General features: G+C 45.6%; 6 protein-coding genes across 17 annotated transcripts in view; 2 read left to right on the top strand and 4 right to left on the bottom strand.

The window, feature by feature from the left end:
• Window positions 1-6,006: 6,006 nt before the first annotated feature.
• SRSF6 (serine and arginine rich splicing factor 6) lies at window positions 6,007-12,489 on the top strand. The gene is made up of 6 exons (XM_080557715.1): window positions 6,007-7,900; window positions 8,309-8,457; window positions 9,859-9,986; window positions 10,213-10,421; window positions 10,780-10,869; window positions 10,988-12,489. The coding sequence occupies exons 1-6, from the start codon at window positions 7,794-7,796 to the stop codon at window positions 11,349-11,351; spliced, it is 1,047 nt and encodes a 348-aa protein (XP_080413841.1). The 5' UTR covers window positions 6,007-7,793; the 3' UTR covers window positions 11,352-12,489.
• Window positions 12,490-18,924: 6,435 nt separating this feature from the next.
• Window positions 18,925-56,477, top strand: L3MBTL1 (L3MBTL histone methyl-lysine binding protein 1). Of its 3 annotated transcripts, none has more exons than XM_080557712.1 (23): window positions 18,925-19,159; window positions 36,784-36,906; window positions 37,153-37,315; window positions 38,066-38,289; window positions 39,447-39,591; window positions 39,745-39,883; window positions 40,560-40,683; window positions 41,331-41,418; window positions 43,549-43,640; window positions 44,251-44,355; window positions 45,265-45,400; window positions 45,945-46,045; window positions 47,090-47,241; window positions 48,373-48,449; window positions 48,875-48,960; window positions 49,540-49,650; window positions 49,935-50,049; window positions 50,304-50,403; window positions 51,425-51,622; window positions 51,959-52,005; window positions 52,978-53,135; window positions 53,995-54,057; window positions 55,028-56,477. In XM_080557712.1, the coding sequence occupies exons 3-23, from the start codon at window positions 37,180-37,182 to the stop codon at window positions 55,160-55,162; spliced, it is 2,532 nt and encodes an 843-aa protein (XP_080413838.1). In that variant the 5' UTR covers window positions 18,925-19,159; window positions 36,784-36,906; window positions 37,153-37,179; the 3' UTR covers window positions 55,163-56,477. The 3 variants fall into 3 exon arrangements, with proteins under 3 accessions (XP_080413838.1, XP_080413840.1, XP_080413839.1); XM_080557714.1 differs by having other exon boundaries at window positions 45,954-46,045; XM_080557713.1 differs by having other exon boundaries at window positions 36,789-36,906.
• A 98-nt stretch (window positions 56,478-56,575) lies between these two features.
• On the bottom strand, window positions 56,576-61,313 carry LOC308178768 (uncharacterized protein; the record flags this gene model as incomplete). Its single annotated transcript, XM_080557825.1, has 2 exons — window positions 56,576-60,509; window positions 61,033-61,313. Coding segments are annotated over 2 exons (696 nt in total), but the record flags the coding sequence as incomplete, so codon positions are not given.
• Window positions 61,314-67,399: 6,086 nt separating this feature from the next.
• Window positions 67,400-84,000, bottom strand: MAP1LC3A (microtubule associated protein 1 light chain 3 alpha). The gene is made up of 4 exons (XM_080557719.1): window positions 83,806-84,000; window positions 74,334-74,389; window positions 69,096-69,202; window positions 67,400-68,603 (listed from the first exon to the last, which is right to left on the bottom strand). The coding sequence occupies exons 1-4, from the start codon at window positions 83,843-83,845 to the stop codon at window positions 68,441-68,443; spliced, it is 366 nt and encodes a 121-aa protein (XP_080413845.1). The 5' UTR covers window positions 83,846-84,000; the 3' UTR covers window positions 67,400-68,440.
• A 3,311-nt stretch (window positions 84,001-87,311) lies between these two features.
• DYNLRB1 (dynein light chain roadblock-type 1) lies at window positions 87,312-96,341 on the bottom strand. 3 transcript variants are annotated; one of them, XM_080557716.1, is made up of 5 exons: window positions 95,869-96,341; window positions 93,788-93,821; window positions 93,416-93,491; window positions 91,800-91,967; window positions 87,312-88,385 (listed from the first exon to the last, which is right to left on the bottom strand). In XM_080557716.1, the coding sequence occupies exons 1-5, from the start codon at window positions 96,324-96,326 to the stop codon at window positions 88,342-88,344; spliced, it is 780 nt and encodes a 259-aa protein (XP_080413842.1). In that variant the 5' UTR covers window positions 96,327-96,341; the 3' UTR covers window positions 87,312-88,341. The 3 variants fall into 3 exon arrangements, with proteins under 3 accessions (XP_080413842.1, XP_080413844.1, XP_080413843.1); XM_080557718.1 differs by lacking the exons at window positions 93,788-93,821; window positions 95,869-96,341 and adding an exon at window positions 95,672-95,755; XM_080557717.1 differs by lacking the exons at window positions 93,788-93,821; window positions 95,869-96,341 and adding an exon at window positions 94,494-94,753.
• Window positions 96,342-101,283: 4,942 nt separating this feature from the next.
• The window catches only part of ITCH (itchy E3 ubiquitin protein ligase), a 66,103-nt gene continuing 25,992 nt past the window's right edge, over window positions 101,284-141,394 (bottom strand). For 7 of the 8 annotated variants that reach the window (XM_080557701.1, XM_080557705.1, XM_080557703.1 and 4 more), the window contains 23 exons: window positions 140,692-140,782; window positions 137,984-138,122; window positions 135,347-135,471; window positions 133,981-134,118; window positions 131,775-131,817; window positions 128,632-128,801; window positions 127,160-127,394; window positions 125,775-125,870; window positions 124,330-124,504; window positions 123,236-123,302; window positions 121,946-122,030; window positions 120,437-120,565; window positions 117,616-117,688; window positions 116,585-116,656; window positions 114,643-114,731; window positions 113,851-114,010; window positions 112,983-113,116; window positions 108,948-109,088; window positions 107,007-107,127; window positions 106,203-106,307; window positions 105,891-105,987; window positions 105,315-105,387; window positions 101,284-104,666 (listed from right to left, as the gene is read on the bottom strand). In XM_080557701.1, coding sequence (XP_080413827.1) covers window positions 104,567-104,666; window positions 105,315-105,387; window positions 105,891-105,987; window positions 106,203-106,307; window positions 107,007-107,127; window positions 108,948-109,088; window positions 112,983-113,116; window positions 113,851-114,010; window positions 114,643-114,731; window positions 116,585-116,656; window positions 117,616-117,688; window positions 120,437-120,565; window positions 121,946-122,030; window positions 123,236-123,302; window positions 124,330-124,504; window positions 125,775-125,870; window positions 127,160-127,394; window positions 128,632-128,801; window positions 131,775-131,817; window positions 133,981-134,118; window positions 135,347-135,471; window positions 137,984-138,122; window positions 140,692-140,761 — 2,637 coding nt within the window. In that variant the 5' untranslated portion in view covers window positions 140,762-140,782 and the 3' untranslated portion in view covers window positions 101,284-104,566. Of the gene's footprint in view, window positions 104,667-105,314; window positions 105,388-105,890; window positions 105,988-106,202; window positions 106,308-107,006; window positions 107,128-107,569; window positions 107,698-108,947; window positions 109,089-112,982; window positions 113,117-113,850; window positions 114,011-114,642; window positions 114,732-116,584; window positions 116,657-117,615; window positions 117,689-120,436; window positions 120,566-121,945; window positions 122,031-123,235; window positions 123,303-124,329; window positions 124,505-125,774; window positions 125,871-127,159; window positions 127,395-128,631; window positions 128,802-131,774; window positions 131,818-133,980; window positions 134,119-135,346; window positions 135,472-137,983; window positions 138,123-140,691; window positions 140,783-141,394 lie in introns of those variants that run through there. The other variant, XR_013939932.1, reaches the window with a different exon arrangement.

Here is a 141,394-nt window from a genome sequence, read left to right on the forward strand (position 1 = left end):
GTGTACATAAGATCAGGTCAGGCAAGGACAATTTGCTTTTCCAACCATCACCTGGAAAAGACTGGGAACTCTATCAGTCCCTAAAACAACCTGCCTTGACCTCATGCAGCAGCAGAGGGGGTTTACTGGTGGTTTCCTTTACCTTGTGATCTCAGTCAAAAACCCCTTGTGCTGGCAGACACCTGGCTGGTGTCACCTCTGTGCACTGCTTGCTGCAGGGCAGCAAAATCAGCTCACAGCACTGTGCCCGGAACAGGCTGGTGGTGCTGGGCCACAGCACCACAAGATCCTGGATGGCTTGGCAGGCCTCTTCTCATCCCATCTACCACACTCCCATACTTGCCTTCTCCCTTTCCCTGCCATCCCCATGCTGTCCCACAGCTGCCCAGGGCAGAAGCGCTGGCTCCAGCAGTGTGGCTTGGCTGACAAGTGTCCCAAGCTCCTGTGACTCCATGGTCCTCAGCCATGAGGCTGCTGTGGCTCACAAAGCCTCGCTGCTGCAAGTGGGCCTGACATCCTGTGCCATGACAGTGGGAGCTGCCCATCAGAGAGAACAGGATGGGAAAATGGGGGAAATGGGAGCGAGTTTGCTGTCTGTATGTTGGTTTCTGCACCCCTCTGCTGGGCAGTCAGTACCATTGCTAAATAGTGAATCACAGCGGAGGGCAGTAATGAGGGCTGGCAGGAGAAAAAAATCAAAATGTCAGTGAAATAAAAATAACTTTATCAACATTTCAAAAAATGACAGACATTCATCATCTCTACAGCCAGACAGACTGGAGTCAGTGCTAACATCCCCAGACCCTATTCTGCTTGGAGGCAACAGGTTCAAAAAATGAAATTTTCATCAGGAGAATCACTGAAAGAAAAACAAGCTGGGAATCCTTGCCCTGCTCTTCTAGTGACATCAGATGCTGAATAGGAGGCATATTAAAAAAATCACTATTACCTCACTGAGCACTCACTTTTTATGTTCTTGTAAGGTCTCAGAGGTTGGGGATGCAGGCTTTGAGAGATCCCAAATCAGAGGATTTTTTGGTCTAAGCTCAGCCAAAGATTTCACATGCATTCTGTGACATTATTAAAACAGCAATGTGGCAGCTATATCTACACTTTTCATATAGATAGGTCAATCAGTCTTACACACACATACATATGGGGCAAACTGAAATGACAGAACTTTAGATATACTCCCCAAATTGAATAATACAAGAAATTTTGTCTCAGAGTAAAATTAGTGCTTTGTCTGGGCAAAGAACAGATGATATTCCTGTGGCCTTCCTCAGGGACAAGCAGATATCCACCTGGACAGGGATTTTTGATGGAATCTATGACCATGTAGGAGATGCAAATAGTACACATCACATCGGACAGTGCTACTGGGGATACTGCTTAGATAAAGGGCACATGGGGGAATGAAATCTTTTTGCAGAACAGGAAGCAAGAGACTGAAAGCCATAAAAGCCAGTAGGCACTTCAAAGATTATGTCCAGAGATTACACACAGAGCATATAAGACACCCAAGAACACATTGAAAACAAACAAACCAAACCAATCAACCAACCAACCAACAACCAACCAAACAAAAACAGGGAATACAAAGTCACATTCTAACCACTAATGCACAGAAACTGTTATGGTCCATCCCGCAGATCTGTATGTATGCATAAGGAGGTCCAGTTTTGTTCCAAAGCTCAAAGCCCGGGCTGACACTCATTAGCTGGTGGCTGGGTCTGACCTAGGGATGGCTCTGAAGGAGTTGCTAAGGCACAGCAGATGAATGAGCTGCTTTAACAACAGCCCCTGGGAGCTGTTAACACCTCTTGCGCCTCAGCTCTCTTGCTGACTTCAAAACATTTTCTAGTTTGTGCCCTGACTGGATAATGACAGCTTTTGGAGCTCTTATATTTTAACAGGTTGACACATCTGGAGGCCTAAAAATCCATAGGAAATCATCCATTAAAAGCATGTTAATTTGCAGTGGCCTATCTCTGAGATAGCACTTCTTTTGTCAGTTTGCCTTCTTCCTCCCATTCTAAGGAAGATAACATTATCCCCTGCTGTGCTCCTGAAACTGGGGAGAGGAGCCATGTGAGAGAAGGAAGATGGTCTGAGGGCCCTTGGCAGATTTTTATTTCATCTCTGGGACTGCCAGACAGCTATGGGGAGACCTCATACCCTAAGCCTCCCTAAGCCTCCATTCCCTGCACACAAAATGAAACTGCAGGCATGGAAGCAGTGAAATACCCAGCAATGATGGGATGTTTGGTCTCAAGTAGCATAGTACTGGGTACATTTGCCAAAGGCCAGAACTGCATTAGATCACATTTTGCTTGTGAATCGAAACTTGCCCTCCAGTACCAATGACTATGGTGTTCACCCAAAGAAGCTATGTAAAAACATGACAAAAGAAAAAAAAAAAAAAAGCATTCCTGACAGCCTGCACATTTTACCTCTTGAGCAGCACGCTGAGTTCAGAACTGGGTTCTCTGACAGAGCTATGTGACAGGGAATAGTTGATGGGAGAGAAGTGCAACAGAAACACATACAAATGCTTTCAGACACTTGGCTGTAGCATCCTGAGATGCCAGTCTTGCAGCAAATAACTGATACATAATAAATTCATGATATGCATATTTAATGCTGTTTTCATGAGACACACACATATGTCTGTACCTGCTGCTGGCAAGATTGGAGAAAGATCATCAATTTCGCACTAAGGGCTCCGCTGACAACAGATTATAAGAAATAATCACTAGCCAAATATTAGTACTCAACAAGACAGACAAATTACATGTGATACTTTTTATTGGACTAACAATAAAAGACCCTGAAAAGGTTACCAGAGCTCTGCTTTGTATCTCACAGATTATGAATAATTAGACTTCAAGCCTTTGTATCAAGAGATTAGGAGGAAAAAAGATAAATTGTAGTTTCTTTTTATAATGCTCCTCCCACCTGTCACTCTGGGATTGGTGTGAAGACTGTAATATTTATCTTCCTCCATTCCTGTGTTGATTGTTTTGTCTTAATTGCCCTGGAAAAAGCACCAAAGGTTTGAACTAGAGAGTTGTGACTTACAGTTCTGCAGAGACAGATGATTTGGTAGGTCATGCCACAAAACTCATGCATTTGAGACATTTATCCTGGGTTCCCAGGGGTCAGAAATACATGTCCCTCTGGAGAAAAAAGTAATTGGATCCTATCTGCATCTCCTTTGAGCAACGTCCACCAGTCTGCCTGGCCTGTATAAAAGGCAAGTTTCATCTCTGGTCACTGCATTAGTGACCACTTTTACAGCCACTCCTTGCCTCCCAGGGTTACCAACAGACCATAAGAGAAGGCATTAGATAAAACCTTTAATCACAGCCAAGGCTGGTCAAATGGCTCTCTAAATGGCCCTGGAATAGAGCGATTTTTGTTGTTCTCTTACTATGCACCAGTCTGGTCATAACCCAGCCATCATGCCTTGTAAGATAGGAGCATGCTAGAAGAAAAAGAAACAACGTGAAAAACAGGCAACTGATTATTGTCCCACAACCAGTGAAAAAAAGGGCAGAGGTGTGGGAATCAAGGATTTGAAAATGGCTTGAGAGTGCACTGGAGGGGGACAGAGGGCATAGCACCCAGTGAGGAGGAACCCTGACGACCCTTTATCCTTCCTCAAGCATAGGAACAAAATAAGGAAACAAAGCTACAAGATCCTAGCATGACTCCTCCCTCACTTTCCATTGGCCTCAGCAAATCTCTCTCTGTGGCCATCTGCAAAGAGCTTTAAGATGTCCTCCCAGAGTATATAATGGGGGCCCTCAGAGGCTTGTAAGATGTGCCAGTCAATGCTCTTGTATCAGTATACCATGAAATAAGGAACTTCATATCCCATACGGTCACATCCTCTGTATCGTTATTGAATATGTGCATATAGGCTACAGGCACTGATACTTCTCTGGAAAAAAGGGCACTGTTGCGTGTGGAGATAACTGCACAATTCCTCTGTCACTGGATGGGTTCAGCACGTGCTGTTCTGCATGTGTGCTTTACTGGTTGTAGTGGGTTTACGTGGTAAGGTTTTGGTAGCAGGGGGCCATAGGGGCCACTTCTGTGAGAAGAATCCAGAAGCTGCCTCATGATAGATAAGGGCCCCGCTGCTGACCAGAGCCGAGCCAATAAACGATGTTGTTTGCGCCTTTGTGACAGCATATTTAAGAAAGGGAAAAACAAAACAAAACAAAAACAACAACAACAAAAAAAATGATGCTAAACAGCAGCTGGGAGAGTGAGAGAGTGAGAGCCATCCCACTGGCTGAGTGGGCAACTGCAAGTACACATAGCCAAGCGTCGAGCACCATTCTGTGACCATCTGCACTGGTCAAGGATGTTCCTCCTGCCTGACCCTTAATAGGGAATAGCGGGCACCTGCTTAAGAGCAAAGGCTGCAGCTCTGGCTGGGGGTCTGTACCATCTACCCCAGCTGTGGCTGATGCCCCCACCTGGACAGAGCTGCTGAAGTTGGGGGCTGAAGTGAAGATTTCACACTGCTGGACATGCCTAGACCTTTCCCCTTGGGCAGGGACAGGCAGCAGATCTGCCTGCTGTAGTGGGTTTATGTGGCAAGGTTTTGGTAGTGCTGCCCAGAGCCAAGCCAATAAGCGATGTTGTTTGTGCTTCTGTGAGAGCAGATTTATGAAAGGGGAAAAAAAAAACTGCTGGGGAACAGCAGCTAGGAGAGTGAGAGGAGTGAGAAACAGCCCTGCAGACCCCAAGGTGAGTGCAGCAGGAGGCAGGAGGTGCTCCAGGCACACAGCAGCAGTTCCCCTGCGGCCTGGGGAGAGGCCCCTGGTGGAGCAGGCTGTCCCCCTGCAGCCCACGGGTCCCACACGGAGCAGATCTCCACGCTGCAGCCCGTGGAGGAGCCCCCGGTGGAGCAGGTGGATGTGGCCTGGAGGAGGCTGCGGCCCGTGGAGAGCCCCCGCAGGAGCAGGCCCTGGGCCGGAGCTGCAGCCCGTGGAGAGGAGCCCACGCAGGAGCAGGGGGTCTGGGGGGAGCTGCCGCCCGTGGGGGACCCGTGCTGGAGCAGTTTGCTCCTGGGGGATGGACCCCGTGGTACGGAGCCGTGTGGGAGCAGTTCTTGAAGAGCTGCTGCCTGTGGTCAGCCCCCGCAGGCTCAGTTTGGGAAGGACGGCATCCCGTGAGAGGGACCCCACGGGGAGCAGGGGCAGCGAGTGACCGAGGAGTGCCAAAGATGAAATGTCGTGGGCTGACCACACCTACAACTATCTGTACCCATTTATGCTCCAGCCCTTAGCTGAACAGACTATTTTTTCTCCATTTCTGAGACACTGTCTGGGACTATTCTCCCAAGAAAAAGCAGTGAAATAAACCTCAACTGAAAGTCTCAGAGATCAGAGGATGCAGCGATAATACTTTTGTTGTGAAGAACTTATTTTTACTGTTGGAGAGGGGAAATAAATTTCTTGTACTAAGAGGCAGAGATGTTGAAATTGAGTGTCATCACCTATGAGATATAAGTTTTATGGACTGTGCGGAAAGTACAGAGCTGCAGTCCTTTTGGAAAAGGCAGTTCCTTCGAGGCTCTCATCTTGAAGAGCATCCACTTGCAGGGAAGCCCTTAAGAACAGGCTTAGCTTTCCTTATCCATGAACTTATGTACAGGCTTATACATTATCTTAAACCAAACACAGGACATTTTAACGAGAAATACATAATCAGGTTGTTTCCACCAAGTGTTAGAATGCAGCTGTCCTACATGGTGGCTGCCAGCACAGATGATTTCAAATGAATAATCATATCCGATATTTTTGAAATTTGGGTCAGTGAATCATTATCCTCTTAGAGAACAGGAGTGGAAAATAATAGGATATAGCTGTAGAGGAGAGAGGACCTTAATGATCACATATTATAACCAGCAGTTATCTCAAAGACACAAATGACTTTATTAAATGATTTATTTATTCATAATTTATTTTAAAATTTTGGTAAGAGAAACCTTCAATTCTGTGTATACAACACTCATCACAATGGCATTGCTATCCATGGGACAGGCTTATGAACGCTATTGCATTTTAGCAACAAACAGTTAAAATACTTTTCCCGTCCTGTTACTTAGAAAGTATTGGTGCTTCAGAACTTTCCTGCAAACAGAATAGGTGAAAGCTCATGAGTGTGAAATACCCATCTGCTCTGCCAGATCTTTCATTGTATGCTCAGCACAAGGTACAGCATATCTTGTGACATTCCCCTCTGTGCTGTGCTTTGTGGGATTAAGCAAAGACTTTTAAACTTCCAGCACAGAGCTGATGAACACTACAACCTGGTTAATGGTTAAATTTACTCACAAGTCCAAGTATCTCCTGGTGCTTACTGTATAGAAAAAATACATCAGGCTTGTAAATTAGTGTATAATCAGCGTCTTTCTAAGGCAGAGAAGATTCCATAAACTAATAAAATCTTCTCAGCACTGTCCATTATGATAGAAAGGGGTCACCTGTTGTCTCTTCTATTATACGAATCAAGGTTTTATTAAACAAGAAAAAACAAGAGTAAGAGATTTCCCCCATTTCTTTAAGACAACCTCTGTAATTGCTTTGTTGAGGATTAACTCATGGAGTGGAGCGACATCCTTAAAACTGAAGGCAATCTTGGCGTCTTTGTTGGGTTTTATCACTGACATTAATGTTCATAATTTACATTAGGTGAATATGAGCTGCTTTTCATACAGCTGAGAAAATTCAGGAGTAGAAGTAAATGTGTTCTTTCCCCCTTGTATAGTATACAATATAAAAGAAACTTATTAGAAAACACTTATATTTATATCAAATATACAAACCATAGTATGTACTATGTAGTCATATTACTGTGAAAAGCCCATCAGAGTAAAACAGTGGTTTTAATATACTGGGAGGGTGCTTCTTATTTACAACAAAGCCAATCAGGACATGGAACTTGTTAACTTTTATCTGATATAAAGGCTGGCTCCCAAGTAAGCTGTGTCTGGAAAGCACCTGAAGAGAGGCCACTGGGCTTCCCAGCCCACTGGAGACCCGCTACTACTTACAGAAACAGACTTTTTTTAATGCCAGGGGCTTGTTTAGAGTGCCCAGCCCAGCCCAGCTCACGGGGCACTGTTCCCAGACGTGCTGAGCACAGCCCCACGAGGCCGCCCACCCCCACCCGTCCCCTCTCAGCACCCCAGCGGGCCCGGCACCGCTCGGAGCTGGTGAGCCGGACGCCGCGGGTAACCCGCAGACGTTGGGCTCCGGCCCGCGGCGCGGCAGCCGCCGGGCCCCGCGGGTCGGAGGAGCGCGGACAAGGCCCCGGCCTCGCCCCGCGGCGGACACCACTGCGCGTGCGCCAAGCGGCGTCGCCGACACCTTCGGTCAAGTCCCGCCACAGCCGGGCGCGTGCGCAGCGCCGGCTGCCGCCCCGCCAGAGCACGCCCCGAGCTCCGCGCACGCGCGTAGGCACGCCGCCCGCCGCGCTCCCCCCCTCCCCCCACATTCGCTTCTGCCCGTGCGTGGGAGCGTGATGACGTCCGCGGTGGCGTTTCCCTTCCCCCCCCGCCTTCGCCGTAACGTCCGCGCCGGCCCCGCCCCCTTCTATAAAAGCGGCCGTGGGCAGCGGGCGCCATTGTGCTGTGGAGCAGGCCGCGGCGGAGCGTGCTCGCGGGCCTCCCGGCGCCCTCTCCCCGCGCTCCTCTCCCTCGCGTTCGTCTCCTCCTCCTCCTTCTTCTCCTTCCCTCCCCTCTCCCCCTCCCTCCCCCTCCGGCTGCGGACATGCCGCGCGTTTACATCGGCCGCCTGAGCTACCACGTCCGGGAGAAGGACATCCAGCGCTTCTTCAGCGGCTATGGCCGCCTGCTCGAGGTCGACCTCAAAAACGGGTGAGCGCCGTGCCGCGGGCCGGGAGCCGGCGGGCGAACGCCTCGGGCCCGGTACCGCGCGTCGCCTTCTCCGGCAGGGCCGGGCAGGCCGCGCCTGGCAGCTCCCCCTGCCCCCCCCCCCCCCCCCCCCCCCCCGCCCATGTTGTCGGCGGCTCTCGCGGCCGCGCTGCCGCGTGGCGCCCGACTCAAAATGGCGGCGGCGCGGGGGGGAGCGAGGGCGCTGCGGCGGGGCCGGCCCCCATTGTCCCGGCGCGGCTCGCGCTGCCAGCCTCTGCCCCCGGGGAGCGGCCGGGGGGCGGGCGGCGAGGAGCCAGGCGGGGCCGTCGGGCGCGTCGTCCCCACCCCGCTGCGCGTCGGTACTTGCGGGGCCGGGCTTGTGGCTGACGGGCCTGTTCCTTCTCCCCCCAGTTACGGCTTCGTGGAGTTTGAGGACTCCCGAGACGCCGACGATGCCGTTTACGAGCTGAACGGCAAGGATCTGTGTGGGGAGCGCGTGATCGTGGAGCACGCCCGCGGCCCCCGCCGCGACAGGGATGGATACAGCTACAGTAGTCGCAGTGAGTATGGGCCCGTCTTTCTGCTTGGTTACAGGGCTGCTTCGGGCGAGGGACTGGAGGCAAGGGGAGGCAGCTCGGCTATGTTGGCAGGGCAGAGCCTGGGGTGATAGAGTGGATGGGACCGAGTCCCTTGGGGTTGTGGGGGTGGGTTGTCACTATCTCTGCAAGTATGGGAGCAGGGGATACCTGGTGCATCGCTGGGAGCGAGCTGTCTGTAGACATAGTGTTAATAGATGTTCTTCCTGGCACCAGCATTGCGCTCAGGTACCCCCTTAAGAAATCTACAAATGCAAATACATGAAACAATTCTGGCTGCAAAATTGTGGCCTCTTCTAGAAAGGGTTTCTTGTTATTTAGAAACTATATGCTCTGCTATTTTAAAGGCTCCAGCGTTCTTCGGAGCATTTAGATAAATCAGTGATGTTCCATCACTAATGTTTATGAATAAATACCATTGCATAGTTGGGGTAGAAGCAGTCAGTTGTAAAATTTCATGTAGTGGGTGGGGGAGGATTTCAAGCAAGAAATTACTGTCTTAAGTGGGGGATATTGTAAACGTTTCTGTGCTCAGCTAACTTGTGTAATTTCTTGAGGAGCTGAGCTATATTTAACTTTACTGGCCTGGTACTGTAATTAAAGTACTATGGCTCACTTTTCAGTAGTCTCTAGAATCTTTGTGTTGGGGGGGGGTGGGAATCTGTATTTTTTTTTAAATCAAATGTATGTTGTTTAAAATTGTTGCATGTTCAATTTCAAACTTTTTAACAAGTCCTTGATGTTTCAATTTAAAAGTGACCAGTGGGGCTGAGGCTGTGTCCACTGAGGCTAAGATGACTGCCTTTCCTGATTGGCCATGGCTTTTCCATACATTGTGTGACCCTTGCCCTATGACCCTTTGGCTGACCTTACCGGAAGCCATGACGACAGCAGCCTTTTGCCATTAGACGCAGGGTGATGGTGAGGATTCCAAGGGTTAGACAAAACTGGTTAAACTGAACTAGGTGACTGTTACCTTGCGTGTTTTGTGGCCAAACCACCACCAAAAACCTCATACTGTGATGTAAGTACTTAGTGTAACTAGTAAACGTTTTTGTAAAATGTAGAAATGCATGTAATCAGTTAAGTTTTATATTTTACAATGTTCTGTAAAATAAAACTTAGCAAGGTGAATCTAATAAGGAGCAGTCACTCTCTAACAGATCTTAGGAGGACAGACTTGTAGGATTTTAGTTTGTTTGATTTGCCATTAATATAGATTATGGCAAAATTGAAAGTTTATTGGAGGCATAGAGAAATAAAGTCCTACTCCAGTAAATATAACTGTTTAACTAACTTTTTCAGAACATTTTAGTTTTCTTCATGCTAGAAGACAATCTAACTTTATTTCTTTGCACAATAAAGGTGGGGGTGGTGGCGGATATAGCAGTCGGAGACAATCTGGAAGAGATAAATATGGACCGCCTGTTCGTACAGAGTACAGACTGATTGTTGAAAACCTTTCCAGTCGCTGCAGTTGGCAGGATTTGAAAGTATGTATTAATGTTCTATAGTAGAGCATGTTGTGATTAGCAGGAACCAATAACTTCCTTTTAATGTAATTGTTCATTTCGATTTAAGTAGAAGTAATTGAGAAGTATGAATGTGCACGTGAATGCACACAATGCTTTTTACATCTGCTCAGACTCGTCTTAAGCTAATGTAGTTGCAGAGTACAAGTATATGGAGTGGTTGTGTAACTTTTCATCTACTCTCAAGGATTTCATGAGGCAAGCTGGGGAGGTAACCTATGCAGATGCTCACAAAGAACGCACAAATGAAGGAGTAATTGAGTTCCGATCATACTCGGACATGAAGCGTGCCCTGGACAAACTGGATGGCACAGAGATAAACGGAAGGAAAATCAGGCTGGTTGAAGACAAGCCACGGTCAAGCCATAGGCGATCTTACTCTGGCAGCAGGTCAAGGTAACTTTTGGGACGTGTTACTCTCTATATCAAGACCAGTTAAACTTGAGAACGGGTATATGTAGGCTGGCCTACAGTAATTACCTTCAATTGATATTCTAGGAATAGGGCAATTCCTGAGAAATGTGGAAGGAATTATTTTATGTGATACGGCAAAGCTGGTGTTGAGAATTTTTTGTGTGTGAAACATCAGATGTAATTGGCTGACAGTATATTGAGTCTGGGTGGATTAGTGGTATGTCTTGATGTGGGTGTATTACTGACAAGTTCTTTAATAGTTTTTCTGTGTTAGATGGCATAGCAGGGTACACCAGACAAAGAACAAGGGATGTTAAATGTTAACGTTAAATGTTTCTAGGTCACGATCTAGAAGACGATCTAGAAGCAGAAGTCGTAGGAGTAGGAGCAGCCGCAGCAGGTCCCGTAGTGTCTCTAAAAGTCGTTCCAGGTAAGTGATACATTGCTCTGTGTTAGTACAGGAGTTGCTGCTTATTAACTGATAACTATTTACAACAGCTATAAGTGTACTTCAGTTCATGTAGAGTAACTGTCTTTCTTTTCAAAAGATCTAAATCCAGGTCACGAAGCAAAGACCGCTCACGTTCCAGATCTAAAAGCAGGAAGTCTAGATCAAAGAGCAAATCGAAACCCAAGTCTGACAGGGGTTCGCGCTCTCACAGCAGATCCAAGGAGAAGTCTGAGAAGTCTCGGTCCAGGTCCAGGTCCAGGTCTCGATCTCCCAAAGAAAATGGTAAAGGAGATGCTAAGTCTAAATCCAGGTCAAGGAGTAGGTCTCGTTCCAATTCTCCACAGCAGCAGCCATCTACCAAGGCTCGTTCAGAGTCACCACCCAAAAGAGCTGCATCGAGGTCCCGTTCCAGATCTCGTTCAAAGTCTCGCTCACGATCAAGATCTAGTTCAAGAGATTAAGACTAGAACTCTCCTCTTAAATTGCACACTATTATGGAACATTTTTCCTACTTGTCAGGCCATTAGTGTTACGTTAGTACTTCAGAAGTTTTTTTCTATTGCAGGAGCAGATGGCCTAAGAACTAAGTAATGAGGCATAAAGGTTTAATTTGTATCCTAAATTTGAAATTACAAGATCAGATGGTGGTACAAAGCAGGAAAAGCCCCCCCCCCCTTTTTTTTTTTAGAAATTCAGCTAAAACTTTGATTTTATAACATTTCCACAGGAGTAACTTAACTACTCTTAAGTGTAAAGTGGTTTTTATATTAAAAAATGAATATAACAAGCTTAAATCTGGGCTTTTTTGAAAGTATAATTTTTTTCATTTTTTCGTGGTTTTAGAACTGAGTATCATTGGCTTCATAGGTTTACAGCTTGCTACCAAAGGTAGGATTGCCTTGCTGAACAGGTCAGATAATTCTCTAGCTTATCTTAATTTGTGGGAGCAGGCTGCAAAACTATAAACTGTTAACATTACTAGGAAAACCTTAGACCAGCAATAAACTCAAGTTGGAGCATTTGTGTTGCATCTTAACTTGCCAAAAGAACATCCCCCCGATACTGTGACTGTATTAAAGGTAATAAAGGTACTCTGTAACCTGTGTCATACAGTATTGCTGCAAGTCATACTTCTGAAACTTAAAAGAATGAAAGTGCTCTGACATTTTTTTGCTTGACTATCAAGTGACAGTTGTCAGACACTAATGTCTCTTGGATGTGGTCCAAGTCACTAGTATGTTGTATGGTTTGTCAGCTCGAAATATCTATTGGATATGAAAACTAGCTAAATAAAGCTGTCTTCCCTCCCTTTTGACTCATTTATGTTAACATTTTGCTTCAGAATAGAACTACAATCCTATTGTGTGTGAATCTGAACTTTACTGGAAGTGTAATCTCTTCGAGCTAGAGTTCTAGTCTTAAAGGCTTTGCTAAACCACAGTTGCCAATTCACTTAAATTGTGGAATAGAACTCATCCCAAAAATTCCCCTTTATAGCTAAATTGATTTTTGTAACATGCAATAGGAAACGTTAGAACTGCCTTGTACTCTTTATACAATGTGTAGTTTGACTTGTATAAAATTAAATTGGTGACTCAAGCTCTTGTGTTTATTACAGTGTTATGGACTTCTGGGAGAATGCTGGGGAAATAACAATTTATCCTACTTATCTCTTTTACTGGAGTAACTACTTTGTTTTAGCAGGAGACTCGGGAATTCTTGAAATAAAGTTGGTTTTGTGCTTGAGATGAGCTAGTCAACCAAACAGTTATTCATTAGAAAATTCACTAGTTTTTCATTGTCCTTCCTTAAAGTGTGACTGAACGTGAAAGCATCTCTGAGTTACCAGGATTTTAGACACCTGTTGAGATAAATTGGATCATGTACTAGGAGCCGCATTCAAATGTGACTTGATGCCAACTTGCCTGGAGTTGCTGTATTAGCTAAACACTTTTTGCTATTTCCTTATCACAGCTTCAGCTTTTGCCTGTTACATACTAGTATTTGTTCTAGTAGAAGAAGGGATCTAAAATGAGTGAAGCTTGTTCTGCTTCATAAGCCCACATTCCTAGTGAAACATAAACTGAAGTGATTTCAAGGCTTATGTTGGCAGATCAGATTACTTCTATATTGCACACTTTCAATGTTGTATCTACCCCAGTGCTATGGTTTAACCCAGTCAGCAGCTAAACACCACACAGCTGTGTGCTCACCCTCCCCCCCTCCCTCTCTGGGATGGGGAGAGAAATGGGAAAGTGAAGCCGGTGAGTTCAGATGAAGACAGTTTATTAAGACAGGAAGATAATAATGATAATAGTACTACTACTAATAATGTGTATGAAACAAGTGATGCACAATGCAATTGCTCACCACCCGCTGACTGATGCCCAGCCTGTCCCTGAGCAGCCACCCCCCCACCCCGGCCAGCCACCCCTATATATTGTTTAGCATGACCCCATATGGTACGGAATACCCCTTTGGCCAGTTTGGGTCAGCTGTCCTGGGTCCATCCCCTCCCAGCTCCTGCTGCACCCCCAGCCTGCCTGCTGGCAGGACAGAGCGAGAAGCCGGAAAGTCCTTGGCTTAGTGTAAGCACTGCTCTGCAACAATTAAAACATCAGCATGTTATCAGCGCTCTTTTCATCCTAATCCAAAACATAGCAGCCTACCAGCTACTAGGAGGAAAATTAACTCTGTCCTAACTGAAACCAGGACAGCCAAGCGTGGAAAAAATCTGCACTGTTTGAGCTGCTATGCCCAGCTTTCCTACATGGAGTTTTGCAGATATTTCTGTTATAACTAAATCCACAGTTCTGAAGAGTGTTTGGTATCAAAGTTTATTTTCTGCATCTGGAATGAGAGCAGGCTACTAGGGTTAGTGATAAAAGCTTTTTTTTTTAAAGAAATGAGGTTTTAGTTAAGGTATACTTTAGCAGAATGGCTAGCAAACTTACATGCTGTAAGTTCTGATCATTGCAGGTTGTACTTTGGGCTTCAACAGTGGGGGTTTTAGTGGGGACTTTTAAGAGAAGTCAGATGATTCTGTGCTACGTGTGTGGAAATATTTACCTCCCTGAAACTTACTGACACAAAAGCATGCTGGTTTAAAAAAAAAGGGGGAGTAGGTTAGATTTCCTGGAGAATTGCTGCCCTTTAATTATCTTTTGGTAAAACGCATGCCCCTCAAAACAGGAATTGTGAGCTTGGAGATCAGTAGCTTAAAAGCTATATATGTTTTCAATAAATTTGTAATAAAACAAGACAATAATTAGTTTCTTGCATGTGCCTGTAGATATTAATGACAGTTGGTTTCTACGACCAGTTCCCAGTGTGAGTTTGTATTGGCCTTATAGTAGCAGTTACCATCTCTGATAACACTGCATTAGATAGTGATGGCTTTTACCAACTATATTAGCTTTTTAAAGTAAGGTTGTTAGGACAATGATTGTTTGAAGTCATCTTTATTCATGAATACTTCGAGGAAGGGCCTAGATTGGATTTAACCAACCTGCTTATAACTCCTTTAAATGTTGAAGTTCTATTTAACCATTACTGGAACAATGTGTGATGTCTCCCGTGGTTACTATACAAAAGATAAACGGCCTTTTAAAACGCTAACGAAACAGGAATTCCTTGGTATCACCTGGATCCTTCTGGATTTTTTCCTGTGGAAAGCTAGTAGGATTTCAATAGTGCCAGATACTGAGCCAGTGCAGTTAAGTGCTAGGCCTTCTATAACCTTAAGAATCCACAAAAACCCCTAACAGACAAACAACAAAAAACAAACAACAACAACAACAAAAAAATCCCTTTAGCTCTGCTAGTGTCACTTGTTTGTGGCAGTGGAAGACAATCTGGTGTCAGGTGTGTTCACAAGTACGACTTTCTGAGATCTCTTTTAGATGTTACAAAAGTGTAGTTTGCATGAATAATGTCTTAAACTTCATAGAAGAGCAAAAAAAGATCATAGAAGACTTGCATGCATAGCTGTATTGTGGGGCTGTAGCGCATGCTTTCCATCAGCCTGCAGTAGCAGCAGTAGGTGATGGCAAAACCATCTGGTGTTGCTCATAGCTCAATTTTAACCCTTAACTGCAAGCCAACCCCCCTGAGTTTTTACTGTCCTGCATGATGCCATATGGCATGGAATGTCCCTTCTGCCAGTTGGGGTCAGTTGTCCTGGTTCTGTCATCTCCCGTCTTCTTGTGCACCCCCAGCCTCCTCACTCATGGGGCAGTACAATAAGCTTAGAAGTCCTTGACTAAGCAGAAGCTCTGCAACAACTAAAACATCATTGTGTTATCAGCATTATTCTCATCTTAAACCCAAAACACAACACAGTACGTGCTACTAGGAAGAAATTAACTATCCCAGGTGAAACCAGGACAGGGGGATGTGCTTATGTATTAGGTGTCCTAACGCAGTATAAATTTGTTCTTGAAAAAATACGCATTGTCATCAAACATGAATTGAAGGATTGATTTTTAAATGTTAGTGTCAGCAGTTTTTGAAGGAGAAATTAATGCTGTACCATTAAAAAAAAATGTCAAGTTTAGAACCTCTGTGGCGGTATTCGGAGTCTGTTTCAAAGCTGCTCCTATTTTTGAAAAACATGTCTCTTCCTACATTTTGGTGTTTGACACAATTGCAAATTCCATACATTAGCTATTCACATGATGTTAAATATCTGCCTTAAAGGTAGATGGTGCAAATGCCTCACACCTTCGCTGTGTCTCAAACTCTGGCAGACAGTAGGAAAGTGTTTATGTAGGTGATGAGTCAGAATGCTTGTCATGAGTGACCTGTAGCTTTGGAAGCATTAATGCGATCCACCCTTTTTCCACAAGTTTTGTTTTGTGGTTAGGTAGACTTGAATAGTGCAATGTAGGCTCTTAACTCTCAAAGCTTCTTTACGCTATTATTTTTGCTAAACGTGTATGCAGATGTTGAAGAAGTTTCAGTTGTTTCATTTTACCTGGTTTTGTGAGATTTGAGCTTAATTCCTTTTAGCAACATCTTTCAATGAAATGTCTAAGTTGCTTAACTAAATAAACACAGGTGCAGTAACCTGTACGCAAGGGAACAGATCACAGCAATTGGTATGATCTATACTGCTGGAAGAGTAGTGGCAATAGGAAGATATCTACAACTAGCACGTGTTTTGGAAGGTATGTACAATGGTTCATAGTTTTGGAGATGATCCTGGGTGATTCTCTACAGGGCTACATCCTCTTGTTCACAGAAATTTGCTCCTGCAGGGTGACCTGCTTTGATTTAGAAATCTCGAATGCACATTTTAAAAAAGGAGTATTTTGACTTGTTTTAAAAGCAAAACCTTAAGTTTTGCTTGAATGTTTTGACTAAACAGGGCCACAGTTCAGTGATTTCAGTCCAAAATACTGAAAATCATGGAGGTGAAGCCAGAGTTGGAGGTGACTGGAAGATGCAGCTTGTGCTCTCATGTGGATGGAGGTGTAGGTGGAATTTGGAAAATAAATGGTCTGTGCAGCTCCTGGAACAGATTATGTTGTGTATATGAGTAGTAAATATTAATGCTGTTAGGTAAGTAGGTATGAAATAGATCACGTCTCATCTGCTTGGTGTAATCACAACGTACAACTGCACCTGATTTATCTGCTAGTCAAGAGAAATGTTGCTCCTAGAAATGGGTAAAGTGCAAAACCTTTCCCCTGTGCAGCATTTGTGTTCCTTATTCTGCTCAGTGTCAGCATCACTGCTCAGCATCAACATGAGAAGAAAATAATGCTGCATACAGTCTTTTGTGATCGTAGTGGCACAACAGTTATGTTGTGCAATTAAGTTGAGGGGCAGTGTGCAACGGCTGCACTGGGATTGCAAATCCTGTTCTGCTGAGCTGCCTGGTAGAGGCATGCCACTCAGCCTAGAGTAAATGCTGCCAGTAACTGGGAAGACAGCATAAAATATTTTAAAAGTGCCTCTTAGTTACCTTGTCTTGGTCTATTCTCTGATGATTAATAATTGTTGCTCTATGAGCTGAAAGTGTAATCCACCATTTGCCATAACTTGGGTGTCACCTATTACGTCTGACAACTATAAGCAGAATTTTTCATAGTTATCAGGTCATGAAAACCCTCTAGAGACAGTGAAACTGAGGAACAGAACCAAAGTGACTTGCCCAGTGAATTAATAAAATAGAAGCTATGCGTGCCAGTTTGTAGTTCAAACTCTTATGTTGCCTCATGTTTTGCAAGGTCTCAGTCAGGCTGTTGGGTCAAATGAGTGCGAGATATGACTGAAGGTGAGGAGTGGCAGGCACAGCCACCTGCAGGGTACTGCCATCCCGCACAGCAGGAATGCATTAGGATTTATGTCTTGCATGTATGTCTCTTGGTAGGCACAGACTACTGGAAGTGGCAGTTATATTAGACACAAAGAGCTTGTTCCTGCTCTCCCCAAAGCAAGCAGAAATACCAGTTACCCTGGATTTCATATGGCAGGATGTGGCCTGAGGGGTGTACAGAAAGTTGCCTCTCCCAGCCTGTCCAACGTGTATCAAGTGCTGTTTTCAACAGCTGTACACCTTTTTGCACTTCTTGTACTGCTTCCGGTCTTGGTTTCTTCAGCTCCAACCTTCTGTGGATAAGCAGGACAAACACTGTAATGTCCAAAAGGCACATTTTTTGTACCCATGAGATTCTACAGGGTAGACAGACAAACCGTACTGTTTTTTTGACCAGCACTTACTAAGCACTGCTCAGCACTGAGCAACAGCAAGTCCTACGTTTCCTCACTTCCTAGAGTTCTTTGGAGATTTCATGTTAATATTTTGTAATTATTCTTTGTGCCTGTGGAATGAGTGCTAAGGAGGTCCTCCTCGCTCTCCACTGGGGCAGCACAAGCCTGCCTACTTCAGATAAGGCCTCAGGAACTAGTTTGATCTTGGAGGTCTCTTAACTGCTAGGTAAGATGTAGATACGTTACCATCAGCGATGGAGTTTGATTGCTCTCCAGGGGAGTTAGGTTAACATTAATGACTTAGAGGAGCTCCCATCTTTCATGCCTCCTGCCTGTTGTAGCCCAATTTCAAGCTTAATTTTTGAAAAAGGGTGAAAATCATGTTTAAGCCACCTCAAAACCCCAATGCAAGGCAAGGATGGGAGATGCTGGGGCCCTCAAGCTCAGCCTGACTTCTCAGTATTGTGGGAACAAAGTGCTTCATGACTACCTGCTTCTGCTATGAAAAGGGGTGGAGGCAAGACAACGTGGCAGAGCTGGATTTACCGTTCCTGCCACAGTTTATCAGAGTTCCTGAGTGGGGTTGTTCCCTCTTAACAGCAATCAAAGCTGCCATGTCTTGTCTACACCAGCTCTCCAGGGCTTGGGTGTAAGCAAAGGCGCTGTTTTGCTGCTGAGCGGCGTGCAGCATTTCTCTGCTTTGCCCAGAACTGGCACCAAGAGCTGCACTCGAGCTGGTGTGCTCCCCTTCCTGGAGCTCTGTGCTGGTCAGCACTTGCCTTCGCTCCCACCCCACGGCTCTTTTGCTGCCCGCGTGCTGGCAGCCGTTGCCTCGGCTGGGCTGACTGGTCCTTGGCGGTCACTGCTGGTGCCGGGTCCCACCTGTGCTCTGTGCTGGGCACCGGCGGTGCCCGGAGGGCCGGGGAGCCCCGGAGCTCGCCGCTGCTCCAAGGCCGGGCCCCGCCGCCCGCTCCGTGCCCGCGGGACGCGGCGCAGGGCCCGACGGAGCTGGGCCGGGCCTGGCGGCGGTGGCGCGGCCCGGAGGAGGGCACCGCGGGCAGCGGGCGGCTCCCGGGGAGCCTCGCGGCCCCTTCCGCACCGCGGCCGCGTCGGGGCTGCCCGGGCTGCGCGTTGCCGTGGCGACCCGCCGTGCGCGGCCAGGCAGCTCCCCAAAATCGTGCGGTCGGATTAAAAATTGACACTGCAGCGTTGAAGAATACACGGGTTACCATGGCGACGGCACTCATTAAGTGCATGCATTCTCAACCTGCCCAATTACCGCCCCCCCCCCCCCCCGTGCACACACTCACACTCACGCACGCGGCCGGCCCGAGCCGCCCAGCGCCCCTCCCGGCGCGGGGCTCCGCTGCCCTCGGGCCGTGCGGGCGCCGCGGAGCCCGGCAGCGGCGGGGCGGCACGGCTGTCACCCGCATCTGCGCAGCCCGCTCCCGGCCCGTGCGGCTCCGGCGCGGCTCGGCGCGGCCCCGCGAGCACCGCCCTGGCCGGGCCGCCCGGTGCGGTGCGGTGCGGGCCGCCGGGCGCCGCCGTGCAGGTAAGCGGCGCGGCGGGGGCACTGCCGGGCCCGGGCCCGCGGCAGACGGGGGCTGCGGCCAGCGCCTCCCCGCCCCTGCCAGCCCGGGCTCGCCGCTGCGGCGGGCTCGCTGGGGTTCTGCCTTTCCGTGTTTTATTTTTTTCTTTCTCCCCGAAAGGCAGGACTAGCAGCGCGGTAGCTTTGCGGTTCGGTCTCCCCAAGGGCAGCGGGGCACGCGCGCCCGTAGGCCCTGCCCGAGCCTCGCCGAGAGAGGCGGCCCGCCCCCGCCGGGCCCCTGCGCTGTGCTGGCCGCGCTGTCCCGGGGCAGGGCAGGGCAGGGCGCGGGGCCGGGCCCTGGCGGCCGCCGGCTGCAGGGGCAGCTCCTGCCCGTGGCGCCCTCGCTGCGCGCCGCCCCCTGCAGGCGAGGCGGCCCCAGCGCTCCCCGCGGAGGCGGGGGCGGGGGGGAAGAACTCCGCCATTTTCACGGCCTGAAAGGAGAGCCGTGCCTTCGCGGCCGCGGGGCCTCGGGCTGGGCCCTGCGCGTTGCGCGGCGGCTGAGGCCGCACCGAGGCCTCACCGGGCCCGGCAGCGGCTCTGCGGCTCGACCTGCCGGCGGGAGAGAGAGAGGAAAGCCGGGGCGGCCCTCGCTGCCCGTGCCGGCCGGGACGCGGCGGGAAGGAGGCGGCTGAGTCGGCCCCGGGCCCCGTCCCTGCGTGCGGGGCTGCGCCCGAGCCGTGGGGCCGCTGCTCGGCGTCAGCGGGAGTCCCGGGCCCTGCAGAGCGGATAGGGAGAGAGGGGCTGTTGGGATAGTTTTTGGACTGTGTCATGTCTGTGCAACACAGAAATTTTTCTTTATGCATAACACTATGCCAAACAATGGGGGGCGTATCTAACCGAAAAAAAAAAAAAAAGAAAAACAAAAAAGCGTGTGCGGATGTGTGTCTCTTCTGGAGTAAGTTCTGTACTGGCTGGCTGTAGATCATGGTGCGCAGACTGGTCTGCCGCCACGGTGGCTTCTTGGGAGAACAGGATAACCCCTTTCATTCCACCCTTTGTTGACTGCTAGGGGGAGCAAACAGGGTTTGTGTGGTGTGAGACAGGGCTCTCACCATGTTGTGTGGGGTTTATGTGGCAAGGTTGCAGTAGCGGGGGGCTGTAGGGGTGGCCTCTGTGAGAAGAATCCAGAAGCTGCCTCATGTTAGATAAGGGCCAGTTCCAGCTGGCTCCAAAGGGACCCACCACTGGCCAGAGCCGAGCCATTAAGCGATGTTGTTTGTGCCTCTGTGAGAGAACATTTAAGAAAGTAGGAAAAAACCTGCTGGGCAACAGCAGCTGGGAGAGCGAGGAGTGAGAAACAGCCCTGCAGACCCCAAGGGCAGTGCAGCAGGAGGGCAGGAGGTGCTCCAGGCACACAGCAGCAGTTCCCCTGCGGCCTGTGGAGAGGCCCCTGGTGGAGCAGGCTGTCCCCCTGCAGCCCACGGGTCCCACACGGAGCAGATCTCCACGCTGCAGCCCGTGGAGGAGCCCCCGGTGGAGCAGGTGCATGTGGCCTGGAGGAGGCTGCGGCCCATGGAGAGCCCCCGCAGGAGCAGGCCCCGGGCTGGAGCTGCAGCCCGTGGAGAGGAGCCCCCGCAGGAGCAGGGGGTCTGGGGGGAGCTGCCGCCTGTGGGGGACCCGTGCTGGAGCAGTTTGCTCCTGGGGGATGGACCCCGTGGTACGGAGCCGTGTGGGAGCAGTTCTTGAAGAGCTGCTGCCTGTGGTCAGCCCCCACAGGCTCAGTTCGGGAAGGACGGCATCCCGTGAGAGGGACCCCAAGCTGGAGCAGGGGCTGCGAGTGACCGAGAAGGAGTGCCGGAGACGAAATGTCATGGGCTGACCATAGCCCCCATTTCCCTGCACTGCTCGGGGGGAAGGAGGTGGAAAAAGGTGGATGGGGGAAGGTGTTTTTAGTTTGTTTTTAGTTTCTTACTGCTCTAGGTTGTTAGTAATAGATAATAAATTGCATTAATCTCCCTTATGTTGAGTCTGCGTTGCCTGTGACAAAAATTCTTGAATGAATTTCCTGTCTTTATCTCAGTCCTTCAACACTTTCATTTTTTCTCTCCCTTTCCCTTTGGGGGGGGGGGGGGATAGAGTGAGAGAGCGGCTGTGGTGGAGCTCAGCTGTCCAGCTGAGTAAAACCCCCACATGTGTGCCCAGGAGTGACCAAGGGGTGTCTCTCCCATGTGGAGCTCCTGCAGTGTCCAGGAACTCCAGCTGAGGCAGAGACAGGGCACAAGACTGCTCTTTCTTGGCTTTCCCAAGAAATTCTCTTTAGGCTGCATGGAGGTTGGTAGATGCCTGGCAACGTTCCTTCTGGCATTTTTCGGCGGTGCATGAAAACATGCTGTCCTGGCACCTGAGGATGACACCGCTACAGTCCTTGAAAGTGGCTGCAGCATGGCATTAGTCCAGCCTAGGGGGCTGTGCAACAAACAGCTTGGGCTACGGAGAGGATGGTGTAGGTGGTCTAGGGCAGACTCTGAATGTATTTCTGTATTAGTTATAAAAGGAGATAGAAGACTGGACATTTTAAAATGTTTTGGGATCATATCTTAGTCCTCTTTGGATGCTTTTGGCTGCTCATAAGTGTAACTTGTACTTCTGTGGGGATCGGCACCCAGATGTTGGCTGCCTGAGTTTCAGGCTGCCTTCTGGTCTTAGCATTGAGCCTGGATGATGTTACCTTGAGCCCTTTTGGGGCTGGTGAGTGAGGGCAGAATAAGCAGAGAGAGGTGATAGTTTTAACTTGGCCTGGGTGAGAAGGTGGGGAACTGGCACTGCTCCAGTGTGAGCTGTGCTCCCCCAAGCAGGGTGATCAGCCATGCCTGAGTCTGCCTGCTGTGGATTTCACCGGAGCACAGTGTCTGGCCAAACAGGGAGCACCTCAGCAGCATTAGAGTATAAATTTCAAAAGCCAGGCTGTAGACAATAGCATGCTGGAATGTTCTGAGCAGTGCTTGGAGGCGGAGTTGGCTGGCAAGGTCTTTAGTAGCCCCAGCATGGCATATTAGATCACTTCCCAGCCAACATGGGTTCATGAGGGGTAGGTCCTGCCTAACAAATTTGATTTCCTTTTATAAGATCACCCATCTAGTCGATCAAGGGAAACCAGCTGATGTGATCTTTTTGGACTTCAGCAAAGCTTTTGACACGGTTTCCCATAGGATCCTACTGGACAAAATGTCCAGCATGCATCTTAACAAAAACATCATGCGATGGGTGAGCAATTGGCTGACAGGCAGGGCTCAAAGGGTTGTGGTAAATGGGGCCACATCTGGCTGGCGGATGGTCACCAGTGGGGTCCCTCAAGGCTCCATTTTAGGGCCAGTCCTCTTCAATGTCTTTATAAATGATTTGGATGTAGGACTAGAAGGTGTTCTGAGCAAATTTGCTGATGACACCAAACTTGGAGGAGTTGTGGACTTGGATGAGGGTGAAAAGGCCTTGCAGAGACATCTGGACAGATTGGAGAGCTGGGCGATCACCAACCGCATGAAGTTTAACGAAAGCAAGTGCCAGGTCCTGCACCTGGGACGGGGCAACCCTGGCTGTACGTACAGACTGGGTGACGAGACGCTGGAGAGCAGCCCCGCAGAGAGGGATCTGGGGGTTGTGGTTGACACCAAGTTGAATATGAGCCAGCAGTGTGCCCTGGCAGCCAGGAGGGCCAACCGTATCCTGGGGTGCATCAAGCACGGCATTGCTAGTCGGTCGAGGGAAGTGGTTGTCCTGCTCTGCTCTGCGCTGGTGCGGCCTCACCTCGAGTACTGTGTGCAGTTCTGGGCACCGCAGTACAAAAAGGGCGTGAAACTGTTGGAGAGTGTCCAGAGGAGGGCGATGAAAATGGTGAAGGGCCCAGAGGGGAAGACGTATGAGGAGCGGCTGAGGTCACTTGGCCTGTTCAGCCTGGAGAAGGGGAGGCTGAGGGGGGACCTCATTGCAGTCTACAGCTTCCTCGTGAAGGGGAGTGGAGGGGCAGGTGACCTATTCTCTGTTATCACCAGTGACAGGACCCATGGGAACGGTGTTAAGCTGAGGCAGGGGAAGTTTAGGCTGGACATCAGGAAGAGGTTCTTCACCGAGAGGGTGGTTGCACACTGGAACAGGCTTGCAGGGAAGTAGTCACTGCACCAAGCCTTTAGGAATTTAAGAAGCGATTGGACTGTGCACTTAGTCACATGGTCTAAACTTTTGGGTAGACCTGTGTGGTGCCAGGAGTTGGACTTGATGATCCTTATGGGTCCCTTCCAACTCGGGATAGTCTATGATATTCTATGATTCTATGATAACTGCTTATTCTTCCCAGGTGTGTGTCTGAGCCATCCACAAGTCCAGGAGCAGGTCCCAGTGACAGTGACACTGCTGGGATGGCAGGTGACACAGCCACCAGGAGAGAAGTTCCAAGTGTTTCTGCGTTGTTAACTCTGACTGTACCTGAAGCGAACAGCCACTTGATGCTCTCTTGCCCTTCTCCCTCCCATCTCTGTGTTCACAGCATCCATTCAGTAACTTGAAATGTGCAATACAGAAAACAGCCTCTCATCACCCTGAAGAACATTTCACCCTGTTTTGAGCTGTAGGTAAAAGCCACAGCACAGAGAAGAGCAATGGAGACAGCCTCAGTCCACTCCAACCCTCACCCTTTGCTGCAGCAAAAACTTAAGGGGTCTGGGGGCCCTGATGTACCTCCAGAGGATTTATTGACTCATGGGTTTAAAGCAGTCAAATTTGGAAGGGAAGAGGTGTGTATGTTTGCCTTTATCCACTGGACTGCCTGCCTGTGTGAAGGGTGCTGCTGAGTGTTCCCCTGTGTTTATATGGTGCAAATACTATTACAGTGCCATTAGTCTCTTACAATGCCTGCTCTGGGCAATGCCTGAAGACAGAGGAAATTCCAGGAAATCAGCTCCCTGCTCACTGTCTGCAGTGCTTTGTAACACCATCTGTAGTTTTAGCATGATCCCAGGTGTTGCTTTTTATTAAAGGCTCAGTTTTGCCACTGGAGGTAATTAAGTGTCCAAGTTTCAGCCTGGGCTCTGTCCAGTAGCTCCATGTCTGTCCTGTGCTGTGGAGCCCAGAACTGGATCCAGTGCTCCAGCTGTGGCCTTGCCAGTGCTGAGCAGAGGGGAAGGAGCACCTCCCCTGACCTGCTGTGGTGCTCCTAATGCAGCCCAGGATCCCCTCAGCTGTCCTTGTGGCAGGGGTATGCTGCTGGCTCATGGTCACCATGGTGTCCACCAGGACCACGAGGCCCTTTCCTGTAAAGCTGCTTTCCAGGCAGGCGTCCCCCAGAGCACACCAGTGCAGAAATAATGTTTTAAATTCTCAGAAGCTACAAAACCAGTAAACATGTTATATTGTTTTAGATATAGCTATTTTAAGCCAATTTTGTGATGAAAATATATATAAATTTTGACTGCACTGTGCTTTATAAAGTGCTGATTGATGGGGCTGTAGCACATCCCTGAGCTGAGAGCTGCTCTTCTCCCTGCTCCTTTATGGCCTGTTGCGCAGAGCTTAGCTTTCCTATCTGCCAACAGATAATCCCCTGGCTTTGTCATGGGTTTGTGAGAGGTAGGGTGTGAGGCCATGGCAGAGTTGGAGCCTCTCGTGTGTAGCAACAATAGAAATTGGAACAGCACTTCTTCCAAGCTCAGGATCGGTGCAACCCTAAGAGTCGGAAATCGGGGAAGGGGGGCAGGAAACCTGCGTGGATGAGCAAGGAGCTCATTGATAAGATCAAAAGGAAGAGGAAGGTCTATGAAATGTGGAAAAAGGGCCTGTCCTCTTGGGCGGAGTATAGAAGTATTGTCAGGGCCTGCAGGGACGCGACGAGGAAGGCTAAAGCCCACCTAGAAATGAGGCTTGCAAAAGAGATAAAAGATAATAAGAAGGGTTTTTTAAGTATGTAAACAGTAAAAGGAAGACTAGGGATAATGCGGGTCCCTCACTGAACGAGGGGGGTGTCCTGGTAACGGGAGACACTGAGAAGGCGGAGATACTGAATGCTTTCTTTGCTTCAGTCTTTGCTTCAAGGACTCCCCCCTGGGACTTCTCAACCCTGGTGGGAGGAGAAAGGGTCTGGGAAATGGAGGGCTCCTCCCTGGTTGACGAGAGAGTGGTTTGGGAGCATCTGAGTGGGCTCAACACACACAAATCCGTGGGTCCTGATGGGATGCATCCACGTGTGCTAAGGGAATTGGCAGAGGTGATCACCGAACCACTCTCTATCATCTTGAAAGGTCCTGGAGAACAGGAGAGGTGCCTGAAGACTGGAGGATAGCCAATGTCACTCCGGTCTTCAAGAAGGGCAAGAAGGAGGATCCAGGAAACTACAGGCCTGTCAGTCTCACCTCTGTCCCTGGAAAGGTGTTGGAACAGCTTGTTCTGGATGTCATCTCCAAGCAATTGGAAGAGAAGAACGTTATGAGGAGTAGTCAGCATGGATTCACCAAGGGGAAGTCATGCTCGACCAACCTCATTGCCTTCTATGACGGCATCACCAGCTGGGTAGATGGGGGGAGAGCAGTGGATGTCATCTACCTTGACTTTAGCAAGGCTTTCGATACTGTCTCCCATGGCATCCTGATAGCAAAGCTGAGAAAGTGTGGGATAGAGGAGTGGACAGTAAGGTGGGCTGAGAACTGGCTGACTGGCCGAGCTCAGAGGGTGGTGATCGGCGGCACAGAGTCCGGCTGGAGACCTGTGACTAGCGGCGTTCCCCAGGGGTCGGTGCTGGGTCCCATCTTGTTCAGCATCTTCATCGACGACTTTGATGAGGGAATAGTGTCTGCCCTCAGCAAGTATGCCAAAGACACAAAGCTGGGAGGAGTGGCCGATACGCCAGAAGGCTGTGCTGCCATTCAGCGAGACCTGGACAGGCTGGAGAGATGGGCAGGAAGAAACCAAATGAGGTTTAATAAGGGCAAGTGTAGAGTCCTGCACCTGGGAAGGAACAACCACATGTATCAGTACAGGCTGGGGGATGACCTGCTGGAGAGGAGCTCTGCGGAGAAGGACCTGGGGGTCCTGATGGGCGACAGGTTGGCCGTGAGCCAGCAGTGTGCCCTGGTGGCCAAGAAGGCCAATGGGATCCTGGCGTGCATTAAAAGGAGCATGGCCAGCAGGTCAAGGGAGGTGATCCTCCCCCTCTACTCTGCCCTGGTCAGGCCTCACCTGGAGTACTGTGTCCAGTTCTGGGCTCTGCAGTACAAAAAAGACAGGGATCTCCTGGAAAGAGTCCAGCGGAGGGCCACAAAGATGATACGGGGCCTAGAGCATCTTCCCTATGAGGAAAGGCTGGGAGACCTGGGTCTGTTCAGCCTGGAGAAAAGAAGACTGAGAGGGGATCTCATCAATGTGTATAAATACCTGAGGTGTGGGAGACAGAGGGATTTGGCCAGCCTCTTTTCAGTGGTCTGTGAGGACAGGACAAGGGGTAATGGCCACAAGATAGAGCACAGGAAGTTCCGCACCAACATGCGAAAGAACTTCTTCACAGTGAGGGTGACGGAGCACTGGGACAGGCTGCCCAGGGAGGTTGTGGAGTCTCCTTCTCTGGAGATATTCAAGGCCCATCTGGACGCCTACCTGGGCAGCCTGCTCTAAGGAACCTGCTTTGGCAGGGGCGTTGGACCCAAAGATCTTTCAAGGTCCCTTCCAACCCCTTCAATTCTTTGATTCTGTGAAATTCTAGCTTTCCAAGTCCCCCTGCTGCTGGATACTTTGCTTCTCAGATGTGAAGGTTTTACTGCTAGAGACCGCTATTATGGAGACATATATCTTGTCAAAGCTGGTTGAAATATGCTGCAGGGTCTGACTGCAGACAGATGGCTCTATACACATACATTGAGAACACGACTGCAAAAACTGCTGTATTGCAGGAAAACAGGCCAAGAAAGAGCATTTCTGGATGAAAGGTTTTTTTGGGTTTTTGTGAGAAAGTATTCCTTCCAGCTAACATATCACGGTGGTCTCTGGGGGGACAACAGGTCAGTCATACATGTGTGGCCAGGGTGTCCTAGGATGGCATTTCTCCTTTCTGGCTTCTCTGTTAGACCCCAGAGCATGAGCCTGAGGTCTTTTGTTGTCCCTCAAGAGGTGAGAGAGAGGAGGGGATATGCCGAGATCTAGTTCTCTGAGTAAGCCAATGAAAGAGTGAGTTGGAAGGCTTGCTGAAGGGACTACTATGTCCTAAGTACACCCACTGTAAGACATAGAATCATAGAATTATAGAATGGCTTGGATTGGAAGGGACCTTAAAGATCATCCAGTTCCAACCCCGCTGCCATGGGCAAGAATGAGTATGATGTATGATGTCATGCTCAATACCAGGAAAACAGGATAACTCCACGATAACTCTGATAAGTCGAAACTAGCTTTCACCTCTAAAATTGCTTGCTATTTTAAAATCTGGATGGAGGGGTTATTGAAAGCTCTGTAGTGTTGACTTGGTCCTGGTCAAATGTTGGTCTGGTCCTGCCGGGGGCAGGTCAAGTTTTTACTGGATGTCACTGGGACACGTGTAGTCTGAAAGTTCTTTAAGTTCCCAAATGTTCTGGTTGTACCCAGCAAGCAGATAAGCACCACACTTCCATTTGCCCACCACACAGCTGGATGGGGGAGAGAACTAGGGAAAAAAAAGTAGAACTTGGGTATTGAGATGAAGACAGTATAATAGGAAAGAAACAGGAAGAATAAAAGGAAAAAAGAAAAGAATACACAAAGCAGGTGATGTACAATACAATTGTTCGCCACCAGCCGACTGATGCTCAGCCAGTCCCTGAGGAATGGTAGCTCCCCTCGCCAGTTCCCCCTGTTTTTGTTGTTGATCGTGATGTTGTGTAGTATGGAATATCCCTTTGGTTGGTTTGGGTCAGCTGTCCTGGTTGTGTTCCTTCCCAGCTCCTTGTACACCCCCAGCCTCCTTGCTAGCAGGCATCTTGAGAATCTCAAAAGACTGAGGACTGGAGGAAAGCAAATGTCACTCCAGTCTTCAAAAAGGGCAAGAAGGAGGACCCGGGTAGCTATAGACTGGTCAGCCTCACCTCCATCCCTAGAAAGATGATGGAACAACTTATCCTTGGCGCTGACTCTGGGAGTATCAAGGATAAGAGGGTCATTAGGGGCAGTCAGCATGGCTTCACCAAGGGGAAGTCGTGCTTGACCAACCTGATAGCCTTTTATGAGGACATATCGAGGTGGATAGATGATGGAAGGGTCTATCTTGATTTCATTAAAGCTTTTGACACTGTCTCCCACAGCATCCTTGCAGCTAAACTGAGGAAGTGTGGTCTGGACGATCGGGTGGTGAGGTGGACTGTGAACTGGCTGAAGGGAAGAAGCCAGAGGGTTGTGGTCAATGGGATGGAGTCGAGCTGGAGGCCTGTATCTAGTGGAGTCCTTCAAGGGTCGGTACTGGGACCAGTACTGTTCAACATATTCATCAATGGCAATGTATTCAATCACTGACAACACTAAACTGGGAGGAGTGGCTGACACGCCAGAAGGCTGTGCTGCCATCCAGCGGGACCTCGACAGGTTGGAGAGTTGGGCAGGGAGAAACTTACTGTAAGATAACAAGGGCAAGTGTAGGGTCCTGCATCTGGGCAAGAACAGCCCCAGACACCAGTGTAAGTTGGGGACTGCCCTGTTGGAGAGCAGCAAAGGGGAGAGGGACCTGAGGGTGCTGGTGGACAGCCGGATGACCATAAGCCAGCACTGTGCCCTTGTGGCCAAGAAGGCCGGTGGAGCTGGGTCTCTTTAGCTTGGAGAAGAGGAGACTGAGGGGTGACCTCATTAATGTTTGTAAATATGTAAAGGGTGAGTGTCAGGAGGATGGAGCCAGGCTCTTCTCGGTGACATCCAATGATAGGAGAAGGAGCAATGGGTGCAAGCTGGAATATAGGAGGATCCACTTAAAATATGAGAAGAAACTTCTTCACATTGAGGGTGACAGAGCACTGGGACAGGCTGCTCGGGGGGGTTGTGGAGTCTCCTTCTCTGGAGACTTTCAAAACCCACCTGGATGTGTTCCTGTGTGACCTGATCGAGGTGTTCCTGCTCCGGCAGGGGGATTGGACTAGATGATCTTTCGAGGTCCCTTCCAAACCCTAAAATCTGTGGTTCTGTGACTGATCCTGTGTAAACACTGTTCAGCAACAACTAAAATGTCAGTGTTTTGTCAGCATCTTTTTCATTACAGATCCAAAACATAGTACCATATGAGCAACCATGAAGAAAATTATCCCAACAAAACCAGGATAAATTCTACCCTTTATTCCATACCATTTAAATTATGCTCGGGTCCCATGCTTTCCACTATGTCCTCCCTTCTAATTACCACCACCCTTCCCATCCTTTGATGTACACACACAGACATAATTTCCTTAGACTATGGGCTATCTAAAATGTCCATTGAGGTCATTTAGTACATGACTTTGGGCTCTGTTCGTTGTAACCATCCTCTAGGGCAGGAGAGATGGTTCATGGTGTTGGATTGTAGCATGCTGAAGCCAGCTCTGGCTCCATCACCACTTCACTTGCCTGGTTCCATCAAGATTCGTTCTTCATTTGTTTGGATGATTCTTACTGTAATACCATTGACATGATGTACAGCATTATATAGCAATTGGCATCGTACTATTCAAGTCATGGGCTATTCTCATGCAGAATCAAATTCCCTTGAGGTACACAGTGGACTTCCCCATCCTTCTGCATTATCTACCAAGTGCACCCAGGTCCCTGAGCAAAAGCAATCCCACAGATGGGCTTGCCTTTGCCTGAGGCAGGAATAACCTAGATGGTCTTCCTCAACATGTTTTGTACACACACTACAGGAATTTTATCCCCTTCTACAGTACATAAGGGGTTTTGATTGGGCAGGGCCAGCTCAACTGGCAGAATCTCTAGCGTTAACTAACCAAGGGGCTTTTGCTAAATGTGTATGCCAATGTTTGAATGTCCCAGCACCCATTGCACTGAAGTGTGGTCTTTAACAGTCCATTGTATCATTCATTTTTCCCTAAGGCTGGTGCATGATAGGGGATGTGATATACCTGGTCAATGCTCTTTGACCCAGGTGTCTATGAAGTTGTTTCAGAAAAGAGTCCCGTTCTCTGATTCAATTGTTTTTGGGGCTCCAAGTCACCATAAGACTTGCTTATCAAAGCCCAGGGTAGTGTTTTGGGCAGTGGCATGGGGCACAGGATATGTTTCCACCGTTGCTTGCCTTGGAGGGTTCATGGTAGTGTGTTAGCCTCCACTCACCATTAGACATCCTCACTGGCCATATGGGACTATTAAAGGACAAACAAGTCTTCCTGATCGCTCTTTGGGTCTCCAGGTGACGAATCAGCTCATGGATGGGAATCAGGTACTCTTGGTGCGATATTGCTGCTGTTGCACTGTTGTGGTTGTGATTGGCACCTGCTGTTCTTCAACCCTCAGCAACCCCACAACAAAAGGGTCCTCTGAGAGTCCGGGCAAGGTAGACAGCTGTTTAATCTTCTCCATATTCAAGGCAGCTACGCCAAAAGCCTACCAGTACCTGGCTGGAGGCAGGGCCCTTCTAGTCCTGGCTGCAGTGTTCATTACTTAATTCTTTGAAGTGCAAATCAGAAGTCCCTCCATTTAGATCAGACATAAGATCAGCCCTTCTACTCCGTCTGGGGGACTGACCAATAGAAACTGGAGCAGTAATTTTCCTGGAAGAACTCCTTTTGGTGACTGTTTTATTCTTACAACTCGCATATCTGCCCTTCTAGCTTCAAGGCAGATTTTCCATCCTCCTTCCTCATGTCCTCTGTGTGATCACACAGGTTAAAAAATCACAGGGTGGTACATGGTGTGTACCCACTATATCCTCTCTCTTGAGTAGACAAATGCTTGCTCCTAATCGCTGAGATACTGGTCTGCACAGGTGGGAAGGAAGATACATTCTCTTTGAGTTGCTGGACCTCTTGGTACAGTTTCTGCACCACTGAGGTGCAGGCCTATGGAGAAGAAGAGAAATTTTCTTCATTTTGCTGGAGTTGGCTGACCACTACATCCACTGTTGGTTCATCTCCATCTTTCCAGGTGTCATTGCCTGTGCACTGGCACACAACGATGGTGCACTCTGTACAAACTTCTGCCTCATTGATCATGTGCACTGGACCTGGTCTGTATCTTTGTTTATCTGCTTGTTATCCAGGTCACTATAAATCACCTTCAGCACCTCAGGTACTGGATACCTTTCTCCATGGTGGTCCACTTACCTTGGTGACATACAGCATCTTCCTTGAAGGGATGCCTTTCCTTGATGCCTGACAGGAGTTGCCTCCAGAAGCTGAGGACTTCTGCCCCCTTTCCTATCACTTTGTTTATTCCTCCTTCCCTAGAGAGGGATCCCAGCTGCTTGGCTTCCCTGCCCTCTAATTCCAGGCTACTGGCCTCATTACGACAGCATCAGAGCGGCCAGGTGACAATGTGCTCACCTGGGTGAGGGCTGAAATCCTTTTGTATATCTCACAGCTCTCTCAGGGATCAGGATCGGGTGGTTTCTGACTCATTTATGAGTTCTGTCTCTTCCCCATCCTGTTCTTGTGATGGTCCTGCTGCAGAGCAGCCTGCCTCTTCCAGTTCTTCCTCCTGGTATCTCCGAGGAGACGCTGCTTCTTCCCATACCATATAAGCTGACTTCCACTGCCATTGTTTCTTCTTGACTACAGGCGTGGCTGATACCATTGTGGGTTGGCTCTCTGCTTCAGCCACAGTGTTTGTGGCGGGAGTGTGAGGAGCTGCAGTGCTTGTAGCAGAAGTTAGATTAGCCACAGTGTCTGTTGCTGGAGATGGATTAGCTGCAGTGTCTGTTACTGGGGTTGAATTAGCCGCAGCGTCTCTGGTGGGAGCTGGATTAGTGTTGAGCGTGGCTTGGTAGGCATAGGCCAAGCCCCAGCATGTTGCAGTGATTTGTGTCTCTTTGGATTTGCCAGGGCAACAACAAAGTTTTTACCAGTTTTTCAGTGTTCTGCATTTGTTCAGGGGTGAAGTTCCAAAGCACTGTAGCGCAATTCTTGTGCCGTGCATATCCTCCCACGTTCCCTGCCACTCAGCTTTCCTGCTTCAGGACAGACCTCTGGGTGACATTCTTAAATAGTTGTTTAACCCTAGACAAAACCTGAAACACGTTCAAGAGATATAGCAATAGGAATATGCTTGTTTGAACATCCTGAGGATATTTAAAGTTTTGAAGAGCCGTTGAAACTAGCCTGGAGGAGAAGAGAAGGGGAAGGTGTCCTCCACAGATTGATTCCCTGTGGAGAAAAGGTAAAAAGTGTACTTATTAATAATTTCCGTAAAACAGTTACCAAAGTACAAGGATGACAGCAGTGCTGAATACAAATATAAGATTAGGCTCATGGCCAGTGTAACTTATTGAATATTACATACAAACTGAGGAAACCAAAACCAACCTTAAGACAGTCCTCAGAAGTGAGAAACAGCAAGCCAGCATTACATAAAAGAACATTGCGAGCAAATAAATAAACTTTGAGAGCAAATAAATCAATGTTGTGACCAGCAACTGTTAAATTAATGTAACACTTACAACAAATTATAAACAAATTTGTTCTAACACACACCAGTCAGATCTGTTGTTATCTCAACCCTTCGTGCCCCACATTGGGCACTAAAAAGGACTGTTGTGGCTTAACCTGTCAGGCAGACAAGCACCACACAGCCTTTCGCTTGCTTCCCCCACAGTAGGAAGGAAAAGAGAATTGGGGGGAAAAAGGGAAAACTTTTGAGTTGAGCAAAACTTTGGGTTGAGATGAATACCATTTAATAGGAGAAAAAAAAAGAGGAAAAAAAATACGCAAAGCAGGTGATTGCACAAATGCAATTGCACACCACCAGCCAACTGATGCCCAGCCAGTCCCCAAGCAGTGGCAGCCTACCCCAGCCAACTCCCCCCAGTTTTATTGCTCGCCATGACACACATGGCACCGAACGTCCCTCTGGCCATTGGGGCCAGCTGTGCTGGCTGTGTCCCCCCCAGCTTCTTGTGCCCTCCAGCCTCCTCACTAGCAGGGCAGCACAAGAAGCTGAGAAGTCCTTGACTGTACTGCTCTGCAACAACTAAAACATCGCAGTGTTATCAGCATTATTCTCATCCTAAACCCAAAACACAGTACTATACATGCTGCTAGGAGGAAAATTAACCCTATCATGATTGCATCCATTACACTAACTGAATAAAAATTTAGAACATAAATAACTTTTGTTTATTGTCTAGAGCAGTCACCAGAAAAGAAATGTGTTAGTTTGAGCATTGTGCTAATTTGCAGGAAGTATTTTCCATTCCAGGAGTTTTCAAGACCAGCCTGGATAAAGCCCTCAGCAGCCTGGTCTGATCTCATAGCTGGCTCTGCTGTGGGTAGGAGTTTGAGCTGGAGAGGTTGAGCTGGAGAGGTTCTGAGGTCCCTTCCAGCCTGAATTATCCAGTGATGGACTATCTTTAATGGATTATATGAGGGCTTACAGGAGACCCTTTAAAGTGACTTCTGACTTCCATTACAATCTCCACCCTTTGTCAGTTTGGACCAGGCCATAAGGTTTAATGTTACAGTGAACTCCCCTTGCTGCTACCCCAGCCTGGGCTTGTCTATTAGCCAGAGTCCCTTAGGGGTGTACCTGCTCCAGCACGGCCTTCTCCATGAGCCAAAGTCTCTTCAAAGAGACTTTGAAGAGACTTTGAAGAGCCTGCTGTGTCGTGGGCTTACCTATGGTCACAGATGCTTTGAAGTGTACCTGCTCTGATGTGTCCCTTTCCATTGGCTACAGTCCCTTCAGAGGTCCCTTTGGACACTTGCTTTGCCGTGGTCTCATCCACAGCTACGGATACTTTGAGGTATTCTGGCATGACCTTATCCACAGACGCTGCAATACCTACCTGCTGTGGCACAGACTTTTCCGTGGCCACAGACACTTTGAGCTGCACTTGCTACGCAGTGGGCTTACCTGTGGCCACGGACACTTCATGGTGTAGGCGCTCCCAGTGGACTCATCCACAGGTCGCAGTGTGTCAGACCTGAGTTCAGCCCGCAGTTCCAACCTGCCAGTACAGCAGCACAGGGACAGCAGCGATGCCAGCCCAGGCGGATGGGGCATTGCCGTTGTCAGAGTGCACCCAGGCATGGCAAAGCACAATGATAAAGAGTAGAGGAAATGGCAGAAGCAAAAGCAGCCCCTAACAAACACTGCATTCTACACACATTAAAGCAAGCAAGCCCAGCAGCAAGCACAGGAGCCTGCCGATTAGCAGCTAAACAGCTGTAATATCTATAAATTTTGTCTAGCATACTCCCCACTGCAAGCAAATCTGTCATCATCTCGAACTCTCTGGTTGCCACGTTGGGCACCAAAACCAACTGTTGTGTGACCCGAACAGGCAGCTCAGCACCACTCAGCCGCTCACTCACCCAGGTGGGATGAGAGAGGGAATCGGAGAAGGAAAAGTGCAAGAACTCATGGGTTGAGATAAAGATGGTGTGCTAGGTAAAGCAGAAGCCACATGCACCAGCAAAGCCAAACAAGGAATCATTTGCTGCTTCCCACCGGCAGGCAGGTGTTCAGCCACCCCTAGGAGAGCAGGGCTCCCCATGTGTAAGGGTTCCTTGGGAAGACAAATGCCATTGCTCTGAACATCCCCACACTTCCTCCTTCTTTACCCAGCTTGTATTGCTGACCGTGACATCATTTGGTTGGAATATCTCTTTGTCAGTTTGGGCCAGCTGTCCTGGCTGCACCCCCTCCCAGTTGGCAGGGCAGCATGAGAAGCTGAGAAGTCCTTGACTCTGTGTAAGCACTGCTCTTCAACAACTGAAAACATCAGTGTGTTATCACCATCATTTTCATCAAAAATCCAAAGCACAGCATTGTGTGAGCCTCTACAAAGAAAATTAACTGTATCCCAACCAAAATGCTGACAGTGTAATAGACTGCTGTACAGAGTTGAGTTTGTGTATCACCCAGCACTGGAACTAGTTATTTTTATTCTAGTCATTTTCAGTCTCAAGTTCTATTTAAATAATAATAATAAAAAAAAGCCAACAACTGACACAAAATGAAACATCAGTCCTTGAAACATTGGGCCCAAGTGATGAATCAAGGATAAATACTGGATTTAAATGGCTAGAAAAGCAGATAGGTTTCTGGTAGGTATTAGGAAGCAGCAAGGCCAGATTGGGTGCCAAGTACATTTTGGCTTTCAGCTGGAGCAAGGTGTCCAGTTGAGTTACTCAATTCCTTCAGTTCTTCTGATACTTAATAATGTCCTTCTGTCATTGGACCTGGAAGGTATGAAAGGTCAGTGCCTTCTGTCAGTTGAATATGAGATATTTCTGATCACAAATCTGACAGCACTGCAAGAGAAAGGTAGAAGTAAATCTCCTATCATGAGTACACCAGCCCACTCTTTACCCTCTGGTTGTAACACCTTTGTCTCTCGGTGTAAAATTCCAGATGTTGCCTTATGTAGCAATATTCTTATTTACTGGACCTTCAGTGAAACGATCCCCTTTCCTACATGTTTGTCTTTTCTTTCAAATTCAGGTTGCATCAGAAGCAACCAAGACTTGGGCACAGTCCCATAGATTAGCCCGTAGAGCAGTCTTACCTCCATCCCATCTCCAAGGGCAGCTGGCTGCTGCTTCGGGGAGGGTGCAGGACACAGGGCAAGTCCAGAATCCTCTGGCCCAGTGCCCTCAGTTTCCAGCAGTCTGGTACATCTAGACCATCATTTTCAATAGGCATGGAGAGAACTTCTGTGAACGCATCCAGTGATATTACTGGTTTTGCTTTTAATTCTGTATTTGCACTGCATTTTTCATTAGGTAAGAGCAGCACTGAAAGCCCTCCCTTGCTGACGCCCTCTGGGCACTGGGTGATAACGCTGTTCTTGCCCCTGCTTTGCAGACAGAGCCTGGTCTGGAGACACTCTTCTGTGGATCTTGTCCTGTCCTCCAGGGCACAGCGGGTCCAGCTGCTGCCACAGGATATGGGTGAGGTGGTTGGCAGGGCAGTGCCTGCTGGCTTAGGCCTGGCCTCTTCTACCCAGGAAAGGGAGTAGGGACCCAGCCCTTGTAGCCAAGTCCAGGTGAGAACCCAGATTACGAGGCAAGGTACGAGATCAACCAGGAGACCCATCTGCAGGCCAGGTCCCATGACTGCCATACAGAGCTGAAGTCAAGCCATGCTCCAGATCAGCAGGGCTGAACATCAGCACTGCTAAAGCATGGCATGGGCAGAGGCTGTGCTTAAATGGGGCTCCTGGGCCCATTGGTAGGGGTCCTGGCTGAGCCTGGTCAGGGCCAGTAAGGCACAGCAGTGCTCTCAGGGTTCTCAGACCCCCTCTTGCCTACTCTTTGAAATTCACAGCTAAACAGGTTAAACATCACTGATCTGTGAGAAATTCAGTTGCATGCAATGAACTTCATGCCTTTCTTCTCATTAAGCCATATTGTTTGTGAAATTCTCTCTAATAGCCAGTTAGAAGAAAATCAAGAGTCACTGCACAGATGGAGAACTGAAAGATGAACTTCAGGGACCTCTTTCTTTTCCAGGGTAGGGTTTGCCAAATCTCAGTCACAGTCTGCATCTGAGTGGTATAGGACCAGAGTGGAGCCAGGAGCAGCCCTTGCTTGTGGTGGACCTGCTGTGCTCATACCATCTTATGGTGGTGCCAGGTAAGAAAAACCCTTTGGTGTTCGCAGGCTCTGTGCTGTGATCTCACAACATTTTACTTTACTAAGTCATGTTGGTACCAGCTGTGGCTTTCATTCTCTGCTCTCGTGGGTTCAATTGACCTTTAATACATCTTACAGGGATGTCTGCTGGGAGATGGTGGAAAGGGAGGGACCATCCTCCACTGTCTCTTTCTCACTCCCTTGTGTTTGTACTACCAACTTGATTTCTTTCTTGTTGGCTTCCAGTGGCTTGGTCTGTGCCCACACAAGGTGATGGACAGCAGAGCAGAGATGGAGGTTGTGAGAAGCACAAAGGGGAATGCTGCTGGGGAGGTCAGTGTCCATGTGGTCACCACTGAGAGCACTGTGCAGAGCACTCACCTGCCAGCGACTGCCTTCATCATACCAGGTATGTGGGATTGTTCTGTCTACCAGGTAGTTCCTCAGCTTTCTCACTACACATCGATACCTCTCACACTTCTTGTATGTCTGTGCATACAAACCTTGGGAGGCAAAGCCATGCTGCTGTTACTGTCTTAGAGATTCTCTGTTGGCTATCCCACATCACTTTGATAGTTTGTGGCTGATGAAAATCTCTTAACTTTTGAACTGAAGCCCTGGTCTCTAGGGTTCTGTGCCAGTGCAGCACAGTGTGCTTGGATGCCTGCTCTGTCTGGCCCAGCTGACCAGTGTCTTTCAGGAGGATGTGCATTAGGTGAGATTGGGGGTATGCATTAAAAGCAAATCTCCCAGTTTTTCCTGCTCCTGATGTCTCAGTTCCCACTGTGGAAAGGCCCTGGATTATATAGTGCATTCATTGTGCAATCCGGGATCTCACTGGCACAAGCCTGCCACAGCAGGTGGCTGCATTCTGGTCATGGGAACAGGCTGAGGTTAGGCTGAAGTAAGAACCCCTGAATGTGGATAGTGTGGGTGCCGCCTCCTAGTACCAGCCATCCCTGGCTAAAGATCCTGTTGGGTCCTGCTGCCTGCTTATGAGTACTTTAGACCACAACACTGAGCCCTTGGCAGGAAGATTATGTCCACTCTGTCATTTTGTGCTGTCTAAGGCCACTGTGGTTCTTTTAAGACTTGTTTGCATCAGTGAAGTGTTCCATGTATGTCTCTGTTTGGTTGTTTCTTTTTTTCCCCTTTTAAGCAAATGCCACTACCATCAACCTTCCTGCAAGCACCTTAGAAATCCAGCGATTCCCGAGGGAGCCACAGAGAAGCACAGGGGCTGAGAGGACAGAGAGGGGAGCAGGGAGTGAACCTGTCACAGCTACTGTCATCCCCCAGATCAGCGGGGTGCAGACCTGCAACACAGTCCGTGTGCTGGAGTGGAAGGATGGGGTGGCTACTTTGCCTGGAAGTAACCTGCGGGTAAGTGTAACTATGGGCCACTACACTTGCCCTCCTCCCCCCTATGCCAGGCTGGGTCCACTGGAATGTGACGTGGGGTCCTGGAAGTACCCGTGGCCCTGCTGGAGAATCATAGAATCATAGAATCATAGAATATCCTGAGTTGGAAGGGACCCTTAAGGATCATCAAGTCCAACTCTTGATACCGCACAGGTCTACCCAAAAGTTCAGACCATGTGACTAAGTGCACAGTCCAATCTCTTCTTAAATTCAGACAGGCTCGGTGCAGTGACCACTTCCCTGGGGAGCCTGTTCCAGTGTGCAACCACCCTCTCTGTGAAGAACCCCCTCCTGATGTCGAGCCTAAATTTCCCCTGCCTCAGCTTAACCCCGTTCCCGCGGGTCCTGTCACTGGTGTTAATGGAGAAAAGGTCTCCTGCCTCTCGACACCCCAGAATACCTCAGCTGTTCCCATTCTGCAAGGCTGCTTGTGCCCCATCCCTACCTCCACCTTGCACTGTGTTGTGAGCTTAGTGGAGAGCACATGCAGAGTGTGTGTGGGGCTGCAGCAGGCCTGCCCTGTGCGGGGAGGCAGAAGGATGTCCCTACTTGCTGTGCAGGGCATTTTTGCTTTCCAAGCTGTGCTGTGGTGTTGGCTGTCAACAAACTCCTGCACTCATCCTGGAAACAGCAGCCTGGCACTCATCAGACAGCAGGTACCTGTAAGTGTGCTGAGGCTACTGAGTAGCATGAAGGAGCTTGCACAAAGTGGATGGATTTCTCAGCTTCTATTCAGCCCCAGGGCACCACATCATGCTTGCCTGATCAGTGCTACCAGCTGGTGCTGATTGCACCCAAGTGCAGACAGAAGGCGGAGGAGGGCTAGGACTGGAGCCTCTCCTGTGTTCCTTCCCTCCTTGAGCCATGTATTGTTCTGCAGTGCACCAGCCTGTCAGGCTCAGCAGCCAGCAGAGACTGCCTGCAGGAGGAGCAGCACAGGTGACTTCAGAGCTGTGCTCACCCCCATCACTGGAAGAGCTGGCCTCTTTTTGGATACACTAATCACCAAACCATGTCCCTGTCATTCTCAGAATTCCCATGCATCGACTAGCTTTCAAGTTACATTTCTATCCTCATTGTTAACATTTTTCCTTCTGTTTTTTGGTTCAATGTCATAGTTTCGAATAAATGAGTATGGGACACTGAAGGTGGTGAGTGCTGATAAGATGCCTCCATCGGAAGCTATAAAGGAGGGCCACGCAGAGAAAGATGGGGACTCAGAGGTGGCACCAACTAGCAGGGACAATCCTACTCCTGCTCAGGGTAAGGGCACCACTGTGGTACTTCTGGTGTGGGTAACATCACTCTGTAGGTGCTGTCTGGCTTAGGACATAAACAAGGCAAATATTTCCTGCTTCCTGCTCTCCTTTCTTTGCTGCTCCTTGGCCCTCACTACTCCTCTTCTCTCCAACTCAGATGTGTCAGAACAGCCCAAGCTGCCAACACCAGAAAGCATGTGCCACTGTGACACATGTGGCCGGAGACATGTGTCAGATGGAGCCCGGGAAGGCAGGGGCTTCTGCAGCGAGCACTGTCACCAGCAGTTCATAGAAAGGTAAAGGAAGGGGAGTCTGCTCCGTGCAGAGCCAAATCCATCCATCTGCCCTCTCTCCCCTGGTCTGTATGCTCCAGCAAGAGATGCAAGTGCATCTGCCTCTGGCACGTGCTGGGTACCCCACTCGTTTCCCTCTTTCCTGTAGGCAGGGTGTCCTGGGTACGATGTGGGGTAGATGAAAACTTGTTCCAGGAGGCAACAGGAGGTACAAGAAGACAGATTTTCTCCTGCCCAGTTTGTGGCCTCACAAACTGCATGCATCTGTTGGGGCAGGACTGCTATGGGAGGCTGCTGCAGTGGGCAGCAGTGGGAAGTGTGGGTCACAAGGGCATTTCCAGCCCCTCTGCTTACTGACATGTGGCTCCCAGGACTGGTTTTCTAGCATCTGTGTGACTGATGTAGGTTAGAGCCCTGCTACAAAACCAGATCACTTTTGATCCATCCCTAGGTTCAGGTTTCTGACAGAAGGCATGAGGGTGGTTCTTGTTTGTATCCTGGTTCTAGCCTCTTGCCAACTTTGTCACTAGGAGGAGTGCGTACATTAGTCAGGAGGCACGGGAGGTGTGTGAGAAGGAAATGGGGTGACAGTGATTCTCCAGCAATGACTCCCTTAGCAACACCCCAGTCACTGCCACGTATCATGCCACAGTGGTTTACTTTTCCTTCCTCTGTGCAGGTCTGTCATTGTGGAAAACTCTGCCAGCAGCACCAACACCACTGAAATCCTCAAGCCTGTTAAGAAAAGAAAGAGGAAGGACTACCAGAGCCCTTCAGAGGAAGAATATGAATCTGAGCAAATGGTAAGAAGAGCGCAGGAAGAGCATATGTATGCCCATGCCAATGTCAAGGGTGGCTCCTGGGCCACCTTTGTATGCCCTGTTGATATGTGTAGCTCTCATCAGTGCTTTTCAGTGCCATGTCAGCTATATGTTGAAGGGGTAGCCAGAAACAGTTAATGCCCCAAAGACTTGAATGTGTGAAGCATCATGGCTTCTGGACACTTGGCTGGCTGTTTGGCAGCTGAGTGCCTCAGATTGTGCAGTGTTGAACACTTCCTGATTGGGCTGTAGGTACTGAATGCTCTCAGCTACTCTCGAGTCTAAGCCACTCAAAAGTAGAAGTGTTGAAGAGAGCACCTATATGTGTGATATATGTCCTGGGGAAGGGGGAGTGACTCTGACAAGGCAAAGAAGCTCTCCTTGCCAGCCCGGACTGTAGCTGATCCATACCAGGTGTGATTGCTACCACACAGTACCAATATTTCCCCATTGGGTTCCCATCATCAGATCCTGTTGGCTTCCCATTTCTGGGCCAAGTACCAGTCAAATCATAGATGTTGCTGGAGGCCCATTATGGCCCTTGGTGCTGGCATGAGTGTACAACACGTTGCACAAACCTCTGCTCAGGAATCCAGATCTCCAACACTTTTTTCTGCCCTTGTGTCTAGGAGGAAAAGCAGGAAGAGAGGAAGAACTCTGTGGGAGACTCTGCCATCAGTAATCCGGAGGCTGACACATGGAATGGGAGCCAGCACGGTACGGAGGGGCCAGGTGGCGGTGGGGTGAGCGATCTTCTGGCACATCTGCGTGGCTGGGAGCAGAGCTGCGTGGCAGAGGCTGAGGGGTCCTGCTGTGGTCCTGCGGGGCTGGGCCTTCATTTTGGTGCTGCAGCAGAGTCAAGCACCCAGTTCCTTACGCTGGTACATGTTCCCAAAGGCTTGTAAACTTCTCTGCTTGCTTGATCCTGCTCTCTCTGTCTCTTTCCCTTTCTCTCCTTTCCTCTCTTCCTCCTCATGGGACGAGCGCACCCTTACAGCTACGGCTGTCTTCTTCAGAAGCTGTGCCATACTGTAGAGTGCTTTCTGGTCCTTCCCTTTGGGAATCTACCCTCCCTTGTGGATGCTGTGCGTTGAGAGGTGCTGTCCTGAGCAGTAACGTGACTCTGTGCCATGTTGGGCTTTCCCTTTGGATGGTCTCACAGGGAACTTCTCTCTTGTGATCAGGAGCTCACAAGTTTGGGAGCTGCTCTTGTAGGTCTGGTGCCTCTGGAACCGAGCAATCTGGGGTTGTCTCATCTCACAGGGATCTATTCCTGGACCAAATCAGAGGAAAGCTCAAACCCAGAGCTGTTGGCACTGAGGGAAGTTAGACAAGCTGAAAGATTCAGTGTTGCTTTTTTTTTTTTTTTTCCCCTAGAGTGTGATGGGGATGAAAGAGGAAAGCTTGAAAAAGTACTGGAAGTAAACATTTATGAATTTTTTTTTTCTTTGAATAGTGAAAGGTCATCGTTAAAGTCATTTTATAATGAAACTGTTCCAGCTTCATACTCCCCTCCATACTCCCCTGATTTTATGCTGAGTTAAACACTATTGAAAAGAGAGGTCATATTTGCTTGCCAGGTCCTTTTCTCTACAGTGTGAGCTCTGAACATGTAATCTTCCCTGCTGCTTACAAGTAAGCAGTGCTGAACCTTGTTACTTTCAACATTTTATTTTCTCCTATTTTAGAAGTACATCAGTAGACAAACTACACACCTGGATACTTCAGTGCAGCAGAGTAGGTGTACACTGTCTCTGGGTGTATTCATCATTCCCCAAAGCATAGAATTTGTACTTAGGGATTCCCTGAACATATTTTGCTGCTTTTTTCTGTCCTAAACAGTAATAAGGGTATTTGTCTTAATAATTAAATGAAGTATCTGTGTTAGTAACCTTGCTCACCAAAGCTCTGCTTTAATTTTGCCTGCAAGTTCCCATTTTTTCTGTCTCCACTGCCTCTAAGCCCAAGGGAGGAAGGAATAGGTCTGTCTTTCTCCTGCATTTCTGGCCTGTCCTACAGAAGACAGTCTGCCAAGGCTGATCTGCAAATGTTAGTTACTTAGTGCTGGACTAAGGACTGCACTCCTGGAGTCTGTTCAGGTGCTTTGAAGCAGGGAGAAAAAGTAGACAGAGGGCAAGAAATCTGGGTTGTATCTTCTGTGCCTTGGACAAGGTCTCTGTGGACTTCCTCAAGGAGTTGACAGCATGCAGGGTCACCTCCCTGCCTACAAAGAGACAATGCTGTCTTCTTTAAATGAGTGTTATAAGGGTAAATGCATCTCTATGGCATCAGAGTGGTCCTGGTATGCTGAGGGGGACTCAGCTGAATGTCTCAGAGTAGAGGATAGCAGAGCTGGTGCCTTCAGAGTGGAAGTGGGAGGTGAATCTGCTGCTGGTTTGATGTCTGGGAGCTCCTTGTATTCCCAGACCTCTAGATGGATTGTGCTGGCTGTCCCAAATCTGTCAGCTCTGTGGCCATTTTGGATGTACTGGCTGGAGGACTGGTTGCAGAAGTATCCTGATGTTTTTGCACAAGATGGCTTGTTCTTCAGGGGCCTTGCATGCCTTCCTAGAGTGTTGTACAGTGACGAAAGACATTTTGGTCACAGGGACCTGTGAGAGAGAGAGACCTTTTGTCTCTGTCCATCCTTGGACAGCTGGCTAGGTTTGTTGGAGAAGGGGCTCTGGTAGGACAGTGCTCGGCTCTGCAGGGATGCAGGACTGTGCGTGAGAGCGGGATGTGGCCCCCTCAGGACCCACGCGCTCACCTGCCCCGAGGCAGGCAGGGACTGGGGCTGGAGCGGACCCTCAGCAGCGCCTCTTGTGTGTGCGTTTGTGCTGCGCTCAGGTGCCAGCGAGGAGAAGAAAGAAGGCTGGTCTTGGGCGTCGTACCTGGAGGAGCAGAAAGCTGTCGCTGCCCCTTTAGATCTCTTCCAGGATGTGAGTTGGGTTTTTCCTGTCTTTTTCCCCTCTTTGGTCTTCTCTTTTCTTTCCCTTTTTTTTTCCCATCCCTCCTCTTTCTCCTCTCTTCCTTGCTTCCCTGTTTTGTGGGGCTCTGAGGGATAAGCAAGCACTCCCATCTTCACCTGAAGGTGACCAGTCAGCCTCCAGCTTTGATTTGCCCCAAGTCCCACTCCCCATAAGGATGCTGTCCCCCATCCCAAGCACCCCGTGGTCTGCCTGTGGTTCTGGCAGGTTGGTGGATCCCTTCCAGTCCTTCCTCAAGTCCAGGTCTGGGCTCTCCTGAGGCCGTGCTGGGTGCCGCACCCCTGCTCCCCAGGGTGCAAGAAGAGCCCAAGCCCCATGCCCCACTCCCTGTCAGCCCTGGGACACCCTGCCCTGACAGCAGCAACATACACAAACCTGCAAGGAGGTGGAAGAAGGTGTTTTTCTGTGTAAAAGGAACTTCAGTTTAGCTGACAACATAACCTGTTGCTCACAGTCTCCTGGGCCCAGCAGCTCCCGTAGCTTGATGGTTGCTCCTTGGGATGGTTCTAGACTCATGTACGTCTGTCATTTTTTTACACTGTAGCTTAATTTTTGTTTCCAGTACCAAGTAGCTTCCCAGCACAAGAATGGCTTTAAAGTGGGGATGAAGCTGGAGGGAATCGACCCACAACACCCATCCATGTACTTTATCCTGACAGTGGCTGAGGTAAGGCGCCTTTGGTTTCCTCGTCCCTCAGTCCCTCCACGGGCTCCTCATGCCTGCCCAGCAGGAGGCTCTACAGGAGAGGAGGTCCCTCTGGGGTGCTGGTGGAGGGCCCTCGCCTGCATGCTGCTGCCAGCACCACATGGGATGAGCTGGCACTCCAGCACCTCAGTCATGTTTCCTTCTAGCTTGTATGGGCGGGCAGGAGACAGTACAGTGGAGCAGCTGCCGTATCCCAGCCTCATTAATCTCTCCACCACCCTGACACAGCAGAGAAATGGGGGAAGAAATGGTGGTGATGGCAACAGTGTTTTACTTCTGAGTTGATGCCAATCAGACAGGTCTGAGCCCTGGAGATGGTGTGAAGGTGCCTCATTGCCCTTTCTTGTGTCCGTGGAGGCTCTCTGTCTTCGGGGCTCTCCATGTGGCCCCATGGCATGCCCCCAAAACAGCTTTGCATTGCAATGCTCCTCGGGCCCATAGGCAGCCAGGGAGATGAGCCATTGTTCTTGCTGCTAGAGATTTCACAAAATCAACATGGCGTTTAGCCAAAATCTCTGTGTGAGCACCTTCCCAGGTGCAGAAAAGGGAATCTTTGCACATTCTGGATCCATCAGATGCAGTGAATACAAAAGTGTCCCACCATGGCATCTTAAGCACCAGCCTGAACCCTTCTGCTTAGAGATGGCTTGTGGAGGCCTTGCACTTGCCTTGCTTCATGTCAGACACCTCTTGGGACTGGCACGTGCCTCCTGATTTGTGCACTGGCATATGATTGTGGCTCTTAAGTGCTTCGCTTCCTTAAGTGCTGTGCTGAAATGGTGCGTGGGAGGAGTGGTGTGTGGCACACCTAACCAGGGACAGCAGGAGGTTTCCATGGGCCTTTCCTTCTCCTGCTCTCCCTGTGGGTAGGTGTGTGGTTACCGGATGCGCCTCCACTTTGATGGCTACTCTGAGTGTCATGATTTCTGGCTGAATGCTGACTCCCCTGACATCCACCCTGCGGGCTGGTTTGAGGAGACAGGACATAAACTCCAGCCTCCAAAAGGTAAGGAGTTGGAGAGTCTCGGTTAGCAGGCCCTGTTGAAGGAGGGGGGTGAATAATGGGTCCCCAGTCAAAGAGTCAGAAATGGGGACAGGGTGGCTCCATGGGTCCCAGGAGGGATGATACTGTGCTGGGGGTTGCCCCATGACACCTCTTCAGGTACCTATCATGACTAAACTTCTCTGCTCATTCCCATTCTGGGTCAAAGCCCCATTACCCTGGATGTCCCGGTGCCAGGCCGGAGCCTGGCGGCTGTGCTGCCCTGACCCGGTTGTGGTGCACCCTGGGGCAGGCAGGACCAGTGCTCTCCGGGGAGGAGCTGAGCTCTGTTTCTCCACTCCGTTACTAACATTTCATAGCAATTAGAAATCATCTATTGGCTTAAACCATGGGCTGTGGGTGATGAAGGACTGTTCAAAACCCCATCCACCTGCAGCTGGACACACTTGGCAGGGTGAGGGCTGGATGTATTAGGATGGCTGGGCTCAGCCACATGGCCTTCTGTCTGGCTCTCTGTGAACTTGCTGCTCTCATTTCTCTTCATGAGGGGTTTTAGGTTATAAGGAGGAAGAATTCAGCTGGACAAACTACCTGAAGATAACAAAGGCTCAAGCAGCTCCTAAGCAACTCTTCGTGATCCGAAATACTGTGAGTGGCAGCTTCTCGTTCCTGTCAGAACCTTCAGGTTCCCCTCTGACAGAGTGCTGGGCTTTTCTCTGTCCACCCCACACTTCTCAAACCCACAGTGCAGAGGGACAGGAGAGTGCACTGCTTGCATTGCTTATCGAGATGTGGCATGCTTTGCTGCCGAGGATCTGTAACTTGGACGCTAGTTTGGTGTGCCCAGAATTGGAGCTGATCTGATTCGCTGTTTCATCTAGGTCCATCTCATGGACAGTTACATCTGTCACAAAGGTATTGGTTTGGGCCAATGAGAGCCATTACTCTCAACAATTATTTTGCCAAAGAAAACCAAAACAAAAACAGTTGATGTTCCATAAGTATAATTCTTTTGCCACTGTTTTCTGTCTTCATTATCTCTGTCTCTACCTTTTTTTCATATGGCAGCTTTGGTAAGGTAAGTGAGAGTACAGTGGAATGCAAAATCCTGATGGTTTCTTTGTTAGCTGCAGAGGAAACAGCCTCCTGATAAATCAGCCTCTTCAAATTATTTACTGTGTCTAAATCCTCCTCCTTGACTAATGGGTTCCTTGCCAAGGTGGGGATATATTTGCTGCAACAATCCCACTAGCACGCATGATAGTGGTTTGCACAGGTTTTGGATCCAAGTATTAAAGGTAAGGTAGGATGCAGGGCACTGTCCCACCTCTTCCTGCCAAGCCTAGGGCATTAGTAACTGCTACCACTGGGGGAGCATGGCTACAAATGTAATGCTAAATCTGAATCAGTGTAAGTTGGAGGCTGCTTTTCTCTTTGTTTATAGGAGATCCTGAGGGTCTGAAGACCTTTTTCCTCTTTATTTTTATCACCAGGCTGAGTTACTTACCCTCTGCCTGTTTTCTTGTGCGCCCAGGAGGGCACTGCTCTTCTGGGACCCTAAGTGGTCCTGGGCCTTCCTGGAGGCCAGAGATCTGGTTTGGGGCAGGTGCCCTCTTGCAGTGGGCAAGGTAAGCAGTTACAAGTGTGCTGGAATCTAGGCTGTGAAAGAAACCTGCCCCTCTCTCCTCCCAGCACGAGGCTCCTCCAGGCTTTGAGGTGGGCATGAAGCTTGAGGCTGTGGACCGCATGAACCCTTCCCTGATCTGTGTTGCCACAGTGACTGACGTGGTGGACAATCGCTTTTTGGTGCACTTTGACAACTGGGATGATACTTACGACTACTGGTAAGTGCACAGAGGCTTCTGGGTTTCCAGTGCCAGGGAGACACCGTGCTGCTGCTTCAGCAAGAGTGATGAGGTGCTCTAGAAAGCATAGGATGATACCACAAGCATGCTGCTGCTGACAGGCTACCAGTGACCTAGTGAGAATCATGGAATCATGTAGGTTGGAAAAGACCTTTAAGATCATCAAGTTCACCCATCAACCTGACCTACCTAGCCCTGTCACTAAACCATGTCCTGGGATGGGGACTCCACGACTTCACTGGGCAGCCTGTTCGAATGCCCTCTAAACCCCTTCTCCATGAAGAAATTCTTAATATTCAATCCAAACCTCTCCTGGCCCAACTTGAGAACATTATGAGACAGTGAGGCAGGGGGTCACCCACCTATGCTGGGGTACAAACTTTACCTGTCCAATGTCACCCTCTGGGCCATTGCCATGGCCTTCTGGTTAACACGGGGCTAAGACAGGCCCGATTACAAGCCATGGGCTGATGGGTGGGTAATTGTTTGACTTGGTGTGAGTGGGGAGGTGTCCCAGTTGAGGCCGATTAAGGTCAAGTAGCACAAGAAGGGGTGAGAACAGTTCTGCTTCCTGCTTTGTGGCTGAAGCTATCTGATGTTCTCTCTCACTTTGCAGTACAAGGAGCTGTGGGGTTGCAGCAGTTTCTGTCTGTGGCTGCTCCTTGCTCACTGGTGTTGGGCACAAGCAATGTCTGCTGCATGCTATGTCCTCGCATGTTCTGTGGTGTACTTGAAGCTGTGACCAGGGTGTGAGCCCCCCAGGTTGTCCAGATCCAACTGCTCTGAGCTCTGAAAGGCATGGCATATCTCCCTCCCCATGGGATTGCTTTCTCTGAGCAGCTCTGATGCAGGGCTTACACCCAGGGTGCATTCGTGTCCTGCTCCAGTGAGCTTGGGTACTCCCACAATAGCCCTTGCTCTGCTAGGGCCTGGATCACTCGGCGATAAGGGTGCTGTACAAAGCCTTCGTTTCTGCAGGGGCTTTTGCTGGTGGTGCTGGTCTTGGCTGTGCTGCTGGCTGGCCTGCTCAGGACCCTGGCAGCCTGCACTGTCTGGCAGTGGTGAGCCAGGTATTTCAGTCCTGTATAACAGTTCAGGTGTGTCTCCTAGGTGTGACCCCAGCAGTCCATACATCCACCCGGTCGGATGGTGTCAGGAGCATGGCAAACCCCTCACACCTCCTCAAGGTGAGCTGGTGGCTGGGGAACGCAGCCTTCACTGGTGCATCACCTCAGGGATGGGCCTTCTAGGGTGGGACAGAGTGCCTGGGGGCTCAAACCCCATGGCCTGTGCTTCCCTGCAGGCCCGGGCAGTTTCTTTCAGCGAAATCACAGCCAAGGTTCTTGTACATGTGTTCAGGTACAGCATGGTGTTTGTGTCAGGCCACGAGGAGAGATCAGGAAGAGACAAGCTATATATGCAGGCCCAAATGTTTCTGCTTCCCTTCACCCTGGGTTTTATGGTCCACGAGGAAATAGTAGCACGTCTCAATGTCTCTCAGATTCCCACATGCCTGACACAGGCTTGGTTGATCCTTCGAGGCAGTACTACATTCTGGGATACTTGATGTCTTCTAGTTTGTGTCTCACCTTCTGCATCTTCCCCCTCCTAGATTATCCTGACCCTGACAACTTCATCTGGGAAAAGTACTTAAAAGAAACTGGAGCATCTGCTGTTCCAGCTTGGGCCTTTAAAGTGGTGAGTACCACATTGTCTGCTCCATTGTGCCTGGGCAGGAATTCAGGTTTTCTCCATTGTCAGGTCTTCGCTTTTATGAAAAGTAAAATGATGTTTAGTATTCTCCTGCCACAGGCCTGGGATCTGGATCTACAGTCTAAGTTCAGAAGTCAGAGCTATCCTGGGCAAATAGTTCAAAACTGAGAAAAATGGGAAGTATGACCATCGCCCTTGGTAGACAGAAGCTCTGTGGTGGGAAATCATTTAAGTTTGCTTGATAGTTGTCTCCAATTGCTGCAACAGCAGATGTATCCAGCCAAGTGCAGCTGTGCTATAAATGCCCCAAATGTATCTCCTGAAGGCCTTCTTCCCTTGGGCAAAGATTTCCCATCTTGTTAAAAACACAGCCCAGATCACGGAGGGCTGTCCTCACTCTCTCCTGGTGTTCACCACGAGCGGCTCTTACCTGGACAGGACAGGGGACAGGGTTAGGAGCTAGGCTTTAGGAACACATTTGCTGCTGGGAAAGCAAATCAGCATCTGAGAGTCATGTGAACCTGGAGCTTGGAACCTGCTGATCTGGGCTTTTCGTTGTCCCAGCGCCCACCCCATGGCTTCCTGGTCAACATGAAGCTGGAGGCAGTGGACAGAAGAACTCCTTCCTTCATCCGAGTGGCTAGTGTGGAGGATGTGGAAGATCATAGGATAAAGGTGGGTTCTGGAGTCTCAATGCTGAGCCTGTGTCCAGGCACTGTGCTGGCTTGCTCCTGCCCTTCCCAACCCACTGCCAGCTGCAATGGCAATTTGTATAGAGGTCTGTAGAAGCACGCAGTGTGTAAGATGGCAGGTCCCAGTGCCTGGTTCCAGGAGCAGAGCAGAGTCTTGTGTTGCAGTTCAGCTTTGCTCTGCTTCTTGCTGTCAGCTTGGAAGGCTCCAGAGCTCCTCAGAGAGGTGCCCTGAGGTTTGAAGGGTGACCTCTCTACTTATCTCCCCAGATCCATTTTGACGGCTGGAGCCATGTGTATGATTTCTGGATTGATGCAGATCATCCGGACATCCACCCCATAGGCTGGTGCTCAAAAACTGGGCACCCACTGCAGCCTCCTCTTAGTAAGTTCTGGGCCTGGGCATCCCCTAATACCAGGGCCCAAATGTGCCAGATCCCCACTGTCACCATCACCTGTCCATGTGCAGAAAAGGGAGGGTGCGGTCGTGGTGCTAGCCAAGGGTGGGCAGGGAGGAAGGGCTTTTACTGCAGGGTTGGGAAAATCCTTCCTGTGTGGTGCAGGCAGGGAGCCCAGAGCCCTGGCTCTGCCTGGGGTTATGGCCACAACAGTGTGTCCCCTGTTCTCCTTCTGGTCTAGGGCCAAAGGAACCAGCCTCCTCTTCCCATGGGGGCTGCCCAACCCTGGGCTGCAAGAACATGCCTCACACCAAGAGCTCCAAATACAGCTTTCACCACAGGTGAGCTCCCCAGCTCGGCTCAGAGGGGCAGGCCAGCCCTGTTCCTGTGCCTTCCTCTGCTCCCCTGCACCTGCGCGCCCCTGCAACTGTCAGCAACCAGCCCCTGCACCCAGCCCGTGCTTGGCTCTGCCTCCAGCTCGGGGGCAGCTCTTGCTTTCTCTGGGCCAAGCCTGTGAGACAGTCTGGAGCCCGCTGCCAGGGGAACTCCTGACAAACTGGTGCATCCCCACCTGTGCATGCCCTGTGTCCCCCTATAGCTCCTGGGGACATTCTTCATGCCCATCTGCTAAGGGGTCGTATAGGCCTTGTAGGGGAAAGCCCCTACATACTTTTAAGACGCTGTTCATGGATGGATGAACATTGATGGATGAACATGGCTTTGAGGACGATATTTCTCCCACCCCTTGTGGATACCCTTTCACTGTGAGGTTGTAAGCTGGGAAGTACTGAGAGGGGATGTTGCATATCCCTCAGGGCTTTGTCAGTTGCTTGCATGACCCTTTTCAGGGGAAATCGGGACTGATGTAATGCTGATCCCAGCATGGCAGGCTGGCATCAGAGAAGAGGAGTGACTACAACAGAGAGTACTTGAGGATTAGAGAGGCAGATCTGGCTCTCGAGGGTTTCTCTACTGCCCACAGTCATAACACATGCTTCGTCCTTACTCTGAGGCTAGTCTGGTTGCCTGTTGGGGGCAAGGAAGGGAGTATGAAAAATCTTACGACCCCCGCTGACCTGCTTGATCAGCATTCTGGTGACTTGTACAGGGTGGCTGTGATGGCAGCACAGAAGGTAGGACAGGTGTTTTTACCTGGAGGAGCTAGGTTTGCCCTGCCTGTGAGCCAGTGCACATCGCACCCTGGATGAGGGAATTTGTTCAGCAAGTCTGTACTACACTTTGTCCGGCCTGGGCTATGGCTTCCTGTGGCTGAGGGCAGAAGTGTGGCCCTGCCACCAGGTGGCTTTACCCCTGTCCTGCCCCATGCTGAGTCTAACTCTTGCCTCTCTGTCTGCTCCCTAGGAAGTGCCCCACACCAGGCTGTGATGGGTCAGGACATGTGACTGGGAGATTCACAGCCCACTACTGCCTCTCAGGGTGCCCGCTGGCAGAGAAGAACCAGGGCAGACTCAAGGCAGACTTGTCCGACACTGAGGCCTCAGCTCGCAAGAGGAACCTGATGGGCTTCCCTCAGCGGAAGAAATCCAGGCACCACGGGAGGTAGGGCCGTGCCTGGCAAGCCCCGTGCAGCAGTGTGGGCCACCTGTGCTACACTTGGCATCCCTAGGATGGATGGCTGAGCTGGAGAGGCTCCTTGCCTGTGGGGCAGCGTGCTTGTAGACAGCTGACAATTGTTATTGCAGCTCTCTTGGGTCACCTCAGGCACCTCTCCTGTTTTTTTGTTTCACATTTTGTGTTATTGGCTGTCAACCCTTTTTACCAGGATCTGAGAGGTAATCCTTACTCCTACTGCCAAGGCATTGCTCTGTGCAGTGTGGAGAAGGGCACTTGGGCCAGTCCCAACCCAGTTGGAAATCAGTTTTCCTGTCTCTTTAGAGGGCGACCTCCAAAGTACCGGAAGATCCAGCAGGAAGACTTCCAAAGTAAGTGTGTTCCTCTGCCACGGTGTCTTCTCGGAGCAAAAGTGAGACTAGGGGAGCAGAGGTGGTGGCTAGCAGAGGCAGGTCTCTCCTTGGCTCGCTCAGTCAGACCTTGCAGAGGTCAGCACCAAGCTGAGAGGCTGTGTAGAGCTCATGATGTCAAAGCCAACCATCTGAGAAGGGATGTCCATGCCTCTTACCAGAGTTCTGCTGGGTCCCTTGTCACTTCTCTTGATTTATATCTGTGAATCTTTGAGTACTATAGCATAGGGAATTAGGACCCTCTCTCTGTGGCAGTGCATTTTCCTAGGCACTTTGTCTTATCCAGACCTGTGCCTTCATCCTATGGATGCTGTACCTCAGAACCTCAGTGTGAGGTGCCACATTACTGCTACAGTACAGAAACTGTTGATGAACAACAGTACTTGTTTGGCGTTTAGTTCTGATGATCAACATAAGACAGTAAATGACCCTCAGGTGGAAAGGTATTTCTTCTAGCCAGTATCAGTTTTACCATGGGCTGGCCTGGTGTTTACCCTAGTACTGGGATTGAATGAAGATCTCTTCTTGGAAGTCATCATTGGTGCACTGGAGCAGAGACAAGGGCTTAAAGCTTTGTTAAAAACCTGAAATGGGCTGAATGATAAGGGATGGCATTCTGGTGTGAAATTTGGCTTGGAAGTTTAGTACAGTATGGAAAACAGAGAGAAGGTGGTGAGAACAAGGCAAAGTCAAGCTTGTTGTTGCTAAACTTCTTCCCTTACCATCTGCAATCCCACCAAACTGAAGCCTTCGATGCATTACTCTCCTGTTAATTCGAGGGACAACCACTAGCTCTTGATAACTTGGACCCATGAGACCATCTGCTCCTAGCCCCAGGCCTGTCCTGAACAGAGTCCTCTCCAAAGCTTGTAGGGTGGGATGGGATGTTCTCATCGCTCTTCCTTGTGTCACACCTTGCATTTTTATTGCCAGCTATTTCTTCAGACAGTATGCACCAGTCGCTCTTCATGTCTGCCCTGTCTGCCCATCCTGACCGCTCTCTGTCACTCTGCTGGGAACAGCATTGCAAACTCCTGCCAGGGGTGGCTGGCATCACAGCAACCACAGTGGCCAAGTGGACCATCGATGAGGTAAGGCATGTTTGGAGGTTGTGTGCTGGCTTCTAAACCACTGGCATGACTGGGAACACTCAAGCTGGCTGTGCAATGCCATGGTACATGTACCAGGCACAGAAGGGCTTTAGTGGCCTCTTCCCTAGGCTATCAAGAAAGTGCCCCTTGTGGCATACAGTGTGGACAGCTGCCAGTCACCTGCCCTTAAGGCAGCTGCTGGGAGCACATGCACAACTACCAGATTCTAGCTTGACTTGGATGTGACATTAGCAGGGCAGGCAGGTGAAGGTAAACAGCAGTCTCTTCATTTAGCATGATGCAGTTTTACAAAGAAGTCAGTTTCATCTTCTCTAAGTAAAACAACAATGCAAAACTGTAGACTGCAAATAAGGAGTCACTTTCCTGTGTCTCCTCTGAAGAAATCTTTACATCTGATTTTTCCTTGTCACCTTCATTCACTTTCTTTGGCATCTGTAACAGCTATTCTTGAGGCCTGTGTAGCTGGCCTCTGGCATTGGAGAGGCAGCCCCAGCAGACAGCCCTGCCTGATTTCCATTTTAACCTTCTGTGTGCACCACTCCTGCCCCAGCCCCTCTGCTGGAATCATCTTGCTGTGCTAAAGATGACTTACTGGAGATAAAACGGCTGTAGCATTTGCTACTCTGGGGCTGGAGAAGGCTGACTGACACCCGTGCCTTGCTCCAAGAGGGATCTCTAGGCATGGGAGAGTGCTGCAACTGCAGCACTTTGCCCTAACAGGCACATGTTACCTTACAGGAGCCAAAAATGCTTCTGTGGAAATGAGGATGTGGGCTTGTAGGGTGTCTGCAGCCAGAAACATTGCTTCCATCTTGACATTTCACTCTGTTTGTTCCAGGTTTTTAGCTTTGTTCAGACTCTGACGGGTTGCGAGGACCAAGCCAAACTCTTCAAGGATGAGGTGAGAAGGGCTGGAGGATGAGTGAAGGCAGCCAAGGACAGCTGTTTGCCGACAGGGGAGGGAAGAACTGGCCAGTGCTGTTTCCTTCAGCAGCTCTGCCACTAGATGCTTAGAGCATGTCCCCCACCTGGCAGTGATTCCCATGCTGCATTCCAGTGTGTAGCTGTCTGCTTGTGCAGAGGGTAGCAGAAGGGAGATTCTGACCCCTAACTCGTGCTGCCGTGTTCTGTGCTGCGTGGGTGAGGGATGAACCCTCTGAGGAGGCTGGGATGGGGTAGTAGGGAGCATGGTGCTGCAGTCTCGGTAGCATCATTGCCTCCTGAGGGAAACTGCTTAATCCACATCCATTCATCTTCCCCCTCCTGCATCCTCTCACCAACACATCAGTTTGGAAACACTGCTGTCCATCAAGGAGGTTCATGGTTTTTAGACCCCTCTGTGGACAGACACGCAAAGGGAACGACTTTCTAGCATGTGCAATACACCCAGGGCAGGCTGATCACAGACACGCTGGGTACAGCAAGTGTTCCAGCCTGTTAATAAACGGCCCCTGTGCTTTAAGGGTGCTCAGCATGCAAAGCCAAGCTGGGGCAGCCTCCATCCATGCTGGTGCCTGGAGCAGGGAATGGCTTGGTGTTTGCCCAGAGTGGCTTGCCTGTTGGCTGTCCTGTTCCCAGAGCCTGGGCCAACTCCAATGGGACCGCCTGGGCCAGCCCCTGGATGGGCCTTTCCCTATCCCTGCCCCGATTCCGGGTGCATGAGTTCCCAGCTCTGGCTTATCTGGGGCAGTGTGGGAGCACCGTGGGTGGCCCCTGCCTTGCTCCATGTGAACAGGAATGCTGCTGTGGCAGCCCAGCAAGGGCTGTGAATGTAGCTGTGCATGTCCCCAGTGAGTAACTGAGCTGTCTGTCTCTGGGAGGTCACAGCCTGGGTTGTTGGTGAATGCCTCTGTCCCTGCTCTCCTCTCCAGATGATTGATGGCGAAGCATTCCTCTTGCTGACTCAGGCTGACATCGTCAAGATTATGAGTGTTAAGCTGGGCCCAGCACTCAAGATCTACAATGCCATCCTCATGTTCAAGAACGCTGATGACACCTTAAAGTGACTTTTCTTGGCCCCGTTGGGACCATCCTTCAGCACTGGTGCTGCCAATCTGTCTGGCCAGGACAGAGATTCCCCCGACCGCCCACAGCTTGTCGTGTCCTGCAGCATCTCTGCTCTCCCACCAGTCCATCTCCTGTCCTCTCCCTCACTCTCTCTCCACGCTGCCTCTCTGCTCCAGCGCTGGGTACAGGCTGACCACGAGCCTTGGGGGTGGCTACACAGGCAGCAGGTGGATGTGGGACTAGCCTGCGTCAGTGCGAAAGCTGCCCCGATGTCCTGCTATGACTGCACCTATTCGGGTGTGTTCAGGGATGGCGGAGCAGTGCAGAGGTTGTAGCAGCTGGGCACTGGCACCACAGCTTAAGCCACCGAGATAAGGGTACATACTCACAGGCTGGTCTTGCCTTTGCTCAGCAGCTGAGGGAGATTTTTTTTTTTTCTCAGTATGTTCCTCTCAGAGGGCTTGGATGCTCCCAAGGAGCTTCTGCTCACTTTGCCTTTTCCTATCTGAAATCTTGTGACTCGAGACTAGATGATAACTTTGCTTTGCCCCTTCACCGCACTGGGAACCAGCGGCCCATCTTTCCCCCACTGGGAGCAGTGTTTCCTGGCTGCAGCTCTGCCCATGACCAGCATCTCTGTTTTATTCCTCTTTACTGTAATGCCGCAAATCCATGGGGTCAGAGCTGGGTGGGTGCAGAACAAGCTCCATTTCCACTTGCACTTCAGGCTGTCTTCGACAACATGTCTCTGGGAGAAACAATGCTTGGTTAGTTTTTTCCCTCCTGCAGCAATTAAAAAATCTTCTGTGAAGGAGAGTCAGGCCTGCTTTGGCCCATTTGGGGCCTTGGCGAACCTGATCTCGTGGGTGGCATCCCTGCCTATGGCAGGGGGTATGGAGTTAGATGAGCTTTAAAGGTCCCTTCCAACCCGAGCCATTCTGTGATTCTGTGATTAGGAGCAAGGCCCTTTCTAGAGTTGAGACCGCTGCCAAGGGCAAAAAGTATCTGTAGGCAGAATCAGGGCTTGGTTCCTAAAGCATTCCTGACTTGACTGACTTGATCCTGTCAAGCTGCCTTCTCCCCCTTTTTTGCCCTTGAGAGGCCCTCAGGCTTTCTTGTGTGAAGAGCAGGATCCTCTGCTGTCTTCTAGATACCTTCCCTTCAAACCAAAAGAAAGCCAGCAGCTAACTGTTTTTCCTTCCTTCCTTCCTTCCTTCCTTCCTTCCTTCCTTCCTTCCTTCCTTCCTTCCTTCCTTCCTTCCTTCCTTCCTTCCTTCCTTCCTTCCTTCCTTCCTTCCTTCCTTCCTTCCTTCCTTCCTTCCTTCCTTCCTTCCTTCCTTCCTTCCTTCCTTCCTTCCTTCCTTCCTTCCTTCCTTCCTTCCTTCCTTTCCTTCCTTCCTTCCTTCCTTCCTTCCTCCCTCCCTCCCTCCCTCCCTCCCTCCCTTCCTCCCTTCCTCCCTTCCTCCCTTCCTCCCTTCCTCCCTCCCTTCCTCCCTTCCTCCCTTCCTCCCTTCCTCCCTTCCTCCCTTCCTCCCTTCCTCCCTTCCTCCCTTCCTCCCTTCCTTCCTTCCTTCCTTCCTTCCTTCCTTCCTTCCTTCCTTCCTTCCTTCCTTCCTTCCTTCCTTCCTTCCTTCCTTCCTTCCTTCCTTCCTTCCTTCTGTCCTTTTAGTAACATGCCACCTTTCCAACAAGGGTGCAAGCACTTTGGAAATGCCCACGTAACTCTCCCTTGCAATGGAGAAGGTTCCTGGCGCAGTCAGATATTCCGTGTGTTCCCAGGTACCAGGGATGAGCCCTGTAGCACCCACACTGCACTTGCTGTACTTTGTCATCCTGCGGGTGCTGCTGGAGCAGTGGTATGGCAGTGCAGTGCTGGAGGGCAGCCACCCAACCCAAGGGCTCTCCATAGTGTGCAGTGATGTTATCCAAGTCCCACATCCACTTTCTTTCTCATTCCCAAGAATGACATGCCAGAGCAAAACATTTTTTCCCCTTTTCCAGTGTCCAAAGACAGAGATTAAGGGTCTTGGTAAGTGCCCTAGCAATGTCTCTTGGAGCAGAACTGCCTTGGAAGCCACTGTTACACTTGGGTCAATCTGTTCTAGGATTCCCATGGAAATGTAGCATTTTGACTCTTTGTTACTGAATATTTGGGGTCACATTTGACCTGCTCTTGAAATGCCTGCTGCTTGCTCTTTATGCAGGACTTGAAACTGGTCCGTGTATTTATTTTGTCAATGCTTGGGTTTGAGTTAGCTCTCCCTCTCCTTTCCCTTTTCACTTTCTTTCACCTTTTCAAGCATTGTGGTGTGGCCAGCTGTGGAGAGAGGGTGAGTAGGAAAGAAAAACTGGGTCCCACAGTTACTCCTAGTCACCTTTGATTCATAGTAAATGGTCCTGAAGGTGGTCTCTTCAGCTAATGGGGAGTGTCTTCCTGGGCCACTGCGTGCTAGGGGAGAGGAGGAGCAGGCCTAGGACCTTCAGCTGTGGGACTCTTCAGGCAAGCCCTGCTGAGACATCTTCAGGTGTGATCTGGAATGGTTCCTGCTTGGCTCTTGTTACTCTTGCATAGGATGTGATTATTGGGCTTGTAAGGAAACAACTTATGAACATCCTGTTCTCGTCTACTCCCTTCCCTTATGGAAAGCCATTCCCCCTGCTGGAGAAGGGACTAAGCAGTGTCACTGGGTGCTAGGAGAGGAGTGTCAGATTAGAAACCGGTGTGAGTGATGGAGTGCCTTGTTTCTCACAGGGCTGCCCTGGGAAGCAGAGGTAGTGGTGAGTTCAGAAGATCCCTGCTGAAGGGGAAGGGGAGCCGTAAAGCTTTCAAGACCAGGCACAGCCAATGCCATCAGCTCTTGCTCTGTTGCATGTGGTTGAGCCATGCTCTGCCTGGGCAGCAGGCAAACAGGCAGAGGTGTGCGCTCTATACTGTGCTAGCCTTCAGCATCAGCAGGAAGCTATGCCAATGGCATAATGCCACACCTGGGCTCTTCTGACCTCCCTCTAAGCAAGCAGCCCCAAACCGGACAGGACTGCAGAGGTGCTTTACCTTGGCTGTGAGGTCTGGCTGCAGAGCTGGATCCCAGCCTCTGCAGGATCTGAGTTCTGCCCAGGGAGCAGCTGTGAGGAAAACCAGCCCCGCTTGAAAGGGGAGGGTCTCTGCTGTACACACTTGCCTGCTGCTTGAACACCAGTTCTTCAGCCTCTTAGGCTGTCTCTCAGCCCTTTGGGTACAAATCTTCTGGGTTGTTTTAGGTGAAGGAGTTATAGGGTTTGTAGATGGTCAAGGGCTATTTGCTGTTAAATCTTATAAGGCATTTTGTTTCCTTTAAAAAGGAAACCAAACCCAAAGTATTGTGTGTACATGTGGATGGGTGTTTGTGGGTACCAGTGTGGAAAAAAAAAAAAAAAAATCACAATATCATGTCCTCCACTGTTGGTGTGATGCTGTTTTATTGTGATGGTCTCTGAAGCCATGGAGGTGGCAGACCCCTGGCCCAGGGTCTCAGGCAACACATTCTCCATGAGCAGAAGTTGTCTCTGGTCCCAAGAAGGAAGCCAGGAGAAGGAAGGTTCGCTTGCACCCCTGGCCTTGGCAAGTCCTCTGTCTTCACAGAGCATTGACCAAGAGGCCCTCTTTAGGGAGCATCAAGGGCAGCTGTGACCAAGGCAGAAAGACCAAAGTTTCCTTTCCTGTTCACCCAATGAGACTCCTTGCAGGAACATCCACTGCTGTGTCACCGAGAAGCTGGAGTCAACACAGGGACTGAATTGGGCCCACAGGTCTGGGGCCTTCCTGAGAGCTGTGACGACAGCGAAAGCTTCTAAGTCAATGAAGGGTTTTTGAAGTCAAATGTATTTGTGAGTAGAGGCTCCCCACGCCTGTGCTCCCGTCGTTCCTGTTCCTGCTGGAGCCATGTGGGATGTCCCACCAAACACTGGCTTCGGGCACAAGGCATCTTCTGGGGTGGCAGTTCCACAGGTGGCTCTGGGTGCGTGGGGACTGTTAGAGTCTCTTGAGAAGGGATTTTTTTTTCCTTGTGGAAACACGCAGTGTAATGGTGCGAGGCTGAGGTCTCCATTTCTGAAAGCAGCCAGCCTGAAGCTCAGCAAGGAGGGTGACAGTTTTCTGTCTTGCCAGAGACCAAGTTTGTCTGGGTGTGTTTATGGCTTAGGGCAGCTGCCTCCTGCAGAGGCAGTCGGGGGACTTGAGTGCAATGAAAGGAGTTGGAGAAGAGGAGGGAGCCTTGAGAGAAACACAACTTGGATGCTTCTGCTCTTCTGTTCCTCAGTCCTCAACCTCTTTGGGGTGACCCCTTGGTGCACAGGAGAGGGAAATAGCCGAGCGTTGCAGCACAGCTCTGTCCCTCCAATCCACCCCTTCCTTCTTGGGAGGAGAAAAAGAGGGGTATGTTTTGGAAAGAGCGTGATTATGATAAAGCCTTTTTGCACTTTCATTCATTTTGCACTCATTTTTATTTTTATTTTTATTTTTATTTTTCAGCATTTTTGATATTTGCACCTCCCCTTTTTGTGTTTTCATAGCAAAAATACTTTTGTTGTAGCCAGTGAAGCTATCCCAAACTTTGTGTCCTGAGTATACAGAAGTTTAAAGGTCTTATATATATAAATTTATAACTGTATAAAAATAAATTTATATATATAGATCACGATGTGATGTGTTTTGTCAGTGTTTTAAAATAATAAATGAATGTGAGCAATGGAAGTCAGCACAGCTGGAGACTGCTTATTAAGACACATCCCAGGACGCCCCCACCTCCTGCCGTTGGGGCACCCCGGCCCCTGCCCATCCCACGGGAGGCAGCGGGATGGGGAGGGGGCTGATTTATTTACTTCAACATAAAGAACTTGAAGGGAAATCCTAGTATCAATCCTAGCGGTACTGGCCCTAGCTGGGAGGACACCAGTTAAAAGGGTCTCTCTGTGCTGGGTGCACACTGGCCCATCCACCCCAGGCGGCCTCTCCTTGAGGTTCGGGGGGAATGTGTCCCACCCCGGGGTGGGGGCAGCTGTCCTGGGGTGTGCCTGTGGCCCTGCACAGCCTCAGTCACAACCAGCCCCAGCAGGATCAGGACCGCATCTCCCAGGGCCAGGTGAGCTGGGTGTAAGCTACAGAGCGCAGGGAGGCACTGGCACTGGGGTCCCCGTGAAAAAAGGGGGGCCTCTGGGAGGAGCCAGGGGAGTTCCCAGAGCAAAGGACTCCCACGGAGGCAACAGGGGACCAAAGAGGACAAAAGGGATACGCAAGGGGCTCCGAGGGCAAACAGATGTGGACAATGGGACGTGCTGGGGAACTCCTGTGCTAAAGAGGGATAAAAAGTTTACAGGGAACAAAGGGAACCCCCAAGGGCTCCTATCTGCCTCCACTTCCCATGGCCCTGCTTGCTGGGAAATCCTCCTACTCACAGTTTCAGACCTGCCACCCAACCCAGTGTGCCCTGGCACTGAGGGCGAGGAAGATGCCAGGAACGTGGAACTGGCCCTCAGCCAGATGCTGCTGGACTGTGCCGAGGTGTATGACCATGCCAGGGATGGTAGGTGCCTCCATGCTGCCTCATCACATGCGCTGGCACAAAGGTGGCCACACTGCCTCCTGGCTCTACAACCCCTACCAGCTCCCAGTCCCTCCAGAAGTAAAACTGAATGCTCTGGATGTGGTGGTTTCACTCAGGTGGGCAGCTGAGCTCCACCACAGCTGCTCTCTCACTCCCCCTCCTCAAAGGAAAAGGGGAAGAAAATACGATGACAAAGGCTCAAGGGTTGAGATAAGGATGGGGAAATCACTCAACAATTATAATCACAGGCAAAACAGACTCAATATAGGGAGATTAGCGAAACTTATTGCCTATTGCTAACACACCTCCTGGGTCTGACCTGCTGGGGGTCAGATTTATTCCCATAGCAGCAGGCATAGGCACCCCCATCTTCTTGGGCTACCTGGGTGACGGTGAACATTGCCACATCCACAGCCAGCTGGGCTCTCTGCTTGACACTGATGTTCCCAGATGTGTACAGCAGCATGACTGCCCTGTGGCATTGACACTTGCCATGGTTGTGTCCCAGGATGGCTCCATCGCATGGTGTCACAGAGATGGAGGGGCTGGGGAGCTGTGACACAGGCACAGGTAGCAGCCATCAGAGCTGGATCAGCCCACACAGCCCCTCCGGCCCAACACCAAACCCTTTTCCTGACACCCACCCTGCACCTGGTGGCCCAGCAACATAAGGACACCCTTGTGGCCCTTGCCACATAAACCTGGGGCAGCTGGGTCGTCACTGGCCCATAAAGTATCAGGGCTTAAATTAACTAATGAAACTCTAAAGGTGACAGGGGTAGCAGGGACTGGAATAACAGTGCTATTCTGTGGGGACACCATGCTGAGACTAGGGGATTAAAAAATCACAGGGCAATTATTGTACGTACCCAAGGCAGGGACTAACTTGTTGGGAAGGGATTTGATTATGAGATTGGGCATTGGAATAGTAAGTTTTTAGACTAGAATAATAGTGTTATTAACGGAGTGCTCTCAGACCTTGAGAGCAAAGATATATTTGCCTTTGAGTGGAAAGACCCTGAAATGGGGTGGAGACAACAATACAAATGGACAGTTTTACCTCCAGGGTTTACAGAGTCACTGAACTTATTTGGGCAATTTCTAGAACAGATTTTGGAGCAATTCCAGCCTCTGGAGGGGGTGTATATGTTACAATATGTAGGGGATCTTTTATTGTCAGAACAGGAGACAACAGTTGTGAAGGAAGCCAATAACAAACCATTACACTTTCTGGGAAAAGAGGGCTTGAGAGTATTGAAAAATAAATTACAATATGTGGAAAAAGAAGACAAGTATTTAGGGCATCTAAGTGTCTGAGGGAAAATGAATAATAAATCCAGAGAGGTTTCAGGAAATTGTTGAGCTACCCTTACCCTAAAACTAAGAAAGAACTAAGAAAGTTTTGGGGGTTAATGGGATATTGTCGATTATGGATAGAAGCATATGTTCAGAAAACAAAAGGGTTGTATCTTAAATTATTAGAGGGGGAGCCTTATATACATGAATGGACAGAAGAGGAAAAGGAGTTAATAGAAAAATTGAAGCAGAGCTTAATGAGAGCACCAGTCTTAGCACTTCCCACATTAAAGAAGCCTTTTTAATCTCTTCGCTACCGTGGATCGGGGAGCAGCATTGGGAGTATTGACCCAGGAGTGGGGGATAAGCAGCAACCAGGGGCTTATTTGTTTAAACTGCTGGGCCCAGTTTCCAGAGGATGGCCTGAATGCGTTCAAGCTGTAGCAGCAACTGCTAGTCTGGTGGAAGAAAGCAGGAAATTAACCTTTGGGGTTAATTAAGAGTCAAAGGGAATCACAGAATGCCAGTATCACAGAGTTTCATTAGCATCCCAGAGTGTCACAGTGCCATAAAGTTGTGACGATTGTCATAGAGAGCCTTGGAGAGCCCAAAAGAGACATAGAGCATCACAGTGATATGGGTTGTCATAGGTTCTTATAGATGTTCACAGAGTCAATCATATGTGTCTTAGTGAGTCAGTCACAGTGTGATAAAGTGGCAAACCATTGCAGAGTGTCAGCGATTGTAATAGACACATAGACTGCCACAGTCACAGTCTCAACATGTGGTAGAGACTCACAGTGTCCTCAAGTGTCTCAGAGTGACATAGTTATCAAGCGTCACAGACACATAGGAGGTTATAGAATGTCAGTCTCACAGAGGAATACTGCCAAAGATTCTTGGATTCAAACAGCTTCATAGTGTCATAGTGTCGTGTCAGAGATTTTCACAGCACATTACAGTGTGATAGAAGATAACAGTGTCACACAGTATCATAAGTCACAGTGTCATAGTGTCACAGAGTGTCACAGAGCCTTCTAAGGTGTCCTTGGGATTCTTATACTGTCACAGAGAGCCACAGAGAACCATGGAGTGTCACTGAGCGTCCTCAAGAGTTATCAAGTGTTGCAGAGCAACCTAGAGCATCACAGAGTGATTTTCAGTGTCTTTGAAAGTTCAAGAATCATTGACTATCCTTGTGTCCTGGAGAGTCTTCGAGGGTAACAGAGGGCCAAAGAGGCCCACAGTGGCCCAAAGAGTGCCAAAGAGGTTCATTGACCAGTTAGAGCGAGTCCAGAGGAAGGCTACAAAGATGATCAGAGGGCTGGAGCACCTCTCCTATGGAGAAAGGCTGAGAGAGCTGGGGCTGTTCAGCCTGGAGAAGTTCTTATAAGAAGGAGGGTTCTTATAAAAAGATGAAAAGATAAAGAGATAAAAAGATGGAGAAGGACTCTCTACTCATGTAGATAATGATAGGACAAGGGGGAGTGGTTTTAAACTAGAAGAGGGGAGATTTAGACTAGAGGTTAGGAGGAAATTCTTCACTCAGAGGGTGGTGAGGCCCTGGCTCAGGCTGCCCAGAGAAGCTGTGGATGCCCCATCCCTGGAGGAGTTCAAGGCCAGGTTGGATGAGGCCCTGGGCAACCTGATCTAGCAGGTGGCATCCCTATGGCAACGGGTTGGAACTAGATGGGATTTGGGGTCCCTTCCAACCCAAACCATGCTGTGATTCTATGACTGAACATATTCTGAGAAATCAGCACTCAGGATGTAAATTCTCTATGACTGAATGGATGTAAATTCTCTATGACTGAACCATGCTGTGATTCTATGACTGAACTTGTACCCAGGTAAAAGACACGGGGGAAAGTGTTTTAATTGTTGTCTTTGTTTGTCACCATCCAAATCTGTTTTAATTGACAATAAATTTAAATCGGTTTTCCCCAGGTTAAGGCTGTGTTGTGTGTCAGGTTCACTGGCATTTATCTCCTTGTCTTTATCTTGACCTGCGATTTTTTTCACCTTGTGTTCTCCAAGTGTTTCTGAGGAGGGGGAGTGACAGGTTGACTGGGTGGGTTTCTGGCAGCTAGCCAAGGCCAACACACCATCTGTGTTATGAGTGCACGTTTGTGAGGCTACCATTGCTGGTAGGGCACCCAAGGAGTGCCTCCCTTAGCTCTCTGCAGGCTTTCTCCTCATCCTTCCCTCACAACACTGGGGTTTCATTAGCAATAGGAGCTGCTGTTGTGCAGCTGGGCCTGGCTGTTTCTGAGCTGGTCCATGTATCCTTGGAGCAGGTGGGACAGGTCACAGCAGCAGATACAGATGGGGAGGGGGGTGGTGAACATGCTCTCCTAAGTAACGTGATTTAAAAGAACCTCATGAGGTTTTAAGTTATGCACATTTCTCCATTTCTCCTAACTGGAGATTGTCCTTGTTTAAACCATTTAGAAAATCAGCCAAGCCATTTTCACTGTGCTCAGGGGAGAAGGAGGAGTTTCTCAGGCTGTTGTCTTCCAGCTCTTCTTCCTTCTCTGCCCCTGTGAGTCAGTGGGCACATAAGACCTGCTGCTGTCAGCATTTTTACAACTTTGGTTCTGGGTGAATGGCTCAGTCTCATGGTGACGGAATCACTCCAAATGTCCCCATACCACTCATGCCAGTTTTTATGTTTTCTAGATGTTTTCCCATTTTCAAACTCATGCTCGGGATGTTACATTAACACCTCAGATTTCCACTTTCTAGCCTTTTGTTCTACTCTCACATCTGTAACTCACTCTAGTTGGGCAGAATGCTACTGGTTTAGTGGAGCTTGAGACACCCAGAACTCTACTTGCATGCATTGTTTCCTGTGACCCCTTTGCCTCGTACTCTCACAGCTTTTGGCAAAGAAACATCCCTATTGCATGGTGTCCTGTCTTTTTTTTTTTTTAAAACCATATGGCAGCCACCACTTTCACAGCTTTATGAAGTCCTTTCTGAGTTTTCCTATTTTTTAAGCTCATGTGGATTGTATTTTTCCATTACTCGATATGGCCATAGCTCATCAACTCAGGGTATTATTTGTTAAACAAGAACAGGGGTTCCCCGGGTTGTAACTCTCAGCATTATAGGTTGTGATTGTACAAGAAGGCAGTGTGTTGCCTACCAAATCATCAGCTGCAGTCTACATTGTTAGCAGTCACCACATCATCTGTACCAATCCTATGGGTGGGTTTGCTCATGGGTCAAAGGTAACATTCAGAAGATTGCAGCACTGGGGTTTATCTTAAAATGTTGTACTAATGATGGTCTAGTGCAAAGACTCACACCAGCGTGTTAATCTAGAGATGGAACAGACATTAAGACACACATCTGTGATAAGGCAGATGACATAAAAGGGGACTGAAAGCGTCCTCTGAAACTGTCATGATCATCTCTGGGTTTTCACCCCCCTTTCATATCATGAGCAAACCAACCAGCATGTATCTTTGCTTGCTGGGTTCCTTACCCCAGCCTCACACTGCCTCCAGAGAAAATTCTCCTTCCTCCTACCCTGATGGTTTGCTAATTTTCTGTCAGCCAGCACCTGCAGAGCTCTGTGCTGCAAACTCTGCCTTGGCTCATTGACTCAGCTCTGGGTCAGGCTGGCTGGCTAGGCCTGTTCTGGTCAGCCCTTTAGCCAGTCTCTCATGAGGAACATTATTCACTATTCAAGCAATGCCTAAAGGCATCAGACTATGTAAAGCCCATGCAGTTCCTCATGCACAAGTAGTTGCTTGCATCAAACACACAGATTTTCCTGAATTTTACTAGTGAAAGGGTTGCAGAAAGGCAAGGCAAGGATCTGCTTTCATGTCCAACATAAGGAGGTTGCCCTGTGGGACATGGGGAAGGCAGTGGCATTTTCAGAGACCTGTGAGAAGCTGAAGTTATTAGAAGCCAGGCCAGCACTGACCCCAGCGGAGTGCATAGGATAACGTCAGTGCGTGAACGAACAGGGCAGTCCTGTGCTCCCAGAGCTATGAGGATGATCTCAAATTGTTACTTACCATCATTTAAGAGTCACAAGGAATTAAGGGCGGTGTGGGGGAAAGGAGAACAGCAAAGTACTGCCTGCAAAAGAGGAGAGACCCTGGAAGTGGTTGAACCTTGAAGGCAATAATATTATGTGGGAGGCAGAAGGGAGAGAGAGTAGTAACAGCTCCAGGCTATCCTAAAGGGGAGCCACCCCAACAGTAACCTTTCTTCCCCTTTTAATACAGTCAAGTGCACTAAAATTATTCAAGACCTGCTGACACTGGCAGTGCTGTTTTACCTCTTCCATAGCTTTGTCTTCTGAAATCATACTTTCCCTGTCACTTGCAGCAGAGTCACAGCTGTGAAGGGAATCAGCACATCTCCAGGTGACTGTTCATGGTGGACACAGTGAGACAGCTGAGCTCCACTGCTCTACCCCACCAAGGGCTCCAGTCCACTGTGTTTAACCATGTCTGCTACTCCTTTACCAGTTCCCAGAGGGAAAAAACCTCACCTGAAACTACTCTGCTGTGGGGATGCTGAAGCAAGGCACAGCCCCCCTCACCTGCAGGAGTGCATCCCACAGGGAAATGGGTGGGAGAGGGCTTCAGCTTTGGCACCAGAGTTTAAAGACCTGAGTTTGATGCTTAACAAGGGGCAAGCTCCCATTGCTGCTCCAGCTGCAAGGAGCAGGGGGCAACTGTTCTCATCTATACTCTGCTGGGTGCAGTGCTTCAAGCTGGCTTCCCACAGTCTTTCTTCAGCATTTACCCACGTGTGTGAGCTCTTCTGAGTCTGTCCCTTACACTGGGACCTTCCCTGGACAGAAAATTCCCTTTAGGCAAAAGACATAAACAAAACAACTGTCAGCTGCAACTCAGGGAAACTCTTCTCTGCTAGGCAGTGCAAAGGAAGGAAAACACACTGAAATGCTAAATGCCCTTCAGTTCCTGCCTTTGGCTGGAAAATGGTTTTGACTGAGTACTCAGGGAGGTTTCCAGCACTGCTCAGCTTCCTTTAAAAGCACAGAGACCATGCAAATCCCTCCATATCCATTTTTTCCCCAGATGAGTAAACTCAGTCACAAGACACTTACCTAACACTGTCACAAACAGGTTAAAGATAACCATGTTTCCCACATCACTATCCCGTGCCCTGTCCTCCGGACCAAGCTTCTACCTTTGCCCTAGTCCACCAACCCAAGCCAGCAACTCTTCCCATAGCTTGGACTGACTAACCAGCTCCAAGGACTGGGCATACAACGCAGTAGCAAACATGGGGACCATGCATTCTTACTTGATAGGAGGGACAGATTAACATAGACAAATGAGATGGAAACAGAACATTCCTACAAGACACAACTTGGATTTATATTTATTTTATATATATATATATTTATATATGTACCTTTGTATAGGTTAAACTGGGTGGAATTTTATCATATACATTTTTTGGTATAATACATGAAAAACAGGAACGGGAACGTAGCAAATACAAATCATTACATTCCTTGAACAAACTCTTTGCCACACTGAGACTGAAAAATTGCATGCAATGCAGAGACATAGAGAAGGGAAATAAGTTCTATTAAAAAAAAAAAGCAAATACAATCTAGGTACAACTGTCAACAGAGGAGCAGCACTATATATAGCAAACCTGTATAAATTAAATTTCACTCCGACATCTACTATGACTTAAAGTGCAACAAAGCCTCATTTACCTACAGAAAACAGGAAAAATTACTCCCTCTCCCCATTCCAACCTATCCCTCAAAAAAAACCAAAAAAAACCCTAAAGAATATACATTATCCACAGTCCTATAGAGACGCCTACATCTACTCAGTAGCACCAAGAATCTGATATGGGTATAATTAAAATCAATTAAAACTCAGGAGCAACGGTAACATTTGTTTGCTGCTTTTGCAGACTTCCTGCCCTTTATTAGTGTCTGGGAGAAGGAGGCAGCTCTCCCTGTGCTGAAAGCGAAGGTGACAGTGTCCTCTTCAGTGTCCCAGGACACCTCTCTCCACCACTGGCCAAACCATTCTGGCAGTAGGCTAAAAACACGCACACACACACACAGTGAGAGCAGCAGGGGTTACGCCAAGGGGATGGGATGGGAAGCTGAGGCCCAATTTGTGTGCCTGGGTGTCTGTAGGTCTACACGCACACATGTGCATGCGCATGGAGGGAACGGAACTATCTACACGGAGGTGAAGGGTTCTGTGAGTCCAATACACGCCACGAGCCTCTTTGGTGAGAGGGTGAAAGGAAGGGGAGGGAGGGAGAGGAAGGGAGTCAGCACAGGTCCCCTCTTGCAAGCCCCTGGTTGTGCGGTTTCCCAAGGCCAGGGGCCTGCGTACCACAGTTCATCCATCTCCACATGCCACCTCTCGGCAGGCCTCAGTAGCCAAAGGTCTCCTGGGAAGCATAGACCATGTAGAGGAAGCCATCCTCATCCTTCTCCTGCTCGTAGATCTCTGAGATGGGGGTGGACACGCTCACCATGCTATGCTGGTTCACCAGCAGGAAGAAAGCCTGGGTGGGATTCAGCTGCAAGCGGCGCCTGGAGGGGCAAGGGCAGGAGGACCTGGGTCAACTCACTGTGAGAGCAAGTTCTGCCTCCCCCCACAATGCCGTTCACACAGGACTGGGCCAGCACAACCAGGACCTCCTCCCATATGCTCAGGACATGCTGCTGGTGAGCCATGCTGAGCTGCTAGGGGCTCTAAGTCCTCAGGAGTTGGGGCTCTGCAAAGCTCCTTTCCCCAAACACTGCTGCCTTGGGCAAAGCAGAGGGGACTCTTCCATCTGAGCTGAAGGATACGGGAAGGGAACTGGAGTCCCCCTTGTCAGCTCATGAAGTGTCCTGTGAGGGAGAGGTCATAGTCCTTCATCAGGTGCTGGGCATCCCTCACACAAACAACTGGTCCATACTACAACAAAATGTTGCTGTGTTTTTTCTGTCCTCCACCCTCACCCTCAGCAGCTGCCTTTGCCTCACCCTCGCCCCACCTCTCTGTGTTCACAGCATGTCAGTCAGGGCCACCCTACTCACCGGATTATTTTGACCAATTCACTCATGTTGACATGGTCTGGGACAAGGAACTTGGTCTTGTCCAGCACTGGCAGCTGTTTCTCCCCTTTATAGCGTTCAATGATGACCTGGAGAGAAAGTCAACAGCAGGGTTAGCCTCAGTTTACAGTGCCCCAAGCCATAGCCTCAAGGTCATACAAGTGGAGATGTTGAGGTAAGGCCCCACCTTGTTTCTCCCTGCAGAGAAACAAAAAAGGACACAAGCAGTGACCACCAGGTTGGCTGCAGACAGCTCTTCAGCAAAGAGTCATGCCCGAGCCTGTCTGCCAGAGCCAGATGGTGGAGAGCATCCAAGATAAGTGAACTAAAACATCAACTGCTCTGGCTGACTGAGAAACAGTACGCCCTAGTGGACTGATGCCTCCCCTAACATGCAGGAGATCTGTAATAGCAGCAAAGTGTATTTTAACATCACTTTCAGACTTAACCAAAAACTGAGCTAAGGGCCCAACTCCCCGTACACATGGCGGAGAGGACAGGGGGAGAGAAAGAGGAGCTTGCTCAACCTGATCAGTCCTGACCAGACAGCCTCTGCATAGCAGAAGACATTTTCCATCCTTTCTGTGCCATGAAGCTGAGCTGCTGCAGTTCAGCATCACTCTGCTTGTTTAGGAAAAGCTGTGGATATTCCCAAACAAGCAAAGTTTTTATAAATAACTGCAAAGTCACCCAAGGCATTCCTTCAGAAAGGCGGGGTTGGATTTTGCCAGTTCCATTCCTCATGGTAACAGTCAGACACACTGACTCCAAAATGTATCAGAACCCATGGCCACTTCTCCGGTGGCAGGGAGCTTCCATGGCACTTCAGCACAGTGCCACCAAGGGAACAGCCCAGCCTGTCCTCCTTGTCTTTCAAGAGATCTTGCTTGGCAAAGTTCTTACCACACCTACGCTCTGAAAAGACAAAACAAGGATTTCTATTCAGTTTTCCCACCAATAATTAATGAATTTCTTCTGTTAAGGAGTGTCTGCTGACAGCTACAATTGCTATTCTAAACCAACCTGGAAATGTACTATTTGTATACCAAGAAAGAAGGAGGTAGGTATTTATAGTAATTAATGATATTTCTTATAAAGCTCAATACATTCCCATTACAGTGACACTGACTCCCACATCTCTCCAGTCCCTAGCTATTTTCTCCACAGAAGGACACTTGTATACTAATCCGTTCATTGTCTTCTCCAAGTTGAGACTGAACATTATTTTTCACTACTGAACATTATTTTTCACTGTAAGGTAATTCCCGTGAATCATTTTCCCAGCTCCTTTCCAAAAAAAATAAATGGGAGACCAAAAACGCCTTTGGCAGCAGGGGCACAGAGCAGCTTGAGGAGATCATGCTGCCCAGAAGATGGCTCCATGGATCCAGAAGGAACAGGGAACACTGGGATTTGCCTTTGGGAACACTGCTTGATTTGCCTTTCTCTAAACCATTTGGTGACATGCTGGCTTCTGTCAGCAGCAGCAAGGCAGCTCCTGCTGCCTGACCACAAATAAAAGCACTGAGCACCTCTGGGGTCCCTGCAGACCCAGTCAGAAGTGCAGTGGAAGAACACCCAGATCCCTTCCCAGTGCAGAAGGTCTCCTGCCCACCCCATTCCCACTCCTACTCTCTCCCTCTGCAGCAGAGGCTGTCCTGGAGAAGGGTCCCCTCACCAGCGCTCATCTTGCTGGGAAGGAGAGCTGTTCCCAGACAGTCAGGAGAGTCCTCAACACCTACAAGATGGGAAGGAATCACAGGACAACACGCCATTTGTGTGGCTGCACCTCCATCAGGAGCAGCCCCGCATACGCAGCGCATGCAATGCCATATGCCCCATGCAGAGCTGTGGGGAACAGTGGGGCCAAGGACACGGATGCCAACTGGGACTTGCCTGTGGCCCTTCACTGCCCCTCAGCCCCTGCTGTGGCAGAAGGGATTGCAGAGGTGAAGCTAAACACAAGCAGAAGCAGCAAGGGAAAAGTCTGGAGTGAGAACAAGGTGGTGTTCCCAGACACCACCATCGAGCTACCACCCTGCAAGACAGAGAAAGCTGAGGGCACTGCAGCCTTTATTTACCACTGGCTACTGAGACTCGTTTCTCCCTTGGAGAAAGGAATCTCCAAGGGTGTTGGCCTAGAACAGATTGAAGCCCAGCTGGTAACAGTGCTGGAGAGAGGCGCCTTGCCAGTCACAGCAGCCAGCAGAAGGCAGGGGACTGCAGGACACTGCACTCAAGCCAAGCTCGGTCCCCCCAGGAGACAGCACTGAGAGGTGGCTCAGCTCCTTCCACAGCCTGCTCACCACTTGCAGAGCTTCCTCCTCTGGCCTAACAGGACACTCGCCTAGCACAGAGCCTGCACCCCAGGCAGTGCCCAGACAAGGGAGTGGTACAAGGCACTTTGGTGGGAGCTCTGCACCTAAACACTGCCTGAAGAGCCCATCCCCAAAGATCACACAAGGGAAACCCAGGAGCCAAAGAAACCGGACAACCAATGTATGAAGGGTCCCTCAATCCACCCATGTACTCACACTGGCCATGTGTCTCCTCTTTTTCCAGAGCAAAGGACCATGAAAAAACAGGTATTGCTCCCTTTTGCCATATAGGGTCCTGCTGAAAGAGTGATTTTATTTACTTACCTACCTCCTAACTTCCCTTACTCCCTGCAGGAGGGGAGACAAGCACAAACAAAGCTATCCTATTCTGTTTAATTTGAGTTTCACTTTCACAAATGAGTATTTTGGCTACAGGTAGATGAACAGTCTCAAGGGGCTGGACTCTTGCAACAGCCACAGACAGGGATGCAGCTCTGGCCACTGGGAGATACAGAGGCAACACCTGGAGCTCAGGATTTTAACAGGAGTGTGCACAAAGGGACAGCTACACAGCAACTGCTTGCACGCACACCTTCAGCTGTAGAGGGCCCGGTACACCTGGGCTGTGCCCCATTTCTCACTTGTGTCTAACAAAGACAGAGGTAGCTATCTCTAATTACCAGACAGTTCCATCCCACCAAGAAAAGCCTTTCAGTTAATCCAAGAATGGGCTGAGGAGGATGTCCCAGCTGTTAAAGCAACAGCTGCATCGTGCCTTGAGCAGACACAGGGTCTCTCATGTAGAACAGCTCCAAGAGTTTCTATTTCCAGAGCATGAGCTGCTATTTGGGTAATGGCTAAAGGAACAGGTGACCAATGGATAAGAAGTTCTTGTGTAGCTCTGGAGGTAACTGCACGATCAAATGTTAATATTACATCCCTGAAGCCACTGGGCTTGTATACAGAATGACCTCTCCCAAGCTGCTGCCCCAGCCCAGGGGTTCCTCAGCTTGGGACACCCCCTCTCGTGGTGGGAACCCTCTGCAGACATAAAGCGAGCTCGGCACAAGTGGGAAGGCTTAGTGCAGAGCCTGGGGAGACACGGTCCCACTGCAGCAGGGGCCTGGGCAGCATTCACAAACTCAATTCTTGTTGTGGGGCCCAGACTGAAGAGATGGAAGGGATTATGTTAGGGAATGGGACCAGATGTGACAACCTGACATAGGCAAGGCTGCTGTGGCTCCATGTCCCCAGGTCCAATCATCAGCAAGGCTAAGGATGTATTCCCAGGAGGCATGTGCACACACAGCAATGCATGTATGTAACACATACGGACCTCCATACACAGCCAGCCACACAGATCAACACTCCAGTGAATGCTACCATCATCAACAGCCTCCCCCTGTCCAGCTGAGCGGGGTGGAAGTCCCTCAGTGGGAATAGGTACAGTGTCCCCTCAGTCCCAAAGGCGCTCCGGCATTTACTCATATCGATGTCTGCTGGCCTTAGACACTGGAGCTGAGGGTCCCTGGCACAGCCCTGGCAGGAGCCCAGGGAAGGCTGTCCCTTCCTCTGAGTACATAACTCAAGTTTCCACCCACCGCTGTCCTGAGACAGGGTGTTATTTTGGGTCCCCTAACTGACACTGCATCTCTGTGTTCCTCTGTGAGTGTGCAGACGTGTTTGTTTGTTTAACCTTATAACCTGGCAGATATTTCTTTGCACAGCACAAACACAGCCTTGGCTTTCCCTCTGCAGCACCACTGCCCATGAGTCACCAGATCTCATTTAGCTGAGAATTAAAGTGCTCTGGGCTTGCTCCTGTTGCTACCCCCAGTGCAGGCTGGGTTGAACAGGATTGTTCCTCTTTGATTTTAGACCCTTCAACTCAACAGAGCTGGTTGGAAGCTTGCAGCTGCTCTTCAAAGGCCCAACTTCAATGGGCTCCAGAAGGAGAGTGCTGGAGCCAATAGCTGGTGAGGGCAATGGGCAGACATAAGCTCAGCCCATCCTTTAATGGGGCAGAAGATGGGTTTCTAAAGCATCTGCTGCAGGCTGTGGCTAGAGCTCCCAGCGAGGAGGCATGAAGCTGAGGCAGAGTCACCCCTCAGCTGCCTGCCAGCCTCAGCTGGAGGTTCCTTCCCAGCAGAACCAAGTGGAAGCAGCACCCCCCGACACACACCCACAGCCTCCTCAGTGGGAGCTGTGTGTTCCTGCAGTCAGCATTTCTTGCCATGGAAATGTAGTCAGCTTCAGGAAATGTGGAGACAGAAAGCTAGCCCCCGGCATAAGGTGGATAGGGAAACACAGGACAGCCCCCAGCTTCTGCCTACCTCTTTATGAGATGTGCCAGAAAATCTTAAGCACAGTGAGGCATCATCCTAGGATGTGATTTTCCTTCAAACACAAGCAGAAAACTCCTTCTTTCAGGTAGAGTTCAGGTTATCTACTCCTTTGTCTCTAGTGGGCTGAGACAAACACACCAAAAGTGCTCTTCCCAGGCAGTCCCCCACACCTGCACATGGCACAGCCCCTTCCTCACTCCCTCAGGAAGCACTCTCATGGGAGGACGGAGAGATTTGTCTTTCCCTGGGCACAAAGCCAAGCCACGCACTCTGCAAATCCTCCAGGCCCTCTGTCAAAGCAAAAGGGGACTCACCCAAAGGCCTGGAGTAGAAACTGGAGATGCAGGAAGAGGGCAGCAGCTGCAACACAGCTTGCTGCGAGTCCTGCCAGCAGGAAGGGTGTGACGTGAGCCCTCTCCATCTGGGCCATCTTCTCCCAGTCTCACAGAGCTGCAGGCTCAAACCCTTTTGCTTATTCCAATGCATAGGAAGCCCCAGCAACACAAGTGAAGTTACTTTAACAGTTAATTACGAGAAGAGCAAGAATCAGCACTTACTGGGATTTTGTTTGGATGCTGCTCTCGGATCTGCTGTACTTCTTTACAACGATCCGCTGGAAGGAGAAAAGTAAAACAAGGAAGTTAGGAACATCTGGCTGTGGTAATGCAAGTCAAAACGAAGCAACCACCCTACAAGCTACAAACTGACAGGAGGGACATGGCAAAAGAAATGCAAATTCTGTACTCTGGGCCAGTGCTTCATATTTTGCAGCAGTGAGATTGTCAGCGCAATCTCAGCTTCAGTGAGCAGACCTTTATGGCTTCTCACCACCCCAGTCGCCCCACAAAGACAGGAAGTGCCACCCTGCCTGGTAAAACTGGCCAAAACATGTGGAAACAAAGTGACTGAAATAAGACTGTAAGGATTATAAAGCTGTATTCCTAAATCCACATGAGCAAACAGAGTTCGTAACCATCAGTGCCAGGCAGCAGCAGCGGCTTTAGGGTCTCAACTCTGGAAGCTCAGGCTCCTCGTGTCTCCTGGCTGCTTCCCCAGATGATTCTCCATCTGGGACTGGGTTTTAGCCATTTCCTTCTGCCTGCTGTGCACTTGCAAGCACTACTTGGCAGAGTGCCTCAGTCCTAAAGAGATATGCCTTGTCAAGTAGGACTCCTTCACCATCACAGATCTGCAGCTACAACAGCTCTTGGCCTGAGAGAAAGTATTTCTAGACCTGCTGTGGAAACAGGGAAACAAAGTTAAGCAAGGAGAAGGACCTACATGCTGTACAATTTTTTTCCTGCAGTTACTCCCAGCCATTCTAACACATCTTCCTCCAGAGTTCACACTCACTGACACATACAGCAGGCAGCACGTAAAAGCGTGCATACTTTTCGAGCTGACAGGAGAATTTCAATTCCCCTCTCCCCCACTGCTCTGCCAGGGGAACCTCCGCTTTCCACCCCAATTCAAAACTGGAGGATGGGGAAGCTGAGCAGGGTGCCAGCGGGCTGTGCGTCCTGCACAGGGACACGGCGGCCCTCGGCCTCCTCCTGGGACACTGCAGCCCTGGGAGGCACCGCGCAACCTGCAGAGACTTTGTCAGAAATGCACTGGGGAATCAGCGTCATGGATCGCAGTGTGTGAGCCAGGGGTGATGGCCGATAACTACGGGCTGCACAGACATGCAAACATCTTGTAGAAGATCTTGGTATCACAGGACCTGTCTTGGATCACCCTGCCCACAGCACCTGCCCCAAGCCTGGCTGCCTGCCTCAGGCAGCCCAAGTGCCTCCTGACCTGCCAGTGCTGAGGTAAGGGCAAGTACAGGTGACTGTATTGTATTTTCTCCCCGTAAGTTTTGAGCATTTCTCCTCTAACTACTCAATAAAACCTCGTTGCTTATAGATTTGGCTAGATACTACTTTGGGAACAGCCTGGAACTCTTCAGAGGCCACAAAATCACCATATCACAGAAGTTTTTGAGCATTATTTTTGCCTCCCCTGAGAGAAAAACATCCCTCTGCTAGGAACAGCTAGACCTTCCTTCTATAGGGCTTCATGGGCTAGCAAGACAGCAAGATTATTTGGACTGAATGAAAAATTTGGGCATACTCGTTTCGGCTTTCATGATTGGAGATGTGTTTCCTCATGCTTCCGTTTCACCCTATCCGATGATCCAGGGCATACAGAGTTATCCCATGAAGGAGCCAACTCTCCCGAGGTCTCAGTCACTGAGGAGTTACACAGAAATCAGCACGGGTGATGCTGGTACGACGGCACCCCGTTGGGAGTGCAGGGCACCCAGAGGGAGCAGCCAGCCTGTGGCACAGGCCTGCCTCCCTGCAGAGCCCTGCTGCCACTGCTCGCTGCGCTCCACAGCACGTCCCAAAGCCTGCAAGCCCGCAGCAGGAGCGGACAGCACACTGGCACACATACTTAGACGACCTGACTGCTGTTGACTCAGATCTGCTGGGGACTAACATAGCCTGCAGAATGCTTTGTGTTTTTCCAGCTTCAGTACCCATGCTGTCCTGCATCTCTCTGCGTACTATAGAGATGTTGCCATGTGGATGAGCTTCCTCAAAGCCAGCAGGAATTCAGGGCATGAGCCATCAGCTCTGAAGTTCTCGCTAGTCAGAGCTACAGCTGCCTATTCACACCCTCCGAGACCTGCCACGCACCCAGGATCTGGTCCTTCTGCTCACAGGGGTTGGAGCTTTTGCAGCCTCTCTCATCCCAGAGGACCCTGCAGGACCCAGCAGATTGGCGTTAACACAATGCAACGGCAGAATGTGCTGCTTTGCTCCAGGGGCCGTCCGTTTCAGAGTCTACCTTCAGGAAAGCAGTTCAGGGCAACCCCACCTAAGCTGTCCAGGTGCCTGAAGATGCAGGCAGAAGTCTCCAGGACACACAAAGGTCTCCTAAGGAGCACATGCAGTCTCCTCTTAGTCTTAGTGCACCAATTACTTCCACGACTATCTCCTGCCCAAGTAGGGCTGGGAATCGGAAGAAGGCATCCTGCACCAAGCCCTGCACAACAGGGTCATTTCTATGTGCACAACAGAGGTGGATGTGGATCCTCTGCCTCAAGAAAGCATCCTCAACATCCTGCAGCAAAGAATAGCTGTATACTACTATCTTTAATTTAGCTCACATGTGGTCCAATTAAGTAAATCACAGGAATAAAGAGAAAACAGTAAGAAAGGACGGAGCACGGATCAGGAGCTTGCAGCGGCCGTTGACAGGGGACAGCCCAGCCCCAGGCCATGCAGGACACTGCCAGCAGGCAGCTTCCCTCGCAGCTTCCCTCCCCTTCTGCCAGCAGTGTCTGCAGTCACGCTTCACATGCTGCAGGTCCGATCTTACAAGCCTTGTTCTTCTCCTGAATTATAGTCGTGCTAGCTGAGGTTAAGACTTTCCCCTTTGCTGCAGCATCTGGCTACAGTCAAGCCTTGGCTGATAGGTGAACGAGAGCTGTTTACAGGACCCAGCCCATACCCTCATTTTTCCTCTGGTCTCTCCCTGCCACAAGGACAAGCCGAACACCTCCCCGCACTTTGGCAGCTCAGGGACTCCAGCCGGGGGGGGGGACGACGACAAAGGAAATAAGGCCAGTATTTCAAAAGGGCTGAGCAAAGGCGAATAACCTGCAGACACCCACCAGAGGGAGAAGCACTGCCTCTGCTCCCAGGTGCAGGTACCGTTCATCAGCCACGAGGGGAGCCAGGCTTCTACTGCCAGGATGCAAAAGCTCAAAATGGCAGTAAGATAAAAATCACGCTTTTTATTGGCTGTTCCTGAAAAAAAAAGTTCACTGCTAGGGCCTATTGAAAGACGAGAGTATTTTTGTAGCAGTGCATATGCCAGGAAAATCGCCCCTCTCTCCTCCAACTGCTGTTTCAGCTGTTAAGCACTAACAGCAAAGCTTGCAAATTGTCCCAAGCACAGGAATCTCTGCCTGTTTCTTGACTGAGGTCCTTCCCAAGCTGTTCTCCCAAAGATGTGGACATACAACATCTCCCATGGCAATACAGGATGAGATCATTATGCCAGTTACGGACAGCAGTGGAAAATTTTACGACTTTCAGAGCATGAACCTGTTTGCCAGAAGTGCCCAGAAACTCTGGCTACGGGACACGGGGCTCGGCTGTGCCGAACACCATGCAGACACAGGATGAAAGGACAGCCCTGGGTGCGCAAGAGCTTAATCAGACAAAAGATACAGATGGTGGAACATAAGGAGAACACATGGCAAATTCTCTAACAGTGCAGTTGCATAAGGGGCAGCATTTTTCAGGGGACAGCAGATGAACGCTGGTCAGGCACTGGTACTGCCCTGGGGCAGCAGACGGACTCGGTGACCAGCTCTGCTGCCTGTGACCAACAGCAACGCTGTGGCTTGCATTTGAAAACACCACCTGCACATGCTATCAACATACTGCAAGGTCAACAGCACCCAAGCTGAGCAGGAGCACTCAGGAAGCCCTGGGGCTGCCTCTGCCACCTGCGAGGTGCTCTGCCAGCCAGCGTGGGGCTGGATCTGCCTCATATCCGAAGCAGATGCAGAAAACCAACACGTTTCCCCAAGAAGCTGCTGTGCTCAGTCTCAGGGCAAAGCGTTGCTAGAGCATGGTCATCCCACCGAGAGATATTCTGCAAGGAGGAAGGAATTGGATAGTCTGAAATAAGGATGCATCTGGGATGAGCTGGCAACTGCCAAAGACACGGGCAAGTTATGCAGGTCATTCCAGATGAACGTCAATAAATATTTATGTAACATGCTGCCCTAAGGCCTGACACCTCTACCTACCAGGAAATACACCCCTGTTTATCTGCACAGCTCACACCACAGCTAACCTGCCCTGTCCCTGCCTGGTGCTGGAGAGCTCAGTCTCAGGCCCGTGGCACTGCAGGAGGAGCAAGGGGAGACTCCCACGTCCAGGAATGGAGGATGAAGCTGGTAAGGCCAGCCCTGCCCGGGGAAGGCAGTCCTCGCTGCTGAGAAAGGGCCATTGTCCCAGGCCACGTGGGACAGCAGCATTACAGCAACTTGGCAATGATTGTGATCACTGTTCCTAGCTTTCTTCTTTTGTCTGCAAAGCTGGGGGCCTCTGGACAGGTGGGAGGACTCCGGACAAAACCCGCTGTTTTGAACTTACTGTCCAATACAAAGTGCGTCTCTGCGACATGGTGCAGGTAGAGGGTTATGCTCCGCTGTCACAGAAAGGTATCAGAGGTAGAGCTTACAAATAGATTAAACAGGAATCACACACCATTTTCTTAGTGGTTTCACAATGTGAGCATAATTTTGTGCCTACCTCCAGGGAGGAGCATTTGTACCTGACACATCTGTGGTAAGGGCTCAGCTCGTCGCCAAGCAAAGCCGCACAGCAGCTGCTAAGTAAACTCACGCCAAGAGACTTGATCCCCGGTCACACAGCTCTGTGTCCCCCTGCCGTGGAACACGCCAGGGGAGCGCCGGGCCTCCATCGTTCAGACAGGGCAATTCAGGGCTTCTCCTCTCTGCACCTGCCCGGGGACATCCCCAACGCAGCGGTGCAGGCGCTGTGTGCTCCAGCACACACAGCGAAACGAGGAGTGCCGGAGAAGTCTGGAGTCACATTGTCGTGACGTGATGGGGGCGTTATGAGGAAGATACAGCTCTGCTCCACACATGCTGACAGCCTCGTAGCAGGCCTGGCACAGGGGACCAGCGGAAGATGCTCCTGTGGGCTTGTGGAGCCCACCCTTGAGAAGCTACATGTGGGCCAAGAGACGGGGCCCTGCTACACTGAACGGCACTGCAGGGGTTTGGGCCCTTGACCTCCCCTCTTCACTTACAGCCCAGGGGCAGCTGGAAGCATCAGCCTGGATGCCACAGAGAGGATGGATGTAGCGTACTCAGACAGGAGAAGAAATCACTGTCTTGTTACATCAGACCAGATGTTTTCTCTTCCCGTCAGATGAAGTTAACCAAGTAAAGGCTATTGTTTCTCAACAAGCTTTAGTGCACCCTTGCTACAAAATGGCACTGAGGAGCCAACAGCTCTGCTTCCAGGGACAGGGACTGTGTAAAAAGCACGAGAAACAGAGAAGGAGAAAGCAGATGTTGAAAGCTTCTCCCCTGAGCATGGGGGACAAACAAGTCATACCTTCTGTGCCATGTTTGGATTGTACACACGGTGTTTACATCAGTGCTCCAGATAAAGAACTGGCTTTTTCGCTCAATGTTTAGTCACAGTTTCACTAGCCCTGGAAAAAGAACAAGTTCCTTTCTCATGAGCAGCCAGAAGGCTGTCCTCTGCAAGGGCTTCCCTCTGCCTTTTGTTTGTTCTCCACACCCCCGAGCCTCCAGGATAGCAGGAATGTACTCCCATTTCTCAGAACCACTCAGGACGCTTCAAGTTGCTCAAGCAAAGGACTGGCGCTCCCGACAACCACAAGGCAGAACACATCTGCGCATGTACAGAGAGACTTTGCAGAGGCCGGGTCATTGCTGTTTGCACACAAGCATGCCTGGACACGCAGAGATTTGCAGAGCCTATTTGGGGAGATTTTGCCAGGCAGGAGAGACTCAGATATACTCCTCTGTTTTCCCTCAAAGCCTATTCCCAAACTGCCTTCAAGACAAAAGGCATCAAACAATGCCCCAACCACAGTTAGTGGTGTGTACACACAGCAGGTCGGCTGCAGGTGGTGGCACAAGCAGGGGGATGGCCCGGGAGACCTCCCGCAGGGCTCTGGTGGCAGCGGTCCCCCCACAGCTGGCAGCGGAAGGCAGGCTGAGGCCGAGGACAATGACCAGGCCATGGCCACAGCTCAGCAGTGGCAGAGGCAAATTCACCGGTCCAGAACTCATTGGAACCTCTGCCCTTCTGGTTCGAGGGGTTATCTTTGGTTTTTGTAGTGAAGAAAGTATGAAGTAAGGACCGAGAGACACACAGGCCTTATTATTCCTGGCTGCCAGTTGGCAGCTTTCATTATATATATATAATATATATATATATAAAATAAATATTTGCAGTCTGTACATCTCACTGGCATTTGTTTTCAACATGTTAACTCCTCTTGTACGAATATTTTTGTCAATGCTGTTAATCAACCCCACATCAAATCACGTCACAGAACATCCTCAGTGATTAATACAAGCAGGTAGAGGCCACCAGGCATCGAGGTGAAACAGCAAACTTCACTTCAAGGAGCCTCGTCTGTTAAAGCACAGCTGCGAGAGCGTGAACGCTCAAAGCACAGAGCATGGGGACAAGCTGACCCTGCAACCAACCTCAGAGCAAGACCAGGATGTTTTTCCAAGTGACCATTACACAAAACAGGTATGACAAGCACAGGATGGCGCGTGGCAGAGACAGTTTGTCCACTGGTGGTCTTTCAACTGATACAAGCTTGGCCAGCTTATACTAGGTGAGTCCCCAGAGAAGGCAATGCTTTATTTTTCCCTGGAGCCAAGCAGAGAGGGAATTCAGTTCTACGCGCTACTCTCATTTATTGCTGCCTTTTCTGTAAAGAGAAGTGCGTTCCCAGACCTGAAGGCAAGTCTCCCAGGGAACTGAATCCAGGATGGGAATATTCAGCGTGTAGAGGCTGAGGTCAAACCTCAGTCTGTCACCTTGCCAGGGGCTCCAGGACACACACGTACGTGTCTCCTTGCAAAGCGCCTCAATTTCAACAGGACGCCAGGGCATGAGGCTGGCTCGCTACGAGACCTGAGCTCAGCTGACCGGCAGGTGAGGTGGAAGGTCCACGTCCATACTCACACCAGTTACACACCGCAGCGAAAACAAAGCCTGAAGCTTGCTGGCAGTCTCGGAACAGCAGGGCAGCCGCTGCAGAACAATCCCTCTGAGAGCAGTGGGAGGCATCATTGCCACCTAACCCGCCGGAGGACTCACGCTCCTCACAGGATGTGCGATAGTGTCATCGGGCAGCGGCACATGCGGCTGCAGCCAGGACACCCTATTCCTTTGCTACAGACCACAGCTTTATTCTGGAAACTGTTTTAGACTCCTGCAATGGGCCTGACTAAGCAGAACACAGCAGTCTCAGCATCCCCAGAAAGGATTAGCGTGGGGGAGCTGAGGGTCACCACCAGATTTTACCCCCATGCATCTAGACCAAAGATGCCCTGCCGCAGATGTGCCAAGGGCTGGAGCAGCTCACGGCACCTCACTCTCTCACTGTGCTTCGGATCACAGGGGAAGCCAGCCTCTGTGCCCTCAGCATGCCTCGTCTCCAACCTTTGGTGTTTCTCATCCAGTTCCTTTTTCAAGTCCTCAACCACAATGAGCAGGAATCCGGAAAATTTATTCAGAATAGACACAAGACAAAGCAGATGAACAAACAGAAGAAACTCAATGGAAAAACAAATCTCGACATCAGAACTACAAGGGTAAAATGGGTACTGAGAAAAGCAGAATCTTCACTAAGAGGTGGTAGACCAAGACCTAAGCAAGCCACTTGCTGTGAAAGCAAGCAAACCAGAGCCTGGGCAGCTTTGGTAAACAGCCATATTCCTGACTCTTCCTTTTCTGTTTTTTTGGAACTGTTCCACTTCTCTTAAGTTTTGAAGCCTTAAAAATTAAGCCATTCTGAGGGTACAGTGTCCCTGGAAATATTTTCCATCAGCCCTTTCCAACTGCATTGTAAACAATCACTTCCTGCTCCTGTTGTGTAATGATTTGAAGATGAAAACAAGCTGTATTTACTTTCTCCAACCGAGCAATTCCAGCCCTAACCCAAAGCAACTGCGTGGGCTGCCAGGCCTCCTCCTCCTTCCCCTCCTCCTGGCCGAGCTCTGCAAAGCAGTCAGCTGAGGGAGCAAAAGGGCAGAGGAAAGTACACAGAAACAAGCGGCACAGGCAGTTGCCAGTACCAAACTCCCTCACCCCCCTCTTTCCCTCCCGGGCTATTTTAATCCTGCTTTCTTTTAACTGCTCTGAGCCTTGGATTTTGTTTTCCTTCGGGTTTGTGCAAAGTCTGAGCAATGTGGAAAGGCACAAGCCAGACTCCTCCTGACTGTAGTAAGCTGATTCTCACCAGTTCGGCAAAAGGTAGTTACTAAGGGTTTGATTTAGGACTTTATTGCTTTTAACAAATAGCTTAGGAGAGTAGAGAATAAGACAGCAGTGAGCAAAGCAAGCATCCCCCGGGCACCCAGACCTGATTTTTGTTGGTGCACGTTTACTTGGATGGGTCGCTGCAGCCTGAGGAGGCTGTGTAAGTGTTCAAGGCTGGAAGGGTTGTGACAATAAATTGCCAAACAGTTACAGTTTCCAAGAGAGCAGTGAGGGGCTGACTCAGCACTTTGGGAGGAAAAAGCTCCAGTTTTCAAGCCTCGCATAGGAAACATGCCCTAACCAGCGCCTGGCCAGCACCTGACACCCAAGCTCCTGTTTGGCACCAGTAGCCCTCGTTCGGGCATCACCTGGTGGTAACGCCCAGCCGATCCCTCCCTGCTCGGGACGTAACCGCCAGAAACGCGCGTTCCCCAGCGTCAGCTGGCAGAGGTCAGGAGAAGCAGCAGCTGGCGTTCCGCCCGGTTTCGCCATCGGTTCGGCGACCAGGCCCGGCGCCTTCCACGGCAGCCGCCGCCTGCCCCTGCACAACGCCGCGCGCTTGAGCCAACGGCGCCCGGGAGGCGAGGGAGGAACCTGCGGGGCTCGGAGCTCCGGGGGGCGCAGCGGGGCCCGCAGCAGGAGCTGCCCCCGCGCCGGCTGGCCGAGCCGAAAAGCGGCTCCCCGGGGGGCAGCGGGGCGCGGTGCGGCGCGGGTCCCCCCTTCCCTTCCCCACCCTTCCCCTCCCCAGGTCCCGGAGCCCCAGGCCAGCTCCCCCCGCCCTGCTCGCTCCCCGGGGCCAGCCCGGAGATGCCCGGTGGCCGCGGGTCCCCTGAGCTCAGCCCCAGCCCCTGTCCCGCTCCCCAGGCGGCCGCCTCCCACCACGCGTGACCGGGCACCGCGGCCGGCCGCCCCCCGCGGAGCCGTCCCCGCGGCTCGGGGCCCGGGCGGGGCTCACCGAAGGCGCGGCGCTGCTTGAAGGGCCGCTCCGAGGGCATGGCGGGGCCGGGCCGGAGCGCGGCTGCCGGCGGCGGCTCCGTGCGGCGGGGGCTGCGGCGGAGCGCGGCGGTGACGTCACCGCGGGGCGGGGCGGGGCCTCCGCGCCCCCGGGGGCCGGGGCCTGCCGCGAGCACACGAGAGGCGGCAGGAAACGGAGCGAGGGCGTTCGCCGGGGGAGCGGCGCCTCAGGCGCCTCCCAAACGCACGCGGCAACGCCGGCTGTGCTCCGCCCCGAGCGTTTCATTGTCTGCGGTAGGAGACGCGGGCGGACGCCGAAGAGTAAGGGAGGGAGCACGCCCTCCGTTGAAAAAAAAAAAAAAAAGACACAAAAGCACGGTTTTTTTAATTTTAGTTTTTTAATGCTGAACGCTGTCACCTATTTAGACAAAAATATTTAACTAAAACCTAACGAAGTATTTCCTCCTTGCAGGGTTTACCCAACAAAGGAAACAAATTACTTACAGGGCTAAGACAATAGGTACGTCCTGCTCACACAAAAGTAATTGGATCTTAATGAACAAATGTAAAGTCTTCAGTTTCACTGCTGTAAGTAAGATACAGGTAAAGACGTTCATTTCCAAAACACACCTCATCTAACCAAAAATATATAAGCAGAAGTAGCGATGTTGACTTAGGGCAAGCTGATTAACTTTACAGACTGCGTGCTCAGGTGAAGGATTTATTACTGTTGTTATAAAGTGCGAACCCCTTCTTGAAGGCACGAGGAACACTTTCTGTTTTAGTGATTCGATCTCTGATTTTATCCATGCAGACCAGGTTACAGGACTGGGGCCATAATTCCACAAAACATTATTTGTACACCTTGAATGGGAGAAGACACTGATGCACGGAAGCTCTGGAGCTTCTCAGCGTGTTATTGCACTTACATAAATGGGACATGGTTGAAGGAGGGTTTTTATTTCCTCCAGCCTCAGCTTTCCTGAAAAATCTTGCACACAACTTGTCTGAAGATCCACAGAAGATTAATTTCTGCAAGTCTAGCTTTTGTGGTCCTAAAGTGTTACCACCTCCATTCCTCTAGTAGAGGCCTCAAGTGCTGCTCTTCATAGCCCAGAGCCATACCTCAAGCTTCCCAAACTTCTTTTCATTGACTTGTTAATGCATTAGTTGTTTATTTTTCTTCGCAGCAAAGTGCTGCAGCAGGTGCTTCCTCTGCCTTCAGATAGGGACCCATGAAAACTCACTTCTCAAAGACAGCAAATTAGGCCAGTCTCCAACCATAACACAAAGCAGCTCAAAGGCACAGAGCACAAAAGTTATTCAAGCCCTCCTCTGAATCACCACTTCTGGCTAGGAAAAAAAGACTAGAACTGCTTATTCTTCTGTTCTTCCTCAATTTGCTGTTGTCAGTACTTTTACCATACGAATGACTAGGCCCAGACTCAGCAAATACAGGACAAGCAAAACATCACACAATCTCCTTCTTTGACCTCATTAAGGTAACTTAGGAAAAGCGAAGTCCACCTCTAACTTGCATGCAGAGGAACTGCTTCCAGCCAGACTGTTTTGCCTTTGATGCTCCTGATCCAAGTAAGACACTTTTTCTCCATAATAACTATCTAAATGGGGGTAGTTGCTGTTCAGCTTGATCCACAACCTCTCATTTAAAAAAATGAAATAGAATGAGTGAACTTGGAATGCTAGGTGGCACTAGCAGGGCATTAGCAAGGCCCTGCCCTCACCAGTTGGATATGACACACCTCCAGAGAGTCCAAAACGAGCTTCAAGACTTTTTACTCAAGTCCCTGAGTGTATTTTAGTCAGATTGCTACCAGTCCTTGGAGAGAAAAAAAAAAAATCAGCATATGGCAGGAACTCCCTAATTTCACCGGAAGTTTATTATCTCAATACAATGCAGAAAGTGCGCATCTTTGTTTTGTAATAGGGTTATTTATTACAGATTGTTAAAAAAAAAAAGGGGGGGGGGCAAAAACCCAACACTCTATCCTTAACTCAGATGTGATATGGAACCATTAGGAGGATAGTTACCCTTAAGGAAGTGTCCAAAAGAATGCAGGACATTGCAGAAATTCTCCCGTTTTGAAAAGAGCAACATTGCCACCTGCTAGGGGAAGTCAAAGCACATCAGCAGGTCACTACCTCCAGGGAAACATTTCTCTGGCTATGAACAACAGAAGATAAAGGAGACAACTGAAGTCACATTCTTCTTCTGCACTGCTTCACTATTCAATTATTATCCCAAGATTTCAGCTTGGTGGAGATCATTTTTTGGAGACAACATTCAACTAAATCATAGCAGATAACATGCTTTACACAAGCTGCTGTATATCAGGAACTACTCCAAATGCGGAGTGTGATTTCAGACCCTATTCACCGATTTGATGATATGGCTCAAACCATGATTCAGTAATAGAAGTGCCAGTAAATACGTGCTATGTGAGTTATCTGTCAGATTTCTAGGACTAGGAGATGGTTATTTACATTAGTCACTTCTTGGCATAAAATGTGATTGCAGGGCTACACCAATTTAGTGTGGTCAGACATCTGCTGATGGGAGAAACAGTTCATGAACAGAGCAACAGCCGACACTGAATCACCATGATGACAGCTGAGATGCCCAAAATACTGACAAGTGCCCAAAATACTGACAAGTGCCCATAACCAGGTGCTGCAGAACTAACCACTTTACATAATTATAAGTTAAAAACGTGGTTCTCTTCCAAAAAGCATTTCTGGACGTCATGGTCATAAACACTAACTTAAAAAAAATAGGAGCAGTTTATAAATTAATGGCCAAGTCTGAAAACACACAGGAAAATGCAGAACACTCAGGTTACCTTAGCTGTTTGAGTCACCACATACACACCCCATACTTTGTGATCTGAAATCCAGAAAAACATCCAAGTCAACACCAACATTTTTACTAGTCTCCAAAACCACACTGCAGCCAATCGCCTGGAATATTCCCCAACCTGCTGAGATCAGCCATAAATTCCAAGTTTGTTCCTTTGTGTACAATTGGACAGTTATCACACATTCCCAAGTACTGTTCACAATTTTCAGAAAGCAGGGGTAAACCCAGGATACACACTTTTGCTAACACAGATACATCAGTCAGGAACAATCCCTTACCAGCTCAAGAAATAGCATTCCCTAATAAAACTGCAGTTACTCAGTTAAGGTTCTCTCCCTAATTGTACAGCATGTTTTACACGTGTAGGCTGTCCCTCTTTGCTCAGGTGCACCTTAGGAGGAATTACTTTTCACGCTGACAAAACCTCCCATCCCATCACTTCTGGTTGCGGCCACGTGTGTGAGGAGGCTGCTGCCCAAGCAGGCAGAAGAGCTCGCTGAAAGCCCCTCCTGCTCCCATGGGATGAAGGTGCCTCAGGAATGAGGGGGCTGTCTGGGCACTGCTCCCTGCTGAAGCAGTTCCCCGTACTGAGCTACTCGAGGACACAGGAAAAAGAAAAAGCAGCACAATACAATATGCATGATTTTTTAATCTGGGCTATGATGTTCTGCACATCACTAAGACAATTTCAGTACAAGGCGGAGTTGCGTCTGTCACACGTGGCATACATCTTCAATGTACACATTTTGCACAAATCCTTGAGCTCTGCATGCAAATACAAGACTTTTTCAAGGCTACAAAAAATAACCCCTTTATTATTTTGGAGGAACCAGATGAGCATTTTTGTCCTTAACAGCCATTAACAAAAAAATTACAAAAGCGAGATACCAGATTGAATCAGCTACTGAAATGTGATAGCCCAGGACTCCCGCAGGCAGCGTTAATGGCCTCACTCAGTCACAGCACATCTCTGTTCTGAGACAAAAAAGGAAGTGACGGGAAAATGCTCCAACATTTGAGGCAATTATAAGTACATAGCCCATGTACTTAAAATAAATCACTGCTCAGAGAAAGCAACAGATTGGTAAAAATAGTCCTATGAAGGTTCTACTTTTTGAAGAATAAATCTCAAGTCAATCATGACAATTAAAATTCTTACAAGAAAATGGAAAAAAGACAAAAACAAATCACTGACGACACTTTTTAATTTAATACGACCAGTTACTTTTCCAAAGTAACTTGCAAAACCAACAGAGAGAACAAGAGGATAGGCCAGTTTCATATTTACAGTAATTCAAAAGTAATAGTGTAAAAGTTTAACTCAAATAGTTGTGACAGGAACATGGAAATGTACAAAGAATAATTTTTTAGAACATTATTAGATTTTTTTTATATTATCTTCTTAACTATTAAAAGAATCTGTTGCATTTTTTACTGCTTAAGTCACCTGATTATAATTCACCAACTCCTTCTCAAAATGACTTGTGATAACAAAAGAAGCCACTTTTTTCTGTTTGTAAACAACGGAAACATTTGCTTTTGTCTTTCCAGATATTACCGAAGTGGCACAGCCAAGTTAACACTAATGCTCTACTCTTTACTATTAAATTAAAAAAAAGTTGGGCAAAGGGGGGGAAAAAACAGACCAAGTTAGTGTAATCATTCAGTAGGATTCTGGATGACAATCAGGAAGTAGTCCTTATCTGGAACGGAAAAGAAAAAGAATATTCTTTCATTGTTGATATTTGTTCACAGCCAAAGAAAAACATTCCTGCATTTAGCAAAAGTAACTTTGAGCATTTTTACACATCCCACCGATATGCTGTTGGAACTACTGAGTCCTGACATTTATTCTCAATAAGCAGAACAGGTTTGACATGTCAGAGCACTCATTTCAACTCTTAGGATGGAGAAGTCTCAACTTCGGAAACTTCATGCTCACAAGCCATTTGAATGTAACTTAACGTGTGCCTAAGAAATAATGGTAACTGGCAAATAAAATAATTTAGCTAAAATAGGTGGTGCAAGACAATGATTTCCCATATCTCACAGGCAGACTGCTAGGCTGAAGCAGCTATAGATGTATTTGTTCTGGAGCAATGGTTATCCCTCTTCTCTTCTTCCATATGGAAAGCTGCATATTGGAAGCTGCACCAGCATAAACCCCACAGCCTCTCATTCTAAAGCTCTGCCTTCTCCAGTCCCCACGGAGCAGCCTGCTGGAGCTGCAGTCCTCTTCTGTGCCCCCCCATCAGCACAATCCCATGACAGAGCAGATGCAGTATGAAAGGAACAAAGCTGCATTCTTGCCACATTAATGAGCCACGCTCATTTCATTGCTTCCCGTTTCATAATCTGATGAAATACTGAGGGCACCTCCTGAAGAGAAGGCGGCTATACTCCACGGCTCAGGAGTACACCTGTCCCATGCTACCTTCCCTCTTTTAAGCCAAAGAGGCGGGATGCGTCCCACAGCCAGCGTGCTGGGATGGGGTGTGCTCGGCTGTTTGGGAGCGACAGGCAGGGCAGGGGTGTTGCACCATACATACAGGAGAGATGAGACCCAGCCCTTGCTGCTGGGGATAACGCGGCAGAGAACCTCTGGTTGAGGATTAAGGGGATGAATGGCAAAGCAGATGTCATCAGGGGCTTCTACTACTGACTGTCCATCCAGGCACGGATGAGCCCTCTAGGCAATAGGGGGAAATCTTGCGATCAGTTGACCCTGCCCTTATGGGAGACTTTAACTTCCCACACAAACCGGGAATTACTGCTGCAACAAGCAAGTCTGGGACATTCCTAAAGCATGTTAAAGATAACTTCCTGCCACAAGTACTGTGTGAGCCAAGTGGGAAAGGACAACAGGGAAGGCCTTATGGGAACTGTGACAGTATGTGGGCTGTCTTTGCCATAGTGTTCATGAATTAGGTGAATCCAAAATTTTTGCTGTAATGAAGTAAGAGTTGCCACCCTGGACTTTAAGAGAGCAGACTTGAAGTTCCTCCAGGAGCTAGTTAGTAACATCCCCAGGAATGTGCTTCAGTGGGTTTAGGGGTCCATGAGAGCTGGTCACTTTTTAAGAACCACCTTTTAAAAGCCCAGGAGCACACAATCCCATTGTGTCACAAGTCAAGTAAGGGGGGCAGAAGACTTGGCTGAACAGGGAACTCCTCTTGGAAGTTGGGCAGAAAAAGAAAATACATGATCACTGGGAGCATAGTTAGGCTTCACAGGGAGATGACAAAGCTGCAGTTCACAACCACAGGGAGAAAAATGAGAAAAGCCAAAGCTCAACCTGAGTTGATGCTGGACAGCGTGGAGCGAGACAACAAAAAAGGCTTTTTTAAGAACATCAACAGCAAGAGGAGTCTAAGGAAAACATTGTACTAATACTTGATGATGATGGTCACCTAACTAATAAGAATCATGGAAAAGGCAGAGGCATCTAATGCCTTTTTTGCCTCTGTCTTTGATAGTAATGATACATCTTAGACTTACCAGCTGATACAACTGGTCCCTTACAGTTTCAGTACTCGAGTCCATGGGGCTTGACAGGATTCACCCCACAATGCTGAAGGAATTAGTTGTCATCATAGCTGGACCCCTTCCAACAATTTACCAAAGGCTGTGGGAACCTGAGGAGATCCCTGCTGACTGGAAAGTAGCCAACATCATACACATCTACAAGGGCACGAGAGAAGACCCAGAAAGCAACAGCCTGTCAGTGTAACTGGTGTTCCCCAGGGCTCATTTCTAGGGCCAGGCCTGTTCAACATCTTTATCAGCGATCTGCCGGCAGGAGTGGGACGCATCCTCAGCGAGTCTGCTGATGGCACTGAACTGGGAGGTGCTGCTGACTCCCTGCAGAGGCCTCGCAGGGGGACCTGGAGAGATGGGAGCATGGGGCAGTCAACAAAGGGAAAGGCCGGGTGCTGCCCCTGGGACGGAGCAGTGCCGGACACGGGCACAGCCTGCGAGACGCGTGGCTGGAGAGCAGCTCAGCTGGATGGGGCCTGGGGGTGCTGGGGACAGCAGCTCAGCACGAGCCAGCAGCGAGCCCTGGCAGCCAAGGGGGGAAAAAAAATATGCATTTTGGGGTGCATTAAACACAGCCCAGCCAGCCGGTCAAATGAGGCGATTGTCCCTCTGTTTTCTGTTGGTGGGGCCTCGCCTGGAATACTGTGTGCAGTTCTGGGCCCCACAGTATGAAACAGATGTTAAGGTCCTTGAGAGAGGAGGGCAACAAACCTGGAAAAGAGGCTGGAAGGCCTGTCCTGTGAGGAGAGGCTGAGGGCACCTGGGTGGTCCAGTCTGGAGGAAAGGAGGCCAAGAGGCGACCTCGCTGCTCTCTGTGGCTTCCCGAGGAGGTGCCGGTCTCTGCCCCCTGGGGACCGATGGCAGGATGTGTGGGAAGGGCACAAAGCTGTGCCAGGGGAGGGTCAGACCGGGCATCGGGAAAATATTCTGGACTGTGAGGGTGGCCAAAGGTTGGAAGAGGCTTTCTAGCAAGGTGGTTGATGCCCAGTGCCTGTCAGTGTTCAAGAGGCATTTGGATAATGCCCTCAATAACTTGCTTTAGCTTTTGGATAGCCCTAAAGAAGTCAGGCAGTTGGACTCAAAGATCTTTGTAGGTTCCTTCCAAATGAACAATTCTAATTCAGAATTCTTGACCAGAATATCTATTAGGCTGGTTTGTTTTATCACTTAGTCAACCGCTGAACTGAAATTGCTCTCAAAACATATTCCTTTCTGGTTCTTGTGGTTTCATACTGAAAAACACAAAGCATGAGAAGCTGCAAGCTCTTTTGCATGCCCCCAAATGCTATTTAATCCTTTCTACTGTTATGGAAATGAAATGAAAACTGATTTCCCACATCAAAATATTAAACAGCAAACATAAGGTCAATGACAAGAGTCTTCAACTGAAGAAAGTAAACAATGACAAACTCTTTGGAACAGAATAGACTATATATTATAGAGAACAGCAGCATGCAGAACTCATTTCTCAGGCTCAGTCTCTACACCACAAAACAAGCAATACCCAACTATGGCAAATCTCACAAGAAAAGCATTCTGCTGGATTCTCTGATGCCTGAGTTCACCCCACTCCCTCTTACCTGGTGCAACCATGATTTCATTTTTCTTGGAGCGGATCCGCAGGAATGTGAGGTCATTTTGGGGATCAATGTCTCGCACAGTGCTCCTTGCCTTCATGATGAAACTGTGCATTAGGCCCGCATATTGGATCGTTGTGGAGTTGTCCATAGTACTTTTGATAGGAATACCTGCAAGAAGCCACCACAGGGACAGCAAGGGTCAGTAACAAAACTCCAGAACTACCTTTCCTTTGGGTATCACCACGTCCAATTGTTGTGGCCATTGAACCTATGCAAGTGTTATAGCTGTAACAAGGGAACGGGATTAAGAGTGTTCTTTTTAAGGCTTAAAAGAAGAATGTGAACAGAAATAAGATGTGCAGAGGCTACATTCTGTAACCACGGCTGTGAAAAGTACGGTTTACCTCTAGTCGTATCAGTGATTTACTTTTGCTTTTTCAGTTATTCACCTGAGGTGTAAAATTAGAAATAAATAAAAACAAACCCAAGTATTTTAGGGGGAGAGTGGAAATATCAACATTTCAGGTTTGTTTCCTGATGGGGGACAGCTCATCTTTTCAGACAGATTCCTGAATATCACAGCTAAACAACAGTCACGTAAGCTAGGCTGGGATCGGTGTTGATTCTAGAGGCCGTCAGTAGCTGCATCCCACAGATACAAAGCTGAAGCTTTTAGGCACAGCCGTAACAGCTCATGCAGTCCTGCAAGGTTCAACTCCTGTGCACCAGCCAAGAATGCAGACACAATGCACGCTGTTTGGCCAGAGCCTTCCCTCCTTTATACTGCTGCCACCCATCAGATGCATTTCCTCATAAAAAGCCAGCCAAAATTCAGCTCACATATCAGAAGGTTGATGCAATAGCCTACTACCAAATACTATCATGGCAGAAAAACCACAGCAGGTGTACGTTCAAGTAAGCATACTTCAGCCTGGAGAGCACAAACCATTATTAACAATCATGAAAAAGCAGCAAGCAGGAACACAAACTGCATAACCAAGGGCTAAGTATGCACTGATCCAATCTTCAGTATATTCACATATAGCTGCTACTTGTCATTTTTTCTAAGGACTACTTCTAAGAAACACTCATTTTAAATTGATAATCACACAATTTTAACAAGCTGGGCTGCCCACAGTATATTTGGAGTGCTCTAAACAAGTCTGCTGCGTTGGACCCTTCAGTGGCTCCAAAGAGAGGCAACTAGCTTATGAATCCCATGAGGCCATCAGCAGGAGACAGCAGCTGTGCTCCTCATGTCTGCCAAGGCACTCTGGACATGGACAGCAGCAACATTTCAGATGTCATGAGAACTTGCAGTGCTGCCCATAAAAGCATCTCAAAAAGGTGAGGCTCTGACAGACCAGTTCCAAACACTGGCATGGCACGTACAAGCTTTTGTGATTTCAGCTTCGTTGATTTCCTAAAACAATAAAGTGAGCTTGCAGAAAACCAGAAAAGGAAATTCATTTTCTCTTGTAGCCAATTATTTATCTACTTCGACTACAGTAAGTGTTTGCTAAGGAGAGACTTTAACTGCAAGTAGTACAACCAGCGGTCCTTAAACTACACGCTCAGAATAAGTTACAACCTCTGAAAGCAGACTGACACAATACCTTCAGAATTAACAACGATGATTCCTTGCACTCCTTTTTGGCTCTGAATTCGCTTCAGTGTTTCTTCCACCTCAGCCTGCAAAAACAAAGCACAAATCAAAAGATCACAGCTTCTCTTTGGCTTCAACTAATGCTTTGTAATAACGAGTCTGAAAGTAAAACTGCACGAAGATAATTCAAACAGACACTACCTACACCTCTTTACAAAGCAAGGTGTGCTTTGGTACTACCTTTTCTGCATGGCAGTTGCCTTCCATCTGCCTTCACTCATTTGTGATTATGTTCGTGTGTTTATAAACTTGGACTCCCTTCTGATCTTTCTCTCCCTCCTCCTCCCCAACCCTCCCACAACCTCAGGCATCAGTTCCTTACTGTAGGCTCGCAGCTGGAAGTCGGCTCAGTCAGTCTGCGACAGTTTAGGTGCCAAGCAAAAACCATGTATGAAAACACACGTGGAATGTATGAACAGATCAGAAAAATACATATCCTAAGTAAAAGACTACCTTCCCTTTTACCATATGAATGCTAAGAGCAATTAAAAATCAGAAAAGTGAAAGGAAAAAGAACCATGCTATGCATTTGTAATTATGATTCGTGCTGGTATAGCTACAAGATTAAAACCACCGATTTACTGCTTTGGAAAACCAACTTAATAAACAAAAAAAAAATGAAGGGCAAGGCATTAATTCCATTGCCTTCTCTATAAAAATCACCATCAACTTCAGGAGAGCTTTCAGCCCCTTCTGCACATCTTTCACTGCCACAAGCCATCAACCCAAACCTGTCTGTGGGCTCTCCAGCACAGCCCTAAGATCTGACCACTGGAGCATTTCACAACTGGGTGAATCCCCTTCAAAAGGCATTTATTATATCTGATTCCCACTAAAGGAAACAGAGGCATGCAGCATCTTTCAGATCCTGCAAGAAGCAATTCAGATCAGAAGAAAAGGGGAGCTCATCTAAGCTCAGGGGAAAGGTGAGATCCACACAGGACACTTGGCCAAGATGCCACATTTGTTAGGCACTGCAAGGAACCCTCTCTCCACCTCTACCCTCCGTCAAACCAGAGGTGACTTACCCTATCACAAGACAGCTTCTGCTTCGGAGCTGTTGGCAAACTTTCTGCAGGGTTTGTTAGCATAGGTAGTTAAGAGTAACACAACCCCCTGCTACAACGATGGTACTACTGGAATTTGTCTTCACAAAGAAGTTTTTTTGTCACATACTTGAGAGAAACATTTGAGTTTAATCACTTTGCCAAAGCCCTTGGTAATTTTTGAATGCCAGACTGTTTCCAAGTGGAAGACAATGAAAGAGGAAAAAAACCTACAGCGTGCACAAATGCTGAGCAATATACAGCGGCACGCTGCTCAGTTTGAAATAATTTCCTGACTTCTTCCTAGTTGAATTCCAAGTCCTAATTAATCAAATACTTCATCAGGCCTTAACGTGCCTATCTGGATGCAAACAAGCATCCCGACAGAACCGTACCCATGTTGAAATTCTTCTAACAACCAGCAGATAACCTATTTCACTGAGGGGTGAACTGCTCTGGCAGCTCGATGCTGACCAAATGCTCCTACTGCCCGACAAGCGGGAGCCTCGGGGCTCACCCAGCACCGCTGCGAGCCAGCTCCACTCACCACAGCAACAGAGGCACTACCCAGGAAAAAAAAAAAAAAAAAAAAGGAAATATTGAACTTGTGACCCAAACAAAAACTTCACCTTAATAAAGGGCCGAAAAACTACAAGAGCCTGTACACGGGAAAGCAGAGATGCGCCGGGGGGAAGGAGAATAAAACCCCTTCGTGCGAGCACCCAGCTCGTACAAACGCTCAGCTGCCCGTACGGCGGCAGCCTTCGCCCCCCGGCTCTGCCCAGGAGGCCCCAGCTTCTACTCCCACCTAACAAAGGCGTCTTAACAGCCCACGCCAGTTTTCCATCCACCGCTCAGGTCAGCACCTGCTCCTCCAAAGACTTCCCAGGCACGCCGTGGGGTGTTACACACGGCAGCTGCCCGGCCGCACGTTTCACCGGGCAACAGCCTCCGGTCCCGCTACAGCAAAAAAAAACACGCCCCGGGTTCTGCGGGACGCGAGACCGAAGAAGCCGGCGGCCTTCACGCAGGCCGATTCGCCTTCCCCAGCCGCCCCAGCCTCGGGACCGCGCGGCACTGAGCCCTCAGCCCCGGGACGCCCCCCGGGCTCCCCCAGCCGCGACCCGGCCTAAGCGCGCCCCCCCCGCGGCCTCACCCACCATCGCGAGCCGCCGCCGCCGCCGCCCCGTCGCCAGTCACGGCCCCGCGCGCGTGCGCGCGCCGCTCGGCCAATCCGCGGCAGTTCTCCGGCGGCAGGGCCGGGCCACGCGCGTGCGCGGCCCCGGGGCCGTTGCGGCGGTGACGGCATCGCAGGGCGGGGAGGTGGACTCAGGAAGGCGCCCCCCCCCCGACATACTTTGGGGAAAAAACAACAGAAAACGAAAACAACACGGCAGGGTGTGTGTGTGTAGCAGAAGGCCGGCCCTTCTGGAGGCCGGGCGGGAAGCGGCACGCAGCTCCTCCCGCCGCAGGGCCCCTCGGTGTGACCCCTGTCCCCTGCCCCGGCCTGGAGCCGGCACCAGCGACCCGCAGAGGGTCACGGCGCTGGGAAGTGACCCAACGCCACGACCAGGTTGTGTGGGTATAGCAACACTGACCGGCGGCTTTGCTCCACTTCAAAAAATAAAAAAATAAAAAATCCTGAAATAGTGAAAATAGCTTCACAGCTGTACTAACAAACTCTCCCAAAGCACTACCGAAGTTTGGGTTAACACAATTTGTTAGTATGCTTTTAAGCGATTGTATCCAGAGCACAAAGCAAACAACTTCAGACTGCCCCGACTGTAAAAAAAAGGCACTTCCTATTGTATACATTTACCAGGCATAGAAAAACATAACTGGGATGTGTTGCTGCTAACAAAGTTATATTCATTGAGGCTGTATGAAGATGTGGGAAAACAAGTGAGAGAGTGAGTTAGGAGAATCCTTTCAAATAGAGGTAGAGCGCTGACACTTTTAAACTAGTGGATGCTACTCAGTGTCTTTGCTGACTATGGTGCATTGTGCAAATTAATTAAAGTAAGAAGCCCTGGGCCCCTTACCAAGGTCAGTCTCTTGATAAGAGTGTGAGCCTATCTTAAGAAACTGGCAGAAACTGGTCCTGTGGATGGACAAGAGCCAAGGAGCAACTGAGTCTGTGCAAAGACAAGAGGTCAACTAGCGGTGACGAGGAAGAGTCACCAACCTTCATCCCCACGCGACCACCACCAGGAGACACGGCGCAAGTGCAGATGGGAGGAGCTTATGGAAATGACTTCTTGAACTAATTTTAACATGAAGCAGGGACGGGTTATGCATATGTATAGGTGCATTGTGAAACTTCAGGCATATGTAACTCTTTACTGCATATAACAATGGCAAGTTGCCGCATTTTCCTCGGAGGAGCCTCGGAGGAGTATTTTCCTCGGAGGAGCCTCCACTCTCAGCCACTCACCATGGGAGCAGACAAAGACCTCCTGAAGCCGTGGACAAACGGTACGTTTTACAGTACAGGAAGGGCCTGTAAGTTGTACGTGTGGCCAGGGCAGCTCATGCAGAGATGTCCGGCGTGCAGCATAGTCCCTGTATGGGAGTAGGGTACCCTACAGGCTGACCGATAGAGCGGTCAAGGGTATTTGCTGACCGACAGAGCAGTCAAGGGGTATTTGCTGACTGACAGAGTGGTCAAGGGGGATTTGCTGACCGACAGGGTGGCCGCTAGCGATCTTGGGAGTAGATCGAGCAAATCCGAGGTTACCGCTGCATCCCAGTTTTGGGAGCCAGGACAGACCTGCTAATGACTGTATAAGATGCAGAAGAGTAAGCAGGCCACTCACAGTTGTGACAGGGTTATCTGGGTAATATTTGCAGCTGCTGGAGGGATACTAACTGGAGTGTTAATAATTGTATGTCTTATTTGTAGATGTCTGGGTATCACATGTTGAAAGCATTTGTGTAAGTGTATGTGTTTGAGACAAAGTATTGTTGTGAAGTGAGTTACTCCACGAGGAACACGGCCAGAGATGATGCAAACAAGTTTGGTTATTGTTTTAAGTGATATTCTTGTGGTATGAACAAGAAGTGCAAGGGGCCTCTCTGTGTGATTTCGTGATAGTGCTGTGTGAGATGCCGCATCGCTGCGAAGCGAGTGCGGAGTTCCGACCTGCGGTTCCGTATTGTCCGCGAGGGGAACGGCCGAAGACAAATGAAGCGCATGACAGACCGAAAAGAAGTGCTGTTTTATCCAAGTGTTGATTAGTGGTGCCCAATATATGGGCCCGGCGGTGTATCTTGTAATACTATTTTTCTTCTTATATGTTTTGAGTGTGACAAGGAGAAAGGCGGGAGCATTATCTAAGTAACAGTTTAGAAGTTTTGGTATTTTCGCTGTGGTGTTTCATCAGTTTCCCAAGTGTCACGAGGGGGCTGACTGATTATCAAAGTGGTAGAACGGAGAGGGTCACTTCTTTGGTGGTTCGGGCTTGAGTCCTGGGAATTTGGTAGGAAGGGGGGGGGAGAGCAAATTTATTTAGGAGGAATGTATTTAACACCTGGCCGACAGAAAGTAGCCTTAGATTGGGAACAACCTATCCTCAATACCTTTAAACCGCGATATTGGCGGGTACATACGAGTGATTCCTTGTTTTGTGTGGGCTTACTAAGTGAATGAGAAAAAGTGGCATTCGCCTTGGGTCCTGTTGAAATGTAAATTTTGTGAAAAAGGTGGTATTGTTTGACTAGAAGACAGAAGGCTGAGTGCTCTAGGTGTTTTCCCTAAGTCCTGTGGATTTATGATTGAAACAGGGCTCATTAAGAATCTGAAATAGTAAAGTTTGTATGTGGAAAGAAAAGTTTAATCCCAGAGAATTGGGACATTTGGGAAGAAGATTAGGAAAAGATAGTAAAAACCTGCAATAAAAAGGTTTGCGTGGAAATTGAAACAGGGGACAGTAACTAATAAGAAATAGTAATAAATACACAGATAAATAAAAGGGAATGTGAAATCAAGGAAATGGGTAATATCAAGAACAAAGACGTTTTAAAGAAAGCCTCCTTGGGTGCATATTGGCACATTGGAAGGATATTGTTGGAACTGGGGGCACAGAAAGCAAGAGGACTCTCATTAAGTATTGCAATCAATGGTGGCCACTATATAAATTAAATGGCCACTTTATGGATCAATCGACTATAATGCTGTCTTGCAATTAATGTTGTTTTTGAGGAGGGAAGGGAAATGGGATGAAATGTTGTGTACTGATATGTTGTTTCAGCATCTTAGAGGGAAAAGGTACGGAATTAAGTTGGCCCCTGACTGAGCCTGCGGTGTTGGCATTAGAAAAGTACAGGCTGGAGAAAGGTAAAGGAAGTGTTAAAAGGGTTGTTGAAGGTGTTAAAGGTGTGGCATGTAGTATTTGACAGAGATGTTTGAAGTTGAATGAGCAGGGAAAGAGGATGTAGGAATATTAGTAGTTCCACCTCAACCCGAGGCTGAGATCTCAAAATCACGGGTGTGAGCCCTCTGAGGCAGAGGGATCATGATGGGTCCGAGAGAGAGTTGTCCTGGAAACAGAAAAGCAGCTAACTCTTAAAACAACCTGAGTTCATGTGTGAGCTCAGATTGCCAATGGGACCTCTCAGGGAACTTTCAACGATTGCATTCCCCTGACTGACCCCCCACTGAGACCCTAATCATAATCATCCCGGAAATTATGAACGGTTATGTAAATACCAAAATCTACTTAAATTGGGAATTGAGAATCTGTTCCAACAAGGTCCAAATGAAACCCCTATGGAATTTTTGGACCAACTTGGAAATGCAATGGAAAAGAAAAAAAAAAAAGAGAAAACAAAAAAAAAACAATTTGGACCTGGCTTTGGAAGACAAACAGGCTAGCCTCTTTCTCGGGCAATCGGCCCATGACATCAGAAAGAAATTGTTTTAGGTTGCAGGATAAACTTGAAATATTCAGAGTAGGAATATCAGGGACCTGGGGCATCTACCCTAGCAGGTCCACTGGCTGAAATAAAGCTAGGGAACGAAGAGAGAGGCTTGATTTTTTTGTTGGTTAAGGAAGCTTCTTTCTCAGTGTTAATTCAAAAATTGATTTTGGAAAAGTGCTGAGTCTGTAAATGTAATGGGAGCAACTGGCCTACAGGACAAGGCATTTTTTGCAATGCTTGAAATTTAAATTGGGAAAAATGATTGGAATTCATCAATTTTTATACTTACCCAATTTGCCAAGGTCCTTATTAGGAAGGGACTTGCTGGAAAAATTGGATGCAAAAATTTCTTTTGAACAAGGAAAAATGGAAATAATCTTTTGACAAAATTAGAAAACAGTCAAGTTTGGTTCACTGTACTAGATTTAAAGGACGCCTTCTTCTGCCTGCCTGTAGCAACTGAAAGCCAGAAACTCTTTGCCTTTGAATGGGAAAATCCTATTAGAGGACGGAAAACTCAGCTAAAAAACTGACAGAAACTGGTCCTGTAGATGGACAAGAGCCAAGGAACAACTGAGTCTGCGCAAAGACAAGAGGTCAACTAGCAGTGATGAGGAAGAGTCACCAACCTTTATCCCCACGACCCCTGGCGACCACCACCGGGAGACACTGCGCAAGTGCAGATGGGAGGAGCTTATGGAAGTGACTTCTTGAACTAATTTTAACATGAAGCACGGACGGGTTATGCATATGTATAGGTGCATTGTGAAACTTCAGGAATATGTAACTCTTTACTGCATATAACAATGGCAAGTTGCCGCATCTTGTGCCTATGATTTTGGTGGGACTACCCCCCATGCTGCCCAGCACTGAATAAACATACCTACTTTACAATCTTACTGACTGTGGAGTCAGTTTTCCCAAGTCACAAGCAGAGCGAAAACCCAGTGGAAAAGGCCGCAGCAAGGCAGGTTACCTCCAGTGGGGGAGGATCAGTTGAGGAACATTTGAACTAATTGGACATAAACAAGTTCATGGGACCTGAGGGGATGTACCTAAAAGCACAAGTTGCTGCAAGGCAAATCTCCATTACCTGCCATGCAGATAATCTGCACGGTGATCAGGAAAGGCTCCTGAGGACAGGAAGAATGCAACTGTCACTTCTGCCTTCAAGAGGAGGGATCCAGGGAATGAGAGGCTTGCCTGTCTCAGCACAGTCCCTGGAAGGTCAGGGAATACCTCCTCGTAGAAGTCATTTCCAAAAACATTAAGGAAAACGTGATGATTGGGAACAGTCAGCATGGATTTGCAAAGAGGAAATCACTCCTTACTGATGTGATAGCCTTCGACAATGAGGTGACCAGCTCGGTGGGGGAAGGAAACAGCAGTGAAGGTTGTTTCTCTCTACTTGTCTCCCGTAACAGCCTTGTGGGCAAGCTGATGAAATACCAACTAAATTAGAGAGAGGGCTGTGAGGTGGGCTGAGAAGTGAGCTGGGAAGTGCTGTGACCAGTGGCACAGCTGGAAGCCAGTCACTAGTGGGATGCCCCAAGGGCAATACCGGTGAGGGACTGTTTAATCCCTTCGCCAGTGAGCTGGGAATGGGGCAGAGCGTGCCCTCAGCAGCTCTGCAGATGTAAAACCGTGAGCAGGAGCTGATACACCAGGTGACTAGATGACTGTGCAGTCATTCTAAGGGACCTTAAGAGGCTGGAGAAACAAGGCAGAAGACAAATCTCTGAACACACAAAGCCAGCCTACACACCCACTCCTGCCCCCCAAGAGCAGACAGACAAGTTTATTTCCACACAGGTGCTTCGTGACACAGATGGAATAACAAGACTACCAGCTCTTTTAAGTAGTTTATAAAAGTATTTGACTTACTGAGATACTGTTACAGTTACCTGAGTATTTGAAATTACAATGCAAGGAAATTTCAACAATGAATTTCAGTACAGTATTTTACAATCCAGTGCTGCTGATCCCAGTTTATTTACTAGTTCACTAGAGCACATATACACAAATAATGATTCTAGAAGAAAATCAAAAGACACCACAAAAAAAGGAGGCTGGAGATGCCAATACAACAAAGAGCTGAGATTATAAATTCAGTGCAGCATGTAACAAAAACGCAAACCAAAAATTTAGGCAATTTTTCTTTGTTTTACTTTGAGTAATTTTTTTTTTAAACCACAAGCAAACGGATTAAAAAATAAACTTCCATACTAGGTCAGATGAAGACATGACACATTTACTGTGCACTTTAGTATACTAACATTTCTTGAGCTACCCAGAACAATGAGGCTTTGTTAATTTTTAGATCAGCCAGTCAGCACTTAATTACTTTTCTCATGTCATTATCATAAGGCAAAATTGTAAACAAATGTTATTTTAATACTTGAAAATTGGGATCAATTGGCAGTTGCATATGAATATACATTTGTTATATACTATGAATTTATGCAGCTCAGGCTGCTAAAGCAGTCGGAGTAGTGAGAGACAAATTCATTAATCTCTGCTGAAAGTCCAATTTATAATCATCTATTATCTGGGATACCAGACACTGTGGGCTTATCCACATGTTTCCACCAAATCCCCATAAAGAACGGAGAAGTGCACTAGCAGTTCATATTAACAGCTTTTTATTTCTACACAACATGCTGTGAAAAAAATTAACAGACTTGTTAGCATTTACAATGCTTACAAAGAAAAATGTCTAAGTAGTCTCTACTTCCGACTTCAGAAATACTGCCAATTAAACACAGTAGTAGCCTTACTTTAAATTTTGGCTAAATCCAATGTTTCACAGATATTTTTTTCCCTCCAGCTGATTCTTTCTTTGCAGTATTTTAAAAATAATTTCTGGTGCTTGGGATATCCAGCCCCCTTTCCCCCCTCTCTAATACAGCAGAAAAGACATATAAACATGCCATTTAAATTAAAGAAAGAAAAATGGAGTAAGTGGAATCCCGGATTGCAAAAATATATACAAGCATTTACCTTTTTCCTGAACTAAATATTTCAACCATAAAAATATTAAACAGCCATACCCTATAGAACTAGGGCTAAGGCTATTTCAATTATAACTATTCTTTATTTTAAAAATATAGGGCTGAAAGCCTTTTGGGTGATATTTATACATTAACAACATTTCTAGGTTTCCTACATGAATCATGAAGCGTTATGCAGAACACAACTATTTTTCATAGTTTAATCTTGTATTATCTTGCTTAATTTAATCTCTCTTGTAAATATGTTAGATATCTAGATTTCATTGTAAGAATTAACATAAACAGAATATTTATAAGGCTTTTTTCTCCTTATGAGCTGTATGCTGTAAAATATCCATCAAATGTTTTGAAGTTGGCAGATTTTCCTGCTAGTAAAACCACAAAACCAGGTTAGTTCTCACCATCAGTGAAAATGTAAAAGAGGGTGATTCCTGTACCATCAGAAACTCTTTTCTGTTGCTTTTGTTAGAATATGCATAACAAAATTCACTCTAAGGTCTAATTCTGCTTTCCAAGCAGGCTGTATCACTTTGACCTGAAAAATCTTGAGTCAGTAGTATCTTAGATTTTCTTACGCCTGAATCATTTTTTCCATCTTGTAGTTTATACAGAAGGGATAGCAGGAAGGAAATACTCTTTTTGAGACTGGAAGTTCAGTTTTATTGTTCCCCATTGTCCTGTTTCAGCTCCAGTATATAGAAGCCTCTTAAAAACAGCTGCTGTCCCAACGCTTTGAGCTACGGTTATGCTTTAACTTGTGCTACATGGTATTTCGAGTGTCATGTTTCTTACTATGGCTAACAGCTTGTCTCACCGAAGTTTGCTTTCCTCAGTTCAGATAAGGAAAGAGCCAACCATACCCAAAAAGTGCATTCAGTCTAAAGGAGCAGTAAAATGTTTTTGTAAACCAGAAGAGAACTGAACATTGACAGATTCTAAAAGGAAGAAAAAGATGTTATTAATCCAGTAAGAACTTGCTACAAAAGTTACCAGCTATGTAAGCATCTTAGGGTGACCTAGCTTAAAAACGTCCCCCAAAAACTTCAATTCTAATTGAACTGTTTTCTGATGCTCCAACTTTTCAAAAATCTGTAATCCACATATGAACTTTCTAGTCCTCTTAGTCTTAGCCAATATTGCTTATCAGTTCATCACCAAAAATGATAGGTATTATCATTTTTTAAATCCAGTTACTTTGTACCTCTTCCTGAGAACCCAACGAAGTCTTCAGAGAAAACTGTTTGCAACATGTAAGAATAACACTGAATATAATGTCCATTAACACTTCTGACAAGAAATATCAGTCTGCAAACAGGAATCTAAATGGAATCAGTGCAATCCCAGGTGGTCTTGTCTTTTGCAAAACAAGTGAAGTACCACAGTGTTAATACAGTTTTAAAAGTTAGATGTGTTACACAGAAAAAAGTAAGAATTCTTCTGAGGGCACACAAAAACATTCCAGCAACTTTGGGCAGGCATCTATTTTGCTGAAATTAGCAGGATTGTAAACAAAAAAAAAAAAAACAAAGCTATGCCTCAGATCTGTGCCACAGTTTCACATTCCCTTAACAGCAGTCTGAGTCCAACTGGCATGTGAGCAGACTCCAGGCAGGGAAAAAAAACAGTCCAGCCACACTTGAGTTACAAAAAAGAGCTTAAGCAATGAATTTGCTCACAGTAGGCAGAGGATGGTTAAGAGTTGGCTCTAGTAACACTGCTGTAAAGAGGTTATGATGCTGCTGCAGCATTGCAGCTACCAATGAACTTCCCAGTGCATCAGTAGCAAAATATGCTACTAAAAAGGAAAGACAAAACTATTTTAAAAAAATCTGTCAGTCATTAAGGAGACATTCTAAGGAACGAATGAGCGCCCAAAGCTGTATTAAATCTCTACTTCAGTCATAATTAATTTGTAGCCATATCTGATTGCTCTTTTGATCTCTGAAAGTGCTCAGCAGAAATCCGGAGTTAACATGGATAAAACCTCAGGATAACACCCATTTACTTACACACTAGTATTGTTAAATAAATCCAAGTCAAGTCTACTTTACAATGAAGTGTGCAACAAGCAGAAGAAGTGAAGAACATACATCAAGTTCACGTTCTTCAAGGTGCAAATCTTAGCTATTCCTGCCCAAATCCTTCTGTTTCTTCAATTGCAAACAACAGCTTTTCCTTCAACTGCTCATAATTCTTATAGGGTGGAAGGTCTAAGCGATTGAAACTGAAAATAAAGAAAAACCTTAAGTACTAGAGAATAATATAAACATTACCAAAAAAATCCATTATGGATATGTTAACTTTCCTGCGTAGATGGATACCTGGATTTACACCCAGTGATAAGCTGACTCCTGACACAAATTTATCTATTTATTAGAGCAAAAGTTAACGTACAAGCACCTGTGTTGAAGAGCAATATTTTTCCAGAAATGTACCGTACTTGGTAAGAAGTCTCAATAAGTTTCATATCTGAAATGTGAAGTTTGTATATTTTTACCAAGCACTAATGGAACTGAGTAGAAGCTATGTTTTCTTTAGGGAAGAGGAAGCCTAAATGTGGCTATTTATTTCATTATCAAGATTGAGTGTGGTGATAATAAAAGATCAGTCCCAACTTCTTTAGAAAGTACTGTTTATTACTTTAGGTTTTCAGTAGTATGCAAATCCATGGAATTTACAATGGAATCTAGTCCATGACACAAATCTGTTTTTCAGAAGCTTAACTATTATCCAACAACAAAGCTTATTGGCATAACTTGAGTGTTTGCGGTCTCACAGTCCATTTAAGTATATTACCTATTTACTAAAATCTCAAAATAGATTGCCATCAGCAGACACAGAGCCATAGTAGCATTTTGTTTTATGTACTTACCAGGTATGACTTCTAGGTAACCAGTTTTCCTTTCCAACTTTTTCGATACAAAATTTTTGGGGTCCATTGCTCCCTGTAACAAATGCAAATAAAACAGCCATGGGTCTAGCTCCCTTTGTATCATCAGTAGGTAACAGATGACAACTGAGCATGAAAGACTTGAAGAAAAGATACCATTATTTAAACCGAACAAAGACATCTGTCTTTCACTATACAACTCTGTCCAGATCAAAGCATGCATGTGGTGAAATGAATAAATTTGAAGTGATGCTGAAAGAGACTCAATCAGAATCACAGAATGGATGAGGTTGGAAGCAACCTGGTTGGAAGTCACCTGGTCCAACTCCCCTGCTCAAGCAGGGACTCCTAGGAGCAGATTGCCCAGGACCATGTCCAGATCATGTATCATGTCAATCATACAATAGATATTAACTTTCCCTCCATCCGTTTTTCTCTCATAGCTCTAGTATATTCAGGACTTAAAAAACAGTATTCAGTATAAAATTCATAAAAAATATCCTTAAACATGTAGCTTGATCCTTTTCAAAATTGCCTTAGGTGTGTTATTATGCATACCCATGAGGTCAGCAAATCCTCCCACCGGTAATCTGCATGTTCCAGTAACAAACTGCAGGAGTCTCATTCTCTTCTCATTATCTATTTCTTTCACAAACTGAAAAATAATTGAAATAAACATTGATGTATTATTTAATATTCATATTTTCACATCATCCATAGTTTAGCAAATTGCACAAATGTTACAAATACGTAGATTAGCAGTAAATTCATATTTACACACAACAGATCTGTTCAGTAATTCTGATTATTGCTCACTAAGCTGTTGCTGTGCTCTGCTGTGCTTTGTTCTTCTGAAAAAAGTCTACAAACCTGCCAGAACCATAGTATCTGTCTGCTGGTCCTGGTATAATGCCGGTAGATAGTATGCCTCTGCCAGTCATTCAGATCAATTTCTTGCATTCCACATAGAAGCACCTTCAGGGGAGAAAAAGGGAAATAAACATTAAACTACAAGCTATCACTTGCTTCTACAGCAAGAGATCAACTCCATTGTACTTAAAAGCATCTGCAATGACAGTATACTCAATTTTAAACCATTTTTAAACTTCCACAGCACATAATAATGACTGCTCACAAAAAACATTTGGAGAGGCCACAAGATAGAAATCAATACATTCATGAAAAATGGAATAGCTGTTTGCATTTAGACATTCAAACCAGGAACACATACTTGATCATTGCCCAACAATATGATTCTGTGCTAGAAATAGGATATTTTCCTTCAAAAAGTATAATAAAGTATAATTTTGATAGATCAAAAGCATCGAAAACCTGATGCACTCTATCATCCATTACGTATCTGGTTCTATTACCCTTTCTGTCAAGGTACTCATTCTTTAAACACAGGCAAATCAAATTGCTGAGGATTACAAAAGCACTTAGTCAAAAAAAAATTCTACAGGCAGAATCTTAGCCTTTAAAAATGTGTAAGAAAGCTGCAAAGATGAAAGTGAAGGAAAATACACTAACCAAATATTACTCCATAAAGTTTCCTTCAAACACCCTATAAAACAGAACTGTCAGCCTTAGTGAACCTTGCTCTTCAGACAATGACTGACATTCTGGTATTATGTGTAAAACACTAGATCCAGCAATAGCCAAACAATCCTTTACCTCCAGTTCCTTTGCATCAAAATACTGCAAATACTGTTGTGGCAAAATTTCATTGAAGCCTTCAAAGAAAGCCTGTGTTTGTTCTTCAACACCCCGGGAAAGTCGCCATTCTGCTACTAGCCTGTAAAATAGGATACAGAAAGATAACTTGATCTGGCCTATGCTAACCCAAGTTCACATCTTTGTTAGCCTACTGAAATGAACTGTAAGCTATGTTAAAAAAAAATATGGAAAGTCTGGAAAGTTCTGGGGATAGAGCATTCTATAATTTTATTTGCAACCTTCACTCTGTGCAAACAGTTTTGTTTTTTTTTTTTTTAATTAAAACCCTACAATTCCAACCACTCTGCTATGGAAAGTGCTTTAGGCTCGAAGAGGAGGCAGTATCTATTCACTGATTATATTAATGGGAGCACAGCAGTCCCTAGGTATTTGGAGAAAGAAAAAAAAATGCAGAGCTGTATTCATCTAATATTCTCCCCAGAAATCTCAGTCATTATCCATGAAAAGGTAAAAACTAGGTCACGTTGTACTGGTGAAGATAAGTAGGACTGCTAGCTTACCAAGAAACGACTATGTCCATTTGGAAAGTTCCATATTTGTTTCTGTTAATCATGAAACTTTGCTCTGTGGCAGAAACTCCACTCTCCATTAATAAAAGGGTGAAAAGCAGGCAGGAGACCCGAAGAACCTGAACCCAGGGAGAAGCAGATATTATGCTGAATTCAAGCCTAACCTGTCAGGAGAACTGGAACCTAAAGGAGAGATGAAAACTTTGGGGGGACTTAAAGCAGGACCCAGAGTAAGACAGAAGAATATGACTTAAGCTGGAATCTGAGATCTCCCTGGGTTCCTGGAAACTAGAAGAGAATGGTTTTCTGCAGATACTCCCTATTTTCTACCCCAATATTAATATTTTGGGAAACTGCAAAATGCCAGTATGTTTCTTCTGCAAATATTATCATTTCTGTGAAATGCTTTCAGATTACTCATGTGATGAAAACAAATTCTACTGCCTTATTCCTTCCCCCCCCCAAAAAAAAAGCGTTCACAGAACATATTATAAGAAATAGGAAAATTCTACTATGATTCAATTTATTTTGTACCTGCGATGTGAGGTGGTTCGTTGTATTGTATTTGTGTTTTTTTTTTTGAAGCCTCAAAGCAGAGCTTATATACTGCTACACAATGAGGATATTTTGAGACATGAAAGGGGTATTCTGAGACAAATCAGCTCATTGTTCCTTTTTTTTTTTTTTTTTTTTTTTTAACTCTTTTAGGCTCCTTCCCTCTCAATCTATTGCTTTAAAACATTCTGGTACTGCAGTCATAATCCTTCACCGATGCGATGACACGTACTGTCATAATTCATAACAATCTGGTTAGGAATGCCAAGACCTAATTATACTATAAAGCCAGTTCAGATGAAACTAGTAGCAATCCTATGTATCTTTTAAAGACTAAGGTTCATCACAAAAGCATCCAAAAATGTTCTTCTGTTTAAAACAAGCAAACAAATGACTGGGCAGAATTATCAGCAGCCTGTGAAGCCACACAATTCAAATAATAAATGCATGCAGTAATCTGGTAAAATACCCAAGGTTCACATTTGCTGTCATGATGTTCTGCTAAATTTAATCATCTCTAGAAGGAAAAAAAGTAAAGCTTCTACTAAGTGCAACCTTTTTGGAAAAGTGGATTTTTAAAAATTATTTCTATCAGGAATTTTCTTTCAAATATGAAATCCAAACAATTGCCACTTGTTGCCAACATCAGCAATTATTCATAGATAGAATTTCAACAGTGCTTCAGATTACATAGTTTGATGGTATTGCTAGAACTAAAGAAAGAAAATGACATAAGACTATAGTTTGATGGTATTGCTAGAACTAAAGAAAGAAAATGACATAAGACTATTTTAAAATCTTAATTTATTCTTACCTAATATATTCTTCTTTATTTTCTTCTGTCACTAGAATGTTGCTACCATTTGGCTTCAAATCATGGCTTTTGATTTCACCTAAGATTTCTTTATCAACTGAGAAAAACATTTCCAAGCCACATTCTTCAATATCATTCTCTCTGTATGAAAGAAAATGTAATTTTAAATAACTGGGTAAGAACTATGTACTCAGGAGAGGGGATGGGTACGGAGAACCTTAAGCATTTTTTTTTCCTTAATTGTTTGGAGCTCAAGAATCAAGCTAAGGAAATGTTACTTACACAATAATTGTGATTTTGCAAGATTTATTGACTTCATTTCACTGATGTGTATACATGAGTTGTACTCTTGACCAGAAACTCTTAGTAGTACCCTTAAATTTACTTTTCACTATGCTTACAAATGACCTGTTGACTCTAGGATCTGTGGAATGTCTATGGAATACAGAAACTTTTCAAGTAATGACATTTTTGTATGTTTCATTACACAACTGCTTCTTCTAACAGGCAATGTAAGGACTTTAAGATGCAGTTGTCACTTTGTCAGATAACAGTGGATAAGAAAGACTTCGAATGCTTAATGAATTATCTTCAACTCCAATATATTTATGGGACTATCTTGTAAACATATATCAAACATCCCCAGCTTTTAAGTTACCAAAGTAACACATATTACTATTAAAGAGGAATTGTACTATTAGAAATTTCAACATAAGGAAGAATCTGTACCCAATAAACATTACTCAAACTCTTTTCTCTTTATAGGGGGGTTAACAGCCAAAATAACAGGCACAACATTGTAATTTATACGATATGTGCTTCTATAAAGTGCTGAGTCATCTACATATGCAGAGATCCTCATGAACATTTTCCTCCAAATAAAGTGCAAAACCAAGACATTCCTCCTGAACCATAACAGAAATGTAAGCCTTGAAAAACTGTGGTTTATCTAGCAATGGTACTTCTGAATTTGAACTCTCCAAAATACATGCTATTGAATGAAATCTCAGATGAGAGAGGGCTTCAGACTGATGGATGGTGAAATAAAATAACCTCTTCCTTTTAAAATGAAAGATATCTGTTCTAGCTGACCTAGCTTGGGTAGAGGGGCTTGACTAAATGATCTCTTGATATCCCTTCCAAACAAAATGATTCTGTGAAATTTCTGAAACAGTGGGAATGAGAAAAACAGTCACCTGATCAGAGAAGCACCATGCAATTCAATATTACTGCAAAGTTTCCTGGAAAGTTATAAACATTGCTTTTTTGGCGATGAATAAAATGATATCCTCTCTGAGAGACATTATTTTTTTTCTGCAAGTTTAGCCATTTCCTTCAAAGATAACTTCATCACCATAGCAGATAAGCAGGGTCAACTACGCAAAATCTGAAGTTTTGATCTCTGTACTTAAGAGTTCAGTGTGAGTAGCTTAGAGGTCTGAAAGTTCTCCAGAAACCTTAAGTGTCTTTTCAAATGGGCAAAGCCTTTCATGGATTCCAACCTACAAAACTCCTGTATCACTAGATATTGCTATTGATATATAGGTCGCATTTGCTCTGAAGACAGCTTTCAGAAAAATTCTTGTTACATACAGCCTTAAGCTTCCTCCTTGCTTTCTTCTGAGGCAATCAGCTAACAAAACAAAGAAGCAAACCAAACGAACTCAATAAACCCCTCAAATTACTAAGTTCAATTTAATAAAAGCATAGGTAGCCAACACAAAGAAGTCATCTGAAACCCTCACTTACAGAGTGAGATGTAATGGTTGTTCTCGTCACTAAGTTTGGAGTTTTCTAGTTCTTTACTTCAGATGTAAGCTTCTCCTGTCTTTGACAAAATTCCCTTGTTCGGGACTGCTGGTACCCAAACTTATCCTACTTGGAAAGCTCACAAGAGCAATCAACTGAACGGTATCTGGCACACTTTGAAGTAAAGATGAAGGGGGAATGCAGTGTCTAGTGCATTAGTCTGAATGCACTAGTCTGAATGCACTAGTCTGCAGTGTCTGCAAGTGCCCTTATACTGCCATAGAGAAGAAGCCTAATATTAATATTCAGAAGCTTCTGTGCTCTCTTATGGACCACTGTAAGTATAACACATGCACCTAAAGAACCATGTGAAGAACAAATATAACGCGCTTCTGCAGTACTGAAAGACCTTTCAAATATCAGCTATAAAAAAAACACATTCCTTTGTGATATACAAAGGATACTGCTGAATAAGTGCCCAGCTTACGTGCTGTCAAATGCAAAGATGTGTCTGTGTCTGCAGATAATGGCTTAAAAACAATACCCTTTTACTCTAGACTTTCCACAGAAAGTTAACGGGCTGATAATATTCAAAAGGTAAATGTTGTTACATATGAGTAAATTGAAATGAGTTGCACAAGATCATTCACCAGTAATAGCTTCGCCCATGATTAAAGACCAATTAATGCAAATTTCTTTCCTGTAACTTGCTCTTTTCATTATCATATTTACTTGTTTTTTAAAACTCAGTAAGTCACAGGATGACAAAAAACACTCTTCTTTTAAAGACAAAAATAAACATGCACCTTCTGACTACAAAACAGATTACAAGATTCGTGTAATATAACTACAGGAATCTGGCCCTACAACTTTGAGACCTTTTCTTGCCTTTCAAGTCTCAGATTCACAGTATCTTTACTCAGATATCCACTACTGACATTTCCTACTAGAATGTTTACTACACCTTTAGTAGCAAATCATTCAGTACAGAACATACTACTCATCGAACACTGTATCAAAACGCCTATCTCAAATTGTAAACATCTCAAACCTCTTATCACCTCCTCATTATCCAAGATAACCCTTCCAAGATTCGCAACTACAGGAAATGACATTCTTGTCTTTTATATTTATTTCTGCTTTTTAAAAACAAACTATCCCCATCTTTATGAAGTCCTCAAGGCTTTTTTAAACTACTTTGTGTATGATTCTTGACTAAAGTGTGTTGTATCTTTCTAGACACATAACGCAGACTAGATTTTCTGCTAAACTTCCTTATAGCAGAAACAAAAAAAAGTTTAAATTGACTATCCATCTCTTCTAAGCACCCCCACACACACCCTTTTTTTTTTTTTTTTTTTTTTTTTTTACTCTCGGGAAAAGAAAGTCACCAGTTACTGAAACAAATGGTGCACAATAACCATGGATTACAATGTCTTGGAATCTTGCTATTATAAAAGAAGTACCAAATTACTTCGAATGGCAATTTTTTTTTTTTAATTATATCTAAAAATAGTTTTAATGCATTTCCAAAATAATGGAATTTCTGGTCTATAAACTCTAGAACCTTTTTACTTGCTGCTCTCCAGAGAGGAACCTGCAAAGGAGTGAAGGAAGACTCAACAGGATTATGATTGTAGAGCGTACAGATGATTGACAATGCATACATGGAAGGCCCTATGTAGAAATGGTCTTAAATCATCCAGGTTGGAGCAAAAAAAAAAAAAACCAACAGCAGCTATGAAAATGTATGAGAATTAACTTTAAATCTTTGACATGAATCCTTTACACAAATTTCAGGTATGACTGACAGAATAATTATGTGACAGCATATAAGTTCCATTTGCTAACTCCAAATTATTGTAGCGCTAAACTATGTTTTCTAATTAAACCAGATATTTTAAAGCATTATTGAAAGGATTTCTTGCTAATTTTTTTTAATCGGTTATCTAAAAAGTTTCAGTGGAACTTACTCAAGCTATTTTATTTCTAATGCTGTGCAAGACCACCACATTTGTATAACGTCTAGCTAGATTTATTCAAAAAATAGTAAAAATGGAATGCACGATACTGCACAGAATATTCAGTGAACTAAAAATGCAATGGATTTTTGCATTATCAAATTATTTGTGTATCTAATATTCCATTAAAAATTCCAATACTACTTTGTAATTGACATACTCTACTGGTCAATTTGTTTGTAGTAGTAGTTTTACACTTACTGGCGAAAGTGAAAAACAAAAACATTTTATTGCTATTTCAAGAACAAAATCAAGACGAACTCACTTTACCCAGATGAGAGAGTTGTAAAACTCTGGGTCAACAGATTCTAAATCCTTGAGTCCTACTGGCTTGTTTAGGATACGCTTATAGAACGGCAGAGAGAAACCAGTGTCAATGAATTTCCCATGGAATAAAGCCTGAAGAACATGAAAATAGACAAAAAATAATGCAAAGGATGATTGATTACTCAATATGACAACATTCTGTACAGCGTACCAATGGAGTTTGATGGCCAAAGAATTAAAGTAAGCTAGAATATCATTACAGTAAATATGCTTTATTTATTTATACATAATAAAAACTATGTATGCTGATGAAAATTTCATCTCAAAGATGAATTGTTTACTAATCCATTTGACGGTACGAAGGGCTACGCAGATGGTGAAGGGTCTGGAGGGGAATATATATGAGGAGCAGCTGAAGTCAGCAGTTTGTTCAGCCTGGAGAAGAGAAGACTGATGGGAAGCCTCATCACAGTCTACAGCTTCCTCACAAGGGGAGCAGAGGGGCAGGCACTAATCTCTGCTCTCTGGTAACCAGTGATAGGAACCAATGGAACCGAATGAAGCTGCAACAGGGGAGGTTCAGGCCAGATATCAGGAAAAGGTTCTTCACCAAGAGGGTGGTTGGGCAGTGGAACAGGCTCCCCAGGGACGTAGTCATGGCACTGAGCCTGCCAGAGTTCAAGAACCATTTAGACAACGCTCTCTGACACATGGTCTGATATATGGGTGGTCCTCTGGGGACCCAGGAGTTGGATTTGATGATCCTTGTGGGTCCCTTCCAACTACGGATATTCTATTATTCTATAGTACTATATTTATTTACATGAAAAATTACAGGAGGTAACTTTTTTCTATTTCTAACTTACCATGGCAATGAATCTTCCAATAAAACGGAAGTATTTCAGATGATCTGGGTTAATATAGGAGGCTGGGTTTATTTGTAAGCAGTAGTTATCCTTCCCTGCATATTCAAACAGGCAATACATTGGGTTCAAAACTTCATGTGACAATAGAAAGAACCATTCCCTGAAATTACACAAACAACAACAACAAAAAACACATTTCAAAACATTAAAAATTACTTCAGCTAACTGATATGCTGAAAATTGACTTAGGAACTTGCTGGCACATAGCTAGTCAACCTGATTTTTTTTTAGAAATTATGGCTACACCAAACTGAAACTAACGTAAATTAGGATTTAGTAGGCAAGGTTAAAATGTTATACAGATGTCAGTGATTTGGAAAAAGACCCCTTATCTTATGGAGGTAATTAAAAGACTGCCACTGATTTAAACATTAGGCTTTTAGGGAACACTAATATACGCCCTACCTAGTTACATTCATGTATGGACTTCTGACATGAAATTACATTTTTGTTCATTTTCAGTAAACCTCTACTTTGGTGGTAATGGTCATGCTGAAGTCAATAAACTGCGCATGTGTTCTCACTAATCACTGAGACAGATTAAAGTAATTCCTAAAGTGAACTGAAAATGCTTTCATACAGTTCTAAAACATGCACTGATGTTCTAAGGAAAGATGAGGAATAAGCTTCACTACTATTCTGAAATCATTACAGTTCAATTATCTACCTTAGGGAATTTTTCACAACAAAAAACAGGAAAAAGAAATCATTTGCCATTTTACTATAGTTTACCTTGCAACACCTCCATAATCTAAGCCTTCTTCACCAGGGAAAATAACCCATAAACGTCTCCGTAGATCCTGAGCACTGAAGCTCATTATCTAAGTGAAAGAGAAACAGCCAATTTATTTCAAGAAAATCATAAGCACTGGTTGGATATATGACTATTTCCTATATCAAGCAATATAGCATTTAATAAATCAGAGCATAAAATGTGCTATAAGTACATGAAGTACCCGCTTATGTAACTTTCATGGAATTTGAGGGGTTAGTGGCAACCTATTTCCACAGATTAACAAGTAAAAGATGCAAAAGAAAAATTAATTTTAAAATGGAAGACCTATAATTATGCCAGCAGCCTATGTAAAAATTTATGACAAAAATCAAGCCAATAAATAACAGGGGCTCAAAGTAAGTAAATTCAGGATTTGTAAAATACTATAGTGAATGATATCTGAAAGGTACCCAAGTTACACGCAATGAAGAGACATGACTAAGATCTCAAAGAATTATATTAAAAAACCACACAAAAATTATATATAAAATATTTATTTTCATTTTACAGTTTCATCTCCTAAAGAGGATAATAAAAATCTAGCATTTTTAGAAGCTAAGGAATTTTAGTAATGCTGTTTTGTTCAAATGTCAGACATTTACTTAAAGAAATTTCACAGAACATATATGTGTGAGATCATTTTTTGTCTGTAATAACAGGCACAGAATTTGGATCAAAAATTTTAAAATCTGTGCTAGATGTCTGAAGTTGTCATCACAATAGATTTTGTACCTCCAACATAGATATCTACAAATGACAAAAGAATCAGTATTAAAAAAAGAAGTCAGGTGTGTGTGATTGAGTTATAGTCTAAATTATTGACAAAGTGCCATGTTTTCCTAAATATACCTCGGTTTGTTGACATTTACATGCTTACATAATCTCTCTCGGCTCTTTCTACTATAATATTGTTACCTTTACAATTACTGTAAAAGGACACAGTACAATTTTAGAAATAAGGGTGGAACCAGTTTTCAGTTCCAGGACTTATTTCATCTACTTCTAACCCACTCTATTTGAAGACAAGAGTGTTCCAAAAGAAAAGACTAGCCAGCTGCACTAGCATTTGCTGTTTCTGCTAAGACAGTTTACAGTAACTTGAATAAGTAAGCATTAAACCTTATTTAAGAATATATATTCTTGTCTCAAAACATATTATTCAACATGTTCTAACTTCTTGACTTGACAAATTGATAACTCCTATGAGAAATGAAAAGATCAGCTAGGGACAGAGGAAGGTAGAAATTCCTATCTTCTTGCATAAGGTTTGCATCTTAATTTCTTTAAAACCAGAAAAATACAGAAGTGGCCAATAGGAATTTCATATTGTTCCCTGTAGCTCTCATCTTCTATTTAACTGGCAAGGGGAGTAATTTATTGCCACAGCGAACATTAAAAAAAAAGGTAGAATTCGAAAACACTTAAAAATAGTGTACAGAAACAAATTTAAGCACGATTTAGGTCTCTTAGCATTCTTAAGAATTTTGCTGCTAATAACCTAAGTATAATTATTAGTTTTTGTTTTCTTTTAACCACTTAATTACTTATTTAAAGACCTGTAATATCTACAGTAGAAGTAAGCTCAACTTAATATATTTTGGTACATAACCATGCTTATATAACAAAAATGGTAGGGGAGGACATGTCAACAAACATAGCAAAACATGCTAACTTCCTGAGTTGCTCTGCCACTGCTGTCCCCACAATTAATCAGCCAGTAGAGCCAGAACTTGACATTTTACTATGATCTTTTTATAAGCATGACTGTATCCTAAGTATTCGTTTTTGTTAAGTCTCTAGTAAAATTACATTATTAAGATGTCACAGGATCAAGAAAGACAAGTGACAAATTTCTTTGATTCAACTTTTCATGTCTACTAACATGTTTTAATACAATACCTGTTGAAATGAGTCTTCAAATAATGTTTTTCTGCTCACTGTAATCTTTATGTGTTGTGGCATTGCCAGTTGCTGAAATGAAATTTTTCAGAGGTGAGATCTACAACCACTTAATATTTCTCATATTGTTTTAACTGTTGTTTGTTGAATGTGTTGTTTTCAGAGGTAGAGGTAAATTTCACTAATCCACATAAAACAGTCAGTAATCAAGATGCTTGAATTTTAATTTACTCCAAGAAAAAAATCGATTCCAATACTGAGATCTTCAGCAAAGGTATACAGGCCTCCATATCCTGCTTTGAACAGGTTCAAATACTGTATTTTTACAAGACATTGGAAAAAAAATAAGATAAATAACATATTCTAAATCAGCAAGGCCTTCTACTCCAACATTCAATAATAATAATAAAAGAGAATTCAGGTTATTCTGTAAACGTGAAAAATTAGGCTATCCTCTGCTATTTTTCAAAGTATAATTCATTAACACTTGAAAACTGGAACATTTGAACCTAATACATTTTCCTAGATACCAAGTTACATAATCTTTTGATATTCATAGAGTTTAAAGGACCAAGAACGACATTGCAGTATGCTATTATGTTAGGACATGCTAAAGTACAACACAATATAGTCTTCAATGTTTAGACATGTATGGTCTGTGTCAAATGCCCTGCAGTTTCTTCCAGAAGTATTTATTTGTATAGAAACTAGACCTTATATATTAATTATATTTAAAACTACTATGTTTTCATATATTCACTTATTAAGAGCAGAAAAAGAACAACATTCTGAAACCTAGTACTTTCTAAAATAAACTGTAAATAAATTCAGGTTTTCTTTTACTCTAAAAAGTTTTAAAGTTACCCTACAACTTATATCAGCTTATACAAACCCAGTATTTGCTCACTCCTGGTTAAATTCACTTTAAGTGGGTTGATTAATTTTATTTGCAGGGCAATGAATAGTTAATTTACAGAAAGTAAACAGAAAATGAAAATTCAAACAAATGTTCTCAAGAAATAAATTTGTACCTGACACCAGAATCGGAAATAATGGACCTTTGCCTTGAAATCGCGTACATAAGCTATCTGGGGTCCATTGTCTCTGGAACCAAAGGGAGAAAAATTAATTTCCAAAGTGTTTTTGTAATTTAAAAAACAGTATGAAAATTTATTTGTTATATAGTTACGTGGTTTAGTAGGCTATCTGGCTGGAAGATTCTTATGCACTTCGTCTGGTTTTGGGGTATAGTTGTTTTTGTTTTTTTTAACTAAAAAAATCCGTTTTGTAAATTGTGGAGCGCATATGCAGTACTTTTCCCAACAGTATCTAATTCATTGTAATTTAATTAATTATCAGGAAGAGGAGATAGATGAAACCTTCTTCAGACTGCTCAAAGTAGCCTCTCAGTCACCAGCCCAGGTTCTCATGGGGGACTTCGACCACACTGATTATCTGCCGGGAAGACCACACAGATGGCACAAACAGTCCAGGAGGTTCCTGCAGTGCATTGATGGCACTTTTTGACACAGGTGGTAGAGAAGCCAACAAGGACAGGTGTGCTGCTGGACCTTGTACTAACGAATGAGGAAGGACTAGTTGGAGATGTGAAGGTAGGGGGCAGCCTTGGCTGCAGTGACCATGATTATGGTGGAGTTCAGGACCTTGCAAAGAGGAAGCAGGGCAAAAAGTAGGATTGCAACCCTGGACTTCAGGAGAGCAAACTTTGGCCTCTTCGGTCGGCCCACTGCTGAATGGGGCGGGTGTCCTTGTGACAAACGATATGGAGAAGGCAGAGTTGCTGAATGCCTTTTTTGCTTCAGTCTTTACTGTTAAGATCAGCCTTTGGGAATCTCAGACCCTGGAGACAAGACAGAAAGCCCAGAGAAAGGAGGACTTTCCCTTGGTCGAAAAGGATCGGGTCAGAGATCATCTAAGTGAACTTGACACCCACAAATCCATGGGCCCCAATAGAATGTACCCATGGATGCTGAAGGAGCTGGCTGATGTTATTGCTAGACCACTCTCAATCATCTTTGAAAGGTCATGGAGAACAGGAGAGGTGCCTGAGGGAACTGGAAGAAAGTCAGTATCATGCCAGTCTTCAAAAAGGGCAAGGAGGACCCAGGAAGCTACAGGCCAGTCAGCCTCACCTCCATCCCTGGACAGGTGATGGAACAGCTCATCCTGGAGGTCATCTCCAAGCATGTGGAGGATAAGAAGGTGATCAGGAGTAGTATGCATGGGTACACCAAGGGGAAATCATGTTTAACCAATCTCATATCCTTCTATGGTAAGATGACTAGCAGGGTAGATGAGGGGAGAGCGGTGGATGTGGTCTGCCTTGACTTCAGGCTTTTGACACTGTCTCCCATAACCTCCCCATAGACAAGCTCAGGAAATGCGACCTAGCTGAGTGGACAGTGAGGTGGATTGGCAACTGGCTGGATGGTAGAGCTCAGAGGGTTGTGCCTCTAGTTGGAGGCCTGTAGCTAGCAGTGTCCCCCAGGGGTCAGTACTGGGTCCAGTGTTCAACATATTCGTCAACAACCCGGACAATGGAACAGAGTGCACCCTCAGCAGGTTTGTGGATGACACAAACCTGGGAGGAGTGGCTGATACCCCAGGGGGCTGTGCTGCCCTTCAGAGGGACCTCAACAGGCTGGAGGGTTGGGCCGAGAGGAACATCATGAAGTTCAACAAGGGCAAGTGCGGGGTCCTGCACCTAGGGAGGAATAACCCCAAGCGCCAGTACAGGCTGGGGGCTGACCTGATGGAGAGCAGCTCTGCAGAGAGGGACCTGGGAGTCCTGGTGGGCAGCAGGCTGACCATGAGCCAGCAATGTGCCCTTTTGGCCAAAAAGGCCAGTGTATCCTGGGATGCATTCAGAAGAGTGTTGGCAGCAGGTCAAGGGAGGTGATCTTGCCCCTCTACTCAGCCCTGGTGAGGCCACACCTGGAGCACTGTGTCCAGATCTGGGCTCCCCAGTACAGGAGGGACATGGAGCTCCTGGAGCGAGTCCAGAGGAGGGCTGTGAAGATGATTAGAGGACTGGAGCACCTGTTGTATGAAGCCAGGCTGAGAGAGCTGAGCCTGTTTAGCCTGGAAAAGAGAAGACTGAGGGGAGACCTCACTAATGGGTACAAATATCTGGGGGGAGGGTGTCGAGAGGATGGAGACTGTCTCCTTTCAGTGGTGACCAGCAACAGGACGAGAGGCAACGGGCACAAACTGAAGCACAGGAGGTTCCGGCTCAATATGAGGGGGCACTTCTTTACTGTGAGGGTGACAGAGCACTGGGACAGGTTGCCCAGAGAGGTTGTGGAGTCTTCTTTTCTGAAGATACTCAAACCCCGCCTGGATGCCATCCTGTGCAACATGCTCTAGGTGATCCTGCCTGGCAGCAGGGTTGGACCAGATGATCGTCAGAGGTCCCTTCCAAACTCAGCCATTCTGTGATTCGGTGTAAAGAAGATACTAACAATAAGGTGGGATGACATTCAGGTAATTTAAGCTTGCAGCTAAGTTCTGTTTTTAACTCCATTCTGTTTCCTAAGAATCAAAGAAAGGAGGAGTATACTTGTAAAAATGAAGACCAGTAAGTGGAAGGAAGGGATCTGGTCATCAGAAGTGTTGATGGTCCCCCTATCTTATCTACTACTTGGTGAGTCAGATTCTTAAGTATTCAGAACAGTAATCTTCAGGGACACTTATCAGTGGATAAAAAAAAAAAATCAGAGGCTTTAATACACGTAACACTTTCTGCACACAAAACAGGCAAAAGAAAAAAACAACTTATGAATGTTAAACTTCACTTTTAGGAGCTCAGAAATAGTTTAAAAAAACGCTTACAGAGCAGACTTGCCCGTGCGGGGATCTATGTATGTAGTGGTTCTTCTGTTGTGATCCACAAAATATGGAATACCTTCCACAGTAAATCGCATTTCCCAGCCTTCCGGTAAAGGTTTCTCATTTAATTGACTATGGGTACAAGAAAATACATAGTAAATTATGAACTTAATACATGAAGTCAATTGATCAGTACTTGAGACAGTAAAAAATTTAGCAGATCTAGAAAACTACAGACGGAGAAGCTTTCATTTCAACATTTATTCCACGTTTTTTTCCTCAAATTTTCACATCAGCTCTCAGCTGGACCAAAATGAATGTTTATTTAAACAATAGCACCTTCAATTGCACTATCAAGAATAACAGCAAATCGGTAAACATTCTTGTATTTTTCTGTAAGTTTCTATGTTTCCTCCACTTAAGCAACAGCAACTAAAATCTAACTTTTGTTAGATTTTTACTCTCAAGATGACATTGCCCTAATAACTAGCTTTTGGTACCTCACATACAATCACAATAGCTAAAAGCTTAAAGAGTTTCAGAATGACAAAAATAAAATTATCAAGACAATAAAAATACTGATCTTATGCAAGTTTGTTTTTTTTGACAACTTCCAACTCAATTTTGGTATCAATATAAGTGTATCTTGATATGTTTGGAAAACCTGAGTATTATCACTCCATCGAAGTGCTCTCAGAGTGACTTCCCTCCATGGAAATATACTTCAGGAAAGTGTTTCCAGCTATGAAATCAGAACTTTTGATTGTTGGGTGGTTATTAAAAATAACAGTGCTTTCTGTACAGTCAACTGCTGCAGTGAACTTCAAGTCACTGAAAGCCGTTGAAAGGCTGTCATCTCTGGCTGTGTCTATTAACCCTTCCACTCTCCCTCATTTTATTCCATTTCATTACAGATGAATTTGCTTCACCAAGTGGAAATTTTCATCTCAAACATAGAACACCCTTCACCCTTGATTTCCTGCCTACATTTCCTACCTCAGAGTCAAAGTAACTGGATCCCAAACTAAACAGTAATCTATTAATCCAATACTTGTAGAGTATCCAAGTTCTGTTTCTTTTTTATTGTTTGTTTTAGAGTGGTAAAGTAGAGGTGCTGCAACTTTTGGAGTTTGTCTTTGTCTTCTGTCTCTTAGCTACTGCCAGTCTAATAAATAATCAAATTATGCAGGATCTTCTGCACTAACACATCAGCTGAAACAAACACTTCCCTCCCTCCTGCAATGATCCAAGTTTCTCTTATTCTATAAAAAGAGTATGAACTGTTCTGGGAATGAACTTACTGCTGGTGACAAAGACTTTCCTGATAACTGTATTATTACCAAGTGTTATTTTGACAGTTTCCATTTCATCTGGTACCTTTTACAGGACTGCCTGACAAGCGTGTATAGGACAGCCTATGTTTTAGCTGTAAGCACCATCTCCTAATTCTCAATCTCACTACTTGTTATATTTTCATTTCAGATTTACATGAAGCTGCAACTGATTTCTTACCCCTGACTCCTGGGATCTTCCCACTGAGTGATACGTGTGTTGTGATTGACAAAATATACTCTGCCATTGCTGTCAGTTCTCTTTTCTGAAAAGATACAAAATGAAAACAAATTTCAATACCCCCTTACTGTATTGCTGAGACTACAAAATAAATTAATATAAACAAAGCCTGCTACAGTTTCACCTGTCTTCAAGGTTCTCCATACCTCCTTTGACTCAACATCTTTTCACTTTCATTGGCATTACTCCTCAATAGTCAACTCACCAAAAGGAGTCTATTTTAATACCACTGACTACTAACAACTATATGAAACAGTCCTTCATGCAATTTTTATTTAGAGCGTTATAAGCAGCACGCAAAATGTAGAATACAAATTACAAAAACTGGCTATGTGTTGACTATCACAAATAAAAAGCTTCAGTTAAGAAGGAAAGTGTAGAAGCAGACACTTGTCTATAGGAGTTATACTGAGAGCAGAATTCAACATGACGTTGAAATTCAGTTTTGTTCCTTCCTGGGCAGTCAGCCTCAAAAACATTACTTGAAATGTTACATATGTAGTGCATCAAAGCACAAGTGTGGGCACAATGATCTTATAGCATGACATCACATCAATACCAGAACTAAAAATACTGACGGTTATATTTGAAAAGCAAGAGACAAACCCAGCTCTAATTCTGACAAGTATAGTCACTTGCTTTAAGACTAAACAACTCTGAGAACACTGCCTATGTATCATGAACCCTGAATTCTTACAGCAGCTTCATAGTCACCAGAAATAAAGTTTTACACTTACATTTTTGTACATAGACACACACTAAGAAATCTGTTTATTGTAAAAGGTTAGCCCTGTGAATTACAAAACCAAACAAATTCACTCCAGAGAGAGGGAACAAGTCAAGGAATGATTAGTCATCATAAAAGCTTTTCAGTGCTACAGAATTCTCCAAGAATTGGCTACATACCCAGGAGGAGGGTAAGGGGTAAATCCTGCCTAATGAAAACGGTGAAAAATGGGATGATAGCGGGAAAGAAGCTATTATGACATGACAATTATTGGGAACAAAACAGAATAGTTTGTAGTTTCCAATCTACTTTGGAACTACACATCCTTGTCAGAACTTGATGCTTTAACAGCACATTTGATTAGATTTAATTCATTTTTAAAATAATCTAGATTTTCTTTTAAATAAAACTAGCCTAGAACAGCTGACAAGATAATTTGGCAGAAGTATGCTTCAATGTCTAATTATACTGCATTACAAAACACTGTTTCAAGTCAGTCTTACCCCATCCAGGTGGCAGAGGGCCAAGAGGATCAAACTCTTTGCTTTGCATGGAAGAAAAGTCCTGGTTCTGCAAGTCACACAAACAAATGGTGCATTAATGACTAGCCTCCATCCATTTGCCTTCCAGATGCTCTAACATAGCCATCATAAATTATTAAAGTAAATGCATTTTTGTTAATTTTACATATAATCAGAGGCCAACTTTTTTTTTATTCCACAGAGATGGCATATGTTGTATTACAAATTCGTCTTTTATTTAAGCTCTTCTGCTTCCTTGTACTAAGGATTCGCAGCTCTTCTGTTTGTTAATTTTATAGCCGTTGGCATACTTAATTAACTGCAGTGCCAAGAAAATAATTATTCTTTGTGAAGTGCCCCTGCCTACACAGAAGGGAAATTAGTACCACAGTACCCAAAACAACCAGAAAGCAAATCACTTCAGTCCTGCATTCAGTACTGTTCTCCCTACCACCATTTATGAGGTGCGTTTTTATTCTGTATATATACAGCAAATTTAGAACCTATGCTGTTTTTAATGAACTAGTAGCGTTATATGTAGTTATCCAAAGTCTATTATTCAGAGGTAAACAATACATTTGAAATTCTGAAAGGGTTATTTTCCTCTGCCTTCATAGCACTTATTTTACCCAGAGCTGAAACATGTCCCGTGAGCCTGCCTTCCTTCTAGGCCATTGCAAGGCACAATTTAAATAAAACAGCTTATTACTACGCTGCAGTTTGCTTTGAACTACTGGCTTTTGTTAATATTATACATACATTTTACCAAAGATCACCACATATATTCAGCTGACAAACAAAATCCATCACACTGCCTGCAGTCATTGCAAGGACATGAACTAAGGTTACTGAACCAAGGCTCATGCCATACTAACAAATGTAAAGATACTATATATCACAAAGAATAAACCATAACAAAATCTTGTGTCTTTGCTGGGAAAAGTCACCTACAAGCATTCTCAAAACACAAATACATATATAGTTTCAATATTTAGAAAAGAGACTAATGGGTTGAGAATTTGGAAAAGATACTTCTCTTATCCTTTATCAGCATTAGTACGCATTGTACTCCTTACCCCATATATAAATCTCTGATTAAATTGCTGCATGGCTCCTTGAAGCTGACTGCGTTGAAGCTGCCACTGCTCATAATTTCGGACAGACTCTAATGTTGGCCTCTGCCATGTTGTTGTTCTGGTGAAGTGGTCAACATAATAAATTCTCCCCATGTTGTCAACTCGTCGCTCCCAGCTTTAAAAAAATAAAAAAATAAAATTAGAAGCAACGGTTCTCAATAGTTGACAACTTTAAGTGCTCAGAAGCACATTTAGGAAAACAGGCAGTATGTTTGGAAGTGGATATAAAGCATGGGATCATTAGTAGATAGTTTTTTTTCCTCCTTTTACCCTCCACTAAAACTGTGTGTAAAGAGCTAAAATTGAAGAGAATCACTTATTTTGTTTCCAAGTCAAACTCATTCTATTTACTGTACTTTCACTTTAAACACTGAAAGGTTTAAACCTATTTTTTTAAATGCTACACGAACCACTGTCAACACTGTACTGTTATGGCATTTATCCTACTCAATTCGCAAGTCTACAGGTTTGTCCTAAAAAGACAACAAAAGCTCAGACAGTTTGGCTGTACAATGCAAGATTTCCTCATTCTCTTTCTGAGGAGATCAGTCGGTTTGGGCAGAAAATGAAGTTTTGGTGTTGGTGTGTGTTTTTATTTATCTTCAGTTCATATAAAATCAATACTATTTACAACAATAGTAAATCATCTTAGAGTTTAAAACAGCTTGAGTACAACAGGTAGGTTCCTTTTTATGAGACAGTCTGCCAGCTTGTTTATTCCTTAAAATCAAGTTCTCTTTAGGGTCCCACGTGTTTTTACTTTGTAATTCTGCATAACATGTGAGCCACCTGAGTATGAATGAAGTGCAATAAAACAATTGTTTTTCCTTTCACTTCAGGAAAAAATAAAAACAAACAACAAATAAGAATACTACTTCCATGTAAAGACTAACATCACTGGTTGTTCTAAGACCTGGAAAAGCCTAATAACCAAAGATGATTTTTAAGAGCATAGTAAATTAGCAGCTGGGAACCCTGAGGCAAGATCAAAGGACTGTAAACAGTAACCTCAGGATAAAGAAGTAACCAAGGGCATTCTTGCTCAAGCTAATAGTTACCTTAATCCCAAAATACCTTTCTGGGGTTTTGGTTCTCTTCTACTGTCAGGGATGTCTGCTGTCTTTAGCTTTAACCCATTTTTCAGCATACAGGCACGCACTTATTCTTTGACAGGAAATTCCTATTCTGTTATCTTTAACATTCAACTCTTTTCCACACTATATACTATGCATTATTGCAGAACTCTTTGGAGACAACCTGGAGCAATTGTTTGAGCTCAATGCTATTTACAAACCTGCTCTTTAGCTTTAGTAAGGTGTCAGTCAATTTTTGATACAACCAATCCAAACATACCCTAGGCAAGGAGACGATTTTACATGGCTTACCTTGGAGGAAGAGGCTCTGGCCGATCCCACGTAGTTCGTTTTTCAACATGATCTACATAGTATATTCGACCATGTTGGTCTACTCTTTGCTCCCAACTGAAAATAAAACAATAGTTTTGTTTTTCTCGAGATGAATGTACTCCAACCATTCATGTATAGTATGAAGCATACAGTATAAAGAGGAGAAGTATTTGTTTTCATAAAATGCTTATTTCTATGTAAAACACCTGACCATGTTGGTACATGATATGCACCAAAATGCTGTACAATATACAGTGGTATGATGTCCATAGTAGCAGTAATTCTATGTTAACTAGAACAAAAAAAATAAAAAATGAAAAATATTTTAGAAAAACTTTCTACATGACCACCTCCAGTTTCTGGAAAACTGAAGCTAAAATGCATGTATATGCATGCAGTCTTATCAAGCAATGAAGCAGTATTTTGTATTCAGTATTTAATATGTGTTCAGTTATGTGTTGAGCAGTATCGTTTAAGGAGCATAATCCCATTAGAATAACATTCATTCAACTTAAATCCCCAAATTATACAAATTTTGTACACATCATGTATACACGGAATTCATCACAAGAGCACTGATGTATTTTCTGAATATGCAGCATTTGGGATACTGACTTACTCTTGTATTTGTATCAAATATAACATTGGAAGGAAGCATACTAATTTGTCATTTCTAACAAAATCAAAATGGTTAAGCAAAAACTGATGTTTTCAAGAGTGCTTTTATATTTCACAGTTATCCTGTAAGTAAGGTTATTCAGATTTCTCTCACCGCTTATTACCTGACTTAATTTGCAGTCAGTTCCAATTATACCATTCACATCAGGAAGCTTTTGCTTTCCCTCACTCAAAGAGTCCAGAAACTTTTATTTATTTTTTTAAGAAAAAGTTAAGAATCTACATGAGAGCTTTCAGGCAACAGACCAATCACCTGGCAAATTCCACATGCATGTAAAATACCACATTACGCCTGCACTACTCCCAGGAGCTGCGACCTCCAAAATGGAAGACAGCAAATTATGTCCTGCAATAATAGCTTTTCGTTTACTTATCCACTCCAGTATTTTACTACCTGACTTCATTTCAATTTGAAGACAGCAAGCTGCCTTGTGATTTAAAACTTCCATGTTTCACTGACTCGGCAGCATATGACAAGCATCAGAAATACTTGAAAGTTCAAATTCTTTCTTGAATAAACTATGCTTCAAGATATACTAGATCAAACAGTTCAGAGAACTTCCACTTCAAGCATTTTGGGGGATTTTTGTTATACAGTAAAAGGTAGATGTTATGAATGTTTCAGTATACCTACTGCAAGAAAATCAAATGAGAAAAATCAGCACAAAAGATCATTAAACTCATACCCAGGTGGAAGAGGACCTTGACTGACTGTAGTAAGTGCCTGAGCTGGAGGATTTCCTGGCTGGACTTGTCTTGATACTGGAGGCGTGGTGAGTGCAGCAGTTGCAGGAGCTGTTGTTGCAGCTGTTGCCCCCTCAGGGCTCTGTTCTGAAGACGTACTTGCAGCTGTACCTGCCAGCGATCCTGCACTGGCCCCATCATTTTCTGTAGATGTGGATGAAGGACCATTTATACTTGCTATAATGTCAGAGATCAAAAGACATGAAGGGAAAAAAACACTAATTAGTATTTCTCTACTTATCAGCAACCTATTTCAGAAGTTCTGAATCACGGAAGTAAACATGCAAAAATGTGTATTTTGAAGAGTCTGCATACAGCCACATTTCACACTTTACACAAGAACTAAAAATGCAACTTCCTCTTGGTTTGCAAAAATGTTTTAATCCAAGAACAGCCATGAGCTGCACAATTTTGACATTACTGTTAAAATAAATTATATTTACCAAAGCAAGTTGTCTGCATTCTGTAAACACTAAATGATTATAAACAAAAAGCTACTTGCTTGCATTGATTAATTTTGCATTTATTATTTGCAATGATATTGTAATGGATAATATGCATTAATATTTTCAAGGAAAGATTGACATGATGTGGAAAAATTAAGGGTGTGGGATGGAGAATACATGCATTCTTTAACTGCTTTCAGCTTTTCTTTGTTTTATTTTTTTTTCTGGATGCCATTTGCTGGGTGATATTAAAAGCTGTATATAAGTCAGGCCTTATTACTGAACTACACTAGATTTAGCTTTTAAAGTAATTACTATAGTCCAGTTTCCAGTCCCGAATAGGTATTTATCATCAACTGTGATAATGGGATCACTGAAACAGATGGCAGTGTATGGGTGTGGAACAGTTAACCTGAAAACATCTGTCAACTAACTTCTCAGTACTACATCTCAAAGTTTTGTAGTTTTTAAATGATTGGATAAAATAAAACACATTTATCTGTTTCCGTGCAAAAGAGTAATCAATGTTTTAAGTGCTGCTATTTCAAAGAATTTAACTAGAATTGTAAAAACAAGTCACTAGTCTTTCAAAACCCAGTATTATCTACTTGAGGGAGTTCAATGAGTCCTTCAGTAGATTTCTTTCTAAGTCTTATTAAACTTAATGGAATGTAATAGTAGCATTCCTTTGTGTTCTTTTGGCACCGTCTCCATTACATTTAGCAGCATCACTACAATCATCATTTATCACACATGGAGGCAAGAATTTTCTAACAATATGAACAATGACTAAACAGTATATATTGAATGCAAGCTGAAAAAAGAATCTTTTAGAACTTTACTGCCAAAAATTTTGCCGTGACAAAATGTAGTAGTTAAAAACATGCCTCAGCAATCGCTGCGTTCATTCTAACACTGCGTGGCTTATCGATAGCTTTGAAATGAATGCCTGCTCCTAGAATACATACCAGCTACTGAAGTAGGCCTGCGCGGAGTCGGTGGAGGTGGTCTGGAAGGCCTGGGAGGTCTAGAAGGTTTGCAGCTTCCATTTGTGAGTAATGGAGAATCACTGCCATTAACAGTCTTGTTTTCATTGGGAGCAGCATCTTCAGAGTTTTCGAGGCCATTTGAGTTGGTCCTTTGCAGGAAAAGACAGAAAGGAGAATTATACTAAGAGTCTGTGATTACACCAAGCTTTATAAAAGAAATGAGAATGTAGTAGTTACTACTAAGTGAGGTTTTTACATTCATAAGGATTATAAAAGCCTATATATTTGTAGAAACATTGATAGTTTATGTTCTGATGGATACAAGGTATCAACAGATGAAAAGGTAGTGCAACAGATGTATTAACATCTGTTGCTGAAATCTCCTTTTTCATTATCCAGCTCAATACAACTGCCTTTAGGCCTTCTGCATTTTGCTGCTCAGCTATTCCCTCCCGTGAATGCCATTCATCTCTAAGACAGGAAGCTGATTAAGACCAGAGAACAGCCTGTGTGCATTGGCTCCACAGTGTGAGCACATGCTTAGAATACATAGAATGCTTGATAATTTTAGAAGACTTAACTACGTATACACAGATTTCTTCCTAAACTCAGTTCTGGAAATGGCTAGAGAATTTAGGACTAAGCATTCACATTCTGACCAGCAGGTGTGAATTAATATAAGCTTCTCAACTTTTCAAGCACTGAACTTTAAATACCAGTCCCCATCCATTCTGTGCTGTTCGGTTATACATTCTGATATATTTGTGCCTCTTTGAGCAGAGTTAAACGTATCCACATCTTTACATCTAAAACATTTTCAGAATTATATATGTTGAGCAAAATAAAAAAGATCTATTAAAATTCTAGTGGACTGACAAGTCAAATACACAGGCCATTAGTAACAAAAACGCAGCTTATGGTTTCAACCCAATACCTCTAAAATCACATACTTTTAAGTACACACAAGTATCAGTAGGTAGGCCTAATTAAATCACATAGTCATAGAGGATCAAGCAGAACCATATATATCTGACCTCAGCATCAAACACACTTTTGGTCTATAGCAGGTGTGGTACATACGACAATTTATACCATACCGCAACAACCCTAAAGTAGATGACTATGAAAGCATGTACAAATTGTTAGAGACATGAAGTTTGCAAGAACTACCACCTAGCTTTTCCTCAGTCCCAGAAAACACACTGCTGCTGTTTGAATAATAAAGTCAAGTATAACCTTTTATTTTTCATGTACCTGGAACAGGCAGCAAACATATGTATATAGCAATAAGCACTGCTAAACATACTCCAGATCATTTACATGATCCTGAAAATAAACCTTTAATGAACACCAGAAACCCCACTGGTTAGTACTAAAACTATGCACATGTTACTACAATTATTATACTATTATACACTCAGACATTCGGAATACTCAAGCATGAAAACATTCTTCTGGGCATAAAAAATAGAAAATAAAACTGTTACGGAAAGGCTCTAGCCTACACAGTTCAGTGAGTTATAATCTATAAAAGAATAGTGGAATTTAACTTAGCTACTCCAGAGGTCATCCAAGAGCGTTGTGCACTGTACAAATATTTAAAATACTTGTAGTACTGAAAACTAATTAAAGCAGCTTGGTGCTCTCGTTGCAGGTTAATCCACTGAGTATGGTCACACTTATCCTACCAACTAGCATGGTACATAATCCCATATCAACCGTAAAACACTAGTTATTAGACAGCTTTTGGTATTGTCTTAAAAAGGCTAAATATAATTCTGATACTTCCATGTTGTAAAACAAAACTGTGTAAAAAAAACAGTGGTATTTATGCATCTGTGGGATTTTTATTATTATAATTTATTTTGAAACAATTTGGTTAATCACTGGGAGATTAAACAAATCTCAAAGACAACTTTTTACTTTAGTACATAAGACGGACCCTTGTCTTAAAAATGGAGGCTACACTCAGCAGACATTAAAAGTAGAAATAGTCTGTACTTTGGAGTAAGACAACTCCTTTTTAGACTAGTTCTAAACTGCAGCTTGCTAGTTTTCCTTGAAAAAAATGAAGTATACTGTTACTATACTCTCTGAACTAGTTCCTCACAGTGGGGCCAGTCAAGCTCACACTCAACCAGATGTCCTCAAAACAGAACAGAATTTGCCTGTGATACTGAAAAATTGCACTGAGCTCAAGAATTTTCACAAGAGTTATAAATCCAAGAATAATGTATGTGAAAAGGTTCACATTTTCTGAACTACAAATGCAAACTGATGTATGAGAGTAAGTATAACATCAGATGTACTTCAGTCCTCTTTAAGGCAGAAATGTACAAAGTATGCCACTGTGGCAGCTAAAATATCACTGGTCCCATAGCTGTTAGCACTCTTAGCTCCAGGTGCCACATTCCCAAAAGAGACAGCAGGATATGCATGCACCTTACAGCAATAGCTCAAAGTGCCCAGTGAAGAACAATTAAAGCCAGCACGTACCCCTTCCAGCAATTTTGGTGTGGCTCAGGGTAAGCAGAGAATGAACTATTACTGGGATTAATTGTAAAAACAGGGTAGCTAGATTTGCTAGTGGACACAACCAAACCAAAGCATTTGTTCTGATGCCAAAGATGTCCATGCAATTTTATAATATTTTAAATGAAACAGATAAACACAGAAAAGATCTTTAAAGAGTAACTGCCAAACTCAAAGCCAGCATTCTCACAATATATTGTTTTTAAAGATACATATTAACAAAACTAAATAATCCATAAGGCATTTCTTTTAAGGCCTTTATAAGGCTGAAGAATATGTTACGTCTGTAGCACACTTTTTCATGGAATGAAGCTTTTTGAGGAGATGAGGAACACAAAGGGATAAAAACACAAAAGATCAGTCAGGTATGGAGGCAAACTGAAGCTAGATGTGGTTCATACAGAAAAAACTTAATATTTGAATGCACAATTGTATAGTATTTTTGTTTAAGGATATGCTCAGATCTTAACAGATACTGTTGCAGTCCACACTCAGAAATTCTTCAGTCATCATGTACGTAAAACAGACAATTCCTCATTCAGAAATGCAAGCACTAAGGCAGTACAAAAAAAATAGGAAAAAAATCTTACCGTGTATCATTCCTTGCTCTGGAGCTATCATTCTGTACAGGACCTTAAATAACAGAAAGAAAAAGACAACAGTAGTATGAGCAACACTTTAAATCATTTCCAAGAATACAAAACAAAACAGTCTTAAATGCTCAGATTTCTCTCAAACGTGGAGGTGATGCACTGTAAGTGCTATTTATCTTCTGTCTTATTTCAAGACTATATATTTTTCATCTCTCTTTATATGATTTTTAATGCACTGCTGCTGTGAAGCATGAAAGCAGCAATATTTCCACTTTTTGGAAGTTAAAACACTACTTCATTCCACTGTATGAATATTGCTAAATGCACACAGGTCACTGTCTTCTGTCTTTGTAACAATATCATGTAGCGTTCTCCATTTTTCAAGTGGAGCTTCCTTTTCATATTCTCTACCCTGTTTTGCTGATATGCAGAGCAGTTAGGGCAACAACTTCTTTAAAATCTTCTATCTGACTGGCTAGCAAACAACAGCAGGGACTTTGCTATCTCGGGCTATCCAGCCTGGACCCTTCCCTTTCTCTGTAAATTGTTTAGCATAAAGGCATTCAAGCAGGTACAGAAGTTGGCTGCCCTCCTAACAGAATTACAGCAACTCAGGCTAGATCTGCAAATGTTTTGCAACTGCTTATTCAGCTACCTTGCAAATATTTGCCTTTTGTGCCAGTACTCACAATGCTTGAATATACAACGCTGAACTACTCATTCATACAGACAGCACAAACACTATTTCCACAGAATTAAATGAATATAATTAACAAGAGAATCAGTTATCAGTTCTGATGGGAACTAACTACAAATCTAAGATAAAGACTATGATGTAAAGGCTGTTTATTATAAAATGCTGTTAATGTGCTGTACAAGGAGATGATTTTAATTACAGAAACAGAAATCTTAACTTAAAATGCTAGTCAGTAAACAGTGTATCTGCCTATCAGTACCTCCAGTTTTGTAAAATAAGAATGTGTTAGACTACATTTTCTTAAGATTTCACTCTTTCCTCATCTGCTCCAGTCACCAGATGACCTGGTAACCCTCTGCTGAGCTTCTGCTTGGCATGTCAACATCTGCCTTGTACTGTAGAGCCCAAAACTATACATAGTACTCAGTTCAACTAACTGCATGACTTTTTCTACTTAGTAGCATGTTTTTCTCAGTAGATGAATTCACGGAAATGGTTTTCATCCATGCTTTTACTTCTTCCAATATTTCATCTGAGAAAAATTTGTTACTTTCACCAGGTGCTTCTGTCAACATACCTCAGCCCTGCTCTAGAAGTCCCACGCAATCCAAGTATTTGGCTTTTCTTTACAGAAAAAACAAAAGCCTTAAGAAATAATGGTTAAAAGCCTGGTGTGCTAACTCAGCGTTCCTGTGATACTTGGATGAAATCAGAAATCAACCTCATTTAGTCCTTTAAAACAAACAAACCTAAGAAAAAAACAGAAGCCCAAAAAACTGCTTTTCTTGAACAAGCCAATCAATTGCCTAGTTTATTTCTCTAGCTTTGGAGAAGCTATCTGCTGTAGCTAGTCACTTTACATGTTTCTAGTCTGCACTGTGCATTTACCCTCAGACATGCTCTTTTGCCTGTTCTGCACCAATGGAACTAAAATCTCTTACTTTTTATTTTAGTCTAATTACACATTTTACTTCAAGATTTTCAGTTATCATACTAGTTATCTGAGACTGAAGATATCAACTTAACAGAAAGAATAGTGAGTCTCACCCTGCAGCACTCCAGAGGTAACAAAATCTATGAAATCATTTACTTAAATTAAATGAGATATTTAAAGATAATAAAAAATACTGTTTCCTAGCCATTGGAATATTTATGAGACTAAACTAACCTGCTTTATATTGATTTTCTGCTTATGATGTTATGAAAAACCGAGGGAAACTAAAGGTTTTCATTAAAACAAGGCATAAAAGCAGTTTGGAATTGCTAGATAAAAGTTAGTGAAGTCCAGAAAAGAAATGTTCTGATCTTATTTGCATTACAGTAATGCTGATAATCTTTGCTGTGGACTATGACTCCACCTCAAAATAAAGCACACAGGAGTTCCGGTCTCTACAAATATGAAGTGAAAAAAAAACGAAAACCATTACTACAACATTGTGTTAAAACATCCAGCAGAAAAAGCTTTGTATACCAGACACTACACGTAGATTGTACATTTGAACTTACTCCTTGTACTTGAGGCATCACCATTGGTTAGGAGCTCAGGATCTACCTGCATCCCATCTAGACAGACAGACAAATCTCCTACCACTTCTGCTGGTTCTCTGTCACCAAGAAGATGCAATGTCACCACTACCTGTTCAACTGAAAAAGTACAGAAAAAAAGTGGGAGTTTATCTTACTATATAACGAAGGAGTACATTTAATTTAAGAAGACAATCACAGACCACAGTTATCATAGCTCACACTCTCCATATTTTTTTATGCTTTGTGTGGTAAAGCTAATCATTTCCACTTATCAGTAAAAGATATTATTTCTATAAAAATGGGAATAGTAGAGCATAAGCTTGTTGCTGCCTAAAGAAAGGGTTAACATTACAACAGAAATCGAGTCTCCAGGTTCTGCCCACACTACTCAAGCAATTAGTACACCTGTCCTCAAAAACCTATAGTTAGGAAATGTAATTCACCTCATTTTTCATTCAGAGCAGATATCAATTCTATCTTCAGATTACAGCATTTCAAATTTATCTAATGACATGCAATTTTGCATTTAGAATATTTTTAGAACATTAGAAAACCTTGCATCACATCCCTAGACCAAAGACATTTTTCTGGTACATCATGTTTTTTCGTCGAAACTCAACTGTAAATAACCATGCCCAAAACAAAATTCATGTTTTTTCATCGAAACTCAACTGTAAATAACCATGCCCAAAACAAAATTCAGTGATACAGCATGATATCAAGTGTCATACAGAACAATGTAGCTACCCAAGGCAATTTTTACCCATAATCAACAGGACAGTAACAGTCTATCAGGAGAAAAGTTTGTTACACTGCTATCAACATGCCGCATTTACAGTGTCCACATTTGAAATTACAAAAGCAAAGACATCTTAAAAGCACAGAACACAAGTATGAGAGCACATCGGTGCTATATACTGTAGCAACACAAATACTGTAATGGATGTGTTGTATTCTGCTTTGAACCTTCACAGGATGCACATACTGCCTAAAGGCTAACTTGTTTTAAGATGCTTTTTCATGCAACATGCCCCTAAAACACTATTTAGAACAACAATAACAAAGCTTCACACATTTCCTGGTCTAGCACTAGGAATGTATCTGAGTTGTAGCTTTTACACTATGAAAAAAGAAATGCTTTAAGTAAGCCTTCACTCCTGTACACAAAAGCAAAATGAAAAATACCACATTTCCAATAACACCATAGCAGATTGTGTATAACAAAGAAAGATAACACTGAAAAAGCCTGAGGAAGCTCATAAATGCAATCTGCAGCAACAAAAGGAATTCTTGAGGCCCATGTAGTCTTCAGAGAGTTGCACACAGCACTCAAACTTATACTTACGTTTCATACTGTTTGATTTCAAAGTCTCATGAATATCCAGAGCAGCACTTCCCAGAAGGACATCAGATTTTAATGTTTGATGGCTCCAGACTCGAAAGGTTAATTTACTTACAGGAGTGACAATTCTGAAAAGAAAAGGTTGAATATTACGTAAAGGCACTTGTTGGTTGAACTGAATAATCTAAAACAACTGTTTTTAAATAACATTTAAGTTTCAAAGAAATCACGGTGATAACATTAAACCCTTTTAAATTATAAAGTTTTAGTACACAGTTACTTTCTCTTTCATATAGGAGAGAGACATCAATAAAATGTGTTGCAAGACTGTTCACAGAGTGAGTACGTTTTTTATTATCGTTTTAAGGGAAATACTTATAGAAAGACTACTAGTTTGTAATTAACAACTGTGTAACCAAGATTAGAAAAAAAAGACTGATTCTTGCGGGTTCACATCTCATGAATATTCAGCATCTGTATACCTTGTCATGAGAATTTTCTACACAGAGGGAATACAGCAAAATTTCCCTTCTGAAAATGTTATTTGAAAATTTTAGTACATCCTGTAAAAAGGATAGTACTCAAAACTGTTCTAAACTATTTCAAGTATTTTGCGAAGATGAATGTTCTCCTGATAAATTGCTACATACTTGAATCGTGTGGAAAAAAAAAATATACACACACACACACACATATATATATATATATAAAATGATCTAACATTTTACTAGTACATTTCTGGCTGTAGAACATATATAGAGAGACAAAAAGAACATTACAATTCTTCCACAACTTAACAAGTCACAGAATTCCAGAATGGCTGAGTTTGGAAGGGACCTCTGACGATCATCTGGTCCAACCCCCCTGCCAGGCAGGATCACCTAGAGCACATTGCACAGGATGGCATCCAGGCAGGGTTTGAGTATCTTCAGAAAAGAAGACTCCACAACCTCTCTGGGCAACCTGTCCCAGTGCTCTGTCACCCTCACAGTAAAGAAGTGCCACCTCATATTGAGCCGGAACCTCCTGTGCTTCAGTTTGTGCCCGTTGCCTCTCGTCCTGTTGCTGGTCACCACTGAAAGGAGACAGTCTCCATCCTCTCGACACCCTCCCCCCAGATATTTGTACCCATTAGTGAGGTCTCCCCTCAGTCTTCTCTTTTCCAGGCTAAACAGGCCCAGCTCTCTCAGCCTGGCTTCATATAACAGGTGCTCCAGTCCTCTAATCATCTTCACAGCCCTCCTCTGGACTCACTCCAGGAGCTGCATGTCCCTCCTGTACTGGGGAGCCCAGATCTGGACACAGTGCTCCAGGTGTGGCCTCACCAGGGCTGAGTAGAGGGGCAGGATCACCTCCCTTGACCTGCTGCCAACACTCTTCTAATGCACCCCAGCATACACTGACATTTATAGCCATAAGGGCACGTTGCTGACTCATGTCACAAAGTTCTCTCACCACTTTCAGAAGTGGGATGTATTATTTACACAGTGTGACATTTTTATTACATTCTTGGAGAATGGGCTCCAGGTTTATTATGAAAACAGATCCGTTATAGATCCCTTATAGATCCAAGTACCACAACAGTTTCTCTCTGTTCCAAATCAAACAATTTGAAGAATTCATTTTTTTTTTATTTTTACCTCCATTTCACTTTCCTCAGGCTTGTCTTTTTTTTTTTTTTAAAGGACAGTTACTTGGTTTTGTGACACAAAAATCTGGTGCTAATAACCTGAAGCAATGTCTTCCACAGCATAGACACAGTACAAACTGTGGCAATGTAAGCCTCTACATAGTCCAAACAACAAAGTTCTCTCTGAAGAATCTTTTTATCTGACTAGGTGATAGAACCACAACATTGGAACCTCTGCCAAACACATAGGCTGTTCAAATTGGTCAGCCTGTGGCAGAGATGGTGCGGACCTGTTCCTAGAGAAGCTGTCAGCTGAGCTTCTCTCTAAACCTGAAAGCTCTCAATGACCCGTGCTGTGAGGCCCTCCACTCCTAAACCCTTGTCAGCAGTTATGTACTGGGAGAGCACCTCACTGGAGAAGAAACATAGGATAACAGAAGTAACTTTTACCAGAGCAATTACTCCCTTCCCTCTACCCCCCAAACAAGCTGAACCAAACCATGCTCATTTCAAAACTGCTAAATCTTACTAGGTATTGTGCAGGAAGATGATTGCATCTGAGATGGTGTATGCAAGCCAGCAAACCTTGGGGAATAAAGCAACTCTCCTGGTACTAAGAAAAACCTAAAAGTCTGGGGATTTTTCTTTTTCTTTCTCAAAAGTATTCTGACAACAGCGGAAAGATGAGCATTATGAAAGCGCTGATGATATTACAATTAAGAATATACTCTCAAAACTGCTTCTAGAAAGTCACTTTTAGAGGTAAAATATTCACCTGCCCCTCATATTCCCTCGAGTTTTCAGAAGCCTTATGACAGAGAAACAAATTTATGGGGGAAGACGACGGTTAGACCACACAGTGCTGCACAAAGAACAGCAACAATTTTCAACCATGAAAAAGTAACCTTAAATGCAGCAACAAAAAATGTGCATGGCACTGCCAGTTTTATCATCAAACGAATCACAGCATTAATTTAGCTCAAACTGGAAAACAAAACCACCAAACATACACTGTAAGATGCTGTTTCCACTTCGGACTACTTGTGTTGTTGCATTTTTCTGTCTTCTTTGACTGTCCATCTACTGAGACTTCCACATAAGGGCTAGGTCCAAACCATTTATTTTTTTCTTTCAGTTTTGCTGAAATAACTGTTAAGAAAGAGAAAAAAATATAACTGACTAAGTATTTCAACCGCTAAAAGTATTTTTCAGCTGGGTACTTCAGTATTCAAATACCAGGTCATTGACACCTGACAGTAATGCTGCAGAGAAAAACACATTCTTTTTTCCAAATATGTTCTTGCATTTCAGACCATTTTGTCCAATGCTATAGTTCAAACAAAAGCCTAAAACATGCAACAGTATTTCTATACCATCAGACACTATCATTGATAATTATCAGAGTAAGATTCCAAAAGCACTTTAGTGTTGAAAGTACAAAATATCCTCTAGAACCTCCTCCTCCTTATCGGCAGCCAGAAAAATGCCTGGAATTTATTACAGTTGCTTGTTAAAAAGCTCAAAATACGATCCATCGTCCTCATTAAGCAATCTTGGACAACTGCCACAACTTCTGATGAAAAGATCTTTAACAGAAAGAACTTTGTGTTAAGCTTTCTGTAACAAAGTAAAATTACAGAAAAGCTAACTAAAGGCACAATTCAGAGTTCCAATAACTACCTGCTGTTCTGCAACAAAACCTGGACAGGACTTGCAGCTCTAGACCGTTTCTCGTGTTAGTAAATATACTCTTTGTATTAATGGCTGGGCAGCAACATAAATCTGGATTTTTTGTAATTATTTTTTTCTAACATTCAACATAACTTACTGCAATGGTCCTGGCTTGTCAAACACTGTGAGTTGCCTCCATTTAGCCAAAGAAACACACGTTACCCCAACAGTTACCCCAGTCTATTTGACTCCTTGATGAGGAGCGTTCTTAGATTCATTGACAGCACTAAGCTCATAAAACAAAACTTAAAACAAATACATGATCATTTCTAATCAGCCAAGTAACTCTGCTCTGTTGCTACAAATGTCAACCTGGTCTCCTGTATTTTCAACACCCATCTCAGATCAGCTATTCTACATGCTTAAAAAAAGATAACTAATTCAAGTCCATGTGGCTAATCTACCTAGATTCCTTTTATAGTCTACGCTCCTTTAGAGATTTAGAGAAGTAGCTTAGTATAAACTGCTGTGAACTGCTCCCAACGGAAACTCTTTCTCTATTTATATGAGCACTCAGAAATTAGCTTCAGTTATCTAGAATTAATTTCATGAATTCCCTTCCCCTGATGCCTCCACTACTTCAGCATTACAGCATTTCATGCCTCAACATCACGATCTACCTCAAAGACATCAAGATCCAGTTTGAGGCAGCACATATCAGCAGCTGTGTACCTATTTTCAAGGTTTTACTTACAGAGACAATCTGAAAGTTAATTTAAACCTAACGAAGACAGCAGAATGGAGAGATGAGAATAGGGCAGGTGGAGACTTGGTTACAGAACTTTCTACAAAAAGATAAAGCCTGCCTGCAAGGGAAATGGTTTTCTAGAAGTGTGGTTGAACTTTTGTAGAAATTAAAAATCAACCATCATAAATGTCTCCATTTGAACATGAGACATTTCTTTAACTCTGCTTTCTTTACGAGAGTTATAGGCCTTTAAAGGAGCAAACCTTAGACAGGCATCACCACTTTAATCCTTAGCTACGCAGAGGATGTACCTCCTTTGAAACCTCTACAAGTCTTCTTGCCAATATCGGTCTGTATAGACAAGGGTTTTCTTAAAGCCTCATGGTCCACTGAGAAAAAAAACCACAAGCTTGTGACCTCAGTGTGATAGTTAAGGGCAACATAATTTGTTCATTTCCAAACTTCTGTTTAGACTAAAGTCTCCCCATCTATTTTTGACAATTCTTTTCAACCCCACAATATCAACTTTGCACCCTCAGTGTGGAAACTGTGGGTATATGCAGAGTTATTGCATAAAGTTTACCCTCAATGCTTCTAAACGTAGACCTGCATATATCCACAGATCTTGCATTCTCAGGCTTCAGCTTTGACACTTCAGTAAAATTTGTCAGTTAGAAAGTGAAGAAAACTTGATGAATAAGTTTCAACAGATGCTCTGTTGGTAGGGCACTACAAAAAGCAAAAGCATGCCATGTAAATCCATTCATATGCAATCTACAGGTCCCCAATTATAGTAATATTGTCATCAATACTTACTAAAAACACTTTTATAATGGTGCCATGAAAACATTTAACAAAGTAGTAGCAAGTCAAATTTAATGAACAGTAGTTCAAATTAACTTAGCTTGAGATGTAAAAAGATTATGTGAAATTGTTAAGTTTGATATTATGTGAAGTGTTAGCAACAGAAAGCAGTATTGTATTACATTTTTACATTTCAAAGAAAACTGTTCTGTACAATTGACTTAACAGTATCCAAAAATAATTTCTTCCTTCCTTACATGAAAATGTATAATTTCAAAATGCATTTTAGATGAAATTTTGAATAAAACAGAAGAATTTCTGCCAATTCATGATTGCATTAAACTATTAGTTTTATTTTGCTATTTCTCTTGGTTTTGAACTACTAAAAACTTGCTGAAATGCAACATACTAGTAATTACTCTTTCATTATGGGAAAAACGCTTTTTACTTTTACATTTTTAACCAGAAAGGGATATATAATTTTAAATGACTTACCAGTGATTTGAAGCTGTGATTTCATGGAAAACCCACTAGATGATCCCGATTTGGATCCAGTGCCAGCCATAATATGGGCTGGATCTTGAATCTGGATAAAGAAAATGTAAACATTTCAATCACTGGAAACTCAAAAATGAAATTATCTATTTTTTGACATGTAGATACATTACGCTGCAAACAAAACTGGCACTCTTGCTCTCTCTTTTCTTTCCATTTCCCTGAAGTACCAAATATGGTTCACAAAGGGCTTTGTCTCTGCCATAACATGATCCGTAAACATCCCTGTCCTTGTCAGAAAAGGTCTTTTGATCTCGTCCCTTGAATTTGCCCACTGATTGAGTGTGAACAACATTCTTATCTTACCAAAGTTTACTGTACCTCTTACATCTGAAAATATCTGCCTTTTTAAATGTTGTAAGTCCTGGGTAAGAAGTTTACCTACCCACGTCAAGTATTATTTTATATTAAAACAAACAAACAAACCCTACAAGCATATGAAAAAGGAACTATTACATTAAAAAGAGAATTTAGAGAAATCTGCTTCTCTAAGTCTTTCGCCTCCACTTGTAAGATCAAAGCTAAAGCCCAGGGTTGTAATTCCACAACGCACTTCACTATGAGGGGAAACATCACTTCTGGAAGAGGACAAGACACCCTTCCTTTACAGCCCAACCTTCCCTCTCACCACACCTGCGGTGGC

Source organism: Anser brachyrhynchus (genome assembly GCF_964034855.1).
Source record: "Anser brachyrhynchus genome assembly, chromosome: 16".
In the NCBI taxonomy this organism is placed as follows: Eukaryota; Metazoa; Chordata; class Aves; order Anseriformes; family Anatidae; genus Anser; species Anser brachyrhynchus.

Excerpts from the sequence above, each read along its gene's own strand:
- SRSF6 (XM_080557715.1), top strand. The coding sequence starts at position 7,794 with ATGCCGCGCGTTTACATCGGCCGCCTGAGCTACCACGTCCGGGAGAAG. Across the intron at positions 8,458-9,858 it reads ATACAGCTACAGTAGTCGCA|GTGGGGGTGGTGGCGGATAT; the intron begins GTGAGTATGGGC and ends TGCACAATAAAG. Across the intron at positions 10,870-10,987 it reads GTCTCTAAAAGTCGTTCCAG|ATCTAAATCCAGGTCACGAA; the intron begins GTAAGTGATACA and ends TCTTTTCAAAAG.
- L3MBTL1 (XM_080557712.1), top strand. The coding sequence starts at position 37,180 with ATGGACAGCAGAGCAGAGATGGAGGTTGTGAGAAGCACAAAGGGGAAT. Across the intron at positions 50,050-50,303 it reads CCCACTGCAGCCTCCTCTTA|GGCCAAAGGAACCAGCCTCC; the intron begins GTAAGTTCTGGG and ends CTTCTGGTCTAG. Across the intron at positions 51,623-51,958 it reads AAATCCAGGCACCACGGGAG|AGGGCGACCTCCAAAGTACC; the intron begins GTAGGGCCGTGC and ends CTGTCTCTTTAG.
- MAP1LC3A (XM_080557719.1), bottom strand. The coding sequence starts at position 83,845 with ATGCCCTCGGAGCGGCCCTTCAAGCAGCGCCGCGCCTTCG. Across the intron at positions 74,390-83,805 it reads CAAGCAGCGCCGCGCCTTCG|CGGATCGTTGTAAAGAAGTA; the intron begins GTGAGCCCCGCC and ends TTCTCCTTCCAG. Across the intron at positions 68,604-69,095 it reads GAATTGGTCAAAATAATCCG|GCGCCGCTTGCAGCTGAATC; the intron begins GTGAGTAGGGTG and ends TTGCCCCTCCAG.
- DYNLRB1 (XM_080557716.1), bottom strand. The coding sequence starts at position 96,326 with ATGTATACAATAGGAAGTGCCTTTTTTTTACAGTCGGGGCAGTCTGAA. Across the intron at positions 93,822-95,868 it reads TCTGTTGTTTTTTCCCCAAA|ACTGACTGAGCCGACTTCCA; the intron begins GTATGTCGGGGG and ends AAACTGTCGCAG. Across the intron at positions 93,492-93,787 it reads CTTCCAGCTGCGAGCCTACA|GCTGAGGTGGAAGAAACACT; the intron begins GTAAGGAACTGA and ends TTGTTTTTGCAG.